Source organism: Callospermophilus lateralis, chromosome 5 (genome assembly GCF_048772815.1).
Source record: "Callospermophilus lateralis isolate mCalLat2 chromosome 5, mCalLat2.hap1, whole genome shotgun sequence".
Lineage (NCBI taxonomy): Eukaryota > Metazoa > Chordata > Mammalia > Rodentia > Sciuridae > Callospermophilus > Callospermophilus lateralis.
Genome location: NC_135309.1, coordinates 36782018 through 36925883, shown reverse-complemented (window position 1 = coordinate 36925883; position 143866 = coordinate 36782018). Strand labels below are relative to the sequence as shown.

The 143866-nt window shown below is 44.0% G+C and overlaps 2 protein-coding genes across 3 annotated transcripts; both read left to right on the top strand.

Annotated features, from left to right (window-relative positions):
* Positions 1–68333: 68333 nt before the first annotated feature.
* Positions 68334–97249, top strand: Vdac1 (voltage dependent anion channel 1). 2 transcript variants are annotated; one of them, XM_076856471.2, is made up of 9 exons: positions 68334–68451; positions 79039–79108; positions 79671–79720; positions 80509–80661; positions 80757–80809; positions 88527–88754; positions 94937–95087; positions 96141–96198; positions 97065–97249. In XM_076856471.2, the coding sequence occupies exons 2-9, from the start codon at positions 79042–79044 to the stop codon at positions 97154–97156; spliced, it is 852 nt and encodes a 283-aa protein (XP_076712586.2). In that variant the 5' UTR covers positions 68334–68451; positions 79039–79041; the 3' UTR covers positions 97157–97249. The 2 variants fall into 2 exon arrangements, with proteins under 2 accessions (XP_076712586.2, XP_076712585.2); XM_076856470.2 differs by having other exon boundaries at positions 79036–79108.
* A 3907-nt stretch (positions 97250–101156) lies between these two features.
* C5H5orf15 (chromosome 5 C5orf15 homolog) lies at positions 101157–118164 on the top strand. The gene is made up of 3 exons (XM_076855777.1): positions 101157–101327; positions 115230–115753; positions 117935–118164. Exons 1-3 carry the CDS (start codon positions 101192–101194, stop codon positions 118064–118066), a joined length of 792 nt encoding a protein of 263 aa, XP_076711892.1. The 5' UTR covers positions 101157–101191; the 3' UTR covers positions 118067–118164.
* Positions 118165–143866: the final 25702 nt, after the last annotated feature.

Genomic DNA, 143866 nt, shown 5'->3' with positions numbered 1-143866 from the left:
AATGCTTTCTGTCCTTCTCGGGAGGGTTTTGACTCAGCGACCTGTTTCTGGGAGAAGGTCTAGGCTTCCCTGGACAGCAGGGAAGTGTACCCTCACTTCTGTACCCCCCAGGACTCTAGGTACCTGTGCAACCCTGCAAGCCCTGGCCCAACAGGCCTGTTCTTCCCTACCAGCCCATCGCTTTGAGCCAGAGACAGGAGCCTTGATGGAAAGAAGATCTAGAATGCTTCTCTCTGCTGACTTGGGCTCTTGACACCAGAGTATGTCTGAAGTCACATCTGGGAATCTCTAGTCAGACCCCATGAAAGGACATCATCAGTCAACTGTGCAATTTCAGGTCTGCAGGGCTTGGGCTAGGCTGCGATCCTCAAATCTGCATCCTGTAGTCCCAGCCTGCCCCAGCCTGGAGTCTGGTGGCTTGGCATGTTTTCTTATAGAGATGCTGTACACACGTGCAGGGCTACCGTGATCCACAGCTCTAGGGCACTGATCACATGGAGCACAGCATGGGCTGTGTGGGGACACACACACACACACACACACACACACACACACACACACACTTAAATGCATGACTATCAGGCTTCACAGTGCATACCTTCCCCACCCTACCTCATACTCCCAACAAGGGCTACCCAACTATATTTGAAAGGCCAGGCAGTAAGATGATCTACACTAGGAGGCTAAGAGCTTTCCCGGGGCATTTGAAAGGGGGTTCCCTTTGTATCCAACATTTCAGGATCACATCCAGCTCTCTCCAGAGAGGTGCACCTGTGCCCAGATGACTCATGAGTCTGCATAGGCCTGCCCAGGGCCTGGAAGCTGCTGTTCCCAGTTGCAGCAGGTTGCTAGTGATTTATGACTCAAGATCATGAATCCATAAATCACATTTATGCCCCTGGAAGGATGATTGTGCATTAAGCTTGAAAGAGACCTTTGCTGTAGGAATTTCTGGTAAACCCTGGTCAAAGTTATGAACCATTAGACAAGGAAATTCTAGCAGTTTTAGAAGCAGCAAGGGCTGCTATGGAAAGAGAAGATGTGAATGAAAATGTATGGTGGCCTAAATAAGCCCCGGTGGTGAGGGGACTGAACCGTATACTAGTGCTACGAGTAGGGTACCTCGTTGTTCCTGTGAACATGGGGCTGCAGCGGGTACCTGGGGGATCTGATAAGAGGGATGCCAGAATCAGTGTCAGAGGGTCCCCCAGGCAAATGCTAGATGAGAAATGGATCCAGAAGGGTCAAGAAGCTACCCTATGACTGAGCAGCACAAGAGAGGCAACGGGGAGACCCCAGCCTTGATCTTCTAAGCCTGGCTCATTCTCTGCAGCCCACCCACACACTTCACTCTCCCAACCAGAGAGAGGCCCAAGACAGTGACTCAGAGCCCCCTTGGTCGTTTTGCTGATAATTTTTTTGTTTTGTTTTGTTTTGAAGTGAGATGTTCTGCCTCTATTAAAGTCTTTAGGAAATTATAGTAATTTGGAGTTTTTCAGACATGTTTGAATTACTCACAGTCTGGAATTCCCAGGCAGGGGGTGAGACTGAGAGAGGCAGCAGAGGGCAGAAATCAGGGACACCGGATTTAGAGTCAGATTGGTTTGAGTTCGAATCTCTACTCGGATACTTAGAAACCGTGTGAGTTAACTGCTTGGAGCCTTGGTTCCTCTTCTGGTTTTGGTAACAGCAAGACTTGGTTCAAGGGCCACCGGGGGACTGAATGAGGTAATGAACAAGGCATGCTTGGCCCCCTTACTCCCTGGACACCAGATTAATCACTCAGGCCAAGGTCTCAATGAGCCCTGAACCAGCCCGCCGGAGGCCTCAAGCAGAACCAGCTCGGGCTTGTGCATCAGAAGCTGGGCTGTTGGGTTCAGACCAGCTCTGTGGCTGACTGGGGCCCAAGGACTTCCCTTCTCTGAAGCCTCATTTCCCACAATCTGGACTGTGACCATTCTGTTGCAAGGACCTGCACACGCAGTGCTTAGAACAATGCCTGGCATGCCATCGGTGCTCCTAGATGATCATTTTGTCACTGTTCCTGTTCTCTCTGCTTGGTCCAGCAGGGTAGCCACAGCTCATGTGTCTGCAGAGCTACTAGGAGAGTTTCCATAGCTCTGTTTTTGCCAAATATGGTGTGAATTTGTGCTTCTCTTGATCTGTGCGTGCCCCAACCTTTGCCCGTGCTGTCCCCTTAGTCAGGAAATCCCTTACTTCTCTGTCTCATCTACCAATATCCATCCAAGACCCAGCTCCCAGGGTGATGGGAGGAACTTCCCTGACCTTGCCCAGTCTGAAATATTCATGAAGAGTTCAACCAACATCTCTTGAGCGCCTGCTCTGTTTGAGGACATGCTTGAGTGGATCCCTCTATTCTTTTTCTCCCTGCCCATCTCTGTTGCCCTGTCTTCTAGAACTAATTTTTTTTTTTTCTCTAGAGTCTATACAGTAAAGGGCCTTATAAGCTTGTATGAGGCCCCATGACCAGTTTGGGGCCCCGCAGCCTCTCTGTCCGGGACTTTCTCCCTGACCACAGACATCCTCCCCAGGGGGCAGGACAAGCTGTGTCATTCTTAGCCAGATGCAGATAGACCTGAGCATGCTCAGAAGGTCCAGGGGTTACCACCATTCACTGGAGATGCAAAGACCTCGAGAGGTAGCCCCCAAAGGAAGATGAGGACTTCAAACTGTTACTGAGTCTTCTCCGTGGGTTGCATGGAGATCAAAGTCTGAAGGAAGTAGAAGGTTGCTCTCTGACAAAAACATCATATTTTTAGAAGCGTTCAGTGGTTTAGGATGTTTGCCCCAATGCTGCCTTTCAGTGGAGGGGGTGGAGCTGGGGGTGGAGGCCGAGGGCTTCAACCTTGAGCAGAGGGCTGGTGGGAACGGGTTTTCTGGCACAGACCCAAGGGAAGAGGCTGAGGGTGGGAGGCTGGCCCATTATTGCTTATCCTTCACGAAGATCAGAATGCTTGGGCCACAGCACTTCAGAGTTGAGAGGCAGTGGGGCTCTGAGGCCTCAGGCTCCATCTCCTTCTTTCAGAAATGGGAAAACTGAAACCGGGAGTACTGGTGCACACCTGTAATCCCAGCAGATTGGGAGGCTGAGGCAGGAGGATCGTGAATTCAAAGCCAAACTCAGCAATTTAGTGAGGCCCTAAGCAATTTGGTGAGATCTTGCCCCTAAATAAAATATAAAAGGGCTGAAGATATGGCTCAGTGGTTAAGTGCCCCTGGATTCAATCCCTGGTATCAAAATAAATAAATAAATTTAAAATATAAATAAATAAATAAATAAAAAGAAATGAGAAAACTGAGGCCCAGAGAAGAGCAGAGGCCAACCAACCTCCACCTTCCGCCTCCCAAACCCACCATCAACATACACACACCCTCCTCATCTCGGGGTTTGGGGCTTGTACACATGAAACCGTTTGAGAACAATGCAAGCATTCTGTAATCAGGGCTAATTGGTGTGGTTCAGAGGAGGAGGAATGCCAGGCGTTTGGGGGTAGGACATCCGTGGATCTCTGAATAAACTGCCCAAGAATATTCCATGAAGAATTAGAATAGCCTTGGGGTCCAGGAGGGGGAAGCCCTGGGTGGATGAGAGGACCGTCGGGCAGAATGGACAAAAACTAGGAATTGAGACCTAGCTTGGCCTGAATGTGGGGACTGGGGCGGGGGGCAGGAGCGTGGGTCGTCCGTGGAGTGGACGAGACCAGGGGATGGGCACTTCAGAGTGCACCTCACTAGCTGCTAATGAGCCTTATTTGCAAAGGTGTCTGGTTGAGTTGAACTGGCTAGAGTCTATTCAGGAGCAAGCAGAGAGAGCTGTGTCAGGGGCTGCCTGGCCCTCCCCAGCTCTGCTCAGTGCCTCTACCTTATAATCAGGGTGGCCCTGTCTTAATGTTTATGCCAAACTCCCCAGCAGCCGGGCTGGGATGGTGAGCTGTAATTTATATCATTTTTCATATGGTTAAAGGCTCCAAAGCTCAGACTCCTTCAAATGGGAACCACATTGGAGAGGAGTCAAGTGAGAGGAGGGGATGTTAACAAATACGGTCCTGAAAGCCACCTGCTTCTCGTTTGGGATGTGCCTCAGTTTGTTGCTTGGATCCAGTGCTCAGCTGGTTTTTAGAAATGGCAGATCTGCTGTGGGTTACTCTCCTCAGCAGGCGTCTGTGCTGAGGCTGGGGTGAGCCACTCAGGCTCCAGGGTGCCCCCATGCAAAGCTCTATAGAGACTGTTGGGAGCACTGTGCTCTTTGTCCTTGCCTGTCCCCACAGAGCAAAGCCAAATGGAGAAAACCCAGTGCAGGCAAAGCTCAGAGCCCGTGCGAGGCCCAGGGCCCCTGGCTGGTGCCGAGCAGTAAGGATTCTGCCTCCCCTGATACTGCTTCTTGCAAACTTCAAATGAGCCACCAAAATAGGCAAGGAAGGCCTCTGTGCTGACAGAGTGAACCCTGAGTACATGCAACAACACGAAAGCCTTGGTGCTGTGGCACATGCCTGTAATCCCAGTGACTCAGGAGGCTGAGGCAGGAGGATTGCAAGTTTGAGGCTAGCCTCAGCAACTTAGCGACACCCTCAGTCCTTTATGCTCTGTTTCTTGATCCTAGAAGTAGCTACATGAGTGTTCACACTGTAAAAATTTCTGAAGCTGTACATTTATGCTTTATGTTTTGCTTTAAATATTTATTCTTAAGTTTTAGGTGGACACAATATTTTTATTTTACATTTATATGGTGCTGAGGATCGAACCCAGTGCCTCATGCATGCTAGGCGAGCACTCTACCACTGAGCCACATCCCCAGCCCGCTTTATGTTTTTTTGAATGTTACTTTTCACAATAAAAAATGTTAAGAGGGGCTTGGGATGTAGCTCAGTGGTACAGTACTTGCATAGCACCTGGCATTTGTAAGGTGCTGGGTTCAATCTCCAGTACCACCAAAAAAAAAAAAAAAAAAAAAAAAAATCAAGAAACAAAAAATGGAGACATTGAATCACTGGGCTCAGTACCTACTGCTCTCCCTAATTTGCCTCTTTTCTCTGCTCTCCTGCTCCTTGTCCATGCTGGTGATCAGTCCCCTTCCAGTTGTCTTACCTAACCTGGTTCAGGCCTAGATCTGTTGCTATGGTTTGAAGTGTCCCTCCAAATTTCATGTGTTGGCAGGTTGTGGTGGCTTAATCTATTCAGCCAGCAATAGTGGTGGCTCCCAGCTATTCGGAAGGCTGAGGCAGGAGGCTCACAAGTTCAAAGCCAGCCTGGGCAAATTAGTGAGACTCTTGTCTCAAAATTAAAAAGTTTTAAAAAGGACTGGGGATGTAGCTTGGTGACAGAGCACTCCTGGACTTACTCTCCAGTACTGCAAAAATAAATACATGAATAAGTAATCATGTGTTGCAAACTTAATCCTCAAACTCATCTGTTAATGATATTGGGAGGTGAGACCATTGAGGGGTAATTAGGATTAGATGAGGTCATGAGAGTGGGATCCTCATAATGGCATTAGTGGCTTTATAAGAAGAGGAAGAGCTGGGTGCAGTGGTGTACGCCTGTAATCCCAGTAACTTGGGAGGCGAAGGCAGGAGAATTGCGAGTTCAAAGACAACCTCAGCAATTAAGCAAGGTGCTAAACAACTCAGTGAGACCCTGTCTCTAAAAAAAAAGGCTTGGGATGTGGCTGAGTGGTCAAGTATCCCTGAGTTCAATCCTGTATTAAAAAAAAAAAAAAAATAGAAGAAGAGGAGGAGGAGGAGAGACCCCCAGCTAGTGTCTTGTCATGTCATGCCCTTACCATGTTATGATGCATCAACCAGACCCCCACCAAATCCTGAACAGATGCCAATGCCATACTCTTGGACTTCCTAGCCTCCAGAACTGTAAGCCAAATAAACCTCTATTCTTTATAATTTATCCCACCTTAAGTGTTTTGTTATAGCAACAAAAAAAGGAAATAGATAGCTTGCTTTGGGGTTGCTGGAATCATAGGCTAGTAGGGCTTCCGGCCCCTGAGACATCCTGGAAGTTTCATGGTTTCCCACAGGAAAGTGGTAGGTTTCCTCAGGACCCTGGGGATAGGTTCCCTGGCCCAGAGATATTCCACACTTTCTCTCCTGAAATACAGAACTATCAAAACTGTGTGGCCTACGTTCCCTCACCTGGGTTCCTCAGGGACAGACACTGCCCACAGGCTGAGTAAATGGACCCAGAGGTCCTTCATGCATAGCCTTCAGGAGGCCTCCAGTGGAGTGCCTGCCCAGGCAATGTCAACTCTCTCTGAGGGACACCCAGGAGGGCTCTGGCTATGAGTGAAGGGCATATCTTTAGAACATAAACATTTAAAAAAAAAAAAAAATCTCTGATCTTCAAAGTTCTGTTTGCTCTATTTTCTTCAAGAACTATTGACATACAAAGACAAGCACTGCCTTTTAATAGGTGCAAGGAATCCCTCACTGTTGAGGTTGAAGAAACCAAATGAGAAAGTGAACCGTGTGGGACGGGGGCTGGCCCCATAGGCTGGCTTCCCCCACGCTCCTTATTTTTCTGGGGCACATGAATCTCCCCGGGCCTCCTGGCTCTTCCTCGGCCCAGTCAGGTGAGAAACTTTCCATTGTTGCCTTATCTGGTGGCAATCCGCTTCGCCTCCTTGCAGCAACCACAGGTGCACAAAGATCTGAGGCCCTGATCTGTTCCACTCTATGCCAAGCAGAGCCGGGGACGCGAACCCCAGCATGAAACGGCGCCCACAACCGCAAGGCCCGGTGTGCGCCCTCTGAAACCGTAGGTAAAGACAATTACCGGCAATTTCCATAGCATGGTTTGTTTTTTGTTCAAAGCCCATGGAGGCTTCTCAGCAGCAAGCCCAAAATATAGTATTCCCACCGCATGCCGCCTTCATAAACGTGCGATAAAAGCTGTGGTCGCTTTGTCCCAGCTCTTCCTTTCAACAGTCAAACCTTGAAGTTTGATGTTGAAACTGCTTTTTTTTTTTAAGTGTACTTTGATGGCTCAGATAACGCTTCCTGATAAGGAACCCGCCTTCAAAACCACTCACTGTACCTCATGCACCCAATGGTGTGCACGTCACAAGGGAAAATCAGGCACCCGGAATTATAAGAAGTGGGATGGGAATGTGCTGAGTCTGTGAGATTGTCCTTTCTGCTGCACCGGAGAGTTTGAAGAAAAAGAAAGGAAAGAAGGAAGAGAGGAAGGAAGGGAGGGAGGGAAAGAAAGGAAGGAAGGAAGGAAGGAAGGAAGGAAGGAAGGAAGGAAGGAAGGAAGGAAGGAAGGACGGACAGGTACCTATCAGAAGGGGGTTTGGAAAAGGAGAATAGGGTGAGCAAAGTCCTAGAAACTGCTGTTTTAGCTTCAGCAAAAATTGCCAAGATTCACAGTCATGCCCATCAGTTTTAACTAGAAAACTTCATGAGCCTGCTGTTAAGTGGCCCAGAGTCCCCACAAGTTTGGAATGTATGAGCTATCTTGAGTGTGTGGCCCATCCTTCAGCCACTGTGTCCTATGATTGAATTTAAGCTCTTCTGTTTGGCTCATCAATGTCAGACCAACAACTGCCCTACCTGGAGTCATAACAACTCAGTAGGAATAGACTCTGTGTGTCTTCAACAACGATTGTTTTGTTTTTCTAGTGCATTTTGATGTCTGTTATCCCATCTCCCTTTCCCTAAAAAAGGCTGACACAAATATGGCAGCTCCACCAACCCCATCAAGTGTCCTGTGCCCATTTTACAGATGAGGTGATAGACTTAGAGAAGTAACTGCAGAAGAAACCCTGAGACCAAGAGAGGGTTTCTGGGGGAGGTCCCTTAGTTGTGTCTGTAGAGACCTGTCATTTTCAAAGACCTCCAAGTTTGGACAGGAATCAGTGGCTTCCCAGGTGTCTTAAGAGAGACCATCTTGGCTCTTGCTTTCATTTTCAGCTTCCTCTTGTGACCAGGGACCCCAGAGATCCTGTGCCTATGAGGTTGGGGTGAGAGCTGGCTTAGATCAGGCAAACGGAAGCCTGAAGCCCGACTTAATAGCTGTGTGCTTTGGGTGAGTTACTTCAACTCTCTGCTCTCCGAGCCTCAACTTCATCAAGAAAATGCAGGTTTCAAAAGTAAAAGTTTTATTTTTATTTTTTTAACTGGGGATCAAACTCAGGGATGCTTTACCACTGAGCTACTGCCCCAGTCCTTTTTATTTTTTAAAAATATTTTTTAATTGTAGATGGACACAATACTTGCATTTTACTTATTTAGAGGATCAAACCCAGCGCCTCATATGGACGAGACAAGCGCTCAGCCACTGAACCACAATCTCAGCGCCCCCCCCCTTTTTTTTAAATTTTGAGATGGGGTCTCACTCAGTTGTCAAGGCTTGGACATGTGCTTCTCCTGCCTCAGCCTCCCTAGTTGCTGGGACTACAGGTGCAGCCACCATGCCTGGCTTCAGGTGTTCTTTGGGTGTAACTGTCCTTGCCAAGCATGACAGTCTGTGAAACTGTGATTCTGAAGTGCCCTGGATTTGCATAAGCACAACTTAATCTTATAGGCTTCTAAGCACTTTTGCAAATCTTTCAGCAGCCCATTTGATTTCTACTACAGCTTTCTAGGGTGGGCAGGCAGGCAGGCAGGCCATATTTTCATATTCCCATTGAGAAATGGAGACATTGTGGTGCAGAGAGATTAAGTGGCTATAGGAACCATGGCAAGCTGGCAGCTGGCCACTCATTTGTGGGCGGTCCCACTGGTCAAAAACAAAAGTCAGTCAATCAATAAACTAAAAAAGTAAAATCCTGGCTCCAGTCCTCACCAGCTATGTGACCTCAGGCACGTGGCTGAGCCTGGGGATGGGATCCCTGGCCTCAAGCATGCTACACAAGCGCTTCACCACTGAGCTATCTACCCCGAGTCCTGGTGCCAGGATTTGAATCTTACGATTTAATTTAAAATCCCGGACTATATGCCCCATACCACACTGACTTCTTTTCCTGTTCACAAAGCACTGGAGGACTGCTAAGGCCCTTAGTCACTCCTCCCTCACTTGGAGCACTCCCAGACTCTGCTGAGTGTGGGTGCGGTGGGTCTTTCTTGTTCCCTCTCTGGATTCTGAGTCCTGCAGATTCTGTAGATGCATCCAATCCAGCTCCGTCTGCCCCACAAACCTGCCTGGCACATGGTGGTTCTTGGTAAGCCTTGCTCAGGGAAGGCTCAGGGAGTAAAAATAGGGCCGTGTGGAGGGTACAGTGCCCAGCTGGGGCCTAGAAGCCTGGGAGCCGAACGTTCCAGGGCTCTCTGCCTTAGTCCTCATAGCACAGAAGTGCAGTTTGTCCCACCTCACCAAAACTTGGTCCTGACTTTTTTAACCATGCAGATAATGCAATATTTAAAAGTACAGGCTTAGGGTTGGACGCTCTGTTCCCTATCCATTGTGTGACCCAGGGCAAGTGACCTGGTATTTCATGAGTATAAGATTCCATCCATTGTAAAGTACCCCATATATATATTTTTTTTACCTGTCCAAGATTTTATTAGCAGGACCGTAGCGGCCAGTCACAGAAGAGAAGGCGGTCAAGAGAGAGGTAGAGAGAGAGAGAGAAGAGAGGGGCAAGAGAGAGAGAGGAGGAGGGAGAGAGAAAGGAGAGGCGGAGAGAAAGGGGAGAGTAAGAGAGAGAGGGAGAGCCAGAGAGCCGGAGAGCAAGAGAGCAAGAGAGCAAGAGAGTAAGAATAAGAGCACAAAGAAAGGAAGAACATTCCCTGCCAGTGCAGCTACCAACAAGCTGATGAGTATAAGACACATCTCAGTCTCGGAGATGTGATGATTCGTATGGGCATTTCAGAAAAGAAAATATGTGAATGGCTGATCTGCACACAAGAAGATGCTCCACATCATTAATCATCAGAGAAATGCAAATTAAATGCAATGAGATACTAATATCAATCACATCCATTATAATAGCTCTAATAGCCCCCACAAAACTGACCATCCCAGGTGTTGGCAAGGATGAGAGGCAATGGTACTGCTGATGGGAACATAAAGCCATCCTGGATGATAGTTAGGCAGCTTCTCAAAAGGTTAGACATATATCTATTACATGACCCAGACAGTCTACTTCTAGATATTTACCCAAGGGAAATGAAATCAAGTTCACGCAAACATTTGTACACAAATGTTTATTATAACAACTTCATCTGTAATAGCCCCCAACTGGAAACAACTCAAATGTCTACCTGTGAGTGAACAAACCAATAAATAACAGTCTATCTATGGAGTTGTGCCCAGCAATTAACTGCACTTAATGCTGGAATAAAGAAATCAGTGTGGTAGGCTGCATAAAGTCCAGCTTTTTAAATTAAATCATAAGGTTCAGACCCTGACTCAAGGGCTGGGGGGCAAAGCTCAGTGGTAGAGTACTTGTGTAGTGTATGTGAGGCTCAGAATTTGTCCTCGGGCTCAGCCACCTACCTAAGGTCACAGCTGGTGAGGGCTGAAGCCAGGATTGTATTTTATTGATTGGTTGATTGATTGATTGGTTGACTTTTTCTTTTTTGAGGTACTAGGTTCCCTGACCAGCAATGCCAAAGGTACTCACACATCTACTGAGATCCTGGCCAGTCACCCATTGACAGGAGTTAACACCCGTGCCCAGTTCTGTCCAGGAATTAACTAATGATCTATGCAACAACAGGAATAAATCTCACAATTATTATGTCGAATGGAAAAAAGAGCAGGTTAAGAAAATTATACATATGTATGATTTGCTTTATATTAAACTCCAGAAAAGGTAAAGTTATCTATATTAACAGAAAGCAGATCAGTGATTGCCTGAGAACTCAGGCGGGTGGCATGGGGGTGGGTTGAAAGAATGGATTCTGAAAAGGGACAAGGAAACTGGAGGGTTATGGAGAGTTTTGTTTAATTGATCACAGCAGTGGTTGCACCGGCATAAGTGTGTCAAAACTTATCAACTGTACGCCTTAAATAGGTACAACTTAATATGCTTCAGTTGCACTTTGATATGTTGAAAAATATGAACAGACGTATGTTTTGAATGGTTTCCTGGTCTGGGCCTCAGGAATATTGTGAGATATATATAAATGAGGGAAGGTGTTTGTTCAATCTGGTGCAGGGTAAGAGCACTGTAAATGTCAGCTCATGTCATTCCTGTCCCCACGCTTCGCCTGCACGGGTACTTTACCTCTGCGGTACTTTACCTTGAAGTTTTTGTTCCACTGAGAGGCCCCTTTACAGACAGGGGCCTGGTGTTGGGAGAGGCAAGGGCTCGGCCCTTGGTTCTACAGGGAGCCGATGCAGTCAGGCCACCCTCCTGGTCCAGAGAGGGTCCCTCACCCTAGGCTGGGCAAAAGAGGACAATCCTAGTCTTTAAGGAGTTGGAAGTGTTCTGTCTTGTAGGAGTGAAGGCCACCAGGGACTGTGACATGTGACACCTCAGCATTTGATACTGGGTCCTTACTGGGGGGGACTGACCACAGTGAGCAGCATGAAAGAGGCCCCTGCTTGGCCAGCTTTGATGTCACCCACCCTGCGGCCTGTGGCGTTCTTTCTACACACTCCTCGCTGGCTGGGCCCCTGGTCCCCTGCCAGCGAGTGCTCTGAAGCCACTCTTTGCAGTAACTGTGAGAAGCCCCCACCACAGGCTGTCTTGGGGGCGGGCCAAGGTTCGACATTACTCAGAGCTTCCAGTACCTGTGTGAGTTCAAACAGGAAGCTTGGTTTTTTCCTCTCAGGTCGACAACAGCCTGTATTCTGTCTTTCTATTCAGCTCTGGGCTCCCTTGTGGACTAGGTTTCTGGGGTGAAAGTCTGAGTGTTCGTGAACCTTGGGGCCCTACCAGCAAATGCCTAGGCAGAACCAACTCACACAGTGAGGCCCAGCCGGGGGTTCATGTCAGGCCTTGGGGACAACTTATCTACAGTCTTGTGGACTCTTACTAGGCACATAGTGGGCCTTCAGCTGCTCTAGATTGAAATTTATTTGTTCAACTGATCTAGATTGAAATAACAAGTCCCCAGACAAACGCAACCCTTCTTATGTTCCTAGTTCAACAAGTATTGCCTTCTCCTGCCCCCTTGGGCCAGCTACCCTGGAGTCACCTGCCTTCCCTGTTCCCCGTCCCAGAAGAGATATCTGTCCTTTCTCAGTGTTTCTCAAATGCAGCCCCCCATCCCCCTGTCCTCGGTGATGGACTCCGTTTACTCTGTCCTCACTGTCACGCCTGGTCCCTCTCTATCCACAGGCCTCACACTGGCCACAGCATCTTTCCTAGATGCTTGAGGGAACATGTGGCAAATGGATTCTCTTTGCTTCCCTTCTTCACACCTGATATTTGGCAAGTCTAAAGTCCCTGCCATGACCTCCCACCTCTGAAAGAGGCCTTTTACCTCTTAGAACTCAGCCAGGGGTGGTGTCACAGGCCTATCATTTCAGATACCTGGAGGCTGAGGCAGGAGGATTGTAATTTCAAGGCCAGCCTGGGCAATTTAGTGGGACTCTGTCTCAAAAAAAAAAAAAAAAAAAAAGTGGTTGGGGATGTAGCTCAATGTTAAAGTGCCCCTGGGTTTAATCCCCAGTACCACCAAAACCAACCAATAAATAAATAAACAAATATATTTTATTTATTCGCTTGGTGGCAAAATGACCCTGGGTTCCACTTCTGCTACTGCCCAAACAAAAACATTAACAAGCTCAGCCTTGCTCTCCAGCGTGCTCTTTATGCTCCTACTAAGGATGCCTGACCCCTTGGGGTCCTTAAACAAGCCATGGTCTTCCTGGTGTCCAGGGCTCCATGCAGTACTTGGAATAGACCCCACTCCTCAGTCCCTGGACCTCTGAGTCCACTGACTCTCCTCCTTCCCATGAATCCTTTCCTCCCCACTGCCCTGGCCTGGCCCCTCTCAACCTACCTGACCACAGCCAGAGTTGGTCTCCCTCCTCCTCTCTGTGCATGTGTCCATTTTGCATGCGTGCTGTGTTCCACAGGGGTCTCCGGCCTCTGGTGGCAGGGTTCTGATTTGGCTATGTCACGGGCCAACCCAGCCCTGCCTCGTCGAGGGCAGTCCAACACAGAGCAGGTGCTCGACACGTGTGCTGGAGAGTCATCTCTCTGTGCCTTCCATAACCTCAAGGGATCAGACCCAAGCCTGTGACAGGGAGCCCACAGGCTCCCTGATATAGCTAGGTTTAGTAAGGAACAAGTCCTGCGGCACTGAACCTAAGTTCAAAAGAACTGGACTCTTTCCAGAGGAATTTCTTGGACATTGAGCACCTTTGATGTCCTTCCCCGGCTTTAGCTGGAGATATGGCCTGTGGCTGAGGCTGGAAACTCAGAGAACCCCTTCCGGCTTCTTTTCTTTTTTCTTCTGGTACTGGGGATTGAACCCAGGGGTGCTCTATCCTGAGCCACATCTCCAGTTTATTTTTCATTTGGAGACAGAGTCTCCCTGGGTTGCTGAGGTTGACTGAATCGGCGATCCTCCTGCCTCAGCCTCCTGAGTTGCTGAGATGACAGGTGTGTGCCACAGAGCTCGGCTTCCACATTCTGTTACCCTGGAGAAAGTATTCCTGGACTCTTGGAGAAACAGGCCCGCTCCTTAGGTTGGGTGGATTCTGGGAAGTCAAAAGGGAATCCTGGCTCATCTCTGGGCCTCGGCATCTTCATCTGCATAATGGAGAGTACACCTGCCTCATGGGCTGGTCCTGCTGATTGAGTAGGTGAATATGCATAAAACCCTTAAACAGAGCTGGACACACATTTGCTAGTTCTGAGGACGATAATGATAAGGAAAACACCGGTTTGTGGGGCATGCCAGCATGGCAGAAAGTATAATAGTCACTGTGTTTGGAGGACAGGCCCCATGCACATGGCACCAAGCCTCTCAGGAGGAGCAGGCTCTGTGGAGGTAGAGGCCACACCTGGTGTACATTAGTAATTTGTTGAATGGATTTTAGAGTTTTCGGTTTTTCAGATTAGGCTGAACTGAAGCTTTTTTGTTTTGTTTGTTTGCTTTTCTTCCTGTGCCAGAGAAGGAAGTCTTTGCTAGGCAGTTAGGAGAGTAAAGAGGTTTAAAGGTGTGTTTAATCTCGTAAGAGAAGAATATCTTTAGGTTCTTATTTACCAAGGGTATTAATGAGTAATAATTATTACCTGATCATCCAATCAGACCTCTGGGAACTCCTGATGGGTTTATACAGAGGCTCAGATGAGGCTAAGAGGAGAAAAACTGCAGAATTTAAAATAACCTTATGGCTTCCAGAGAGCACATTGTTGTATCAAGATCCTGTCTAAACTTCCTGGAGTCTTTGCATGGGATGGTACCCCTAGAGGTCATCTGATCCAGCTCCCTGCCTTAAAGCCAGATGTTCATAGTCACCTAGAAATCTATGTCCGTAGCCCTTTGAAGGCTGCTGTAGTGTAAGAACTCTTGGGCAAGGATGGGCCTGAATACCTCACGCACAGCCTGGATCTCCCCTGGACCTGAGCCCTGGGTACCAGACTATGCTGGTGTTGGGGAGACAGCAGGGTGCTGAGCAGACTCCACCTAGTTGCACAGGACTCAAGGTCTGAGAGGGGAGGTGGGGACATGAACTTTACAGGAGCTCATCATCACAATACATGCAACAAAGGAGATATCTCCCAGACGACAGGGAGGGCTGATCTCATGGGAAAAGACCTGATCTGGGGGGCCCAGGAGGTTTGGTTGCCCACTTGCAGGGTGGCATCAACCTTACCTGTAGGGTGTGTGCAGGAGCCTCAGTCCTGCTGGGGCCTTTTCTCCTCTAGTTCTGCGGTCACTCATCAGTGGGAGGACCATTGGCTCTTCCTTCCCAAGAGCACTTAAGAGTTTTAAAAAGAAACCTGGAGAAGAGTGGGTTTACCCAGCCCTGCAAGGGGTCATGTCCAAGGGAGGGAATCCGTGGAGGTGAGGGGAGATTGGGTACCCGGTACTGGATAATCCTCACATATGTTATGAGGACATCGACCATCAAAGCTTGTTCCCCATGGGAACCCGACAGGGTGAATGAGGACCTGGGTCCTAGCTCTCCTCTCCATCACCCAGAGGATAAGGGTTCAGCAGAGACCTGAAGTGTGCATAGAGTGGGGCTCAGGAGAAAGGGTGGAGAGTTAAGTAGTAAGAATAGTGTGGGGGGCTGGGGTTGTGGTTCAGTGGTAGAGCACTCATCTAGCACATGCGAGGCCCTGGGTTCGATCCTGAACACCACATAAAAATAAAATAAACGAAATAAACATATTGTGTCCAACTACAGCTAAAAAATAAATATTAAAAAAAAAAAGAATAGTGTGGGAAGAGTAATGTTAATAGTGTCATGAAATAGTGTATTCATCAGCTTTCTGTCACTGCAGCAAAATTCCTGACATAACATATAATGAGAAAAAGATGATTTGGGCTCAAGGTTTCAGTCCATGGTCAGATGGCTCTGTTGCCTTTGGGCCTGTGGTGAGGCAGCACCTCATGGTGGAAAAGAGCACAGGGTGGAAAAGAGCCTCTCACCTCATAGTGGCCAGGAAGCAAAGGGGGAGGTAAGAAGAGGATGGGCTTGTAGTATTCCCTTCAAGGGCACGAGCCCAATAACCTAACTTCATTCCAGTAGGCTCTGGCTCCTGAAGGTGCCACACCTCTCAATATACCATGGGCTGGAGACCAAGCCTTCAATATATGGGCCTTTGAGGCACACTCAAGAGCTAAAATAGCTGGGTGCAGTGGTGCATGCCTGTAATCCCAGTAGCTCAGGAGATTGAGGTAGGAGAGATGCAAGTTCAAAGCCAAACTCAGCAATTTAGCAAGACCCTAAGCAACTCACAAAGACCCTACCCCCCAAAACAATAAATAAAATAAAAAAGGCTGGAGATATGGCTCCATGGTTAAGTGCCCCTGGAATCAATCCCTGATACAAAAAAAAAAAAAAAAAAAAATCCAATCCAAACTATACCAAATACTGTGCAAATAACAGGGTAAGTACTATTGTGACTAGTTTCTAAATACTGTCATAAATATTGAAGAATGGCAGCGTGAGTGGTGTGTGAATACAGTGTGTGACTGTGACAACAGTATTGTGGAATGTGTATGAAAAGACCTGTGGCCTGTTTTAAGGCAGAAGGCCCAGGAGCTGGAGCACGGAGGGAAGCTCTGGGTGAACTGGAGAGGAGAGCTGGGACCCAGGTCCTCATTCACCCTGTCGGGTTCCCATGGGGAACAAGCTTTGATGGTCGATGTCCTCATAACATATGTGAGGATTATCCAGTACCGGGTACCCAATCTCCCCTCACCTCCACGGATTCCCTCCCTTGGACATGACCCCTTGCAGGGCTGGGTAAACCCACTCTTCTCCAGGTTTCTTTTTAAAACTCTTAAGTGCTCTTGGGAAGGAGGATCCAATGGTCCTCCCACTGATGAGTGACCGCAGAACCCGAGGAGTAAAGGCCCCAGCAGGGCTGAGGCTCCTGCAGACACCCTACAGGTAAGGTTGATGCCACTGGCAAGTGGGCAAACAAACCTCCTGCCTCCACCTGTGCTGTGATCTGGTGTTGGGAGTCAGGGTCAAGTGGCATTCGCCTCCCACCAGACACCAGGGTACAGGACACTCTGGTGCTGGCAAGCTTGCTCAGAGGTTAAACTTCATTTTTCAATTGAGAGTTAATTTCAAAGTTTTTTTTTTTATTTATACTTAAAAATCGATTTTATTTATTTATTTATTTTTTTAATATTTATTTTTTAGTTTTCGGCGGACACAACATCTTTGTTTGTATGTGGTGCTGAGGATTGAACCCGGGCCGCACGCATGCCAGGTGGGCGCGCTACCGCTTGAGCCACATTCCCAGCCCCTAAAAATTGATTTTAATGTCATAAAAATATAGATATCAGAGAAAATTAAAACAATCTTGTTAAAGCTAGAGTTCTTCTTCCCAGTCCCTTCCTTGGGAAATATTAGTTGGATATGTCTTTTTTCAAACTTTTTATTATTATTTTCTTTTTAAGCACATTTTTACTTGTAGGTATGTAGATGGAAAGATTTGTTTGGGAAGTATATCTACCTTTTTTTCTTTTTCCATAAATCTTAGTTACACAGAATATTTACCAACTTTCTTTTTCACTTAACAGTATACCTTGGAGACTTTGCATGTCAATGTACATAAACCCGTTTCCTATTTTTAAGTAAACTGTCCATAACATTCCAACTTGTGCTCCCATTCTCTCACTGATGAACATTCACATTATTTCCAATTGTCACCATCATAAGCATCACTGTAGCGAATGTCCTTCTATGTGACTCAGCCTAGCTTAACTCAAGGATGACTGTTTTACTGGGTGATGACATTTCTGTCAGAGGAGTATTCAAGTAAAAGGTGAAATGATACGCCTTCCTCACCCCCAAAGCATCAGTGCTCAAGCTTTGTTGCATATGAGAACTACCTGGAAAGATTTTAAAGCCACAGATTGTTGGGACAGACCTCTGAAGTTTCTGACTCAGGAGGTCTGGGGTGGGGCCTGAGAATTTGCATTTCTAGCAAGTTCCCACTTGGGTGATACTACAGGGCCAGAGACTGAATTCGAATCACTACCTCAGAATGTGGTTTGCTTAGTCTCCACCTACCCAAGGAGTCACACCACCCTTTAGAGACAATGTGCATGAAAGATTCATCCTGGTCCCCTTCCTCTATTGGGATGTAAGTGACAGGCCAGAGGCCTGGTGTGCAAAGATTTGGTTAGATGTTCTGCCTGGGCCAGAAATCCCAGGAACTCCTGCTTCTTGACAGAGCCTGACAGATCCTGACGGATCAGACAGATCCTGCCAGGCGGCCTACTGCTCAACCGCTGTCCATCACCTCACCCTGTTCTTGCTTTAGAGTCTAATGAAGGGCTCTAGCCTGATGGCAAACTGTTTACACACTGTGATTGGGAAGTGCTCTGGGGTTTTCATAAAAGAAACAGTAGGAGACCACGTTCCCAGAGTGGAGCTTCTCAAGGTCTTGAGGCTTTAGGACCCTGAGGCTGTGGGTTCCCAGCCAGACCACAGGGGGTCATACTGGGGTGGGGAAAAGCATCTCTGGATGGAGGTGGGGAGAACCTGAAGTCTGGATCCTTGAACTAAAAACCATCCAGTAGGATTCACTGCCTCTCCAAGACCTCCCTGGTGGATTTGGGGAAGAACATTTCTGTACCTAAAGATGCTCCAGTTGCAGGCTGAGAGTCAGACACAGTGGGCATTTGTCCAGTGCCTTTGTCCAAAGCAGAACCAGGACACCCTGCAGTTCACCAGGCTCCTTACTCTGTGCTCCCCTCCCCCACACCCCTGCAATGTGCTCCACTACCATCAGCAGCCTTGATCACAGAAGGAGGCTTCCTCAGGTCTGCTGGCCCCTTTCTTTGTTGCAACTCTCTGAAAAGGGGCTGGAAGAGGGTTGTGAGCTGCTAAGAGTTGCCAAGAGCTGCTCCAATCCCCGCCCTTTGTGGGTATAGAATCTGGATCCAGTTCTAATCCTGGCAGCGATGATATGGGAGTAGGGAACTACCTGTGAGCCTTTCTCTCTCATTTGGTTATGTCTAAAGTCTCCTCTCATTTGTTCTTGGTGGTAATCCATGCATCTAGCACATAGTAGGCACCTAGCAGCCCCTTATAAATAAATACATGAAGATTCTAGAAGGTGTCCTCTGACTGCATATTCCCTGGAAGTGCAGGCTAGAACCTAGGGCCACTTACATAACTATATGAGACCCCTATTTGCATCACTGCAGCTGTAGGGGGGCTGGGTCCCACGACCAGGAACAACCTCTGCAGAACCTTGGAAGTGAAGTGGGCCCTGGAGAAACCTCCAGTCTCTTATCCAGGGTTACCCTGAAGCAGGCCCAACCACTTAGGGAAGAATGCAGAGGGGGCCTGGATTCTCCCTTTCCGGGGAGGAGTCGGTGCAGTAGATCTGCTGGGGTCCCAGGTCCACCCACGCGGGCTCAAGGCAAGGGCACTGCTGTCCAGGATCCCACCCCTACCCCTCACCCACCTGTGCCCTCCAACTTTGCGGTGATACTGGAACTAAGGTGGGGGTGGGGATGGGAGAGAAGGTAAATCTTTTCATACTCAAAACTTAACTTCTCATTTCTTTCAAGACTCTCGATCCTAACCCAAAAGACGAAAGCACGGCTCAGGGGGAATTCTGCACGGTGGAAAAGCTCCAGGTGTTACTTTTGGTCTGGGCGGAGCTGGGCTCCAGCATTCGCAACTTGAATCTCAGACCCAAAGAGCCCAAGGCTGGGGGCGCTGAGCATCTTAAGGAGGGGTGGACCCGGACAAAGGACGGGTGTCCCTCCCCCACCTCCTCGCCACCTATCCCGGCTGCAAATCCCCCTTTCCGCACGGGGTGGGGGAAGGGGTGCAGCCCTAGGAGTCTTCTTTCTGGGGATCTTCCAGCCCAGCCCCTTCCTCTGGTGTCCCCAAACCCAGAGCTTTGAAGTGGCCGAATTTGCTGCCCCCTCACAGCGCGGCGCCGCCCCCCGCTGTGCCAGCACCTTGGCAGTGGCCACTCTTTGCATAGGAATGGGCGGGTGGTCCCCGGGTCGGCACTCATTGTAAACCCATCCCCAGGAAGAGCGATGGAGAGGTTGTGGGGGAATCCACCTTTGGGGTGGCAGGGTCTAAATGTGGAGGATTAGCCTCTAAAACCTTGTAAAGATAAATTCCTCTTCGGGGCTCAGCGGGAATCATCCCAAGTCTTCTCAAGTTTCTCCGGAGGAGGAGGCAAGGGCTGTCGGTCCAGGGCCCGAAGAGGTGGCTGCGGAGGAGGAGTGCAGGGGACAGGTTCAAAGGAAAAGTCTACGGGCCATTCTGGCAATATATTTGTACCAGTACTTAAAAACCATACAGGCCTTTGATCTATCAACTCCATTGATGCTAAGAAAATAATCATAGATGTGCAGAGACGTATAGGCTTACAAGGCTCCCGGGGCTCTGTCCCCGGTGTCCCCTTCAAGAGGTGACCAGGACCCAGGCATTCTTGGCTTCCATGGTACCCTCAGCATGCAAATTACCCGATCCCAATCCAAACTCTCAAAAGTGGAGATGTTAGGAGACACCTAGAAAACAGTAGCACCGCTCTCCCAGGAGGCCACAGTATGGTGTCCTAGAGGTTGTGGCTTTTTTTTTTAAACCCTTGTTTTCTCTGATGATGCCCAAGAGGCCTGGAATGCTGGAAGAAGCTTCTACAGGATCTGGTCTTGTCAAACATTCACCTTCCTTTCCAAAAGGTGCTGGCCCTCTGGAGGCAGGAGAGCCCCTCCACACTGTGGGTCTTTGCTCCCCATCCCCACCCCACCCCCATTTTCACACTGAATTATTAGGGGAAGACTGGTGAGGGCTGTTCCCAGGATATGAGCTACACCCGGTGAAGCCTACCCCTCAGTCTTTCACCATAAGGTTGATAGAGCACTGAAAAAATTCCCTTGCTCTATCTAGTAAGCTCTGGTAATCTTTTTAAATTCCCGCTTGGCAGTTTATTACTTTAAGTCATTTTATGCTTCTGATTTCTTTAACATTCATTTTGATTTTCTTCTGAAAGCTCAGTAAAACCTGGGGGGTGGCTGTGTGGGTGGGAGTTCTGCTGTGACTTCCAGAGGGGACTGTTACTAAGTAAGATTCGCTTTTACTAAAACACATATACAGCCAGGTACTACAGGCTCGTGCCTGTAATCCCAGCGGCTTGGGAGGTGGAGACAGGAGGATATTGAGTTCAAAGCCAGCCTCAGAAACTTAGCGAGGCCCTAGGCAACTAATTGAGACCCTGTCTGAAAATACAATATAAAAAAGGGCTGGGGATGTGGTTCAGTGGTGAAGCACCCCTAGGTCATTCCCAGGTACATAAAAAGGCACACATGATTACCTCCCAGAGAACTTCTTGTCATTGTTCTAAATTTGCTTTGGTGAGTGTACCAATTCAGCATAGAGTTTGCTTTGGGGGCTGGGGGGCAGTACTAGGGATTGAACATAAGGGTGCTTTGCCAATGAACCACATTCCTAGACCTTTCTATTTTTTTAATATTTATTTTTTAGTTGTAGTTGAATATAATACCTTTATTTTATTTTTTAATTTTTATGTGGTGCTGAGGATACAACCCAGGGCCTTGCATGTATTAGGCGAGCATTCTACCTCTGAACTACAACCCCAGCCCCTAGACCTTTCTATTTTTTATTTTGAGAGAGGTCCTTGCTAAATTGCTGAGGCTGGCCTGGAATTTGCAATCCTCCTGTCTCAGTCTTCTGAGTCATTTGGATTATAGGCATGTAACATCAAGCCTGGCAGCATAGAGATTTTCAAAAGATTGAAAAATTAGCTGGGTGCAGTGGCGCATGCCAGTAATCCCAGCAGCTCCGGAGGCTGAGACAGGAGGATCCAGAGTTCAAAGCCAGCCTCAGCAATAGTGAGGCAGTAAGCAATTCAGTGAGCCCTTATCTCTAAATAAAATACCCCTAGGTCATTAGGGGAGGAGAACTGGTGAGGGGCTGGGGATGTGGCTCAGTGATCGAGTGCCTCTGAGTTCAATCTCCAGTACAAAAAAATAAATGAATAAATAAATATACCATATCTTGAAAAAAGAAAAGAAAATAGATGAGCTGGGTTGGTGGCACACACCTGCAATCCCAGTGGCTCAGGAGGCTAAGGCAGGAGGATCACAAGTTCAAAGTTAACCTCAGCAATTTAGAGAGGCCCTAAGCAACTTAGCAAGACCCTGCCTCAATAAATAAATAAATACACAATAAATAAATAAATGGCTAGGAATGTGGCTCAGCAGTTAAGTGCCTAGGTTTTAAAAAAAAAAGCCAGGCTTGGTAGTGTATACCTGTAGGCCCAGCTATTCAGGGGCCTGAGGCAGGAGGATTGCTTGAACCCAGAAGTTGGAGGCCATCCTGGGCAACACAGTGAGAGTCCCTCTCTAAACAAACCAACAAACACAAAAACAAAGAAAGAGAAGGAGGAGGAGGAAAAGAAAAAAATTGAGATCAAGAAAGAGGATAGGACAGTCAAATATGTCTAATATTTGTTCCAGCAGAAGATAATGGGGAGAATGGAAAAGCAATATGCCAAGAGCCAGCAGCTCATCTTCCAGAACTGGTGGAATGTGGATCCACTGATGGAGAAGTCACAGTGATTTCTGAGCAGAGAAAGCAGAAATCACTTTATACCTAGCCACGTTGTAGTGAAACTTTGTGACACCAAAGACAATGAGAAAATCCTAAAAGAAACCACAGAACAAGGAAGAATCACCTACAAAGATATCATAACAGCCATCTCTTCAACAACAAAAGGCCAGAATAATCTCTTCAACGTGCTGAAGGAAAAGAATTGTCATCCTAAAATTCTATAGTAAACTACATGCTGTTCCAACATGAGGGCACAGGGAGACAGTTCAAACAAAAGAGAAAAAAAGACTGAAAAAATTTTCACATATATATGTCCTCATTGCATCAAAACTGCTAGTGTTTTCCTCAGTAAGAAGGAAATTAAACTCTGAAAGAATAAATAGAATGTAAGAAGCAATGATGAGGTGGAAGGAGCATATGTTGGGTAAATCTAAATAAGCTTTGCATACAGAATAATAATAATAGCAACTAATCGTGGAGAAAAGAAAATAAAGTACTAGTTAACAATAATTGAGAAGATGGAGTAGGGTTGCAAGAGGAAAGCCTTCTATGCTTCATTTATTGTTTTAGAAAGAAAGTGAACCTGTTATAAGTTACAGAAGCATGAGTTGCAAGAAAAATCTTGTACTTTTCCTTCCTTCCTTCCTTCCTTCCTTCCTTCCTTCCTTCCTTCCTTCCTTTCTTCCCTTCCCTTCCTCTCTTTCTTTCTTTTGTACTGGGATTGAACTCAGGGGTACCTAACCCTTGAACCACATCTCTATTTCTTTTATTTTTTTAGGGTTTGCTAAGACAGAGTGATTGCCAATTTGTTGAGGCTGGCCTTGGACTTGCAATCCTCCTGCCTCAACCTCCAAATTGCTGGGATTACTGGTGTAATCGCACCATTCCTGGCTTGTACCTTTTCTTTTCTTTTTTTTTGAAAAAAAATATTTTTAGTTATAGTTGGACACAATATCTTTATTTTATTTTTTTTATGTGGTGCTGAGAATTGAACCCAGTGCCTCACATATGCTAAGCAAGCACTCTACCACTGAGCTGCAACTCCAGCTTACTAAAGGCACAAGAAACAAGAGATAACTTCTAATCTGGTAGGGAAAATAAAGATAAGAAAATTTGACCAAATCAATCAAAAGCAGGAAAATGCGGGTGGAGGAGAAGCAAAGAAAACACAGTCTAAATAGGGAACCCAAACGACAGTGGCAGATGTGGCCAAAATTATTACTTAACCTTTGATATCTGTTCTTCTTTCTCACAAGGTAATAGAATTTTTCGCTAAGTAGATGTGGCAAACAGCGTGTGACCAGAAGTGGTGTTGACATTTCTGGGTTGCCACTAATGGGAGAGGAAATTCCCTTCTCTTGATTCTTTTCCTCTTTTGGTTGGCCTGAATTTAGATGTGATGGCAGGAGATGGTTCATCTCTCTTGTACCAGAAGATAGAAGCTGAGATTTGAGGATGACAAAGCAATAAGAGAGAAAGAGAATTGGTCCCTGATAATCAGGTGGATAAGAGCCCTCATACCAGCTAGGACTTTGAAGAGAGGGATAAAAATCTCTTATCTTGTTTAAGCACTTTCATTTTGTTTTTATTTTATTGGTATTGGGGATTGAACCCAGGGGCACTTTCCCGCTGAGCTACATCCTCAGCCTTTTTTTTTTTTTTTTTTTGACACAGGGTCTCAATAGTTGTTTAAGGGCCTTGCTAAATACCCAACTCCTCAACCTCCCAAATCATTAGAATTACAGCTATGAGCTACCACACCAAGCTCTGTTTAAATAATTATAAATTTAGTATCTTTGCAAAAGCAGCTGAACCAGTGTGCAAACTAACTTAGTAAGTACAAATATGAGTATGTTAGAAATCACAGTGAAAGTAAATGGAGTAGATTCACCACTTATAAAAACAGTAGTTTTCAGATTACATAAAACAAAAACAAAGCAAAATAAATATGGCCACACCTATTTGTTGCAACAGAGACTGCACGAAGTCAAACATAGTCACTCTCTGGCTTTTTATAGAAAAAAAAAATTGATGATCTTTGAATTAATTTATAATCAAATTTTAACAAATATCAAAGAACAGCTATAATATGGAGCATATTCTCTTATTTTAATGCAACAAAATTAGAAATCAAACAAAGAGATAGCCAATGTTACATTTGGAAGTATTTTGAAGACTTTATAGGGAAAAGAAGAAACCATAAATAAAATTACAAGATATTTGGAATTAGGGCCACAAGTGTAGCTCAGTAGTAGAGTGCTTGCCTAGCATGTGTGAGGAACATCGAAAAAACCAAAAAATTGAGATGAAGGAAATTAAAACGTCATGTAAAAAAGAGTTGTGGAAATCAACTAGAGTAAAGAACAAAGAGAAATTTTATCTTTGAAAGAAAACTATTAAAATATTTTATTAGGGGGCTGGGGTTGTGGCTCAAGTGGCAGAGTGCTCTCCTAGCATGTGTGAAGCACTGGGTTCCATCCTCAGCACCACATAAAAATAAAATAAAGATAGATATTGTATCCACCTAAAAACTTAAAAATAAATATTAAAAAAAGATTTATTAATGTTAAAATATTAATATTATATTTAAAAAACTAAAAATTAATAAATTGTGTTTAATTTATTAGGAAATTTGTTCAATTTATTAGAATTTGAAAAAGAATAACATGAAGAAAGTAGCAAAGAAGAAATAAAAATGGACAAAAGAAAGAAAAAAGAATGGAAAGTAATAAAATAAAAAAAAGCAATGGAGAGAGAAATGAGCAGGAGTCTGTTCTTTGAAAAGACAAGCCAAGCATGGTGGTAATGCCCGTAATCCCAGATACCTGGGAGGCGGAGGCAGAAAGATTGCAAGTTCAAGGCCAGCCTGGAAATTTAAAGCATAAATAAAAAGGGCTGGGGGAAGTAGCTCAGTGGTAGAGCCCCACTACTGGGTTCAATTTCCCAATTCTGGGGGCGGGAGGAGACCAAATTAAATCTCTGGCAAAGATTTTGGCTGGTACCTCTTGATTCTGTATCTCTTGTATTAGTTATCTACTACTGAGTAACACATCACCTCGACATACAAGTGTTGAAAGGGACAACCATTCTCTGTGCTTATATTTCTGTGGCTAGTGAGTCAGGCTTGGTGCATCTGAATACTTCTGCTGGTCTCACCTGGGGACGCTCATACAGTTGCCCCAATCTGATGGCATGGCCTCTGGTGGCATGGCCTCCCTAACATTGTCTGTGTCTGGCAATTGACCTGGCTGACAGCTGAGTCATGTTTCCCTCAGGTTGTTCCAGACAGAATTCCCACTGAATAGCAAAACTGGGCAAGCCCTGGTACACAGTGCTTTTCAAGCCTCTGCTTGTGTCACATTTGCTTATGCTTCATTGACCAGATCATAACACATCTTGGTCAAAGCAAGCCATTGAATCCATGTGAGAGGGATTATGCGCAGGTGAGGATACAGGGATGGGGATTCATGGAGGTGGGGAAGGGGCTGTTGTTACTAGACCAACCAATTCAAATTGTTAAAGGGAAAAATCAACACTCCCTGAGTAAAATGTGGCATTCCACCTTGTATGCTGAACAGAAGAAGAACATTAGTGGGAAAACTGATGAAATACTAATAAAGACTAGAGGGGATAGGGTACCGCTCAGTTGTAGAGTACTTACCTTACATGCCACTGTATCCCTGAGCTACAACACAGCCTGGACAATTTAAATTTAGAAAACCTAATGTAATTTCCCAAACTAAAAAGTTAAGAAGGAAATCATATAGTCATCTCAACAGATGAAAAGAGAAAATACATTTGTTGAAATTTCTATATCACTCATAAAAACTCTTCACCAAATCATAATTGGAGAAAAGTTCCTACACCTGCTAAAGAGCATCTATCAAACAAACACCTATAGCAAACAATATCCTTAATGGTGAAATATTTGAGGCATTTCTTTTGAAATCAGATATGAGAGAAGTTTATCTGCTGTTGGTGATATCACTTGACATTGTACTAGATGGTTTAGCTGGCACAATTAGACAGGAAAAAAAAATAAAAACTATAATAGAGGGCTGAGGTTGTGGCTCAGTGGCAGAACGCTTGCCTTGCACATGAGGCACTGGGTTCGGTCCTCAGCGCCACATAAAAATAAAATAAAGGTATTGTGTCCAACTACAACTAAAACAAAATATTTAAAAAAGATAGAGATATTGTGTCCATGTATAACTAAAAAAAATTTTAAAGACTACAATAGAGATAAATTATGATTTTATGTGCAAGATGACCTGAGTGTCTAATAAATTCAAGAACATCTACAGGGAAACCGAAGATTATATCCACAGCCTGGAGGTGTAGCTCCAAGGTAGAACACTTGTCTAGCATTCATGAGGCCCTGAGTTCCCTCCCTAGCACCTTAAAGAGAGAGAGAGAGAGAGAGAGAGAGAGAGAGAGAGAGAGAGAGAGAGAGAGAGAAAAGAAAGATGGGGGACAGGGCTTTCACCAGATGTACAATTTATTTCTGGAGGAGGTGAAGAAAGTGGCTATCTGAAGCAAATAAGATAAAACCTTATTTGCTAATTCTGAATGATAAATGAAAGTATATCTGCTATATCATTTTCTTTTTTAAAAAAAGTTGTTTTTTTTTCAGTGCTAGGAATGGACCCCAGGGCCTCAGGTGTGCTACCTCATGCTTTCTACCACTGGGCTATATCTAGCCTCTTCTTAATTAAACAGACGTATCTATGTAATATATATACTACATTTAGAATGATATACATTTGTAAGCTATATGTAATTTGTGAAGTGTGATTTCAAAATAGCTTTGTGATCCCTTCAACCAACCTAAAAAATTGAATTTTAGCCAGATGGGATGGTGCACACCTGTAATCCCAGCTACTTGGGAGATGGAGGCAGGAAGATTATAAATTTGAGGACTGCCTGTCCCAAAATAAAAAATAAAAATAAAAGGGCCTAGGGACACAGCTCAGTGTTGCAGCTCCCCTGGGTTCAATCCCCAAATTTATAATTGCAGAAAAAGGAAGGAAGGAAGGAAGAGAGGGAGAGAAAAGAGAAGAAAAGAAAAAAAGAAGGGGTTGGAAAGGGTACTTTGGGAAGCATTTTGGTTTCCTTGCATGTGCTGACCTTGCTATTCATTTGTCCATATTTCTTGAGCACTTCCTGGTGCCAGGCACTCTGCTAGACACTGGGGAGGCAGGTACGTAGCCCTGAGTGGACAGTTGAGCACCCAGTTGCTACTCAAAGGTGACCATCATTATTACAATGTCCATTATTATTATTGGTTTCTAAGAAATGGCACCAAATTGTGAGCTGCGGTTGGAAAGGGCCAGCCTCCCATTAGTTGTGTTCACTGTGCCCAATGCCTGCTTATTGGAGTCTGACTTTGGCCTGTTCCCTGCAGTTGCTGAGGCCAGCAACCCAGTCCTGGAGGGTGAGAAAGAATGCCTTTGTGGAGCAGAGCAGGTTTTGGAGGATTGGAGGGTGCAGGGCTGGTTGTTTTCAGGGATCCCTAGAGTTCTGGAGGTGAGTGTGGTCACTCCTGAAGAAGATGCAAAGTCTCCCTGGGCCCTTGCCCCAGCCTGGCTCTAGCCCTCATTCTTTGCTGCTTCATCAACTTCCACTACCCAATCAAACATTTATAATAAACAAATAAACAACAACAACAAAAAAAAAAAGACATCAACTTGGGTAGTTTTTAAGTTTGCAATTGCTGAGAATCTGTTCTTGAACTTAAAGGAATTTTGTTGGGTTGGGTGAGAGCAGGGTATGGCTTGGCCTTGTTATTCTAGCTCAAAAGAACATCCCAGTCCTCTGAAAACTCTTAAAGCCCTTGCTGCTTTAGCCAAGCATGCAAAGATGGGTTGGGGATGTGTGGATGCTCCTAAGGCATCTGGTTCAGCTCCCGTTCTGTGGGAAGCCTATGAAATGGGGTATTGGCCTTCGAGCCTCCTGGCACTCCTGGGGCAAAGCTGTTGTAGGTCTGGGGCGTGGGGATGGCTTGGAGGGTAGAGGAGCGCCTCCCAGGACCCATCAGCTACAGAACAAGGCACACGCCCTGGCATTAGACTCTCTTTAGTTTCAGTTGGAAGATGCAGGCTGTGAAACTCCGCTAGGCTCTGCCACAGCCAGTTTCCTCCTGGTCTGAAGCCAGGGATGAGCTGGGTCAGAGCATGTCAGTGCCTTTCCCTTGACACCACACCATCGACCCTGGGCCTTGGCTCTGCAGTCTGGGAGTTCACACTGGCTGGTGGGGAAGGAAGCTGAAAGAATGCCCAGTGTGCATCTCCTGTCTCAGCCCTGCTTTGCCCGCGGCCCCAAGCCCAGCACTCCATAGCTCTCTGCCAGTGCTGCTGCCTCACAGGCTGGCAAAGCCTGCTTGGATGGAAGGCCTATAATTTGTGACTCATGGCCTGTCGCCGACCATGGGTTGGCAAGCCACGCACCAGGCAGTGCTGAGTCACAGGGCTTGCCTGTTCTGTGCGGCCTCCTTGTGGGCTTGGGGAGTGGGGGGCGTAGAAAAGCCCACGCTGGACTGCCCTGTGGATCTGGGACAGCTCCTGGGGAGAGGGCGAGGTGGGGCCAGGGTCTGTCTGCTGGGTTCAGGTCCCTGGAGGGAAGCCGGTTGAGAGGTTTTAAAGGCCCAGGCAACTGTAGTGTGTCAGGTGCCACTAACTTCTGCCTCAGGAAGGTTCTCAGATCCCCTCAGTCCCTGGGAATTACTGCCTCTTTTTTCCCCCTTGTTTTCCACCCAACCCTGGTTGGAAAATACTTTGCATAATAATCAAGACTGGTGCAGTGGGTGGTCTGCCCAAGACCTCTCAAGAGGCCCTCAGAGTCAGTGCCAGTGTAGCCAGCTGGTAGAGTGCTGGCCAAGCATGTGCCAGTCAGGCACTGGGAAAAATAAAAAGCCAGCAGCTGGGGAACAGCCAGGCTGCATATGTGGCCTGGTGGCTGCTCACTCAGCCTTTTCCCATTGTTGGAGCATAAGCAAGGACAGAAGTTGCTGGCACACACCTATAATCCCAGTGACCCAGGAAGCTGAGGCAGGAGGATTGCAAGTTTGAGGCCAGCCTGTGCAAATTAGGAAGACCTTTAACCACTTAGTGAAATCCTGTCTCAAAATAAAGATAAAAAAAAAAATTTAAAAGGCTGGAGATGTAGCTTAGTGATAAAATGCCCCTGGGTCCAATCTCCAGTATCAAAAGGAAAAGAAAAAAAAAAAAAAAAAACAAGGACAGAAATCAAAGCAGAGAGGAGCACCTTTTTCCTTTTCTTTTTTTTCTGTCCGTCGGGCTGGCAACAAATGTAAATGACTCATAATATCCAGTGTTGAGTAGAATGTAGGGAACACAATAACATCCATGGGGCACAGGGCCAGCCTCTTTCTGAAGTGCCATTTGGCAGTATCTGTTATTATTTTTAATTTTAATTTATTTTTTTTTTAATTAATTTTTCTGTGGTCTTGGGGATTGAACCCAGGGTTGCTTCACCATTGAGCTACATCCCCAGCCCTTTTAATTTTATTTTGAGACAGGGTCTCACTAAGTTGTTGACGCTAGCCTCAAACTTGCCATCCTCCTGCCTCAGCCTCCTATAGGTGTGTGCCACCATACCTGGTGACTTTCACTTTCTAAAATATACATTCCTATATTCTACCTTTTTACAGGTATATATTTACTTTATTTAAAAATATTTTTTTAAGTTGTAGGTGGACACAATACCTTTATTTTTTTAATTTATATGGTGCTGAGGATTGAACCCAGGGCCTCACTCACACATGCAAGACGAGCATTCTACCACTGAGCCTCAGCCCCAGCCCCAGCCCCATTTTTAAACATATATATTTTAGTTGTAGGTGAACACAATACCTTTATTTTATTTTTATGTGGTGCTGAGGATCAAACCCAGTGCCTCACGCATCCTAGGCAAGCGCTCTACCTGTGAGCCACAACCCTAACCCTCTATTTACTTTGGAAGACAAAGAAAAATGCAATTAAAAGGAAAACAAGCTCGCTGGGGTTGTGGCTCAGTGACAGAGCACTTGCCTAGCGTGTATGAGGCACTGGGTTCGATCCTCAGCACCACATAGAAATAAATAAACAAACAAAGAAAGTTTAAAAAAACAAAAGCAAGCAATTGTTCTTATGCGTCGAGAATCCGGTGTATATGGAGTACATATGAGCAAGCCTGAGAGATCAGGGACGTGTTCCATATTCTCCTTCCTCTCCCAGGGCTGGAAACTCCTCCTGTGGCCTGTCCCCACTAAGATTGAGAATCACCTGGTGGGGGCTGGGGATGTGGCTCAAGCGGTAGCGCGCTCGCCTGGCATGCGTGCAGCCCGGGTTCGATCCTCAGCACCACATACAAACAAAGATGTTGTGTCCGTCGAAAACTAAAAAATAAATATTAAAATTTATTCTCTCTCTCTCTTAAAAAAAAAAAAAAAAAAAGAATCACCTGGTGGGCACCACAATGGGGTCTGACTCCCATTCCTAAGAGACTTCCCCTGTCCACCCTCCAGTCCTCCCTGTGGTTTCCTTGGGACCTCCCTGTCCCCTGCCCCTTTTGTCCCAGAGCCGTCTGCCTGTCTCCCTTATGGCCATTTCTCCCAGGTACCCACCTCCCACCTTCCCGCACAGCTGCACTGGGAGTACCTCAGGGTAAGTAGCAGGAAGAATAATAAAGGAGCCATTGGAGGGACACTGGATGGAAGGACCTCTGAGGTGCTCAGCCTACTCCTCTACCTAATGCCCAGAGGTCCTTTGCAGAAGACACCATGAGCCATGGGGCAGCCACTACCTCGCAAGGCAGCTCATTCCCTCCTTCCTGTGAGACATGGCTTCTTGGGTTAATCAGGACGGAGAGCTGCAGTTGAGGTATTTCCCAGTTGAATTTGAAGTTTGTGGTCAGTTGCCAGCCAGTGGAGTCTAGAAGCTTCTTGGGGTGAAGTGAAATGCCCCCATTTCCTGCAGCCAGGAGGGACCCAACCTGCCACATATTGTACCTGTCTCCTGAGGCCTGGTCCAGTTCCTGCAGGTCAGCTCCACCCTAACCACCACGTTGGCAGGGTAAATTAAGCATTAAAAACAAACTAATTAGTACTTCAGGGTAGCTTCATTCAGAAAATTACCGCACCGAGGAGGTGTCTCATTTAGAACCGACTTAATTAAAAGACACTTGGTAAATTCCTGTAACAGATGAGGACAGCACTTTCCAGAAACGCCGTAATTGAAATGTTTTACGGCATATATCAAATGGTTATTAAATCCTTAATATCATAATTCCTTAAGAATGCCATTGTCAGTGACAAACAGCAAGCCACCCAACAAAGGAGCTAATTGTTCCCTCCTCTTGGCTCCATAACCCACAGGAAGTTATAACGTAAGACTCCTCTGTTGATGTACTTCGTTCCTCACATTTTTAATGAGTGTGAGTAAATGCCAGCTCGGGGAGGAATCCACCATAAAGATAGAGACTGAAAAGAAGCCCTGTTTCTGTCGAGTTGACTTGTGGTTTAGAAAAAATGCACCCTTTCTAGGTGAGGCACAGGTCACGGCTGGCCACAGGCCATGTTGGGTGGGCTGTGGCATGGGGGCAGCCCAGGGACAGATGCTGAGGGAGTCACCCAGCACAGTGGAGGCTGGGGAGAAAGTCCTGCCCCTCCGTGAGGGATAGCCTGGGAAGGCCCAAGGCAGGCAGAGTGGGTGTGCACACCTGCTATTCCCCTGGCTTCCTCCCAGCCCAGCCCTCTGGGATGGCCAGCTTCTCCAGGCCTGGCTCCCTGTGGGCTGTCCTGAGTGTTTCTTGCCTCAGAATCCACCTCTTCCCTGCAGCACCTGCCCCTGCACTGATTTTGGGATGGAGTTGCCTGCCGAATGGGGGAGGGTCGGGCAGTGGGTCCACAGATCCACAGCTAATGGGCAAAATGCAGACTCACCCCTGCCCCCTGCCCTGGACGAGGCTTGTGGGGCCTAGGAGTGGAGGGGCCTTCTTGAAAGGAGCCAAGAGAGCCATCTGACCGGCTGGAGCAAATGGTGTGAAGGCTCCCTGCTCCAAGTTTCCTCATTTACAAAAGGGGCGGATGTGTCTCAGAGCCTGGGTTTGGAGGCTGGTGACATCAGTTTGAATCCTGCTTGCTGTGTATTGTGGGACAGGGGAGCCTCTGGCAGGTGGGGAGAACAGCAGTACCTGCCCCGCTTTGCAGGGTGTGGCCGCAGGGCTGAAAGGACACGTGGCCTGTACTCAAGAAATGGATTCTGTAGGGGAAGAGAAAAATACATTCTTCTTCTGTCCTGGTAGGTGTTTGAGTCCCCTGTAACAAAGGCAGATTAACAAGCGGAAAATGCACTAGTTTATTAAATAGAAGTTTGTTTTTTGTCTGTTTGTTCATTTTGTTTTTGGTACTTGGATCAATATCCCCCCCAAAAAAGCTACTTCCTCAGTCCTTTGATATTTTATTTTGAGGCAGGGTCTAGCTGAGTTGCAGAGTGATCCCAGCAACTTGGGAGGCTGAAGCAGGAAGATTGCAAGTTTGAAACCAGCCTTAGCAACTTAGCAAGACCCTGTCTCAAAATAAAAAATAATACCACTGGTGACTCAGTGGTAAAGTGGCCCTAGGTTCAATCTCCAGTACCAAAAAAAAAAAAAAAAAAAAAAAGGGAATAGTTTATCATGCAGATGGGTGCTTAATTCAGGTCCCTCCTGCAGAGCACATGTCTCCCCCACCCCTGGCCACACTTCCCAGCTCCTGATCCTGTGCTCCTTGTACATCCCACTAATACAATCCAGAACCCCTCCTCACTAGTGGGCATAAGCTGATTTCAGCTGCTCTGGTGTCCTGGTTCTGCCACCCGTTTCAGACACAACCTACACCATGGTGTGCTGTGCAATGTCCTGAGCAACCAGGATCACACATGTCCTCAAGAAGCAGAGACCTCTTCTACCATAGGCTTCCCTTACTGCCAGAAGCTCCTGGTGGCTCTTTTTAAATTTTTTTGGTACTGGGGAATTGAACCAAGGAGTGCTTAACCCCTGAGCCGCATCCCCAGCCCTTTTCATTTTTTGGAGACAGGATCTCGCTTAATTGCTTAGGGCCTGGCTAAGTTGCTGAGGCTGGTTTTGAACTTGTGATCCTCCTGCCTCAGCTTCTCAAGTCACTGAGTGTGTGCCATCTTACCTTGCTGCTGGTGGCTCTTTTGCTGGAGAGAGTAGGCTATCTTTTTTCATACACCTGGGTCACACCCCGTCTCCAATCTAATCCCCTACAGAACATACCCAAATCCAAAAACAAAACAAAACAAGAAAACCCAGATATGTTCAGTGACACCCATATCCCCAATTTGAATTTTTTTTTTTTCTTATTGAAGAACCTTTAATTCATTCAGGAGTAAAAGAACAATAAGAATGATCAACATAGGCAAAATTTCAAGGCTCCTAGGCATGCAGGGCACAGTCCCAGTGCATGAGTCCACAGGGACAGTATAAGGGTCCCCACTGGAGTCCTTTAGGCTCCTTCCAGGGCATTGGCTGATGGACATTGTACTGCAAGGATCCTCCAGGCTGGGCTTCCTTTCCATTCTGGGTTTCTCTGGATGTAAACCTCAGTTTTCAGCAGCTTCCGGGGATGACCTGGGCTCTAAGAGACAGCCTGAGTGTGTGTCTGTCCAATAGCCCAAGCACTGTCACCACCTGGGAGGTTCAGGGCCCATTGGGTCGCTCTGATGGTAGTGCTTGCTTCTCCTTGAGGTGATTGGAGCTCCTGAGTGGATTCATCCATTGGCCCCTGGACCTTATTTTTGGCCCCTCTCAACTCTCTGCTCCAGAAAATTCACATCTCCACAGCTCTGGAGGCACTGGCAGGAGTGGCAGCTCAGAGCAGGAAAATTATCCAGTGCCCAGGCCCACGCCTGTTCTGGGTTCAGGCCTGGTGGCAGGTTGGTCTCTGGACATGCCCTCCTGGGAGTCAGGGATCCTGAGGTTGACAGAGAGAGACTGCCATAGCTTCAGCTTCCCTAACCAGGCCAAGGTGTATACCTGGTCTAGGAAAAGGAGCAAATGATCTTGAAATATTTTTAGTATTTCATTTCAAGAATTTTACATGCTTGGAGTTTTTCAAGGAGTTCTTTAAGCTGATTCTCATTAAGACAGTTCTGCCTTAACTCTGAGCCAACAAGCACACTTTAGAAGCTTCCAAGAACAACATGGAGGAGCTTGGGAGAAAATTATTCCTGCAGAGAAGATGGACCAATCTTTCTCCTGTAATTGGGAGGACACCCACCTCCCAATTTCATTCTCTCCCTATTCCACATTCTCTTTCATCTCTCCCCCTGCCCGGAGGAGAGAGGAGGGGAGCTCCTGGGGGGCCTGGAAGTGTAAACGGGGCCTCTCTTCCATGCATCCCCTGAAGGATGCACGGAAGAACTAGAGTTGAATAATTTAAAAGCAACCTGTACAACTGCTGGAAAATAGAATGATTAACTTCTCTGGAAAGGGAAAGTGTTTCAAATCCGGGAACTGTGGAGGGCATTATAGGAGAGAAGGTGGCAGATTTAGTACATCTAAATCTCCATATGTAAATGAAAATGAAACTAAAGGAAACAGAATAGAAAAGGCACCCCTGAGAAGCTTCAAAAAATGTTTGTATCATTTGAATTGGTAATTCAGTGTCTGGGGAGACTTTGTTAATGAATTACCCTTAATTATGGAGTTAGGTTATGCATAAAGTTGTTTATTGCAGAAATATTTCTGATAGGGCTGGGGATATGGCTGGCCTGGCATGCACAAGGCCTTGGGTTGGATCCCAAGCATTGCAAATAAAACAACAAACAAACAACAGAATTTTATTTTTTGACAGTGAAAAATATTACCAGAAAATAATCTAAAATTGCTGTGATTGAGGAATGGCAAAATCCACATAAAAGAATTGTATGAAATCATTTTAAATGCTGTTCCTAAAAATACTCACTGAGAAGCAGATAGGAATACTGGTTTGACATCAGTCTGATTTAGTAGAAACCCAGTGCTATCTGTGTGACTTTGGAAGTTTCTTTCTCTAAGCCTTAGTTTTCACATCTGTAAAATGGGGATAATGATAGAGTTGTATCATGGGGTAGGATTTCATGAGATAAAGTACATAAAGGTCCTAACACAGAATAATCCCTTCAACTGTCACATGTCATGACTATTGTTACTTTTGCATAACATAGAAAATGATCTGTGCTCATTCTTTCATTCATTCAGCAATTATTTGATGAGGTCCTACTTGTACCAAGTACTGCACTCGCTACTAGAGCTAGCTACGGCAGTAAGTAAATTCTCAGTGAGAACACAGAAGGTATGCATGGAGCACAAACACAGATATGTGACAAAGATTTACTGGATGCGGTGGCACATGCCTGTAATATCAATGACTCTGGAGGCTGAGGCAGGAGGAGTGTGAGTTTGGGGCCAGCCTCCTCAACTTAGCGAGGCCCTAAGTAATTCAGGGACACCCTGTCTCTAAGTAAAAAAAAAATAGAAAGGGCTGGGGATGAGGCTCAGTGGTTAGGTGTCCCTGAGTTCAATTTCCAGTACAAAAAAAAAAAAAAAGAGGCAGCATCAGGAGAGGGGCCCAGGAGGCCCTGAGTTTCCTCCTGGGGAAGCTGTGTGGAGACTCTGTGGCCTGGAGATGGACACTGAATATCCTCTGTCTCCTACAGGAATGGTCCTCCTCTGAGGCCCAGTCCTTTGGGACCCTCCTCTCACCTCATCTCCACCTCTGATGTTGGTCCCTCTCTGTGACCTCTCCCCCCCACTCACCCCATGTACCACCTGCCTGTGTTTCTACAGTCATGTGACACCAAATCCTTTATTATCCCCAGTTTCTATCCTCCACCAGCAGGTGGCTTTTCATGCAAAAAGCATCCCTTTGTTCCCTTTCTGTGACCCACTTAGGTATCAAAGACTTCATTCACTGGTGAGTTCCCAGGAAAGCCAGGGCTCCCCCAGCTTGGGCCACTGCTCTGGGGAGGAGCAGGAGAAGGGCCCCAAAGGTCAAGGACACTTTCTCAGTTACAAACCTGCTAGGTTCACGGGTGTCCCTTCCCTCTCCTGGCCCTCACCAATTTCTGTACAAATTGAGGTGCATAGGTGTGGGGGCAGCTAAGCTGTGGCCAAGCTTCCCACACACAGGAGTGTCACCACCACCACACACTCACGGTGCCTTTGAAACTGGGTATGTGGTGACTCCTTATCCCTGCTTCATTGATGAGAACACTGAGGCCTGGAGACACGAAGCCACCTGCCCAAGGTCACCCCACTGGTAGGTGGTAGAACTGAGGTAAAAAGCAAACCAGATCTTACCACCAGTATGTGTACAGCACTGTTTAGAAAGCAGCTGAGATTTTGGGGGAGCCCTCCTGGACCTTCCTAATGAGGTGCTGGCCACCAGGACCTAGAACTAGGGGGACTTTTGCCTGAGACCTTCAAACCTTGGGCATTTCCCTCCATTTCTGGGCATGGTAGACAGAGAACACCCCAGCCCCAAGATGTCCACCTCCCACCTCCCAGAATCTACGACTATATTACCTCACACAGCCAACAAGTCTGCAGATGTAAGTTAAGGAACTGAGAGGCAGAGTTTCTCCAGGTGGGCCTGACTGACGTCATCGCTAGGGTCCTTCAAGGAAGGAGGCAGGAGAGTGGAGGCAAAAGAGAGGTGACAACAGAAACAGAGGTCAGTTTCCGCTGGCTTTGCAGATGAGGTTGTCACAGACAGGAATGCAGGCAACTTCTAGAAGCAGGAAAAGGCAAGGAAAGAATTCCCTCCTAAAGTCACCAGGAGAGCAGCCCTGCAGGCACTGTGCTTTTAAGACTTCTGTCCTCCAGGATGGTGATATAATAACTCATGCTGTCAGTCACTGAGTGCTGATTTGTTAGGGCAGCAACAGGAAGTCAATACCCTGGGCTTCAGTAGTCCTTGCTGTGAAGAGTGGATTCCCTGGCATAGCCACACAAAGCCTGCAATCCCAGCAGGCTCTGAGTTTTTATTTTATTTTTGCAGTACTGGGGGTCCGACCCAGGGGCTCATGCATGCCAAGCCAGCTCTCTACTACTGAACTATCTCCCCAGCACATTGTATTTTGAGACAGGGTCTCACTTAATTGCCCGGATTGGCCTCAAATTTTCAATCCTCCTGCCTCAGTCCCCTGAGCAGCTGGGATTACAAGCATGTCTTGCTGTACGCTGCTTCTATTGACTGGTTTTGTGAACTTTCTTTGGGAATCTCTGTCCCTGGCACCTCTTTCTCCTCCGTGGAGGAGTGATAGCCCTGTCCACCTTGGCCTTCATGGGGAGTTTGACCTGTATGGTTGGGGAGAACAAGGCACAGGATTTTGTAGGATCAATTTGTTGGAAATTGTTGGGATCCTGTCCTGGCTTTATCTTAGGGCTGTTACAGGCCTGGGGCCTTCCAGGAAACTGAGGCAGTACGAAGACACCCCCATCCCTGAAACTTGATTCTTTTTTTTAAATTAATATATATGTGTGTGTGTGTGTGTGTGTGTGTGTGTGTGTGTGTATTTGGTTGTCAATGGACCTTTATTTTATTTATTTATACGTGGTGCTGAGAATCGAACCCAGTGCCTCACACATGCTAGTGAGCGCTCTATCACTGAGCCACCACCCCAAGCCCCGAAACCTGATTCTTGTGATCAAGTCAGAAAGATTTCAGACCTGTGGCTTAGAGTAACAGGAATGAGTTTATTGAAGGAATAGGGAAAGGGAAAGGGGACAATCTCGAAGGAGAGAGTGGGTCTTCTCAGGGAAGAGAGGGACAGTGGGCCTCTCCTGCACTGCAGAGAAGTTTCCAGAGAGTCCCACCCAGGTCCACCTCTTGACTTTTGACTGACAATAGGATGACCTTAGGCTTTCAAGTCCCCACTGCCATGACGACTCTAGGTCACCTTGACCTATGCTGACTATCCTAATCGGATTCTTAACCATAAATCCTTCATGAATTTTGGTTAGGAGGAATCATCCTTATCTCCCTGAGTGTCATTTGGAATCCAGTCAATGAAAAGGGTCAAAAAGTCTCCCCCCTTCAGGATAAATTGGGTTCCTCTTATCAACATTATTTCACGTCTGCATTTCTCCTGTAAGTGACAGGTAGTTTGCTGAGGAATGTGACTCAGCCTGTCCACTAAGCCAGGCAGGATCGAAGGTAAATTACTTCTTAGAAAAGAAAGCATGTGGGGGTCGGCACAGGGCCCATATAGAACTATCCCCTTAACCTCATGTTCCCACTACTTGCTTCTGTCCCCTAAAAGGAACAGCTCACAAAAGGCCCACACTGCCCTCTGGCTCCCTGCAGGGGCCTCCCTTCCCAGAATGCCTGGGGACAAGGGTGCCTCTGATGACAGTGAGCTCTCTGTGGCCAGTTCTCCTGGGCTCCCAGCTCTGGCACGGGCCGGGAGCAGCTGCTCATGGAATGCTTATGGAATGAGTAGAGGACCCAACGATGTCCACACAGCCTGGGACATCACAGTTGTTTCTGTACTAGACACACCCACAGAGATGTACCTCACTGGGTATGGTGGCACACACCTGTGATCCTGGTGACTCTGGAGACTGAGGCAGGAGGGGAAGGTAAGTTTGAGGCCAGCCTGAGCCACTGAGCAAGACCCTCGGCAACTTAGTGAGAACCTGTCTCAAAAAAATAAAAAGGGCTGGAAATGCAGTTTGAGGCAGGAGGATTGCCAAGTTCAAGGCCAGTCAGCCTCGGTAATTTAGTAAGATTCTGTCTTAAAATAAAAAATAAAAAGGGCTCAGTGGTAAAATGCCCCTGGGTTTGATCCCCAGTACAGAGAGAGAGAGAGAGAGGAGAGGGAAAGGACCTACATATGTGTATATATAAGACACACAGATAACTATGTGCATTCAGGGAGGAATGTGCACACAGACACATACAGATACGCACACACACGTGCTGTGGACTCTATTCTGAAGGCAGAGAGGAAGTGCCTGTCCTTCGAGGGAGTTGAAGTGCTAGCTGACTTAGCAGCGCCTCCCAAGTCTTTATGAACCCATGGCCACCTGGCGCTTCCCAGCAGCTGAAGAGGACCCAGGCAGAAGGGATGGGGCAGATCTCTCACTGATGGCGAGTGGGTACCCAGGTGTCGGCTGCCGTTGGTGGGGCCGTTGCACACACACCTGTGTGTATGGGAGCTGGAGCTGAGGTGAGAGGGGCCTGGGGCCCTGTACAGATGTCTGCATGGGCCTTGAAGTGAGGGGAGATGAGCCTCTAAAGTTTAGGGCCCTGAATTATGATCCTCCTTGGACCTGGAGGAGGCTCCGCTTTAGGGCAACTCTAGTAGAATCAGGGGGTACAAACTCAACCTTCTCTAGTCAAGTGATTGGGGTGGGAAGCAGAGCATCGAGCAGAAAAGAGCCCCCGACTCTGGAGTTAGAAATCTGTTGTTTGAATCCCAGTCTGCCACTTACCAAGGTCTGTGAGACCTTGGGCTGCTTGAAAAGTGTCTCTGTGCTTCAGCTTCATCCTCTCTGAAATAAGCTCATGTCATGAAGGTACCTACCTGCAGGACTAAAGTGAGAGTAGATGAGAGAATAGGAACTCAAGTGCTCCACTTATTGCCAAACTAAAAAGTGGCAGCCTAAGAAAATGGTGGCATTCAATAAAAGCCTACCCAATGCATCCTAGGCCATGACAGCCAGGGAGCAGGCAAGAATCCTCTACAGCCACCTCCCACCAGGCAGTCCCACATCCAGAATCCTGCTCTGGGTGGGCTAATTCCTAGGGGGTATGTGGCCCAGTGCTGACCTGCCTGGTCCTAGCTTGGCCTCTGGTGCTGGCTTGCTGTGTGACCTTTAAGTAAGGTGCATGGCCTCTCTGAATCCAGCAGTCTCCTTTTCTCTAGCCTGGATTGTGTAAAGCTCAAACACCTGAAACTGCTCCGAGAGGTGAGGAATCGGGTGGGAGCTCTGGCCATCCTCACTCGGTCGCCGTTGACCTCTTATTCTGCCAGGCCTGCCGACCTGCCATTCACACTTACTTCTGTGACCACGGTTTTCCTGCCACCCCTCTACCTCCCTCACTGTGAGGCTATTGATGGGCTCTAAGAAAGCCAGGCGACCTCCATGAGTTTGCCTTCATCTGTTCCCACTCCCTTGTCCCAACTCAGAAAAAGGCCCAGGCCTACACCCTGTGGGTGCTGAGAATGGGGAGCCCCCAAGACTTGGAGGGTTTCTGCCCTCCTGAGTGCTCTCTCGTGGAGCTAGGGACCTGGGGAACCCCAGTTTCATCAGGAAACACAAGTCCAACCCCAGTGCTAAAGGCTCTTGGTGTCTCACTTGCTGTCCAGGGGGCTCCTGTGGGGCGGGGCACCAGGTCCTGGGCACCCAGTGTGGACCTGTGGGCTGGGGTTAAGGGTAGATTGGGCTAATCTTGCTTCCCTTTGGTGTACCTGCCACCCCAGTGCCTGGAAAGCTGCCCCTATCCAGGCCGGGTCCCCCACCAAGTCCACATTACCAGGGTGAATGAGGGGTGGCCATGTCCCCGAGTCCCCGTGGAGGCTTTCTGAGCCCACCCCATCAGCACCGGGTCAGTGGGCGGCCTTGTTTCCGAGCCCCCCCACGCCCGCCCTTGACTCATTCTGAGAGAGCATGGCCACGAGGGTTTCTGGCCTCTGACTTCACCTTTGGTTTGGTTTCTGCTCAGGCCGCTTAGAGCAGTTTTGTTTTTAAGTGCAAACCCACAGAGCTGCTTTCCCCGTTCTCCGATCCCCCAAAACAAACAGAGGATGTTGGTCTGCATTTTGGTTTGTTTTGAAGCTGCAGAGGAGAGTGAAGGAAATGGGTCACCTCAGGAGCTTCGAGGGTGGCCAGGCCAGCCAGGGAGGGGGAGGGTGCCTAAGGAGGGGAGGGTGGTGGCCAGGATGGCGCTTCACTCTCGAGGACTGGCTGGCTGGCCCACCCTGGGTGGGCCCTGCTCCCTATTCACAACAGGATGCTTGGAGCTGGGGGCTCCTTGTGGGGCCAGGCCCCATGTGGAAGGCAGCAGACCTAGTCTCAGTCATGCCTATGAGGCTCTTGCTGCGTGACATTAGGCAAGGACTGAATTTCTCAGTTTCTTTCTGGTCCTACTGAATCCCGTGCCATTCACAGTGTTGACTTTTAGGGTCCACTGTGAACAGCAGGTCCTGAGACCACTGGAAAAGTACTTCATATCCTGCTGGGACCTTGGCCATGGGGACTGGTCTTCCCCAGCCACAGATTGGTCAGGAAGAGGCTCCCTCACTACCTGGGGTACATGATGCATAGATGTACCCCCACTGGGCCTGGGACTCCTCCCATGGGGTGCACAGGCACCCAAAACAATAAAGATGAGGTCAAGGAACTTTGGACAGCAAGCTGTTTTCTGACCTCTCTTCTAACCAAGATGAGCACTGTCCTGCCCAGAGCTTGCAGGTGGCCAGAGATGTCAGAGGAAGTCAGGGCCAGCCAAGATCTTGAGCCACTAAGGGAAGAGGCTGACAGTGCTTCTCCTCCAGTGGAACCAGGCAGGGGAATAAGCAAAGAGAATACCTTTACTTCAGAACAAATGAACTAGCTCCCAAATATTTTAAATTTCTTTGTTAAAGTTCATCTGTGTTGACAGCTCTTCCTCTTTGTATTGTTAACCCTAATGAAAGACCTTCTCCTCGGGAGGAAAAATGCCATTCAGAATTTTGCATCAGACATAAAGGAGTTCACAGTCTTCTGTGTTTAATTCTTGGGCAACTGGGAAAATTTGAAGAGAATGATTTTGTTGAGGGACCCCGTCTTTCATTTTGAAAGGAGATGTTATTAGATAAACTTCAAAGGACATTTTAAAGGGATAAGGAATCAGTTGCTTTTCAAAGTGTGGGGGTGCTACTCTCAGAGGTCTCCCTCTGTTTCTAAGAGGAGGTAACCACTGGGCACCATGGCATACACCTGTAAACCCAAAGCTCAGGAGACTGAGAAAGGAGGATCTCAAGGCCAACCTCAGCAATTTAGTGAGGCCCTAATCATCTTAGTGAGATCCTGTCTCAAAATAAAAAATAGAAAGGACTGGGGATGTGGCTCAGTGATTAAATGCCCTGGGTTCAATCTCTGGTAAAGAAAAGAAAGAAAAGAAGGAAGGAAGAAAGAAGGAAGAAAGGCCCTATTTTGGGGTTCCTGGAGCTCCTGTACATGAAAGGGGTGGCACTTTTTTTTCCCTTCACAACTAACAATTGAAGTAGGGCCTGGCATGCAAGGGCTCTACCACTGAGTTATATCTCCAGTCCTTGTTATTTAAAAAAATTTTAAATTTATATTATTAGTATTATTTGCAAGAGAGATTTAACCCTTGGGCACTTAACCACTGAGCCACATCCTCAGCTCTTATTTTATTTTATTTTATTTTTGAGACAGGGTCTTGCTACATTGCTGAGGCTGGCTTTGAACTTGTGGTCCTCCTGCCTCAGACTGCTGAGTCGCTGGGATTATAGGCGTGTGCCACCGCACCTGGCTACTGTGCATGTTTTTGGGTTTTTTAATTTTTTTAGCTGCCCAGCCCATAGGTGCATGCATGGGCAGGTGCTCTGTACCTGTGTAGGTTGCACTGATTCTGGGAGACCCCTGCATCCTGTCAAGTCTTGCCAAGGCTCCAACCGGGAGAAGTCTAGAAACTTGTAAACTATTCTAGGTCTACATTCCACCCACCTAGTGTGAAAGAAGCCAGAGACTAGTACTTGCTCCTTAATCCAAGGGCTACTACTTGCATCTCTTTAGGTTTTGGGAACCGGGAGATAGCCCATCGCGCCTCTTTTGCCACCTTCAAGCGCCACCCAGTGGTCATTTCTCTAATGGCAACCTGTATCTCAGAATCACCAGAGGGAGCTTTAAAAAGTACCGGGGTCAGGTTCCGTGCTTGACCAATTATGATGACAAGAATCATCTGTTGTGAGGCTCAGCATCCCTGATTATTAGCGATCTCCAGTTGATACCAGCGTGGAGCCAGGGCTGCGAATTACCGTAACACCAGTTGGTTAGTTCCCTGGGCCTTTGCTAACGCGTAAAAAAGGGTGGGTAGGAGACATTCCAAAGGCCTTCTGTAGGCATTCTTCACTTCCCTGTGTGTGCGTTTACGCTGCTCTGAAATCCAGAGGCACACAGGTCAGCAAGTGCTGACCACTCTAATGAAGAACCTTGCAAATAATGCAGGAGTTATGCTTGTGGACATTTCATTGAAGATCCAAATGAACTCCTTGGGTATTTGTTCATTTTGTGTCTTTATTTCAATGATAATATTAAGTCGACATAAACACACCTTGGCTTACCTATAGGGCTCTTAACCCAATTCTCTATGCATGTTTTGGTGTCCAAGGTAAGCAGACACCAAAAAACTACCTATTTATATTTACTACCCTATTAACGTGGAACGGAACTGCTAGGTAGCAGTTAGACTTGAGCAGTGGGGCAGGAGTTTAAGAAAATACCTAGAACAGAACAAATCAGCTAATGGACAGCCCTCCTTGGGTGTCATTGCAAGGTCTGTCGAGATAGACCTTTGCTAATCTGTAAAACCTGTGGGTTATAATCCATTGCTCTCATTATTTATTTTGTTGCTCAGATTATCCCAGGTTTGACCATGGGAGCTCCTTCAAGTTCCTGTATTTCAGAATACAGAATACCCTCACCTGATCTCAGCGCTAGAAACTATGCCTCTTACAACAGAAGGGAGATAGGTGAATTTGGGGAGTAAGAAACAAGGGGCAAGGATATGTTTGCTCAAAAGGGCTTAATGGCTAAGACCTTTTAGGCAAGACCCCTACATGAACAACCCAGACCTAGGAAAGCCGCATGATTAGGACTGGAGCCCACTGACCATTCCAAGTAGGTAGGACCTGTCAACCAAACCAAGATGACCAAGAGTTGCCCTTAGGTTTCTCAGCTAATGCAGTCTCTCAATATAGAGCTGAGAGATGATATTTGGCTGGAGCCATTGAACAATCTTCCTCCTATCCCAGTAAAAGCTGGGACACAAAGAAGAGGGTTGTTACTCCCCTCTCTGAGAGCACTCACTCTCTCCCTTGAAGGTGTTTCTCCCCTTCTTCTTTCTCTTCTAATAAACCTTGTTACACTTTTACTAAGTCCGGTGTCTTACTTGAAATCCCCTCACGTAAGAACACAAGAACTGAGAACACCACACAATTTCTGGTAAGATCTCATCTCAGGTATCATCCTATCTCCATTATCAGAATTACTTTCATTGTCTTGGGCCAGTTATCGAAGGGTGAAAGGACTTAACTGGTAAAGGATGTGTTCCAGTCAGGCAAAGACTTGCAGAACATTCAGAACATTCTACAAAGGTTTTATGGCAGTTTGAACCAAGAAAAGACTTGGGGGAATCAAGTCATCTTTTCAAAAGTCTTTTCCGGTTTGCAAAACAATGCTGTAGTTATTTTTAAACTCATAAGAGCCTGCCCCATGCAAGCCCATAGATCATGAGTCAGAATTTTTGGGGTGTGATGGAGGAGTTATTGGCATTTGGAGAAGAAATAAAGGCAAAGAAATAAAGCCCTGTGGGCTCCTGCCCCACCTTCCTCCCAACCTCCCCTCTTACTATTCCACCCTTCTTGGCTCCAGTCCAGCCATCCCGGGCATTTAGCTGCTTCTCAAACATGCCAGGCCCCCTGAGGATGCTCTTTGCTCTGTCTGGACCTCCCTCTGCCCCCAGATGTTCATGTAGTTTTCTCTCTGAGGTCTTCATGCCCCAGGGTTAGTGTCAGAGGCCTTTCCTAACCATGCTCATTAAATTAGGACCCCTGCCTAATTCTCTGTTGCACTTTTCACTATTTGAATGACATCATTTATGTGTTTGATTCCTTTTTTTATTGCTTGTGAACTCCATGCATTCTAAGTCCTTGAGGGTAGATACCACAGCTAGCATTGACCATTGTTTTCCCTGTCTCTGGCACATCAGCACCATTTAATAGGCATTCTGAAAATTTTCCTTTTATTCTGAAATAATCCTAGTTGCAAAATAGTAGAGAGTTATAGTAGACTTTCATGTGGATTATCCTAATGTCAAGATCGCATATCATCATAGTCCAAAAAATGACATGAAAAGGATTGACATTGATACAATTCACCAATTTACAGATCTTAACGAAACTGTCCTGAAGCCAGGGACGGTGGCTCATGCCTGTAATCCCAGTGGTTCTGGAGGTTGAGGCAGGAGGATTGCAAGTTCAAGGCCAACCTCAGCAAAAGTGAGGAGCTAAACAACTCAGTGAGACCCTGTCTCTAAATAAAATACAAAATAGGACTGGGGATGTGATTTAGTGGTTGAGTGCCCCTGAGTTCAATCCCTGGTACTCAGAAATAAAAATAAAAAAATAAAACTGCCATGGACCCGCTCACATAATTTTCTCTGGTTAAGGTTCTAAGGAAAGGGTTCTTCATTATGTCCGTATCTCTTTAGTTTCTTTCAGGTGGGGACAGTTACCCAGTCTTTCATAACCTTGGCACTTTTGAAATATATTGGTCAATTATTTTGTGAGTGTCCTCAATTGTGTTTTGTTGATTTGTTTTTGTTGTGTGTGTGTGTGTGTGTGTGTGTGTGTGTGTGTGAGAGAGAGAGAGAGAGAGAGAGATTAGACTGAGATTATGATTTTGGCAGGAATACCCCAGAAGGGACGTTGTGTTCTCAGAGTGTGGCACTAGCAGGCACGCAGTATTTATATATCTCCTTAACAGTGTTATTTGGTTACGGTGGACTCTGCCAGGTCTCTCCATTGTAAGCTGTTAATCTTTCTCCTTGTAATTAATAAATACATTGTGAGGAAATATGTTGAAACTTATGCAAATATTCTGTTTGTTATCATACTGTGGCTCATTCATTATCCGTTGATGGTTCTTGCGTGCAACAATTACTCTGTTGTTTGGATAATGATGGTTTTCTATCTCCGTCCCTTCTTCTACATTAACTGATAGGAATTCTAATGTAAGGGAGAGCTGTCCCTTTTTCCCCACTTACTTATTTAGGTGGTTATTTATTTACATTTATTTATGGACTCATGGACATCTATTTTATTCTGTGGGTTAAAATCCATTGCTCTCATTATTTATTTTGTTGCTCAGATTATCCCAGGTTTGACCATGGGAGCTCCTTCAAGTTCCTGTGGGCTTCCATATGCTCTTTATTTTGGGGGGAACCAGGGATTAAACTCAGGGGCACTTAACCATTGAGCTAGTCCCCAGCCCTTTTTACGTTTTATTTTGAGACAGGGTCTCACTAAGTTGCTCAGGGCTTCACTAAATGGCTGAGGCTGGTTTTGAACTGTGATTGTCCTGCTTCAGCCTCTCGAGCTGCTGGGATTATAGGTGTGCACCACTGTACTGGGCCAATAATCCCCACCCTGCTCCCCAGGTACAATCTTAGTTTCTGGAACAGTAAGATGTACCAGACTCCTTTTGTGTTTTCCCTGACTCGGCCCAGTGGCCAGCTATATCTCCAAGAGCTCTGGTTCTTGGAGATAGATTGGAGCATAGAACTTAGAAACCAAGACCTGGGTGCTGGCTATATTCAATGTTACTGGAGCAACATTGCTTCAAGGCCCTCTCAGTGGGCAGAGCTTGGAAACACACATACCTATGGACACGAGCATACACATCTACGTGTATTGCTCCACATCCCTCCCTCTCTCTATCTACAGTAAAAATCACGAATTTTTACTATTATCTCTGATTGTAGTTCATTACCACAGGGTTTAACCACCCCCTTTTTTTTTTATCTGTAACTCCTTTTATTCAATAGTGAGAAACTGGTTTTCATTACCCATAATGTCTACTTATTTATTTGCTCAATCCCAGAATTCCCATTATCTTAATTTCCCAGGGATGCCCCAACAAATCATCACAAACTGGGTGGCTTTAAGACAACATTTTGGCCAGGCACAGTGGCACACACCTGGAATCCCAGCAACTTGGGAGGCTGAGGCAGGAGGATTGCAATTTTGTTTGAGGCCAGCTTGGACAGTTTAGTGAGCCTTTGTTTGAAAAGAAAAATAATAGTAAAAAAGATGGGGGATGTAGCTCAGTGGTAGAGCGCCCCTGAGTTCCATAAAAAAGGAAAACAAAAAAACCCTTTGGCAGTGGGTGAGGAGGGTAACACAACATTTTCTTTTTCTTTTCTTTCATGGTACCAGGGATTGGACTCAGGGGCACTCAACCACTGAGCCACATCCCCAGCCCAATGTTGTATATTATTTAGAGACAGGGTCTCACTGAGTTGCTTAGTGCCTTGCCTTTGTTGAGGTTGGCTTTGAACTTATGATCCTCCTGCCTCAGCCTCCCAAGCCGCTGGGATTACAGGCATGTGCCACCACGCCTGGCTACATTTTATTTTCTCATAATTCTGAAGGTTGGTTCCAAAATCAAGGCATCCAAAAGACACAACAGGTTCCTTCTACAGGCTCTGAGAGAATCGTTCCCTGCAACTTTCTAGCTCCTGGTGGCTGCCAGCCAGCCTGAATCCTTGGCTGGTGTCCATATGGCTCCAGCCTCTCTCCCTCATCACATGGCCTTCTCTCTGTGTGTGACCTCTCTCTCTTCTCTTATAAAAACAGCAGCTATTGGCTTCAGGGCCCACCTTCATCTCAAGACCCTTAATTTAACCATATCTGCAAAGACCCTTTTTCCAAATAAGGCATCATTCGCTGTACGGAGAAGTAGGACATGGACATACATTTCAGAGGGACACAATTCAGACTACTATACGTAAAATAGTTTTGAATTGCTGACCCGTACTCTCCTGGAATACATATTTACTAATACATACGTGTGGAGATCTTTTTATGTTTAGTCTTATAATACATAGTCAAAATGTTTTTCAGCCGGGTGCGGTGACATATACCTGTAACTCCAGCAGGGAATTGCAAATTCCAAGTCAACCTCAGCAATTTAGCAAAGCCCTATAAGCAACTCCATGAGACCCTGTCTCTAAATAAAATATAAATATATTTAAATCTCCTTCTCACTCTGCCTTTTAAGGACAGATTCCTGTGCCTCACAACGATGTTTTGGTCAAGAACGGGCCACACATGATGGTGGTCACATAGGTGATAATGGAGCTGAAAAATTCCTGCTGTCTAGCTGCTATAATGTCACATTGCAACAAATGTCTAGTGTCTGTGGAGATGCTGGTGTAAACAAACCTGCTGCATTGCCAATTGCGTGGAGATAGCTCATACAATTATGTGCAGTCTCTAATAATCGATAATAAAACAAGTTACTATGTTTCTGGTTTATGTATTTACCATACTATCTTTTATCATTCTTTTTTTTTTTTTTTTTTTGGTACTGGGGATTGAACTCAGAGGTACTTTACCACAGAGCCACATCCCCAGCACCCTCCCATTTTTTTAAAGCTTTTTTTTTTTTAAGTTGTAGATGGACACAATATCTTTGTATTATTTATCTATTTTTTTATATGGTGCTGAAGATCAAACCCAGTGCATTCAAGGCAAGTGCTCAACCACTGAGCTACAACCCCAAGCCCCTAGTGCTTTTTATTTTTAAGTTTGAGTCAGGGTTTCACTAAGTTGCTTAGAGCCTTATTGAGTTGCAGAGTCTGCTCTCAAACTTGAGGTCTTCCTACCTCCGATTTCCAAGTTGCTGGGATTACAGGTGTGTGCCATCACACCTGGCTTTTTATCATTTTCAAAGTGTACTCCTACTTATAAAAAAGAAGTTTACTGTAAAACACTGTCCCTGATACATTGGTAACAGTTTTATAATCTCAAAAAAAAAAAAAAAATCAAAAAAATCTGGCTGGGTGCAGCTCAGGAGGCTGAGGCAGGAGGATCACAAGTTCAAAGCCAGCCTCAGTAAATAAGCAAGACCCTAAGCAACTTAGCAAGATGCTGTCTCAAAATAAGAAAATATAGGGGCTGGGACTGTGGCTCAGCGGTAGAGTGCTCGTTTACCACGTGTGAGGCCCTTGATTAGATCCTCAGCACCACATAAAAATAAATAAACAAAATAAAGGGCTGGCTCAAGCGGTAGCGCACTCGCCTGGCATGCATGCAGCCCGGGTTCGATTCTCAGCACCACATACAAACAACGATGTTGTGTCTGCCAAAAACTGAAAAATAAATATAAAAAAAAAAATTCTCTCTTCCCCTCTCTCTCTCTCTCTCTTAAAAAAAAAAATAAAGGTATTGTGTCCAACTACTTCTAAAAAATAAATGTAAAAAAGAAATTAAAAAATGTAAAAAAGGCTGGAAGTGTGGCTCAGTGGTTAAGTATCCTGGGTTCAATGCCTCTTACCAAATTAAATTAAATTAAATTAAAATTTCAATAGTATCTTAACTGCATCAAGGCACCAAATCAAGTGGTGGACGCAGAGCATCTGGGTTTGTGTAAGTGCATTTTGATGTTCACACAATTACAAAGTCACCTAAAGACACATTTTCATTATGCGTTCCCATTGTTAAATGACATGACTATATTTGTGATTGCATTTAGGGGCCACCTGGATAATCCCAGTCTCAAAATCCTTAACTTAGTAGCATCAGCAGAGTTCCTTTTGCCATGTGAGGTAACACTCACAGAATCCAGGTATCAGGATCTGGGAATCTTTGGGAGGCCTTATCAGTCTGCCACAGATAGAACATGATTTTCAGAATGGAGGGAATTTAATTTCTGTAGGCTTACTTCAAGTCTTCCTAAGAACAAAAAGCAGGCATAATATCAAGGCATCTTCAAGGCTCTTCAGGTCTAAAATTCTTTGCCTGGCTTTAGTCCGCTGGAATGATCTGGAAATGGCTACTTCTGAGGCTGACACGATCAGCCTACCAGGTGATCATCCAAGACTCCTTTGAGGCCAGAGTACAAGGTCCTTGTAGTCTGTTTCATGAGTGACAGATAATGGGAAGAAAGTGTGGCTGGGAAATTATTCCTTCTGGGTCTGTTGGGATTCCCAGGAAAAGGGCCTTGTTCCAGAAAATCTGGGTATAATTCACAAATCATGCCCAAGTAGAAAACGGAGGCGGGGGGGAATTTTATATCCTGAAAGGAAAGCCTGCTGGTTGGAACTTTCTTCTATTAGAGGTGTCAACCAACTTGTGAGAAGGTGAGCTCCCCGTAACCACTGGTTCAGAAAGATCAGGATGAAGAGGACCTGTGTGCTTAGGACCTCTCTGTCTAACACAGTAGGCACTAGTTACACGTGCTGTTTAATGCTTTGTGTTCATTTCACATTTTTTCCTAACTTTCTATTTTAAAATTATAGATTTCCAGGAAGTTGCATAAATAGTATAGACAGGTCTCATGTACCCTTCATCCAGTTTCCTCTGATGTTTACATTTTATATTATTCTACTATAACATCAAAGTCAGGAAGTGATGCTGCTACAGTGCGTGTGTACAGTTCAATGCCATTTTCCTCACATATGTATATTTATGTTAACTACCACCTGATCACGATGCAGAGCTACCCCATCACCACAAAGATCCCCTATGTGCTACACTGTTGAAGTCAAACCCATGCCCTTCACCCACCATCCCTAACCCCTGTAATCATTAATCTGTTTTCCATCTCCATAATATTGTTGTTTGGAAAATGTTATATAAATGAAAATGTACACACATGCTATTTAAATTTTAAGTTTGATCCATTAAGATTTAATTAAAGATTCGGTTCCTCATTATATCAGCTGTATTTCTAATGCTGAATAGCCACCTATGCCTAGCGACTATTATATCAGACAACATAGATCTGTGATTGCTCCACCATTACAGAAAGTTCTATTGGAAGGTGAGGCTTTGGGACTGAGACCTGATCTGTGGTTCACAGATGCTGATTTCATGGATCACGTTACCCAAAAATATGACATAATATAGATTCCTGAGTTTATTGCTTATGCATAATAAATCACCCCAAAATGTAGTGGTTTCAAACAATAACCAACTTTTACAATCTCACATGCTTTCTGTAAGTCGGGAGCTGACTGAAGTGCAGTCACGCTGTTCCTCAGGTGGCAGTCATGAGGAAGGTTGGTTGGGCCTGGAGGCAGCTCCATCACAGGCCTGCCAAGCTGGTGCTGGCTGTTAGGATAATCACCCATCTCTGCGTTCCATGACTCAGAGATGCTCTGGGACATGGGACTAGTGTGAAAACTGGGACTGTTCTAGACGACATGGAATGTCTGATCACCCTACTATTGGCAGAGGGCCCAGTTTCTCCCAACACAGGCCTTTTCTGGGCTGCTTGAGTGTCCTTACAACATGGCTGCTGGCTTCTCCTGGGGTGAGTGATCCAGGAGAGTGCAAGATTCCAATATCTTTTCTGGCCCACCTTAGAAGTCACTTTGTATTACTTTTGTTACTTTTTTCCTCCCATTGGAAGCAATGGTCCTCTGGTCTACATCCAAGGAGAAAGGAATTAGGATCCCCCTTTCAAAAGGAGGATTGTTGAGGAATTTTGAAACATCTCTTTTAAACTCTCTTCACTGGCCCATACCTGAGATTCTGAATGGGCAAATGGGGCAGGGTCCCAGAATCCACGCACTGATGAGATGGCCTGACCTCAGGGTCCCTTCCCATTGTGAGGTGGCAGTCATTCCATCTCCATGAGGAGGCCTTCAGGTCAAAGAAATAAACATTGAGTACTATTGATCAACACCAAATTCCATAACAACATTGGAGAAAAAACTTGATTACATCCTATGTACATACATATAGGATGGTTAAAATGCTTTAAGAAATATGTGAACTGGGTCTAAAAATGAATTAATTATGCAAAAGAATATAATTACAGTTATAGTTGAGGAGAGAAAAGACTGAGTTATTTAAAGAAATGCATTTAGTGTTATATTACACTTGTTATATTTCTTTCTTTCTTTCTTTTTTTTTTTTTTTAGAGAGAGAGAGAGAGAGAGAATTTTAATATTTATTTTTTAGTTTTTTGTAGACACAACATTTGTTTGTATGTGGTGCTGAGGATAGAACTCGGGCCGCACACATGCCAGGCAAGCGCACTACTGCTTGAGCCACATCCCCAGCCCCACCCTTGTTATATTTCAAGAGGCCATTCTATTTTCAGACTTTGGCTCAATTGTCAACTTTTTAGAGGCCTTTCCCACTGCCTTCCCCTCACCTCCTCAGCACTGGGATGGAGCCCAGGGCCTCAGGCATGCTAGGCAAGCACTCCACCACTGAGCTATACCTCCAGTCCCCCACCATTGTTGTTAAAGTTGGTTCCCTCTGTATCATTCTTAGTCTCTTTTTTGTCCCTACATTGCACTTGACACATTTGCAAATGCATAATGCATTTTCCTGAAGTCTGAGCTCTGGAAAGGAAGGCGGGGACTATCACCTTTGTCCCTGGTGGTCTCTCCAGGGCCCAGCACAGGGCCTTGTATATGCTGCTCAGAAGCGTCACCAAAAACAGGAATGAGCTGAGTCTGAGGGAAATGTGGGAAATGATGAAGGTGAAGGAGACAATGGAAGTCCCTCTCCTGTCTTTTCATGGCCACTGACTCTTGAGAATGTGATTAGATCAGTGTTTCTCAATCTCATTACTATTGTTCTTTTGAGCTAGACGTTTCTTTGTTGTAGGGAAATGTCCTGGGGAGAATATTTAGCAGCATCCCTGGCCACCAACCAACAGATGCCAGTAGCACCCCCACTACTCACAACTGGTGACAATCAAAAATATCTACTGATATTGCCAAATGCCTCCAGAGGTCAAGGATTGAGATGCATTAGGAACTGAGTCAGATCTTAACTTTTTGTACGAAGATGCACTTAGGTGTAGAAGTATTTCCTCACCATTCTTGGTTTCCTCAGCAGTAAGAAAGACTGACACCACAATTTATTTTTCAGAGGCCTTGCAGGTTTTGTGGTGACAGACTTGGAGAGTGCTGCCACCTGTTGGTAAGTGTGTGGGAATGCACCCTTGGGCGAACCTCTCAGGGCCTCAGTGAAACAACTTGCCTGGGGAGGTAGCCTGCAGATGTGTTGGCTGGTAAGGGCCTGCCACCAAGAGTGGGCCAGGGAAGCCCCAAATAAGGACAGCCAGGGTGTTCAGCAGCCAGGAGAGTTAATGGGAATGAGACTTTTCCGATTATTTTGGTCAAATATTTGGCAATGTTAAGAAATAAGATAAAATCAGCCTGGCTTGGAGGCCCATGCCTGTAATCCCAGTGACTCAGGAGGATTGCAAATTCAAAACCAGCCTCAGCGATTTAGTGAGGCCCTAAGCAATTTAGCGAGACCCTATGTCAAAATAAAAAATAAAAAAGCGCTGCAGATTGGCTCAATAGCTTAAGTTCCCTGGATTCAATCCCTGGTACAAAAACAAACACCTCCCCCCTAACCAACCAACCAACCAACCAACCAACCAACCAACCAACAACAAGACCCAGAAAAACCAGGCCTTTATTTCCTTCTTTTTTTTTTTTTTTTTTTTCTGCAGACATTATGATCCCTTTTCCTTAGACTCCCTCTGATTCGAGTCTTATCTGTACACATTTTCATCAGAGCAGGAACCCTGAGGGTTGGCAACATGGCTGGCTTCTGGCCTGTCAATAACTCTCCTTGGCCAGGCTGGTGGTGATTCCAGAGGTGATTCCCAGGCTGGGCTTGGTGGAAAAGGCAGGAGGTTGACACCACCAGTGACTACACCCAAACTGACCAGCCTTCTCTAAACCCACATGTCCTCTGGTGCTTCCAGCTCAGTTTGCCTGCACCAGCTCTGGAGTTCCACAGCTAGAAACATCACCTCCATCTTTGAATTCAACTAATTTTGTTTCCTAAATTAGTTCTATTTCTCCTCACTTCATTGTATTCTCACCTTAGATTGAGCCACCTGTATCCCAATCCACCTGCAATGGCTCAACTGGGTCATTCTTCTGTCCTCTATGTTGTTGGCTGGGGTCACGCACATGGCTGATTCAGTTAGGAGCTTGGCCAGGGTTGGACTCTTCTAGATGGCCTCATTTACAAGTCTGGTAGCTCAGCTGGTGAGGGTGCTGGGGAGGCAGCTGGTCTTCTCTCTGCAGCAGGGACTTGTCATGTGGGGGCCTCAGGGTTATGAGAACATCCAGGCCCACATCCGGCACAATGTCCCTTTCTGATGTCCCATGGTTACACACCTATAATCTCTGCCACTCAGGAGGCTAAGGGAGGTGGACCATAAGTTCAAAGTCAGCCTCAGCAACTTAGAAAGTCCTTGACTCATAACAAAAAGGAAAAATATCTGGGGATGTAGTTCAGTGGTAGAGTGCCCCTGGGTTCAACCCCCAGTACCAAAATAAGTAAGTAAGTAAATAAGTAAGTAAATAAATAAATAAATAAAATAAAGCTTAACTAGCTAATGATGTAAGTTATCCATTTATAAGAAAGATAAGAACATTCCAGAAATAAAAATGCACCCTTTAACTCCACTTAGCAGAAGTACCTGGTACAACTGATGACAACCTTAGGAAAAATGTTTTTAAAATACAGAAGCTTATAAACAAGGTTCCTGTTATTAAATGTTATTGCAAATGTTTATTTTGCAACAAATTACACTAGCAATTTTTCTAATTATAATTCAAGTGTAATTTAGTTAATGTAACTTGCTACACTTCTATAACAAAGAGATGAAGATACAGCTAGCACAACAGACCATAGCCCATTTACTGTGAGAGGTCTGGGGAAGGGGACTACAACATTTTATATATTCAAAGAGAAAAAAAAACCCAAACACATAGATCTCACTTACCATCAGCAACAGCTCCCCAGTTGTCCTGAGTGATTCTGTCAAAAGCCAGGTTATATTACACTCCCGCCATCCCCTCTCGCTTGGCCTTCATGTGAAGCATGACATAGCTCTTAGCATGACAACAGTATACGAAGCAAGGACGATGAAGACACCTTGCTCCTCCTCATTGGCATCCAGGCTCACTGGAGAGCACTGAAAACCTTGAGGAAGGACTCTTGGGGGAATTCCTGAGTCACTGCTAGGCGTGGTGACACATGCCTATAATCCCAGAGACTCAGGAGGTTGAGGCAGGAGGATTGCATGTTCAAAGTCAGCCTCAGCAACTTAACAAGACTCTGTCTCAAAATGAAAACTAAAAATGGGCTGGGGATGTGAATAATCAAACTTAGACTGAATATGCTGGGGATTGAATCCAGGGCCTCACACATGCCAGGCAAGCGCTCTACCACTGAGGCACATCCTTGGCCCCTAAAATGAATGAATATTCTCAAGAGCTTTTCTTTCATAGCACTTATCAGAGTCCATAATTGCACATTTATTTGTATGGCAATTTGAGCAAAGTCTATCTTCTCCCTTGACTCTAAGCTCCACAAGGGAAGGAACAGTGTCTGTTCCTTACCCAGTCTATCCCCAGTTCTTGGTGCACTGTGTGGGACATAGTGACCTTCGAGGAATACTGGCTAAATGAGTGAATTCTGAGTCCGAGGGACAGGAAGGAAGCCAAGATGTGAAGCATCATGGTAGAGGCATCTCTCTTCACAGCACACAGATGCTGGGTCTTGAAGAAGATGTATTGCTATAGTTTGTGTAAGATATGGAAAAACGTCAAACCCCAAAGTAGTGTGGCCTGGGAAGAGGGAGCGAGGAAGAAGGCAACACATGATAACATTGATCCTTTCCCAGTGACAGGACAATCCCTGGAAAGGAAGCAAACATCATCCAGAGACAAGATAATCCCTGGGAAAGAGATATCCATCAAGACTAAAATGGCATTCTCTGGGAGGAAGCCAAAGCATTGATTCTTCCCCAAATAAGTTCTTTCCCAGTGACAGTACAATGGGACCCTGAACAGAAAGAGATTAGCACTGAATGCTGACCCCAGACCCTCCATTCTTCCACAAAACGTTGCCCAGTGAAAACAAATTTCAAACTTCACAACCGGTTTCCTGAATGCCCAAATTGATACACTCTGTCAGTAATTAAATCACCTCGGAGTATAGCATATATGAGCACAGATTCCTCCTTCGGTCAGTGGCTCATTTTCCACATGCATGGCTCTACTGCTGAATAAAGGCTTTGCTGGTCCATGAAGTCTGCACCTGGCTTGGTCATTCTGTGCTAACAGTTTGAATGTTCATCTGTTAAGAGGTGAGAACTTGGGGCTGGGGATGTGGCTCAAGCGGTAGCGCGCTCGCCTGGCATGCGTGCGGCCCAGGTTCGATCCTCAGCACCACATACAAACAAAGCCGTTGTGTCCGCCAAAAACCAAAATGTAAATAAAATATTAAAAAAAAAAAAAAAAGAGGTGAGAACTTTAAGAGATGTTTAGGTCATAAGGGATCTCCATTCAAGAATGGATTATAAACACCCTCTGTTATAGCTGTTATTGAATGTGGATTTGTTGTAAATGTTTATTCTTACACTAGCAATTTCTCTAATTATAATTCAAGTGTAATTTAGTTATTGTAACTTGCTAAACCTTCTATAACAAAGAGATGAAGATACAGCTAGCACAACAGACCATAGCCCATTTACTGTGAGAGGTCTGGGGGAGGGGACTACATCATTTTATATATTCAAAGGCAAAAAAACCCTTATGTTCTCGCCCCTTTCTCTCTCTCTCTCTATGTATTTCTGTCTCGTCCCCCTTCCTCTCTTGCCCTCTCTTTGCCCTTCTGCCATGTGATGTCCTTAGCCATAGGATGATGCAGCAAGAAGACCCTTGCCAGATGTTGGCACCTTGATGTTAGACTGTCCAGCCTTCAGAACTGTGAGCCAGGGCTGGGGATGTGGCTCAAGCGGTGGCGTGCTCGCCTGGCATGCGTGCGGCCCGGGTTCGATCCTCAGCACCGCATACAAACAAGGGTGTTGTGTCCGCCGAAAACTAAAAAAGAAAATATTAAAAATCCTCTCTTTCTCTCTCTCCCTCTCTCAATTAAAAAAAAAAAAAAAAAAAAGAACTGTGAGCCAGTAAATTTCTATTCATTACAAATTACCCTGTCTCTGACATTCTGTTGTAGCAGTGCAAAATGGCCAAGAGATGGATATAAATTAAAATGTTCCAAATTGATTAAAACAACAAAAACCAACCAACCAGCCCACCAACCCCCAACCCAGGGAGCTAGTGCTTAGAATAGTTACACTTTGAATTTCTTTCTGTGATTATGTAAGATCACAGACTTTCTATGGGCCTGTAGCTCCAGGTTTACTCTAAGTGCTTATGAAAAATGCCAGTGCCCTCCCTTCCCCAGAAATATTCATGGGGAACCTTCAGGCCAGAGGGCTCCCCAGCCTTCCAGGTAACTCCTAGGCACACCACATTTTGGGAATCTTTGTCTTTCTATTTCTATATTCCAAGTTTGGATTTTCTTGGGCTGGCATTTCCTTTAGGATACTTAGTGTCTCTTAGGAACTTGGTGGTTTTAGTTTTTCCCCCAGAAGGCTTTGTGAACAAGCAGCCTGTTCTATAATCCTAGGAAAACCAGTGTATCTACTTGCCTTTGCGGGTTACAGAGAGGTCATAATGTCCAGTCCCCTGGAGCTGGGCAGGATCACACTGAAGCCAGACCAGGTAGGGAAGAAATAAAACCAGGTTCTCTCCCACTTTGGATTTACTAGTGTGGGATTGTGGAGTTTGTGTTTGGAGCTTGTGGTTGGCAGAGAAGGGATGGGGTCCTTGACAAGGGGGAGCTTTGAGCATAGTTAAGGAAAACAGGTATTTCCCCAGGGGTGGGAGGTTGAGGGAGGACTAAAGGCCTAATCTTCTTATGTAAGAGTCATGGAAGAACTTGTTTTATAACTTCAGGGCAGCAGGGCTGCTAAATTTAGATTCAAACCTGAAACTTTTGAACACTGAGAGGCATCTAAGGCTGCAGCCTCTGGCAGGAAGGGCTGGGTCTGGGGTTCAACAGTCTCAGCCTTGGCAGGTAGGGAGACCCTGGCTTGAGAGGAAGGAAGGACCTGATGGGTTTTAGGAAAACCACAGCAATTCCTAAAAATCCTGAGGTCAGCCCAACCCTGCATCAAAAGGCCAGGTAGGTCTCATGTAGCATGACAGGTAGGGTTGGGGACAAAGGCAGGGACGGGTGGACTCAGTGGCCAACTTGGCTCCTGACTTGTTGTCTACCTGTCACTGCCTATGTCAGAAAGAAAATCCCTAGCCTGGGGGGGTGCCATGCTCATAATTCCAGCACTTGGGAGGCTGAGGCAGGAGGATCGCTTTTTTTTTTTTTTTTTTTTTTTTTTGGTGCTGGGGATTGAACCCATGGTTTTGTGTATAAAAGCAAAGCACTCTACCAAACTGAGCTATATCCCCAGCCCCCAGAAGGATCACTTGAACCCAGGAGTTTAGGAACAGTCTGGGCAACATAGTGAGACCTGATCTGTCTCTCAAAAAACAACAAGCAAACAAACAAACAGAAAATCCTCCCCTTTAGTAGAGTCAGGGGGTGGGCTGGGGAGGGGTGGGAGGCATTGGGGAGGGACCGTGAAGCTGCCAGCTCTCTGCAGCTCCAGCAGCAAGCTTTCTTTGTGAGGGTCTTCATATTCTAGTTGACAGGCTGGTTGCGACATAGTTTTGGTAACCTTTGGGGAGTAAGAACTGGTGGACAGTGTGGTCTCAGCCGGGGCAGGTGCCTGGCCTGACGCTGTGCTCCCGTCGGCAGAGAGAAACCAGAAGCCACGCCCCCTTGGCCCGAGCCCGCGTGTGAATGTGCGCATGCGTAGGACTGCCAGGGGCACTGTGCCAGGTGCGAAAGGGCAGACGCCAATGGCCAGGTTAGGGAACAGTCCGTAAGAAGGATACACAGAACTCATTGAGATCTGTTGTCCTCACAACATGGTTTGTTCCAGGGAAAGGATACAATCAAATCAGCGGAGGGAGGATGGGCACAGGCAGGGTTCCCGATAGAGCTGCCCTTGGCCTCTCCCCAGAGGTCACAATTGCTGTTCACCTCTCCCAGCAACGATGTGGGACAACACACAGGGAGCACTGCCAACCAGGGAAGCCCACCTGAGCCTTTGTACCTGGAGTTTGTATTGGGACTCCACAGTGGACCGTCCATGTGGCTTAGATCAGTCTGGAGTCCCTCCAAGGTCCAGTGGATCATGTCTGACTCAAAGCCCGCACCCTGAATCACACCGTTGGTTTATCTGGTGGGGCCAGTCCCCACCCTAAATCACATTGTTAGCTGAGCGGGGAGGTGTGGCCAGCTCCTGCCTTAAATAAAGATACTTGTATGTGGCATGACACTGCAGGAACTTAGAGATGACCTTCTGGAAGCTGAGGGTGAAGGCTGACCTCTCCGTGGCAAGGTTAAGCTCTTTACTGCATAGGCAGTCACACAAGGCGGAGTACAGACAACTCACTGGGCATGATTCCCAGGAGTGCAACCCATATAGAGGGATGGCAAGCCACTCCCAAGCCGTCAACGTCAACTGGCTTTATGCTGAACGTCTTCCTCATGGACTCACCATATACTGAACAAGGGCCCTGTGACAGGCACTGTAGGGAGGACATGAGGGTGGATAAATCAGAGCCTGTGTCTGCCCCACACAGCATTCGTTTCTAGTGTGGAAATCAGATAATGAAGAGCCACTGAACAATGAAATACTTAGAAGCTGTGATGTGTGCTAGGAAGCAAACAGGATGGATGGAGGGGAAAAAAGGGATCTGCCTTTGATTTTGTGGCTGAGAAGGCAGCTTTGAAAAGGTCCCATTTAAGCTGCCCAGAGAATGAAAGGGCAACAGCGGTGGCAGAAGTCTAAGCTCTTGGCAGAGGGGCACCAGGGTCTTTTCTGCCAACTGATATCTCTAGGCAGACTGTGAAACAAGAATAACAGCCCCCTCCTTGTGGCTGACATAGTCTTCTCAGGACCCAAGGCTTTATAAACTGTGCATGGACCTCAGCCTCAAAAATCTGTTGGCCAGTGCTGGTGCAGTATGCAAACCATAGAACCGTACATGGCAGACTTGGCCAGCCAGTGCCTGAAAGTCAGCACCCCTGAGTAATAAAACCAGGCTGTCACTAAGACGCAAGGTCCATTTGACCTTGTCCATATTTTAAATAATGAAAAACGAAGTTATGTCTGTTTGTAGAGGTCTTGGTGCCAGAAATTGGGGAATTCTTTAAGTTGCAGCCATCTAGACAGTGCCTGCAAGTCAAGGGGGTGGGGCAGGGGGAAGGCAAGTCCATTTTTGCCTTCAGGGTAAACCATACGTCCTACTCATTGGGGGTGCCAGAAAAAAGGAGTCCAATCTCTTGCAATAAAACAGGATCCTAGCTGAAGTCCCCCTGGCCCCTTTTATTCTTCATCCTTTCTCAGGAACCAGAACTTGTTTAGCAAAGGGGAAACCTTTTGGCTCAGAATCCCTGGTAGAAACCCAGACCTTGTCAATTCTACTTAATTAAACCCTCATCCATCTTTGAGACCGGATGCTGTGGATGGAGGCCTGGATTTGCCACCTAAATAATTGGAATATCTGCATTCACTTCAAATCTCAGTTTTTTTTTTTTTTTTGAGAGAGAGAGAGAGAGAGAGAGAGAGAGAGAGAGAGAGAATTTTTTAATATTTATTTTTTAGTTCTCGGCGGACATAACATCTTTGTTTGTATGTGGTGCTGAGGATCGAACCCGGGCTGCATGCATGCCAGGCGAGCGCGCTACCGCTTGAGCCATATCCCCAGCCCCAAATCTCAGTTTTATGCAGGAAGTCTCTGTGTCTTTTCATGATGGCTTGATTTTGATACATTTACCACATTTTTTTTAGAAGTTGGAAAGTGGAGAAAACAAAAGAAGGATGCCTTAGTGCATCCAGGCTGTAATAACCAAATGTCCTATAGACTGAGTGGCTCCTAAGCAAAAGTTGTGGAGACAGGAAGTCCAAGCTCAGGGTGCCATGATTTGGTGTCTGGTCAGGACAGCTTTCTGGCTCACAGACAGCACTTTGTAACTGTCTTTACAAGGTGGAAGGCATGAGATAGCTCGCTAAAGTCTTTTATGAGGGCACCAATTTTATTCACGAGGGTCCCACCCACATGGCCTAACCATCTCTCACAGCCACACTTTCTAAAAACATAATTTTAGAGATTAGGACTTCCATATGTGAATTTGTGGGGAAGGGGAATATGCATCCCGATCACAGCATCATTCTAACGAATCTTTTACAGAATTGTGTTCAAGAGGATTGTGTATTCGTTTCCTATGGCTGTTATAACAAACCAACATAGATTTAGTGCCTTCAAACAACTCACATTATTTTTATAGTTCTGGAGGTCAGAAATCCAAAACCAGTCTCACTGGGCTAAATTTAAGGGGTTGCCAGGCCAGATCCTTCTGGGGGCTTTGAGGGGAGAATCTATTGCCTTGTCTATTCCAGCTTCTAGAGGCTTCCTGCTTTCCTTGGCTTATGGCCCCTTCTTCTGCCTTCAAAGGTAGCACATCTCTTCCAAGATGTGTGCTTGCTTGCGTTCTCTCTCTCTCTCTCTCTCTCTCTCTCTCTCCCTCCCTCCCTCCCTCCCTCCCTCTTTGTGCTCCTGTCATTACATTGCTTTGCTCACTCTGACCTTCTTTTAAGGATCCTTTCTTATTTTTTGAAATTTTTATTTATTTTTGGGTACTGTTGTGCAGCTGGGCGGAGCAGGGGCAGCCACTGCAAACCTTAGGTGCTGGTTCTGGTGACTCTGCTGGAAAGAATTTGAGTGAGACACAGAGTAGTAAGCAAAAGTTTAATGGAGTGAGAAGTGAATGGAATGTATAGCATGGGGACTGCGGGGACTGCTTTCAAGAGAGGACGTGAGGCTGGATTTTTAAGGAAACAGAGTCCTTTGTTCTTGCCTCAGTTTCCCTGTTCCTCTTTCATTGGTTTATTTCCTTTGGATAGCCATCAGCAAGCTTTCTTTGGAGGGTCTTGGTATTCTAGTTGACAGTGTGATTGTGACAGTTTTGGTAATAAGGGAGGGTTGCTTGCAAGAGACAGTGATGGCATTTTTCTGGAAATCATGGTGCCCCTTGGGGGGGTTATAATTAGCTGTAGCTAGGGGGGTACCTTGAGGTACCAGATGCTTATCTGTTTTAGTTAGGGTCCCCAGGACTTTAAATAATAATTCCCTCAAGGGGTTTTCTCTACATCTCGGGGAAAGTTAGGCATTGAATATCTCATTCCCCAATGCTTGCCTATTTAGATAAGGTTCCCCACAGTTTCAGTTTTGTGACTCCCGAATTTTTCTTGGTGTGTAGGCCTGATGTCTGTCCTTCATTGCCCTTTCCATCTACCTGTCTATTCATGGCTAACTAACCCAACAGTACCAGGGACTGAACCCAGGGCACTAACTAACTAACCAAACCACATTCCCAGCCCTTTTAATTTTTTTTTTTTGAGAATTTTAATATTTATTTTTCAGTTTTCGGTGGACACAACATCTTTGTTTTTGTATGTGGTACTGAGGATCGAACCCGGGCCGCACGCATGCCAGGCGAGTGCGCTACCGCTTGAGCCACATCCCCAGCCCCTTAATATATTTTTTTAATTTTTATTTTGAGATGGTCTTGATAATTTCTGAGGGCTTTGTTAAGTTACTGAGGCTGGCTTGGAATGTGTGGTTCTCCTGCCCCGGCTTCTTTAGGCTGGGATTATAGGAGTGCACCACTGAGCCTGATGATAACACTTTTAAATTAAATTAAATTAAATTAATTTTTTTGGTACTGGAAATTGAATGTAGGGGTGCATAACCACTGAGCCACATCCTCAGTCCTTTTAAAAAAATTTTTTTTGGAGACAGGACCTTGATAAGTTGCTGAGGCTGGCCTTGAAATTGCCAGCCTCCTGTCTGGCCTCCCAAACTGTTGGGATTATAGACATGTGCCACCATACCCATCTACATTTTAATTTTTATATGTTTAGTTTTTGAGAGATGAGGTCTTACTATGTTGCCCAACTGCCCCCAAACTTCTGGGTCCCTGCCTCAGCCTCACGAGCAGCTGGGACCATAGGCATCCACACCTGACTTTCATGAGGAGCGTGTGTGTGTGTGTGTGTGTGTGTGTGTGTGTGTGTGTATTGCTGGGGATTGAACCTAGGCCTTGTGTATGTGAGGCAAGCACTCTACCAACTGAGCTATATCCTAGCCCTCATGAGGAACTTTGTGATCACACTGGGCCCCCTGGATAACTTGGGATAATCTCCCTTGCCCAAATCCTCAGTATCTGTATGATCCCACTGAAACATGAAATCTAAAATAGTCATACTCAGCTGCCCATGGTGGTGCCCACGCCTGTAATCCCACCTACTCAGGAGGCTGAGGTAGGAGAATCACAAATTGGAGGCCAGCCCTGGGCAACACAGTGAGAGCCAGCCTAAAGAAAAGTCAAACTCATAAGGGCAGAGAATAAGTAGGATGACTGTTTCCAGGAGTCTGGTGGGGTGAGGTGTGGTGGGGGCACAGGCAAAAGAAAACAGGAAGGTACTGGTTAAAGAGCACAAAGTTTCAATTGTGCAGGATATATATAAGTTCTGAAGATCTAAAGATCTACAATGTAGCATTGTGCCTATAGCTAAGGATACTGTATTGCAAGCTTAAAATAGTTGAGATGGTACATCTAATGTGTTCTTACAGCAAACAAACAAACAAAAAAACAAGGTCAGGGAGAGACTGTGGGAGGTGATAGGCATCTTTATGACTTTTCTTTCTCTTTTTTTAGTTGTTGATAGACCTTTTAAAATTTATTTTTATGTGGTTTATTTATTTTACATGGTGTTGACAATCGAACCCAGTGCCTCCCACTTGCTAGGCAAGCCTCCATGGCTGAGCTACAGCCCCAGTACTTTATGACTTTTCTTTATTGTCTTGTTGCAGTGTTTTCAAGGATGTTTACTTATCTGTAAACTCATTGAGATGAATATGTTACATATGTATAGGTTTGGTTTTTGTCCCCTTTCCATTAAGGTTGTAACAGAAAGATTTCCCCACAGGAAATCTTTGTAACCATCTTTCCTCAAAGCTGTATAAGGAGTTGCTTCAGATTGCTCAAACTGAAGACCAGACTGTTGACCCTGCTACATTTTGCTGCAGCCGGCATCCCTTATATTTAAGACTATTGCCATAGCATAGATTCCCAGCAGCAGGACAGAAGGGGAGAAAAGTATACTGCCTAGAGACCTTCTAGAAGGATTCTATCCATTTACAGCCTCTCTTTAAGAATCCCATTTGACTTTCTTAAAAATAAAAAAAGTTCTTCTTTTCTAAATAATAAAAGCATTATGTCTTCATTAAAGAATATTTGGAAAATACAAAAAGAGCCAAAGGGGAAAAAATCTTTTATAATCTCATAAAATGAAACACCACTTAATTATAATATTATAAATACTTCATTAATATGAAATGCATTTCTTTTCAATACTTCTCTGTGTGCAAGTGTGTGAGACTTTTAAAAAACATGGATATAATGTTAGGATTTTTTTTTTTTTTTTTTTAGATTTAAAATTCTTCATTATTTTAGATATGTAAAAGTTATTTTCTCCACACCACTAGATATCAAAACCAGGACCTTGCACGTGCTAGGCAAGCACTCTACCAACTGAGCTATACCCCAAGCCTTGTGCGTGTGTGTGTGTGTGTGTGTGTGTGTATGAGAGAGAGAGAGAGAGAGAGAGATAGGGTCTTGCCAGGTTGCTGAGGCGGGACTTGAAGTAGAGATCCTCCTCTCTCAGCCTCCTGAGTTGCTGGAATTACAGGAGTGGCCCACAGTGCTTACGAATATTTTATTGTGCTTATCTTGGGATGGTTTCCATCCTGTTTAACCTGTGGATGACCACCTTCTATGTCACTCAGAATCTGGAAGGCTGGTGGATTCTTCTTTCCCTGGGTGATGAATGTCAGGGTCTAAGGTAGGGCCCATAAATCCTAACTCCCCTACTTAATCTGAAGTCTGAAGAGTTCACTGGAAAATAGTTAAAGAGCTTAAATTTTATGACAATTGAGCTTTATAAAACAAATAATTGATGCCATTTATAAGTAAAATATTTTCCTCTTTGAAAAATAGATTATGGCTGGGAGTAATGGCCCAAGCCTGTAATCCCAGCGACAGAGGAGGCAGAGGCAGGAGGATTGCAAATTCAAAGCCAGCATCAGCAATTTAGCAAGGCTCAGAGATACTTAGCAAGACCCTGTCTCAAAATAGAAAATAAAAAGAGCTGCAGATATGGCTTAGTTGTTAGGTGCCCCTAGGTTCCACCCCCAGTATTGCAACAAACAAACAAAACTCCCCAAACCTACCCACTCCCAATAACAACAACAACAATAAAAACTGTTTTTTTTTTTTTTTTTTTTCTTTTCTGGATGTTGTACATTGTTCTATTTGAAAGGCAGATAGGACCTGTAAGAAAACCCAATCCAAACTAGACAAGGCAAAAAAGGTATCTCTTGGTTCAGAGGGCTGGAAAGTGCAAGACTAAGATATGGCTAGATCCAGGAGCATGATATATACATGATCTGATCTCTGCCTCTTTTTTAAGGGCTGGTTCTATTTTTAAGAAAAATCTTTATTTCATCAGTCCCAGGAACTCTCATCCAGTCTCACTGGTTCCTCCCTGTAGCTAGGGCAATGTGGAGCTCTAGTTGGTTAGGCCCCATCATAGCTTGTGGACTGGGAAGGTGAATTAGAATCAACACCCCCACACCCAACCAACAAAACAAGAAAACAAAAAACTGCAGGTGGGACTAACCTGTCCCCACAAATGTCCTTCGTCCACTCAGTGCCACCCAAGAGTCCTCCTCAGGGATTCATTGTAGCTGGGTCAAGCTGAAGCTGGGTTATTAAAATGACACAGGCAAACCCAAGTGCTGGAAGAACAGGGCCATTCAGGACACAGGGCTCCAGAGCCACCTCCCCTCTCCTGGAGTTGTTCCTTTTTCTGTTCTGTTGGTTTCCTTAGCTATTTCAAGGTCAAGCAACACGGAAACACACATAACAGACTCAGGACTGCCTGAGGGTAGTGAGGCTCCAGGACTTTCCCCTACTATCTCACTTTGGGTTTCTTCTTTCAGACTTTCGAGGGAGGATCTGACTGGCTCAGCATGGGTCGAGTGTCCACCCACAGCCCAATTAGCTGTGGCAAACCGAGTGGAGGGGACACTGAGGGTGTGGTGGTGGTGGCAAATCTGGTATAAATTGCTGCCTGCTCCCCATTCCTTCAGGGCTGCCAGGAGAGGGGTCCGAGTCAAGTTGTAGTGCCATTGATTAGATTCCAACCCCAGAGCTTCCAGGTCTCCTTGGGCCCCCAGTTGATTTCCTTCACAGTTTATGAGTGCTTGCTCTTCATCTGTCCCATTTTTAAATTATACCAACATTCTGAAGTTGAGACTCCGCCAGGCCAGAGTTTTTCCCAGGGTCACACAGAGTGTCTCAGAGGGCATCCATGGTTAATCCCAAAATAGCACCCACAGCAGCTGAGATTAGGAGAGGCCTGGGGGGTCCTCCAGGTGTGGGATCTTAAAGCAGGTTTCAGGTGATGCTGGAAGGGCAGGAGGATGGTTCTCCCAGCCTCACAACTGGGCAGCACTGGTAGTGGTGGCTGTGGCAGGGCTGAGCTCCCTCCCTCGGGCCCTGTCCTCCTAAACTCTAGCTTTACTGCGCTCTTGAGTGACTCAGCAGCTTTCCCTGCTTGCCAGTCTCTGGGAGTGGTTGGGCCTTTGTGTGCGGCAGAAGACCCCAGGTTGGGAAGCAGGAAGTCCTCAGAGATGGGGCGGCTCATGGGCTTGGGAGGCAAATCATCTATTTATTTTTTGCTCCCTAGGATCTGTTTTTGCTTAAAAAAATTTTTTTGAGGGGTGCTGAAGATCAAACCCAGGGTTCCACTTACTACACATACTCCTAGCCAATTTGGAATTACACACCACATCCTGATTCTGAGCATACATCTGCCCTCCCCTCCTCAGTTCCCTTTTCTCAGCATTCTGCATTGGAGCGTCATTCCTCCTTCTTGAATTAGGGATTGAGCGTGGGGGTGCTCTACCACGGAGCCATATCCTTGGCCCTTAACACCATTTCTAACTCCGGTGGTCACTTTCCCATTTCATCTGCCACCTCCATCCAGAAGCCTACCCTGACTGTCTCTGCCAATGTCCCTGCTACCTACTTCTTTAGTTACAGCTGGCTGTGAGCAAATGTCCTGATTCTGCAACCTGGCATCTCTTCCACGGGGCCTTAAGTAAGTCGTTGGTCCAAGGCCAAGGGTGTGCAGAATCTTCATTCATCCTAGAATTCATTAATCCTCTAAGCAGGCTTCAGGTGGTCTGGCGCGGGACAATGGGGACAATGATGAACCAGGCCCCCAGCTTAGGCCTAGCAGGGAGAAGGTGATAGTCCACTTTACACAGGTCCTGGCGGGACAGGGGTCCCTGAGAGGCTCTCTGCTGGCCAGCGGACCCGGCGTGACCTTATCTTAGTGAGGTATTTGCAGGGCAAACTCGGCGCACTGGGGAGTTTTCTTTGCCATTTAAAAGCTGATGCACGCGGGCGGGTTTGAGGCACCGGAAACATTGTGTCCAGATCCTGGAGTGCAGAGCAACAGTGGCCACCAGCTCAATACTGCACCGCCTCGGGGGCCCAGTGTTCCGGCTAGACGTGGACTGACCTCAGACACTCGGAGCCCGACTTACACTCGCGCGGACTTTGCTACCGGAGCACCGGGGCCACCTAGTCCACCCAGGCGCGGACCTGTTCCAGAGCCAGCCGCCCCATCAACTCCGGAGAGGAGGTCTCCGTTTCCAAGACCGAATCCTAGGCAAAGGAACCCCGCGCCTTTCCAGCTCTGGGAAACCCACGGCACCGCTCAGCTACCCGGAAGATCCCCCTCCCCTACCCAAATGCTTCCACCCGGCCCGAGGTTCCGGCAATGACCCGCGTGTCCCCGCGCACGCACACACCACGCGCACGTCAGTCTCACGCTTCTCGGTCGCTCCGTGCCCGGGCGCACGCAGGCCCTTACGCGCGCCCGCACACTTCTGCAGGCTCTTGCGTTCGCTGCGGGCTCAGAGCGAACCAGAAGGGTAAGAGCGCGGCTGGCGGGAGGGAAGGGACCCAGGCCCCACCGGGGCGCTGCCCGGGGCGTGGCCTAGGGCGGAGCTTGCCCGGTTGGGCGCGCAGGGCCGGGGCGGGTCCGCGCCGCCGCTGTCCACAGGGCCCCGCCCTCGGCCCCGCAGCTCGCTCCCCTCGGTTCCTCTGCGCCGCATCCCGGGCTGTATCCGCCACCGCTTCCGTAGCTCCCGACGCCACCGCCTCCGAGGTAGGCGCAGCAGAAAAGGGCCTGGGCTCTGCTTGCGCCCCGGGTCGCGGGCCGGGCTCCTGGGGAGCTGAGAGGGAGGCGTTGGCGGGAGGAGCGGGCGAGGACGAAGGGCCTAAGAGCACGGTCCGGGGAAGAGAGCAGGGACGGCCAGCGCGGGCCTGCCTGGTCAGCAGCAGGCAGAGAAGTCCTGGCGGGTGGACACCGAGAGGGTCCTGGCTGAGGAGCGAGAGAACTAGGGTCCAGAGGCGCCAGCGGCTGGGGGCGAGAGCCCAGCCGGACTTGCGGGCGGAAGGGCATGGGCCACCGCGTGGAGGCACAGGCCGGCCTCGGGTCTAGGTGACCTTCCTCTGGCTCTCTGCGCCCTCTGGCTCTCGATCCTGTCAGTGTCGGTCCGGTGGGGACCCTCCCGACTCCCACGCTTCTTGATCCAGGACCCCGGATCTGTGTGGGCCAAGATGCCGCCGCAGGAATGAACTCCTGTGACGTGCCCCGGAGCCCCCGGTCCTACACGCTCCGGTCGGCCCACGCCCGAAGAAGCTGGCGCCCGGCAACTCCAGCGCGTGCCAGCGCCTTCCCGGGCGGAACGGAGAGTCGACTTAGGCCTCAGACGCCAGGACTCGGGCCTGGGCAGTAGGTTTGGCCTCGGAAACGAGATCCTCCGGGAAGCAATGTGGCCTCCTTGTCCTTAGAAGGAATTTCTGACTCGGTGGCTCATTCATTCGGCAACTGCAACTCTGCATTTAGGAAAACTGGTTCTGAGCCGACTTCAGATTTGAGGCCCACAGCCCTAGTGATTTGTCCAAGGTCATAGAGCTGGGAAGATACCAAACCTCAGTTTTGTTATCTGTAGAATGGGAGCAATTCTACTCTCCTTCCCTAGGTTCTGAGGAAAAATAAAATGAGTTGATGCCTTCAGAACAGTGCCTAGTGTGCACAAGGCCACCATAGAAACCCTGACATTTACCCTTGAGACTTTTGAAGAGGATCTAGCCCATCCCCCACAGACCATTTTGCTCCATGTGGTATTCTGAAAGGGATTCAATAAATGTAGCTCCGTTATTGTAAACATTATTGCTGTATTAGCATCAAGAATTTGTATACAGATAACTTTCAGGATAATTCATGAAAAATCCTGTTCAGTTTGCAAATGACAAGGTCAGACTGGAGCAGTAAGTTTGCATGTGCAGGCCTTGAATGCAGGAACAGACAAGTTTCACCTAGGTCTCTCTCACCTGAAGTCCCCTCCATCAGCCTCCCTTCACCAGGGGAGATAGGAGAAAGTGCTCCTCTTTTGCCTAATATTCTGCTGTTGCAAAGGTTAGGGCAAATTACCCAGGGCCAGCCTTCTTTTTCTCCATCCAGCTCTGGACTGACAGTTCCTAGAGGGTCAGACTTATGCTACCTGGCACACAGTAGGCTCTTCAGAGGGTCTGTGGGAGTCAATGCACTCTTTGTATCCACCTTTATTGAAAGAGTTGTTTTTTATTATTCTAGCACATAGCATATAGTAGGTGACATTAAGTATTCTTGGAATTATTGAATGGGCCTATGTAGGGGCTGAAGACCCAAGCCATAGTCCATTGATCCTGGACATCCTTTTGATGAACATAGCTATCGCACTCACAGAAAATAGTCTTGCCTAGTAGAGAGTCGTAAATATTTGAAGAACTATTGTGGTATGAACAGCCTAGAGCATTTTGTGGGAGGCAAAACTTTTCTGATTTGAAAAAACTTCTTTAAACACTTGATTTTCATTCCTTGACATCCCAAGTCCCATGGGAAACTTGTTGAACTGATGTTTCTAGGCTTGAAGGCAGGGTGACATGGATGAGTGGGTTTCTATCCACAGCTATGGGCCTGGTGCCCTTTCCTTCTCTGATGGTGGGTGGGTTGATGTCTTCTGCCCAACTTTGTCCAGAGTAACATGCCTGGCTCAGGGGAGTTACTGCTCACAATTGATTACTTTGTTTTATTTCTGCTATTCTAGAGTTGGGCTATAGGCAGGTGCTATTGGTAGCACAGAAAGCTTGGACTCAGGGGGACCATACAGTGAGGAGGTACATTGGGCCTCTGGCCCTGCTGGATAATAAGCACATGTGGACTCTGAACTCTAGGCTGGTGGTGATCAGGGGCATCATCCCCCACCTGAGGCACTGAAGTTCACTTTGATAGAATTTCCTGTAGTCTGATGTCTTTGGTGGTAGTGACCTAGAGGCGCATGTGTGGCTGAGAAGTGGCCCAAGCCAGGAGGCAGCCTCTCGGGATGCCCCAAGGATCTGCAGACTTTGGTCTTGGGATCCTCCGGGCTCCTATGGATCCACTAAGAGTCAGCAGGAGGACCTTCAGCTGGGTGTGGGCATATTTTTTTTATTTTAAAGTGGGTAGGGGTAGAGGGAATCTATGCTGTTTACTCACAACTGGTTTGGAAAGAAACAGAGAGAGCAACCTGAGTTTGCAAAACAGGTCCAAAATGAGCCATAGGGTCTAGTACAGGCTAAATCACTGTCTTGTGCCTCAGTTTCTCTGCTGCAAAAGTATGATTATCATTGTCACTTTGTTTGTTGAGAGTCTGCTCAGTGCCTTTCTGGGGGATGTATGTATGTTCTATGACATTGAGTTCACCTCCTTACAACCCTGGGAGAGAGGTTCTGTTGTTGACATTTCACTGGTCAAGAAGCTTGGGCACAGGTAAGTGTCACACAGGTGAGCAGGGTGGTGTTCCATGCAGGTGTTCTCACACTGTCGTCCCTGCTCCAGGGGCCATTTCAAGGAGCTAATAGACATGAACGCTTGTTGAAAATTAGAAATTGCTGTTCGGATGGGAGATGTTATTCTTTCACAGCAATTGGAGTGAGCTTGTGCGTGACTGAGTGCAAGCCAGGCAGCAGTGGACAATGGTCAGGTCACCCCTGTTTGTGGCAAGGACAGTGGTACTGGTGTCTTTTAGAAGGGTCAGTGTTCCGTGGGTTGAGGCAGGAGGCTTTCTTCCAGGACCTGGCTCGACAGTGTTCAGCTAAACAATGCCTCTTTATGGCCAGGGAGAACTCTGGACCCTGTGGTTCAGGGTGATTTTTTGGCAACATGCTCAGCAGCCATTATTATAATAAGAAATTTACAAAATGTAACTTGTAATAAAACATTAGCTGTGTTTGTTGCAAGCTTGATGTGAATGAGCTATGAGAGTGAGTGCTTTATATTAACAAACTAATGTGTTTCTGAATGATGCTGAGCCAGGTGCTCTTTCCCCATGTTAAAGCTGAAGAAGAGTGAGGTCACAGAGGTGTTGACTTGCTCAAGGTCACACACCTAGAAACTAGCCGAATAGGATTGAGACTTGGGTCTTTTTGACTCCCGAGGCTACTACCTGTCCCAAATGCAGTCTGTGTAATCCCAGTGGGCCAAACCGGGAGCAAGGCTCCAGAGGAATGAGGTGCCTGAATCAGGCAGGAGTGCCTGGTGTGCCTGGACCCTGGATCCTGCTGTGTTTGCCGCCAGCCCAGGCCTTCTTCCCTTGGTGGGTGGGTGAGTAGGCAGCTGTCTCCTAGTCAGCTACATTTTCCTGTGTCTCCTGGAAGGCCAAACTGGTGGCCTAGCTTCCAGCGTGTTTTAAAATAGAAGCAACGCCTGGAAAGCTGGGCTGCCCTCTGCGACTGTTGTGGAAGGGGGAGAGGGAGGGGGAGGGCAGCTGCTTTGAGAACACAAACCTGCCACCAGAGCACAGAGCCTTGGCTTTGCCAGCATCTGGAAGCGGGGAATGTTCCCTGGGCTGCCACTTCCTGGAGAGAGAGTGCTGTACGTGGGGGTTGAGGGGAGGCTCCTGAGTATGATCTATCCCCCCAACATTCTGGCTTTCAGAGCTGGCCTCTAGGCTTACCTTGTGCTGGGAAGTTGTTTTTCCTGGTCCCCAGGGTGGGGACAAAGTCTTGTTGGTCTAATCTAATCCCAGTGGGTCTGATGCCCCTTCTGTAGGCTTATTGCGCTGGAATGGCCAAAGTCTTTTCCCTGCTGTCTCTTCCTGAGCGGATTCCTGGGATGATAATGTTGATTTTGACTGTTGTGTTGGTCACTGTTTTAGCAGGCATCAGACGCACATTTCCACATGGTGATCGGAGAGAGTTTAATGAGGGGATCACTTGCAGATAGGTGGGCAGGGTATAGGATACCCACAAGGGGGGTACCCCTGGATCTGTTAACAACTTGAGGCCTTCAGCGGGAGGGGCTCCCTGTCAGGGGCTCTGCTTTTGGGCAGGAGAAAGCAGTTGCTATCCACCTGAGGCCAGGAAGGGAGGGAACCTGGGGGTCAAGGACCTGATCCCACTCTCCCCTGAACTCCCATCTTCTGCATGTGCCTCACTTTTGGTGAACCCAACCATAAACCCATTGATAACAGTCCGTAATGATCAGCTCTGGGCACAGAGCAGGATGGGATGGAGAAAAGTATATCTGGAGGAGCAAAGAGGATCTAGTATAATAGATCATGTCACCACCATCATTGAGTCTTCTCCCTGTGCCAGACACTCAGTGTTCCATCTATTTCACTTATTCCTTGGAACACTTCCCTTCAGGGGGCTCCATCATTAGCCCCCATTCTATAGATGAGCAGTATGAAAACCTGTGAGCGGAAGTGGCTTGTCCAAGGTCACTCAGCCAGTAAGAGTTTAATGAAGTTTAACAAATATGCGGGCAGGGCACAGGGTACCTGACTGGGGTGTGGACCTGGGTTTATTAATATCCTGGCTATCTTCTGCCAGGCTCAGCCTTTCTGTAGTCACTGTGCCCTGTGGACAACTGAATGGGCTGGGAAATGCCATGGCAGGGTAGCTCCTGGTTTGTGGTTCCTCCCCCTGGTGCCCTTTTGTCTTTGGAGGTGGAGTCTTAACCCCCTGGGCTGTTAACCTGTGTTCAAGGGACTTCTCCCAGCTATTCCTGGCTGAGCTCTGGGGACCCACAGCCACCCCACTCCCTGCTTTAACCACTGCAGTCATTCTTGGCTCTCTGAGGGCACCGAGGGTCACCTGCCTGGATCCTTCTGGGGGAGGATCTGCTGAGAAATGAGCATATGTCAAGGTAGGGGTTCTAAGAGGTGCTTGGTGCAGGAAGTGAGCCTCTTCTTCTTGTTGGCATTTGGGGCCATCTTGCATGCGGACAACCAGAGGCTGGGGGTGGGAAGACAGGAGGATTGGGGTCTGCTTGCCCTGGGGGATTCTCATGCACACGAGGAGCTTTGTCCCACTTCTGCTTTTGGGCAATGTGGCCAAGCCATTGGTGGTCACCTGGGAGTGGAATCTCCTGTAGACTTTGTCTGATAACCCTACCATCTCAGTATAGTTTGAATATATTCTCAGTGTGGACATTGTCTACATAATTTTTCCTCTGGCATCTCTACTTGCAACAACCTGTTGGAACATTTTGGCTTTTAAAATTATCAATGTACGCAAACAATTTAAATAATGAAGTAGAATAATGAAAGTCCTCTTTGAACTCCATACTTTCCCCAAGCTTAGATACTAAGTTTCTATCCCTACCACCCTTAGGATGGCTTGTACCTTTCCACACATTCCTGCCGTTCAAAATTCATGAATGTAGAGACGTGTACATAAAAAGGATTTCCCTTCATTATGAGGAATTAGAAATTTTGTGACTGTTTTTTTTTTTTTTAATTCAGTTGTGTTTTAGGTGACTGTGTCACCATATATAAATCCACCTCATTATTTTCAATGATCACAGTGGTTCTCCTTATTTTAGCAAGTATGAACTTGTGAAAACGAATTTTGTTCTTATGTTTCCCTGTTGATGGACATTTAGGTTGCTTCTGGTTTTGCATTACCAGTAATGTGTGTGCATCCTCTTGTGCACACCTTTGACTGCATTGGATACTACTTTGGTGGGTTCCTAGGAGTGGAATTGGCACTTAGGGTTAATGCTGAGTTTATTGCTCAGCAATTGCCCTCCAAAAAAGTGTACCTCTAGTATTTACACTCGGTGTGAACAGGAATGACTTCCACACCAACATTGGGTATCATTTACAGTTTTGCCAATTGCCGCTTGGCAATTGGACTGTGCTTGGTTTTGAGACCATAAGTGTCTGATTCTCACTTCTGAAGGCACTTGCTCACCTTGGGTTTAACTGTCCTTAGGCCTTGGTTAAGGCAGGTGTGTGCAGGGTGCCAGTCCAGTCTCTTCCTCTCTCCACTCAGGGTGCTGCAGCTGCCCTGAACAGGGAGCTCCTATTTTCTGGTTACATTGTAATATCTTTAGTCCCAATTATTAGATACTAAGTTTCTATCCCTATCACCCTTACTATATTGCTTTTTTGCTGTTGTTTTTGAGTCAAGGTCTTGCTTTGTTGCCCTGCTGGCCTCTAACTCCTGCACTCATCCAGTCCTCCTGCCTCAGCCTCCCAAGTAGCTGGGACTACAGGTGTGTGCCTTCAGGCCTGGCGTACAGTAATTCTTAGATGTTCATTGCTCATTCACTCATTAAACATAATTTATAATGAATACCTATCTTGTGCCAGGCCTTGGAATAATTTACATCTAGCTTTTTCCATAATTTGGATATTTATGCATGGTGGACTTTGAGGTACTTCGAGTTCAAAGGTGTGATTTGGGGATAAGTGTGGGGAGGTAGGGGCACGGTGAGCAGAGCAGCTACCACTGACATGCAGCTGATGAGTCAGGGAGGATGTGTCCCCCCAAGATGGAGGTTATGTAAGTGTGTTATGCTGGGTGATATACTATCCCTCCCCTCTTGTGCTTCCAGTATGGCTGGATTTACATTCCTTAGCTGGAGTGGAGCTTGCATAATTTGTTCAAGGTCAGCCAGGGAAGGGTTGGGTAGGCAAGCTGACAGGCTGTGGAGGGGAACTAGGGACTACTGTCTCTGGTGTGCATTGCTGGTCATTCTCAAAGTCATCAGTGACTGCAGGCAGGTCTGCATACCCTGCCTTGCCCAGCCTTCTGTTTCCTGTTCCGTCATGGGTGTGAAGCTCCCGGTTCTGCCCAGAAGCCCTTGTCCAGGCAGAGAAGTGTGGTCCTGTCTACCCCAGGCTGCTTTCTCTTTTTCTCTGTGCAGGGCTGGCTGCCTGGCCTGCATCAGACTGCTCTGATTCCTGCTTGGCCTCTAGAGGCTGGGCTTCTGGAGGCATGTGGGGCAGATGCTGCAAAGACAGCTGTGCATGAGAGACAGTGTGCATTGGTAAACTGCACAGATAGTAACTGGGAACAGGTCTGGGTGGGAAAGGCAGGGATGGGTCAGGGCCAGGGTTCAACCTCAAAGCCAGCACCTCACAGGGTTAAGTGAGAAAGCTGTATGCTCCCTTCTCTATCTAGTCTTAGCCTAAAGAAAGATCATTATGCAGATCATTATATCTGCCATAAAACTGTCTCTGAAGTGGGTTCTGAGACTCATATAAAAATGGGTGTTTTCTTCATAATTGTAAGAAGGCTGAGCTCTGGGAGAGGCAGGGCTATCTGTCTCAGGGCCTTCCTTAATCCTGTCAAATAATGAAGCACAGGAGGGGGTGTGGGTGCACAAAAGGCAGAGAGGAAGCTATAGCTACCTAGCAGTGGGGCTGGTGGGGGTAGTGAAGGGGCGAGCCATCCTTTAGTTCTCAGGTTCAGGAGTGGGTTTGACTGCCCAGCTAGCAGTCCTCCCTGAAAGGTGCTGTGCTGGGGAGTATGCCTAAGCATGGGGCACCCCTACCTGAGTGGGGAGCGTGCCTGCCTGAGGGCATAGAATGGGGGTGTTATGCTCCATTATTTTGTGTTTAAGCAGACCGGGAAGTGATGTGCATCCAGAAATGGTTAACATGGAGTGTTGGCACTTGGGGTTGTGTTTTAGTTAACTGGCAACTTCACTTACATACATCTGGTATCAAATAAAGGAAGTGTTGCAGGACTTCAAGGAAGGGAGCCCATAGCCCTGGGAGGGCTGGCTTTATTTGAGCTCCTAAGGGTCCCTCTTCTGAGCTCTGCCTTCCCGACCCCCTTGTCCTTGCCTGGTAATCTCCTTAGCAACCTCAGGCTTTTAGGCTGATGTTTGCTGTGGGTGGAGTGTTTTTTTGATGGGTGGCTTTGCCTGTTGGGTTTTGGGGATTAAGTGATAAGAGAGGGTATTTGGGGAGCATTAAATGATGAGAGTTCTGCCTTTTTCCCTGAGGAAGATACCAGTCCAGATGCAAAGGCCTCTGTGTCTGTCAGGCAGGTCCTGGAGGGTCTCCCCTGTGGGGCCAGGGAAGAGTAGAGGGAAGACCCTGGGTGCTGAGGTGCTGGAGGGATTTAGATGACCCAAGATACCACCACTGGACATTCCTCCTCTTCCCAGGCCCATCCACAGAGCAATAACACCAAATGGAGGTGCTCTGTCCACTGGCTTGTTAACCCTGGCAGGGATGGAGAATGTTCTGGGTCCTTTGCCAAGATGTCTGCAAGTCTGCTTGGGGCCCTATTACCCCTGCTTTCAATCTAGGACTGTTTTGCATTGGCTTCTCCTGGGAGGGGCCAGGCTTATCTGTGCTGTGGTTAGGCAGGTAGTATGTCTTGAGGTCTTGGTATGTGGTTCCTGGTGTGACCCTGGGGTTGATGTCCCTAGAGGATTAGTTGGGAGGAAAGAACAAGTGGCAGGAGGGGATTCCTCAGACCTGAAAATGCCAGTAGGGGTAGCCTGAACTGGATCTCCTCCCCTCTTCTCTGTGCTCTGACCCAGGGTTCCAGCCTGTTCATGTGCAAGAAATAACAGCAGCAGCAAAAATAGGACAGAGTAAACACAGCTCACTGCTCTTCTCTGCTGTGACACATAAGTGAGCTGGGACAAAATTAGCAAAGCTTCTGAAAAAAATAAAATAGGGCCTGGACCACAATTTCATGATTTAAAATTGTGGAGGTGTATAGTCTTTTTTTTTTTTTTTTGCAGTGTACCCAGCATTTCAGTGGGCTCTCGGCAGTGTCTCTGGAGTGAAGGCCTTGGTCAGGAATGCAGCTTCTAGTTGTGATCTTGTTCCCCTGGGATCACTTGAACCCCTTCTCAGTGGGTTCCTGCTCCCCAGGAACATGCCATGAATGTGTTTATTTGTGTAACTACATACATATTATGTGTAATTTCAGATGGGTTATATGCAGATTCAGTTTGATAAATTAGGTATAATGTTTTTAAAAGTGAACGGAACCGACCTTCAGGTTAATGAGACTACTATTCTGTAATAATTTGGGGGATGGAGAAGGTGTGGGAAATGGTGCTTTCTTATGACCTCTTCTTTTCCTGGATGGGGTACATAGAGTGGGCTTTTCTGGATTAGGATTTTAATTCTATGTACATAGCTTGTCAAAGCAAAACCTTCCAGGGCTGTCAGGCGCTGTGGTGCATGCCTGTAATCCCAGCGGTTTGGGAGGCTAAGGTAGGAGATTGAGAGTTCAAAGCCAGCCTCAGCAAAAGCGAGGTGCTAGGCAACTCAGTAAGACCCTGTCTCTAAATAAAATACAAAATAGGCCTGGGGATGTGGCTCAGTGGTCTAGTGCCTTTTAGTTCAATCCCTGGTACCCCCCCCCCCCCAAAAAAAAAATAATAGCCTTCCAGGGATGTAGTGTTGTCTGTCTTTCAGGCAAAGATTAAGTTACTCTCTTTCCTTGAACATCAAGATGCTTGATGAATATTTGTTGACTGACTTTATGATATGTAACAAGCCAAATGGTGCTTTTTTTTTTTTTTTTTTTTTTTTTTTTAATTTGTGCTGGGGATCAAATCCAGGGCCTCACACACACTAAGCAGGTGTTCTATTATTAAGCTCCATCCCCAGTCCCCCAAGTAGTGCTTAGATAGTTGGTTTTAAAATGAAGTGATGCTGCAGTGCAATTAAGTTTTGTTTAAATTAATTTTTTTTCTTTTTGTATTATATGGCTGAATTTCTTTCCATGTTGGGATTGCCTAATTAGTTAGATCTTATTTTATTCTCTGTGAGGAACATGACTCTAAAAGCAGGATCCCCTAAGGTTTGGGAATGTAGCTCATTGTGGTAGGTATTTTGCTAGAATGCTCAAGGCCCTAGGTTCAATCCCCAGTTTTGTATAAAGTTAGGATCATTCTGGTACATAATAGGTACTCAGTAATATTTGTTGGTTGAATAAAATCAGAACCATATAGAAATACGTCATCATAAAAAACTGATTTTTATTCAGTGCATTTAATGTCCTAGCAACCGACATTTTGTAAGAAGATATGTTTTATTGGCAAGAGTCCTGCAATCCAGTAAAATAGCTGGCTCATGGGAATGTGTCTTTGATAGATAATTCATTCAGCAAAAATTTACCGACTCCCACTATGTTCTGGGCCTGTGCTCTGTCCTGGGGATATCCAGAGGAGGCTGATGGCCTGTCAACAAAGATTTACTGAGTGTCTCAACTCTGGCCCCAAAGTGAAGGACAGGACCTTACATGCTTCCTCTGCCCACACCTGGGAGGATACAGTGCCTGAAACTCTTAGTGGTGAATAATTTTTATTGGTTGTTAATTGTGTCTAATAATTTTTATTGATGGTAAACTAATTTCCATAATTACCAATGTATTTATACTGGTGGTTCTTTTATTGCAGCAGAAGATGGCTGTGCCTCCCACGTATGCCGATCTTGGCAAATCTGCCAGGGATGTCTTCACCAAGGGCTATGGTAAGTGCTGCTGGGAGGGAGGGGGCGCCTCAGCTACAAACCCAGTTGGCATGTTTGCAGTTTTACCTTAATAGTGTGGAAGACCTGGGTTGGTCCACTATTTAGAACTTCTATGTCTGGGAAAAGAGATCAGCTTTCTGTGGTTGTGAAGCAGTTTTGGTTGTGTACCCAGTAGGGGCAGCTTGTGGATTGCTGCTAACAAGCAGATGTTCTCATTTTTTCTTGCAAGCAAGGAGCAGCCCTGGATGCTGCTGCAGTGGAGCGCAGCTTCTAAATATAGCCTGTCGTGCCCACGAGACCCTGGTGACTGTCTCTGCCAGCTGCAGGCACCTTTCTCAGGCCTCACTAAGAGTGCATGTGGAGCCCAGGTGGGCTGTGCCTGCCTCTCTGCTCTGTTCAATGGCTGCTGAGCTCCATGGAGGCCACCAGCAGCAGGAGCTGGGCCCTCAGCCTTCAGGGCCTCCGTGTTCTTCCTTGTAGAAAGCATTTCCAAACAGCTATGAGTGAGGCGCTGCTCTTGGCTTCATTACTTAATCTGTTTACTGTTTTCTTTTTTCTTTAGGCTTTGGATTAATCAAACTCGATTTGAAAACAAAATCTGAGAATGGATTGGTAAGTTATCCAACTCACATGGAACATGGGTATTTATTGTTGATTGGCAGGTAGCTACCCTGTGCTGAGTGGCAGAACCAAAAGCTCCTCTTTGGATTGTGTCGGTTTTGAGGTTGTCACTCATCGCATCTGTGTATAATGGGTGGTCCAGGGAACTATGCCCAAAGGCCCCCCGTTTAGCAGCTGTTAATACAGGAAATGGCAATGGTTTCACTTGTCGCTTCCCTTTCTGTCTCCCTCCCTCCCTTCTTTCCTTCTTACATTAGGGATCAGATCTAGGGCCTCCAGTATGCTAGGCAAGCATTGAACCACACTCCCAGACCCTTCCTTGTATTTCTTATTTTAATATCAACCTGTGTTTAATGCCATATAATTCTTTTAGAAACAATCTTAATATAGTCCCTTTTAGATTGTGTGTGCAGTCATGATTGGAAAGAAGATTTGGGTTGAGTTGCTGCCCTTGGCTTCATTACTTAATCTGTCAACTTCAGCCCATTGCTTCTTCTCTGAATGAGGCAGGAGATAGGAGGGAAGGGAGGCCTTCTTGGCCTGACTTAAGAGTAAGAGGGGAGGAAGGAATCTGTCTCCTGACAAAGCATTCCCCACAACTCCTTGAGGTAGCAAGGTAGCACAGACTCTTTTACGCCTCTGTACATTTTGAAGATCTAATTGAATTGTGAGATTAGCTGTCGCCTGCCCACACTCCAGGTCTCAACTGTTGCATGATGGCCTGAGTGGTACCCAGGACATGGTGGGCTGCAGGTTGTGACTCTCCCTCTCTTTTGAAGGAATTTACGAGCTCAGGCTCAGCCAACACGGAGACCACCAAAGTGACGGGCAGCCTGGAAACCAAGTACAGGTGGACTGAATATGGCCTGACGTTTACAGAGAAGTGGAACACTGACAACACACTAGGCACTGAGATCACTGTGGAAGATCAGGTAACAGCCCCTGTGAAGGGACGTGGGTTTCATTCATTCACACCTGCCAGCCTGCCCTGTGACTAAACCTGGTGGCACATTTCTTTTTTGTTCAGCTTGCACGTGGACTGAAGCTGACCTTCGATTCATCCTTCTCACCTAACACTGGGTAAGACTCTCATTTCTTCCCTGTGAGGGCTTTCTGTGGTGTTAGGGGCCCTGAAAGCCTTTTGAGACAAAGGTTTTTTGAGAACGGGGCTGACGTTACCTATAAGGCAGCCTCCAAGACATAGAGATACAAATTCTCTGGTTTTCATTTGGTTTCAGGACTCATCCACATCCATCCAGCACTTTTTAATTTAGAAATGTTTTTTACCCAAACCCAGGTCTTGGTCTACCTGTCCTTGACCTTGTACTCATCTGGGGATCTGAGGGTGCCCAGGCCAGGCTGCTACCCTCCTCCTTACCACAAGGAGCTTCCTTTTTAATGGAGGATGCAGACTCGTGTTTAGCAGTGTTTTTGAATAAGATTCTGTACTATCCTGTACTTCTGGCTGCAGGCTGCAGAATGTCTGCTTCAGTAATGCTGTTTCATATGGGCAAGCCTGCTGGTAATTGTAAATGGCTAGGGCCACAGGGCAACAGGTGACATTTGGAAGGAACGGCTAACTGATCAGTGTTGCCAGCCCATTTGTTGGGTGGTAGGGGTCCTTCTCCCACTGAGACCTTTTGGGCTTCACTACAAGGGAGCTCCTGAGGCTGCACTTTTTGTGGTGGGACCCTCTGGTAGGTTTGTTGGTTCTTAATGCATCAAGTTAACTTGCCTCAGCTCCAGAGTGCCTGAGTGGCTAATAGGAACTGTTCTCTTCTTGAATACACACCTGTTCTTCCCACTTAGAATGGTGGGTCCCCTCAACTGGAGGAAAGTTGTTTTTTACACTGATGATGGGATCAAAGGCATATACTGAATTTAAGTTTTTAATTTTTAAGTTGAACAATTTTTTTGGTAACAAGATACATAAAATTCATCATATCCATTGTCTATAGTTCATTGGCATTATGAATTTCATTTTTTGCCATTCCATGTTATCTTCTTTTTTTCTTTTGTAACAAATGTTTATTCAAAAAAGCATCCACTAACGCCAGATGCTGTGCAAGGTATGGGGTGACCACAAGCAACTAGACTGGCTGACATGATTCCTGTTCTCTGGAAATAAGACCTTCTTTCTTCTTCTTCTTCTTCTTCCTCTTTTTTTTTTTTTTTTTTTGTTTAATGGTACTAGGGATTAATCCTATCTAGGGGTCTTCTATCACTGAGCTACATTTCCAGCTTTTAAAATTTTGTTTTATTTTTAATTAATTAATTATGTCTTCCTCCTCCTCCTCCTCCTCCTCCTCTTCTTTTTCTTCTCTCTCTCTCTCTCTCTCTCTCTCTCTCTGTCTCTGGTACCAGGGATTGAACCCAGGGGCACTTAACTTCTGAGCTACATCCCCATCCTTTTTATTTTTTTATTTTGAGACAGGGTCTTGCTAAGTTGCTGAGGCTAGCTTTAAACTTGTGATCCTTCTGCCTCAGTCTCCCAAATTGCTTGGATTATAGATGTGTGCCTCTTTGCCTGGTTAAAATTTTATTTTGAGTCAGAGTCTCACTAAATTGCCTGGGCTGGCCTCAAAATTTGTTGTTGTCTTGCTTCAGCTTCCTGAGTTGCTGGGATTATAGGTGTGTGCCACCACGTACCACTGAAAAGGCTTTTTGTAAGATGGTTTTGGATGATTGGTCAGGAGCTGTTTAACTCTTGTCCCCTTCTCTGCCTTGATTCCTCCTGCCAGGAGCATTGCCTTTTTGCTGGTCCACTTTCCCCAGGCATCATGCCATCATACCAGGGAGCAGTTATCCACAGAGATCCTCTGACAGGGTGAGGGGCTGGAGGACAAGACCACATGCCTGAATTTGCTGCCTGGACTTTGCTTGCTGCTCTGAGATAGCACACTTTGGGTTTTTCCATGACCTTTGGGGAGGTCTGCAGAGAAGAGGTTTATAGCAAGTCTTAGAGACTTCTCTGCAGACCTCCCCAAAGGGAGGTTTTTACATACACCCACACACGTATGTATATATTTACCTACTGTATTGAGTGACTGACTTGGACCATCTAGGTTTGAGTAAGTACACTCTATGATGTTTGCTAAATAATGAAATTGCTCAATGATGCATTTCTCAGAATGTGTCTTTGTCATTAAACAAGCATGACTGTAATGATCAGAAGCAGCGAATTAATGTTGCTGTTGTATTATTAATGGTTGTCCCACTGAGGTTTTCTTTCTGGTCCATGAATCAGGATCCTATGTTGCATTTAGTCCTTTGTCTTCTCTAATATGGGCAATATTCTTATCTTTCTTTGTCTCTCTTGACATTTTGAATAGCAGCCGATTATCTCTTAGAATGTCCTTTAATTTGGATTGGCCTGATGTTTCCTCATGATTAAATTCAGGTTATAAACAGGTGTGATGGCATAGGCCTGTAATCCCAGTGACTCAGGATGTTGAGGTAGGAGGCTTGCAAGTTCAAGGACAGTCTTAATAACTTAGCAAAATCCTCAGCAATTTAGTGAGAACTTGTCTCAAAATAAAAAGGGCCCTGGGCTGGGGATGTGGCTCAAGCGGTAGCGCGCTCGCCTGGCATGCGTGCGGCCCAGGTTTAATCCTCAGCACCACATACAAAGATGTTGTGTCTGCTGAGAACTAAAAAATAAATATTAAAAAATTCCCTCTCTCTCTCTCTCTCTCTCTTTAAAAAAAAAAAAAAAGATATTATGTCCACCACCTAAAAAATAAATATTTTAAAAAAAAAAAAGGACCCTTGGTTCAATTGCTGGTACCCAAAACAACAACAACAACAACAAAATTCACATTACACGTTTTTAGCAACCATAGAAGTGATGTTGTATTGTGTCCTCAGTAGATGCTCTCAGGAAGAATATGTCAGTGTGCCTCATTACTGATGAAAATGACTCTGATCATGGTTAAAGTAGTGTTTGCTAGGTCTCTTTACTGTAAAGCTATTGTTCTTTCTCTTTGTAATTAGTAGGTATCTGAAGGGAAGATATTTTAAGACCGCAAACATTCTGTTTCTCATCATTGCTTTGGCACAGATAAAAGCAGCCTTGGGTGATGCTTGCCTGTGACATTTCTGTTTGGAAAATGGTGATTTTTCTATTCCTATCATTCCTTCACTTATAATTTTGGATCTATCATAAGGAAGAGCTGTCCCTTGTCCCTCATTTATTTAATTGGTTATTTATGTTAGTAATTTATATTAGTATGATTCATGAGTATTTATTTTATGGGTTATAACCCATTGTCTCTTATATTTTGTTGCTCACATTATCTGAGATGTGGCCATTGGGAGCTCCTTCAGGTTGACACCTTGTGCTTTTGACGAACTCCTCTCATTTTTTTGAGCTCATCTTTATTTCTGGTTTTAGAAGATGTACAGGGTTCATCTTGTATTTGCTCTTACCTGCTATTAACCATTTCTCCAAGGAGACCTGGTTTCTTATATTGGAGAATGGTGTTTAGAAGATAAGGTTGTGGGAACTATGTGTACATTTTCCTGCTGGGTATTTGAGGAAAGTTTTGATGACTCTTGATGAAGGTTGGAGATGAACATTGGCTTCCAAAGCCACTGAGGGGTGCTGCCTGGAAAGTACCTGGCTCCTGAAGATGCTGAGTGTGACCACATCTGGTCCCTAATGCAGATGGCATTAAGGACCAGCACTCATCCTAGAGTATCTGTTACAGATAAAGACTGCTTGCTAACCACAAATCAGAGTCAAGCCTCTCTTGGTGCTTGTCAGATTAGCGCCACTGCTTAAATAGCTTTAAAAAAACCCCCAATGATATTCGAGAAAGGAAAGGCTCCACAGCTGTAGTGCACTGTGCTAGAAAGAACAGAAACCTTGGTAGATGCCTGAGCCACTGTCCCAGCCTTGCTCCTTCTCTTGGGGAGCTTGGGTCACTGGTCAGGATCCCATGAGACACTGGGTACCATGGAAACTGGTGTGGGTGGTGCATACATTGGTCAGAAGCTTTGCCATGGGCATTAAAACTCTGTGATTGACAGCAGCTTTTTATCTGATGCTCATAAGATGCCCTATTTCTACATTTCGTGGCCTCCTGTTCTTTTACATGTCAGGGTAGGTGGATTTGGAATTTTTCTCATTGAAAGATAATTTGTTTGTTACTCCTCTTTAAAATGTACAGAAACTGAAGGTAGGAAAGAGGGTGGGATGAGATGGACATCATTACCCTAGGTACATTGCAGGAATGGTGTGACTCTACTTTGTGTACAACCAGATAAGTGAAAAATTGTGCTCCAATTGTGTACAATGAATCCAAGTGAATCCTTCTGTCATGTATCATTAACTAGAACAAATAAACAAATAAAAATAAATAAACAAAATGTACAGAAACAACTTGAACAGAATTGAGGTCCCAGAGTTTCATTGTCATTTTTTATTTCTTTCAAGTGCTGGGGATTGAACCCAGAGCCTTGTGCATCCTAGGCAGGCACTCTGCCATTGAGCTACATCCCTAGTCCCCCAAGTGTCACTTGGGAAGGGTGTTGGCTTTCTGTTCTCATTGAGAACTTGGATTGCTTCAACTTAAAGATTTTTTTTTTTTTAATTATGGAAAATCTCAAATACACAAAATTACACAGAAAAGTATACTAAGCTCTAATCGTTTTCTCATTATTTGCCTTTAATAATTGCCAACCCATGTTATTTTTTATTTAGACAGCCATAAATAACTTCTCCACTCGCATATTACTTAAGTAAGTAACAGCACGTAATTTCATATGTAAATATTATAGTAAGTATCGTTAAATGGTAAGTGTTCTTTCTAAAGAAGTATAACCATTGTCTTGTTATTAATTGAAAAAAGTTAACCAGAATTCCTTTATATTGTCAATACTGGGGATTGAACCCATGGATGCTTTAATACTGAGCTATTATGTCCAGTCCTTTTTTATTTTTTGTGGCTCCAGGAATCAAACCGAGGGCCTCTCACATGCTAGGCAAGCGCTCTACCACTGAGCTACATCCCCAGCGCAGTCCTTTATATTTTGAGACAGGGTCTTACTAAGTTGCCAAGGTTGGCCTCAACAACTTGTCATTCTTCTGCCTCACCCTCCTGAATTGCGGTATTACGTGTGTGTGCAGCCACATCTGGCTATACTGTCAAATCTTTAGTCTGTTCAAATATTCATGATTTTTGTGACTTTTTTTTATATTTATTTTTTAGTTATAGGTGGACACAATATCTTTATTTTATTATTATTTTATTTTTATGTGGTACTGAGGATCGAACCCAGTGCCTCACGCATGCTAGGTGAGCGCTCTACCACTGAGTCCCAGCCTCAGTCCCATGACTTTTTTTAATAGAATCAAAAATTGTCTAGGGCTGGGATTGTGGCTCAGCGGTAGAGTGCTCACCTTGCATGTGCGAGACCCTGGGTTCTATCCTCAGCACCACATACAAAAATAAACAAGTGAAATAAAGTTGTTGTGTCCAACTACAACTAAAAAATAAATATTTAAAAAAATTATCTATGTAAAATTGGGAAAATTGTTTAGATGCCTTCTCGGTCTCTTAATTTTCCAATTTTCTTTTTTTCCTCTTGCCACTTATTATAAGGTGATCATTTGTTCTGTAGTTCATAGTTACGTATAGACTGGATTTTACTGTGGGGAGTCACAATGATTGACCACACCCTTCCAATCCTGATGCCTTAGATTCTGACCAACCACTGCATTCACTGTGGCTTGGGAGGGGTCTAGCTCGGATAGTAAGGGGTCTTCTTTGTGGGGTGTGCCCTAGGGTTGAGTTACACTCACCTGTCCCTTGTAGTCTTGCCTCTTCTGCCCTTTTTTGGATAGAACTTTCTAAGATCAAGAGTCCCCCCAATAAAAGCTCACTTCCAAACGTGTTCCCTCTCTCTCACCAGCCTCTCGTGACTTTCTCTTGCTCTCCCTTTTGGGGAGCCTGAGCCTGAGGCTGAGAGCAGGGAAGCTGTCCTGAAGCTTGTGTAAAGGTAAACTGTGTCTGTGTTTTATCTGGTGTCCCTGCAAATTCACACCAGTGATCTTAAGTTCAGATGCCTGTGCTGGTCGGGGGCAGCACCACTTATTATAAGTTGATCAATTTGTTCTATAGTTCATAGTTACATACAGACTGAATTTTACTGTTTGTATCTCTATAGTATCATTTAACACATCCATTCCCCTACCCCCATTTTTTTTTTTTTTTGGTGAATTGTTAAGTCTAGAGGCTTTGTCACATTTGGATTCTGTTATGGGGTGCAGGGACTAAAAATAGAGGTAGTGCTGTGTGCTTCTGTTGCTTGTGGAATGCACACATAGGCCCTCTATTTGTATGATGTCAGCGTTATTCATAAGCCTACTTTTATAATTCCTCTTCATTTATTGGTAGAATATTATAATAAAGAGAAAATTCTCATCAACTATTTGGTGACCTTGAGGCATAGTTAGTACAGGAGAGGAATTGATTCCTTTTTTATTTTCAGAGTAATAAGTTGATTCTCTGGTGTTCAGAGATGATAATTTTTTTGTGTCATTATGAATTCATAGATTAAAACATACTCAATATATTTTAATCTACTGCCAATATTATTATTTTTTAAAAAATGTTTTCATTAGTGCATGATATTATTTTTACCAAAGCCCTTCCTTCAAAGCCCCTTCATGTGAGCTCTTCAGTCTTTTTGCTCAACCCCAGGAATGTTTAATAGCTGTGGTAGCTGGTGCAGGATCACCTTGTATATTTTCTGCCCAGACTTGTAATTGGACATTTCTCAAGGAGCAGTGGTTCCTCAGAGGAGGGAATTTTTTTAAAAAAATAAAATATATATTTTAATATCTTTATTTATTTAGGCTGTGCAGTCCTTGGGCGTTCGTTCTCAGCAGATCTGATTTCTCCTGTGGTCTCTGCTGAAAATGCAGATGGCTGCAGAATGGGGCCATTTTATAGCTGAACAACAGAAACAACCAAATGAACATCGTTCCTATTCTTTTGATAAATTCAATCTTTTTTTTTCCAATGTTTGCTTTTGGTAAAAGACAATATATTTGCTGGTAATATGACCCTTCTTTGGGGTTTTTGGTTCTGGAGGAACAGGCATCAAAGGCACTGAACTGGTCATAGACTCAAACGTGGCACCATTAGCCTGGACCTGGGGTCAGGTGCAGCCAACCAGGACTTCTGGTCCCCATGACTGCCGGGCCCCAGCTTCTACTTCAGCACCCAGTTCTCTGAATTATATACACAACAGGGTCTCACAAACATGGCCTTGAAAGCTATCTTACCTTTGTATTCACTTAGAAGGGATGTAGTATTTGCTTTTATACTTCCTGGCTGATCCACAAAGAAGATGACCATCTCCTTAAAACTGCTGTTTAGGTAGCTGCCTTCATGACAGATATATCTTTCCCACAGGTTTGGAAGATAGCAAAGATGCATCTGTTTCATAATTACATAGTAGTGCTCTGCCTAATAAATGCTTGTGTAGGCTGCTCCTTAAGCCTAAGGAGAGGAGAGAAAAGAAAGATTACCAAGTGCTTACTTTTCAGGTCCCTCTGCTGTGCTCTCACTTTGTTACTGTGCCTCTGCAGACTGGAGTCCAGTTGAAGAGAGGCCATATCCTGTCCAATGTGACCAGTAGCTGCTTACCAAAGACCTGAGGCCCTGACTTCATCTCCACCCCCTCTACCCCATTTAAACTGGGATTAAAAAAAGAAATTTGCATTCCTTGGCATGATGATACTAAGATGAGTTAGCTTCTGATTGTAATTTAATTTCTTTTCCTTCAGGAAAAAAAATGCTAAAATCAAGACAGGGTACAAGCGGGAGCACATCAACCTGGGCTGCGACGTGGACTTTGACATTGCTGGGCCTTCAATCCGGGGCGCTCTGGTGCTGGGTTATGAGGGCTGGCTCGCCGGCTACCAGATGAATTTTGAGACCGCAAAGTCCCGAGTGACCCAGAGCAACTTTGCAGTTGGCTACAAGACTGACGAATTCCAGCTTCACACTAATGTGTAAGTGTGCACATGCAGAGTTTGAGTGTGTCTCACAGGGGGGTGATTTTCATTTTTTTTTTCCCCTAAACACAATTTCTTTTCTTTTTTTTGTACTGGGGGTTGAACCCAGGAGTGCTTAACCACAGAGCCATGTCCCCAGCCCTTTTTATATTTTATTTAGAGATAGAACCTTGCTAAATTGCTTAGGGCCTCACTAAGTTGCTGAGGCTGGCTTTGAACTCCTGCCTTAGCGTCTGAGCTGCTGGGATTGCAGGTGTGTGCCACTGCGCTTGGCCTACGTGAAATTTAAAAAAAAAAAATTTTTTTTTTTAGTTATAGATGGACAGAGTATCTTTATTTTGTTTATTTATGTTGTGCTGAGAATCAAACCCAGTCACTCTTCCACTGAGTCACAACCCCAGTCCCCTAAGTGCAATTTTTAATCACTATAATGAGTGTTTTTTGGCATCAGATGAATCAAATGGCCTCGTGGCATTTTTTCTGTTTCTCACCCATCCGTTTCCTAAAGTGTCTTAGTTTCTGTTCTGTGAACAGCAAATACTGCCACTGGTGCCCAGGATGACTGATTGGTTATAACAAGACATGGTGTCAGTCCAGGGTGTGTCCCTTTCCTGCAGCATTCTGGACCCTGGAGGTCCTTTCAGTTTTAGTTAACAAAATGGGGGGACAGGATAGGGAAGATGAAGCTCTCTTGCTTGCATAAGCCTGAGGATCAGCTTTCATGCTTAGTGGAATACAGACATGGTAGATAGATTAGGAGGTGATTATCTCAGTGAAGTACAAAGGTCTTTTCTGCATTTTTTTTTTTTTTTTTTTTTGGAGGGGTACTGGCGATTGAACCTGCCCCAGAGGGTGTTTTACCACTGAGCTACATATTTACTCTTTTTATTTGATTTTGAGATGGGTCTTGCTAAGGCTGGTGTTGAACTTGTGACTCTCCTGCCTCAGCCTCCCCAGTAGTTGAGTAGGAAGCATGCAAACCACTGTGCCAAGGATGGTGGGGCATTTAAGTTTATTAATTAAGGACAGTGTGAGGAAGGGAAGAAAGGATTAAGCTTAGTGTTGAGAGAGCTCCTTATAATTAGACTTAAGAGTTGAAATAGAGTCATGATTTAGGTTAAAGCAAGCAAAGATTTTTTTTTTTAAAGATAGAAGGGGGAGAGAGAGAGAGAGAATTTTTTAATATTTATTTTTCAGTTTTTGGTGGACACAACATCTTTATTTTTTTTTAATTTTTATATGGTGCTGAGGATTGAACCCAGAACCCCGCACATGCCAGGTGAGCACGTTACCGCTTGAGCCACATCCCTAGCCCCAAACAAAGATTTTAATCATAAAAATATTCTTTTATTAGTTCCAGTGAGGAATGAACCTATGGTACTAGATGAGTACAGCTCTATTAAGTTTCTTTCTTTCCACTAGAGGTCACTACAGAAGTTTAAGAAGTCACTTCTTAAACTTAAGACCAATTAAGTGGCATTAATGTGTAAAATAATATTATTTATTTCTTGAGAACTTTTTTATCATTAGTTTAGAATTTGAAAATTTGAGTCTTATTTTTGGTACCAGGAATTAAACCCAAGTGTGCTTAATCACCGAGTCACATGCCTAGCCCTTTTTATGTTTTATTTAGAGACAGGGTCTTGCTAAGTTGCTTAAAGCATTGTTAAGTGGCTGAAGCTCTTTGAACTTGGGATCCTCCTGCCTCAGCATCCTGAGTCGCTGAGATTACAGTTGTGCTCCACTATGCCCAACTAAAAATTTGAGTCTTTTAAAACTAAAAAGTCAGAGGAAAAACTAATAGAGGCAGTTCAGGGATGGCCAGGGAGGTGAGGAGGTGTGATACAGAGGGGCAGCACCAGAGAATTTGGCGATGGAATTACTTTGTGTCCCGATTGCTGTGATAGCTACACAAATCTGTATGTGTTGAAAGTCATAGAAATGTGCATCAACACAGGTTGTTTTCCTTTTTTAAAAATTGTACCACTGGGGATTGAACCCTCGACTATTCTACCACTGAGCTCCATCCCCATCCCTTTTCAAAATTTTGGGACAGGGTCTCACTAAGTTGCCAAGGGTGGTCTTGAACTTGTGATCTTCCTTCTTTAGCCTCCCAGAGAGTAGCTGGGATGGGAGGTGTGTACCACCATGCCAGGCTGGTTTATTTTTTTATTAAAAAAAGTAACATTCAAAAAAGTCATAAGAAAAATATTAAGGCATTAGAAGTGTTTTTAAATTCAGAATTCTGGCTTAGAATGGTAAGTGCTTCCTCAGTTTGGAATTGGGAGTTGATACCAGTTCTAGGAGGAACGATGGCTATTGGACGTTTCCCTCATACCCGAACTTTGGTATTTTCAATAAGGAACAAGTCGACAGAGTTTAGTTTTGTCACTGGCATGGAGGTAGCTGGCCCAGCTTCTCGGGGCTGCCCTGGTGTTGCTGGAGGTCAGATGTGGAACAGACTTTTCTTTGTGCTTCCTGTAAGTAAATGTGAACAGGGAGTTCCTTCTGCTTACTGTTTTAAAAGCTAAGTGTAGGAAAGCAATATTGTAGACCCAGTTTTAGAATATTCTGGAAACTATGGCTTTTTTTAAAAAACACATATATGTCCAAGAAATCTCCCTATTTGAATATCATACTAAAGCCATTAGAAAATCTATTACTTTCAACAGGCTGCCATTCTGTAGCATGCTTGGGCTTTTGAGGAAGACAGAGTTCCCAGAGAATTTGTGCCTGGGCTCTCTCTGTACTTGCTGGAGGCATAGGGTCTGGCTGAGTTTCGGGGGGAAACGTAAAGACTTTAGAAGCATTTAGTGCGCATCTGCTTCAGGGAGAGGGTATAGTGAACAGCAAAGTGGAATGAAATAGCAAGAATTTGTAGTACTTAAGCCCTTTGCTGGTCCATCTCACCCATGCCCTTTCCACCAGAAGTACCCAAAGTGATGAGGCAGAACTTTGACATTGATTTTATGTTAAAAATGTTTGACAGTGTTCAGGCAAACTTGAAGACCAGTTGATGCTTGGAGGATGCTTATCCCCACCCCCTGTTTAAAATTACAGCATTAGCAGTGGTGCATGCCTGTAATCCCAGTGGCTCTGGAGGCTCAGGCAAGGAGGATTGTGAGTTCAAAGCCAGCCTCAGCAACTTGGTGAGGCCTTAAGCAACTTAGAACTTCTCTCTAAATAAAATATAAGAAGGGCTGGGGATGTGGCTCAGTGGTTAAGCATCCCTGGGTTTAATCTCCTAAACACACACACACACACAAAAATTACACCATTAAATATTTTCTTAAATTTTAATCAAAGGAGTCTGAGCCCATAGTTATGAAATCAAATGTACAGAGGTGCTTAGGAAAAGCACTGGTTCCAGCCTGTCTCCACCTGCTTGCAGTGGCTACTTGAACAGTTTATGTTTTCTATGGTTTCTGCTGTAGGAAGGATGCTTCTGACTGGGCCCTGGTATGTACTGTGCATATAAACAATAATCCAAAAGCAGTAATGGTAGACAGTGTGCAGACTGAGAAGGTTGCCTGAGAAGTAAAAGTGGACCTTCAGCTCTTCATGTACATTTTATGGCTGGCAGTGACCACACAACCACATGCATGCTATTCTGCAAGTTCTCTGGGTGGGGCAGACTTCCCAGTCAAAGAACTTGAGCAGCACCCCCAAAAAGGAGGAGGAGGATCTGAATGACTTGGGATGGGGATAGGGAGGAATTTCCAGTGACTGGAGTCAGTACAGTATGTTTGGAAAAGAGAAGAGAGTTTGGCCAGGTGGGATTTCATTTAGAATATTTTTGTGAGATAGAAACATTTTGTAACATAGCAAGAAACTCCCTTTCAAATCCTATAGGGCTTTCGATATTGCAGCGCTGGGAGGGGGTACCCAGGATTGAACCCAGAGTGTTTGATCACTGAGGCACATCCCCAGCCGTTTTTTTTTTTTTTTTTTTTTTTTAATATTTTCTTTAGAGACAGAGTCTCACTGAGTTACTAAGTGCCTCGCTAATCTGCTGAGGCTAGCTTTGAACTCTTGATCCTCCTGCCTCAGCCTCCTGAGCCTCTGAGATTATAGAGTATGCACTACTGCCCCAGCAAATTTTGTTTTCTTTGATAATTTAGAATTCTGTTGGTCATTCATCAAATTTGTGAATAATATCTGGTAATTTTCTAAACTACTAATATATATCAGCCTTAAGATGCTGATTCATTTGAATTTTCCTATGATATTGAATTCTGCAAGTTCACTATTAAAACTATTTGTTGTGTGATGTGAATTTATTATACCTCTAAAAGTTAGGTAAAATTTGATTTTGGGGGGCTGGGATGTAGCTCACAGGTAGAGAGCTTGCCTAGCTTGTAAAAGGTTCTAAGTTCAATTCCCCAGAACACCCCAAACAAACAAACAAATCCATAAAATTACAAGACAAACAACATACTGGGAAAAAAAACTCTTGTTTAAAATTTGTTTTGATTTTTGTTTCGTTGATACTAAAATTTATATAAGACATGAAGTTTGAAACTTGAAACCTAAATGATAAAAAGTCAAGATAGTTAACTATCATTGATAAGTCTGTAACCATCATCAGAAACTTTACATTTAAGAATCAAGCTGTTTAAGAGTCTGTCAGTCAGATGCTATCCATTAAACTGCCTTCTATAATCCATAATTCTTTTACTTTTTTAAAAAAATATTTTAAGTTATAGATGGACACAATAACTTTATTTTATTTATTTATTTTTATGTGGTGGTAAGGATCAAACTTAGTGCCTTACACGAGCTAGGCAAGCATTGTACCACTGAGCCACAACTCCTGCTCAATCCTTTACATTTTTTAACTCAAAGACAAATATGTAAGATTTATTAACTTTTTTATTTTCCAAAAGTTCTCAGAATGATCAGAATCATCCTACATGGAAAAAAACCACAGTTGGGTAATCTATTTTCCACAAATGAACCCCTGCTTATATTGTGAGGTAGCAATCAATGACCAAATGGACATATGTGGTGTCCTACTCACAAATGTTCCCTCTTCACGTAAAGAGCATAAACAAAGAGGGGTCAAAGAGTCCACTTTTTATTGATTCATTGACTCCTGGTGTTTGTATAGCATGTTAAATGCATGATTTCAGTTTAATAACAACAAAATAACCAATATTTAGTCTGAAAAGTAATTATATGTTCCCCATAGCAGAAATTGGCAACTTCTAACACAATCTCTAGGAATAATTCAAAGTCCTGAACCATGTTTAGAAAAACATTTTTAGCAGTCTGTGCAGGATTTAGTCTCATTTCATCATTGGTGATATTTGTGCTGTTGCTGCAGGAACTTTAGATTCTGCTGCTGCAATTTGTGTGTGTGAGTGTGTGTGTGTGTGTGTGTGTGTGTGTGTGTACCAGGGATTGAATTCAGGTACCCTCGACCACTGAGCCATATTTCCAGCCCTATTTTGTATTTTATTTAGAAACAGGGACTCACGCCATTGCTGAGGCTGGCTTTGAACTTGCAATCCTCCTGCCTTAGCCCCCCGAACCTCTGGGATTACAGGCATGCACCATCGCACCCTGCTTCTGCTGCTGCAACTTTTAAGACTGCTGTGAAAGGATCATTCTCAGAAACACTGAGAACTTTGTACAGCAGGGGCAGTTCTGATGTCAGCATGATCTTAAAGGAAACCTTTGACATGGTGGAACAGGTCTGAACAGATACCAGACACCCACTTGGCCATATAGCCCCACTCCCTCTGCAGTGAGGAAATGTTTCTTCCCGTCCCATTTTTATGATAGAATCATTTATAAAAGAAATGACAAGAGCAACAGAAAAAATAAATCACTCAATCCCAGTGTCCTTGTTGTTGCTTCTATTTTAAAGAACATTTGGAAGCAAACTTCAGGTTCTTGACAGCTCTAGTAGTTGACTGGACTGCCTTTGGGTGTTCCCAGTGATGGTTGAAATAGCTCCTACTTTCTGAGCCTTCCTGACTCTGGTATGTTTCCCATTCTTATTAGGCTTATTATAATTTAATACCTGTTTTTTGAAATTTGGTGATCTTCTCCATACCAGTGATGGATTCTGTGCATTTCCAGCATCCCTGCTTTCTGGTTGATAAGGGGCAGCTCTGAATGGACTCTTGCCCATTCCTTGGGCAGCTTGGCATCTGTGTTGTACTTATTTGCAGGAATGACGGGACAGAGTTTGGTGGCTCCATTTATCAGAAGGTGAACAAGAAATTGGAGACGGCTGTCAATCTCGCCTGGACAGCAGGAAACAGTAACACTCGCTTTGGAATAGCAGCAAAGTATCAGATTGACCCTGATGCCTGCTTCTCGGTGGGTACCTGTGGAACCCCACAACTCCCAGGATTGTTGGAGTTTTGTACTTCCACTTAGAGATTTTCTCACTGTGGAAAGAGTTCCACATGAGTATAATTATAATAGCAATAGTGCTTATTGTGGATACGAGGCATTGTATGGAACCTTTTACCTGTAAATTATTGCATTTAATTCCAGTTAAGATAGATACTGACTTGCTTTTTTAAAGTCATCTCTGTTTTTACAAATGAGGAACTGGAGGCTTAGGGAAGCTAATTAAGTTGCTCAAAGGCACTCCAGCAGGAAAGAACTGGATTTGACCAGACAGCCTCGCTATGAGCTTCTTCCTTTAACCAGTTTCGGTCCGTAATACAAACTATAAAAGGGGGCACCCTTTTACAGTTTGTGTTATGGAACAGGAACCAGTAGGGCTTTAAATGTTTATTTTCACTCTCATTTTCCATTCTTGTTTTTAGTTCTTGCAGTGCACATTAAGAAATCAGTGGTCAGTTGGTGTCTTGCTCTTGAGTCCTTGAATTGGTGTACAGTGTTTGCAGTAAATTCTGTTGGGCTCATTTCTGTGGTCATGGGGCATTGTAGGCTTTTTGGGGGTGGAATGAGGAAGTTTCATGTTGCAGAATGGTTTCCGCTGGTTTGTGTAATTTACAGACAGTCCATTTAAAATCTCCTGAACAGGGAATTGAATTTGGCTCTCTTAACATTAGGCACATTAAAAACAAGGGAGAAAGGGCCTCATTGTTTGGAAGTTATGAACAAAAAGAAAGAGTTATAAGGGACAAAGCCTTCCAACAGCCTTCATTCTTTCTGCTTTGTTCTTATGAAGAATGCTAGAGTTCTTAACAATTCAAGCAGGAAGACACATTACCTACATTTGAGATATTTCATATTTAATTTTAATTTAATGAATCCTGTAAATGAGGCAGTTATGAAAAAAGATGATTTGATTCTGATGCCCTGAGTTGGTTGAATAAAAATCTCTAATTACTCATTTTGAAGGTGGAAGTATGAAACACTTAGCTTTTCACATGCTCTTATCTTTTTTCTATCTAGGCCAAAGTGAACAACTCCAGCCTGATTGGTTTAGGATACACTCAGACCCTAAAGCCAGGTATGTGTTGCTTGTGGGTGATGTCAGTTCTCGGTCTTAAGAAAATTGTGATGCTAGCTTGTTGATTTATGCTGTGGCTTATAAAATGCCTATATAGGACATTATACAAGTGTGTGTGTAAAGTTTTATGATTAAATGTTTATAAAGGAACTGCAAATTGAAAACACTTGAAGAATTTGAAAAATAGTAATCAGGAGGAAAAAAGGCCGAGATTAACATATGTTACAATTTTGGTTACTTTCTTCCATCTTTTCTTCCAGTGTATATAAATAATGATACTTATTTTCAGCAGATTCTGAAAAACTAGCCTATAAATCATTCCTGTTGTAGAAAGAGAAATAGGAAAAGTGGTTTGCAGGTTGTCTTCTGTATAGTCTGCTAGATGTGTGAGAGCTCTAGGAGATAATTCCACCTTTCAACCTGGGAAGGCTAGGTTTATATGATGTTAGAATCAAGTTACTCCTGGGAAAATCAGCCCTTTAGATCTAAGATTACAAGCTCCTCTTGGGAAAATCACTTGGGAGTGTGTGCGTGAGCATGTATGTATGCATGCTATACATGTGTGCATGCTGTGGAGGTGAGTGTAAGACTTCGGGACTGATTTGGGTTGGGATTCCCTTTCAAGGCACCATTGCTGAAGAAGCCTACTGTGCAGTACCTGCAGTAGATAGACTACTTGTAGCTGGGGGATGATGAGAGGAGAAGGAAGTAGAGTTCCAGGGTAGATTTAGACAGGCCTTCTGGTCTGTGGAATAATGGTAATTTTGTTGTATAAGCTCACTGTAAGATACAGATTCTGAATTTGGTGTTAACCTTTTTTCCCTTTTCTTTCTTCCGTCCTTCCTCCTTTCCTTTTCCTGCTGCAGGTATCAAACTGACACTGTCAGCTCTGCTGGATGGCAAGAATGTCAATGCTGGTGGCCACAAGCTTGGTCTAGGACTGGAATTTCAAGCATAAATGAATACTGTATAATCATTAATTTTAAACTATTTTGCAGCATAGCTACCTTCAGAATTTAGTGTACCTTTTAATGTTGTATGTCTGGGATGCAAGAATTGCTAAAAATCATGTTAGACCTCCAGGTGAAAGAGGATTCAGCTTTAAAGTGTTACCATTTCAGAGGTACAGAAGAAATCGAGTCCAAAAAAAGGTCCTTTCAGCTGTAGACTTGTGTGTGTGTGTGAGGGACTTGGTGACCCCTCTAGAGATGCCAGGTTTACTTTTTTTTTTTTTTTTTTAAATCTAGAAATGGCTGCAAATGGAAGCTGATAATGTATAGGCACTTTGTAAATCTGTATTGAGTAAATGAATGGAATTGTGACTTCCTGAAAATCAAACCTTGGTTTCCTAACCCTAATTGATGAGGAGCTCATTGCTTGGTGGTGTGTACAAACTCATCTGAAAGGGACTTTTTTAGACAGACCTTCATAACCTTTTTCCACTCTAGCCCATCGTCACCTCTTTTACACCAAAAGTAGTCTGCAGGGTGTGGTCACTGTTTCTTTTTTGTGCCATTTTGGAGTGGAGAGGGTGGACGTGATGAAGCCAATAATTCAGGACTTAATTCCTTTTTGTGTTGTGGTTTTCTTGCCCTTGCACCAGTGTCTGAAATAGCTTCCAGGAGCTCCAGCTATAGGCTGGGAAGAGTCTGCGTGATTGTAATCACACAGTGACAACACTAGGAATCTAAATTGGACTTCTGTTGTATTCTCACCACTCAATTTATTTTTTAGCAGTTTAATGGGTACATTTTAGAGTCTTCCATTTTGTGTGGAATTAGATCCTCCCCTTCAAATGCTGTAATTAACAACACTTAAAATAAAACTTGAATAAAATATTGAAACCTCCTCCTCCTCCTATTGTCCTTATTAACAAAAATGTATATGAGGGGTTGGGGATGTGGCTCAAGCGGTAGCGTGCTCGCCTGGCATGCGTGCGGCCCGGGTTCAATCCTCAACACCACATACAAATAAAGATGTTGTGTCTGCCGAAAAACTAAAAAATAAATATTAAAAAAATTCTCTCTATCTAAAAACACACACACACACACATATATATATATATATGAAGAGGGTGCTTGTTTAGATTTGTTCTTTGTCCCCTTGCTCTGTACTGTGTGTGTGTGTTTTATTAGTTTTCTCTTGCTATATAACTATGGACTTAACAGCTTAAAAGAACACTCATTTCTGTCACAGTCTGCAGATCAGAAGAACCCTGGCACACCTACCTGGGCTCTCTGCTCAGGTTCTCACAGTGTTAACCAGCGAGAGGCTTGTGGTCCTTCTAGACCTACATAGATGTGGTAGATTCAGTTATTTTTGCTTGTAGGATAGAGGTCTGAATTTCCTTGATGGTTGTCAGCTTGGGTTCACCCTCAGTACTTTTGAGGTTACCAGCATACCTTACCACATGGTCCCCTTCATCTCCAATGCCAGGAAAACAAAACAAAACAAAAACTCTCATGTCATATTCATCTTACACTTCAAATCTCTTCCAGGAGATCCCCATCCCTTTCAAGGTCTTAGTGGATTAGTTTAGACCCACTGAGAGTAATGTTTTCATAAATTTAACTGTGGGGTAAAGTAACCTAAGCATAGATAAAAATACCATCATATCCACAGATTTTTCCCTGTGGGTCATGGAGGCACTCATTTTGGAATTTTTCCATATATTTGTGTGTGTGTGTGTGTGTGTATAACTTTATTATGATGGATAACTCACACAAAAAAGTGTAATGAACTATCCAACTTCAGCAAATACAAACATTTTTTAGGCAGACTTTTTTTTGTTGTTCACTAGTGACATTCAAAACAGGTATCAGAATTATTTTTAGCATTTTGTGTAACTGATTACCCAGAACTGTGGGCCTTAGTGTTTGTCATACTATCTTCATCAGGTTTACATGGACTTGCAACTTGTTTCTAAGTAAATGTTTAGAATTTTTCCAGAGATTCTGGTAAACAGGTTGCTGAGTGTATCCGGACAGGTGCCAAGTATAGTATTAAATATTTTGAAGTCTATAACTGCCCTCAAGATGAGGGAACATTTTGCTCACCAATTACTTAATAAGTGTCTGCCTATTTTGTATGCTGTGTATTGGAATATCCTATGCAAAAATGAAAATGTCTTGAGTATATAATATTAGTTAAGAGAACTGGAAACAATCTGTTATGAAGACAAATGAACAAAGTGGACAAAGGTTCAGAGAAGAGGATTGAGGTGTGTTTATTACAGGAAAAAATCCTATTTAAGTCTAAAGCAATTTCCAAACAAGCAAGAGCTACGATTGAGAGGTTTAATTGTTAAACTGAGTGTTTTCTTAAAAAAAAAACACACACAAAACAACAAAAACTTCATTTATTTATTTTTGCAGTACTGGGGTTTCCATTCAGGTGCTAGACAAGAGATCTACTATTGAGTTACACCGCAGCCCCCCCCCCCCCCCCCCCCCCCGCGCGCCTTTTTTTTTGTACTGGGGACTGAATTCAGGGGCACTCAACTAGGAGCCACATCCCTAGTCCTATTGTGCATTTTATTTAGAGACAGTGTCTCACTAAGTTGCTGAGGCTGGCTTTGAACTTCAATCCTCCTGTCTCAGCCTCCTTAGCCAATGGGATTACAGGGGTAGGTCACCATACCCAGCACCCTTGGCCCTTTTTATCTTTTGTGTCAGTAGCTAGGGGGTGGAACCCTGGGCCTTGTATACGCTAGGTAAATGCAGTATACAGAGCTCATCCCTAGTCTGGGGGGTGTTTTCTGTACTTACAGGAGTGAAAGCTCCTGGGCGCTGTGGGGGTGGGGGGACTGTGTGCTTTGGCTAACTTGGAAGTTTTGTAATAAGGGCACCATTCCGTCTATATGGGCTTGTGGTGGACTTTGGAAAATAAGCAGATGAATGACTTCTTAGTTTTCTTAACACAGACTTAAGTGTTTCTGAGCTGTCTCTGGAGCCAGATAAATGCTATGGGAAAAACAGATTCAGAACACAGGCCCTTCTCTACTCTGTAGAGGCAGTTCAGCTGTCTCTGGGAACAGCAGCAATCTTCTGAGGGAGTCACAGTCAGTGGTGAAACTGTGGACACAATAAATGTCTTTATGCCATGCTAACTTTCGTGACAATTAATCAAATGGGACCTTTATAAATTGAAGCCTATAGCTGTTTATTAAGGAAATATTCACAGAAGAAACACACAGACCAACGCATTATGCCAAGGCCCAAGTGAACTTCCTGGAAGTTTCTAAATTTGCATTTTCATATACTGGGGGTTTTGTATTTTAACTTACAAAATTTAAAAAATAACAAAAGTGTATTTTAGGAAATCTGGAAGCTCTTCACAATGGTAACCCCGCACCCCTACTTCTAGCTACCTTCCCTGTTTCTTCTTTACCTTCTTATGCTTCCCGCTGTTGTCCCTCGCAATAAACTTTACAAAGGCTTTGTGGCTCATTTTGTTTTCTGCTGTACCCTGAAATATGGAGAAGTGCTAAATATTTGTCGAAATAATAAATGATTGTGGGATCGATAATAATATGGAGAAGTGCTAAATATTTGTCGAAATAATAATTGATTGTGGGAACGATAATAATAAAATAATATTTACCACCCAGATATGACCACTGTTACCATTCTCATTTCCATTGCCTTTGGGAGGTGGGGGAGTTCACTTTCATGATCAGTCTACTTGAAACAGCTACATTTTTCTTTAAAAAATGTTTTAAACCCTCTTATTGGAAGCATGGTACCCCGACAAGCGGGAGGCAGCGAGGGGCTTGCCCTGGCTCTTTAGCACCTTCCTCACCACATTCGTAACAAGCGCCGGAGTGCAGAGCTAAGCCCAAGAGGCAACTTCCACCACCTTTCCTCCTAATTCTTGTTTCCAGATGCTACGTCATCGCGCTGGGACGTAGATGCCTAGGGCCGCGCTGCCTCACGCAAGGTCTGACGTCATGACGTAAGCCTAGCAACAGCGCAGGCTCCCGGCCGAGTCCGTTATGGCCGTAGCCGCCTTGGGGAGGATGAGGGGGGCCTCGCAAGCGAACCAGCTTCCCGGGCCCGGCATTCAGACCCCCGGAGGGCTGGCGTGGATACTGGTCCTCGTGCTCCTGCTGGCGTCCGCCATGTCCACTGGTAAACGGGGCGCGACGGCAGGGCGGGTGAGGGAAGGAGGTGAGGGCCTGGGCGCGGGTCTGGAGACAGACTGGGCCAGAGTAAAGGGCGCTTCCGAGTGTCCAGAGCAGACGGTGTCTAGTTGGGGTAGAGTCTGCCCAGCGTAGAAGGGGGCACATGGTGGGGTCCAAGACGGTGGAGTCTTCCAGGGCCTCAGAAGTGCGGCTGAGAGATGCAGACGCCCGGGAGCTGGGAGAAGAGTGTAGATGGGCGGGGAGCGGGGGAGTGGTGGTGTGGTTCACAGTCTTGAAGAATGGACTGTCACAAGGAGTGGCGACTGTCGGGTTTCCACAGTTCTTTGGAATGGGGAGTTAGGGTCTCGAAAGGGGGCCGGAGGTGACAGGGGCTCGGGGTTGCGGAGTGTGGTGTCTGCGGAGTGTGGTGTCTATGGAGGGTCCCAAAGTGTGTGTGTGTAGGAGGGCGGGGCGGGGACCTAGCAGGGTCTTGGAAGGAAAATCTCCCCTTTCCCGCCCCCCACCCTCCATGAATGAGGTCAGTAGTAAAGACCGAGGTGGGCGGGCACTGACTGGAGGAACTGAACTGAGTGAGAGAGAGAGAGAGAGAGAGAGAGAGAGAGAGAGAGAGAGAGAGAGAGAAAGAGAGAGAAAAGAGCAAGAGCTGCTTTCGGGTGCATTTCTGAGGTTTCGGAGGTCATGGTGCATTGGTGAATAGCTAGCGGACGGGGCATTGGGCTCTTGAGGAGCTTGGGAGAAGAAGTTTGGAACCCGGCGCGCGGTGGCGCATGCCTGTAATCTCAGTGGCTCAGGAGGCTGATGCAGGAGGATCACAAGTTCAAAGGCAGCCTTAGCAAAAGCGAGGCACTAAGCAACTCAGTGAGACCCTGTCTCTAAATAAAATACAAAATAGGGCTGGGGATGTGGCTCAGTCCTTGAGTTCAATCCCCAGTACCAAAAAAAAAAAAAAAAAAAAAAAAAAAAGATAAAAAGATTATTTGTAAACTGTGGACCCCTTCTCTGTATCCTGGGTTATCCAGGACAACACTGCCTCAATTTAATGGATTTGAGAGAGAAAGGATTTCTTCTTTGCAGACGTTACCTTGTAAATTAAGATAAGATTGAGACTTAGTGGGGAAAAATCCACTAGTAAGAATTTAGAATGATTTAGCAGTATCTTGTTCAGTAGTCTCGATTTTCTTTCAGTCCAAGACACAGTCCTTTTCTTCCAAAGTCTTTTTTTTTTTTTTTTTGAGTTTTCAGATGAAAAATAGTGTGAAAAAATGTTTTAAACCCTCTTATTGGAAGCATGGTACCCCACCATGTGGGAGGCAGCAAAGGGCTTGCCCTGGCCCTCTTGAGCACCTTGTTAGAGGAAGTTATGCCCTTGGGGGGCGCCCTTAAAGAGAACTGTGGAACTCCTATCTTTTTTTTCTCTCCCCTGACATGAGGTAAATTGGCCTCCTCCACCACACCCCCTCCATGATGCTGTATAGATTTATTCCTTTGCCAATCGTGAACATCCAGCCATACATTTTACTACAGTGCTTTGGGTACATATTTCCTCAAAAACACTGAAGGCAGTACAATACATTGCCTTCCCAGAGTTGTTTGCAAGTCTGAGGGGAAGGACTGTGGTCACTGTGATCCATTTTCCCAAGGCCCTTTCATCATTAGTAAAATGTAATGAGGATTTCCCTGGTTAATGTTGGTATTTCTATTCCTAAAGTATTTGAGTAGCATAATTGTTTGGATCATTTGATTATCTTAGAACAAAATGACATTTAAATATCTGTATTTCCAGCTGGAATGATTAAGAAGTCTGTATAGCTAGGAAGTAGTTACAGAAGTAGATTTTTTGGTTGAAAATCTTGTGTTGGGGGAGAGGGGCAAATGACTGTGAAGTATTAAGGTGTCCTTTTGTCTCTGTTTTTCTTCCTGAGAGTACTTAAATATTGCTGTAACCATATTGAAGATTTTAGGGAATCTTTATCTTTTAAAATTGTCTTTATTTATACCTATTTTGAATGTTAAAAATTCAGATTATTTCCTACTGAAAATAACTTTAATGAAAATGAACATATTTTTTTTTTTTTTATAGACGCTCCATTGCAGTAGTGTAGCATTTATAAAATTTGGGGTAATGTAAGTATTTTTTTTGCAAGCATGCCTTATGTGGAATAATGTCAATGTAATCACTCTTATAATAAGAAAATTTAAATCTAGAATGTGTTGGGTTTCAAATTTCAAATAAGCCTAGAGAAAGTTACCATATTAGGTTTATTTAAATTTGTTTCATAGTAGGTTTCTTAAAATTTCAGTGCTTGGTGTATTCTTGGAAGTGTGTAGGAATTCATAAGTTTTTGTTTTGATAAAATCTAAAAAAAAAAAAATATTCATTTTGTATCACTGGATGACCAGCTTATGTTCAAGCCTTGCTGAACTGTTTCAAAAGTGCCTGCTTTTCTACATTTGCTATCTTTGTTCCCTAATGATCACCTTAATTTAATCTGTAATACATTTATTTATTTTTTTAAATATATATATATTTTTAATTGTAGTTGGAAACAATACCTTTATTTTGTTTATCTTTATGTGGTGCTGAGGTTTGAACCCATGGCCTTGCACATGCTAGGTGAGTGCTTTACCGCTGAGCCACAACCCCAGCCCCAATACATTTAATTTTTAATGCAAGTTTTCTTAAACCAGCATGTGAGTGAGTTCTCAGGGTCTTCTTCATTCTAAGTTTGAAAAATGCCAATATAATTTTATTTTAAGTCATTTTTTTTTTAAAAAAGAAAAAATTAAAGAAGAAAAATTTAAAAAGTCCTATTTTTAAAATGTTAAGTTTTATCTAAAGAGGTAATACCAATTAGGAAAGGGTAGAAATGGAAGATTTAGACATCTAGAGTAACGTGTATGTTTGTAGAAGCTAAGCAATTAAATCCATGAAGCAGGAGTTGTCTCTGTTCTGAAACTCTTAATAGCTAACTGGATCAACTTCTCTGATTTGAAGGAGAAGAGGTCAAGGAAGTTTATTTAATTTGGATCAAATGTATCAGATGAATTCTTAGTTATTTTCCTGTGTGGTATTTGTGTATTACTTTTAAGTTTTTATTTCTTGAACAATACACATTCTGCTCTTACCTGGTGCTAGGTATTGAAGTTACATCATTTAGTAAGGGTAATATTAAAGGTATTTTTAGAGCAGGTAGTGTTTCCTGGGCTTTTCAGGAGCAGGGGTAGGTGTAAAGACGCTACTTGGGATGCCATGTGTAGTTGGTGGTGAGAATTGGATGAAGAGCACATTCAATAAACATTAAATGCCTACTACTTGCTAAATAAGTGGTGGGGGTGGAACAGGTAGGGAGATTAGCAAGTGACACTGAGAGTGAGTTAACCAGGCCAGATCTTTTGCATTATTATATAGACTTTGGTTTTTGAGAGAAAGGGAGAGCCCCTGGAGGGTTTTTTAAGTAGAAGAGTGACCTCATCCAATTTAAATTTTTACAGGCTATCTTGTTGAGTGTGGACAGCATGGATTAGGGTGGAAGGAGCCAGATCAGTTAGGAAGCTGTTGTAATAATCCAGGTGAGGCTTGGAGTAGACAGTAGCAGTGGACAGGTGAAAAGTCTTCAAATTTTAAAGGTATAGTAACAGATTGGAGTGAGGTGTTAAGAAAATGACAACTCCAGGGTTTTTGGATTGAATAAATAGAATGATGGAGTTCCATTATTTGAGATGGAGACTGTGGGTACAGCAAGGTGTTTTGTTTTGTTTTGTTTTTTTTTTAAATTTTTTGGAGTGAGGTTTAGATATTCATTTCTTTATTTTTTTGAGATAATTAGCGGTTGTAAGAAATGATTATAGAGATTTTCCATACCCTTTACTTGGTATTCTGACTTTGTAGCATCTTGCAAAACTGTAGTATAATATCACATGCAGGATATTGACATTGATATAGTTAAGATTTCCATTGGCATTTCCAATCAAGGGTATTTCCATTGCCACACTTGTTGCCCCTCTGAGGTCACCCCTCTTCCTTCCTGCTCCACCCTCTCCAGAACTTCTGGCAACCACAAATTTGTTTTCCATTTCCATAATGGTATCATTTTGGGAGTCTTATATAAATGTAATCATGTAGTATATAACCATTGGATTGGCTTTTTTCACTTAGCACAATTCTCTGGAGATTCATCTAGGTTGTAGTATGTGTCAATAGTTTGTTCCTTTTTATTGCTGATTAGTATTCCATAGTATGGATATATTATACTTTAATGATCCATCTGTTGAAGGATGTCTGGTTGTTTCCGGTTTCTGGCTATTATGAATAAAGCTGCTGTAAACATTTGTGTACTGATTTCTGTCTGAACATAGTTTTCATTTTTCTGGAATAAATGCCTTCGCGTATAATTTTGAGTCATATAATAGTTATATATTTAGTTTTTTTTTTTTTAAGAAACTGCCAGATTGTTTCCCAGAGCCTCTGTTCTATTTTATATTCACACCAGCAACATATGAGTGATCTGGTTTCTCTGCATCCTCACCACATTTGGTGGTGGTCTTATGTTTCATTTTAGCCATTCTGATAGAGGTGTAGTGATATCTCATTGTAGTTTTGATTTGCATTTTCCTAATGGCTTATTATCTTTTTATATGCTTATTTGCCATCTGTGTATTCTCTTTTGTGAAATGTGTCTTCGTGTCTTTTGGCTATTTTGGGACTGGATTGTTTTTTCTAACCCTAAATTTCAAAGATTGTTTTGTATTTTTCCTAAAGGATTCATAGTTTTGTATTTCAATATGTGATTTATTTTTAGTTTTAATTTTTGGTGCTGAAGATTGAACTTGTCATACATATCAGGCAGGTGCCCTGCCACGGAGCTATAGCCTTAGTCCTTTAAAAAAATTTTTTTGTTGTTGTTTTAAGACAGGGTCTTACTAAGTTGTCCAGGCTAGCCTTTAACTTGCAATCCTCCTGCCTCTACCTCAGGATACAACACTGTGCCCAGCTATTTTTAGTTAATTTTTATATCTAAAATGGTAGATTTCATTGATTGCTTTAATAATATTGAACCAGTCTTGCATCTCAAGAATAAACTTCATTATTCCTGGTCTATACTTTTAATTTTTGTATTCTGGTGGTGCTGGGATGAAACCTAGGGCCTATGTATGCTAAGTATGATCTCTACCATTGAGCTACAGCCCCAGGTCTTTTAGTTGATTTTTATTGTACTAGTCAGCTTCATGTTACTCTAATGAAATACCTGAGGCTATTAACTTATATAGAGTATGGTTTATTTGATTTATGGTTCTGGAGGTTCCATTGGAAGATTGTGTGGTCTTATGGCTTTGGGTCACTGGTGAGGACTGTCATCATAGTGGAAATGTATGGAGGGGCAAACATCAAACAGGAAGCAGGAAGAGGAAGAGGAAGAGCCAAGGGTCCAAAATTCTCCTTTGAGAGCATGCCCTCAGTAACCTAAGGATCTTCCACAAGTCTCTACCTGTAGAGGTTCCACAGCTTCTCAATAGTACAACACTGGGACCCAAACCAAACCTTTAACACATGGGCCTTTGGGCACCATTCAACCTCCAAAATATAGCATTTATATTGTAGATTTTTATTTGCTAATATTTGTTAAGGATTTTTTCATGTATATTCACAAGAGATATCAATCTGTAGTTTCCTTTTTCCGTAAGGTGTTTGGTTTTGGTACCTAGCCAGATTCTTCTTTTATTAATATGTTTTGTCTTTCTTTTTTTGGTTAGCTTTAAAAAATGAATTGAGGGGCTGGGGATGTGGCTCAAGCAGTGGCGTGCTTGCCTGGCATGCGTGCGGCCTGTGTTCGATCCTCAGCACCACATACAAACAAAGATATTGTGTCCGCTGAAAACTAAAAAATAAGTAAAAAATAAAAAAAAAAATGAATTGATAAGTATTTTTTTTGCAATCTCCTGCCTCAAGCTTCTGAATCGTTGGGATTACAGGTGTCTGCCACCTAGCCAGCTTCTTCTTTTATTAATATGTTTTGTTTTTCTTTTTTTTTGGTTAGCTTTATAAAATGAATTGATAAGTATTTTTTTTTTTTTTATTCTCTGGAAGAGATTGTGTAGAATTGGTATTGATTCTTGTTTAAATGTGTGGTAGAAATTGATGAAATCACCTGGGCCTGGAGATTTATTTCTTAGGAGCTTTAAGTTAAGAATTCTTTTTCCTTAATATTTATAGGGCCAATCAAATGATATATTTCATAGTAGGTGAATTGTGGTAGTTTGTGCTTTCCAAGAACTTTGTCTGTATCATATAAGTTGTCATATTTATGTGTGTGGTGTGATTCATGATTATTTTTCATTTGATGTCTGTTGTATCTGACTTATATCCCTTGTTAATTTCTGATGTTGATAATTTATGTCTTTTTTCTCATTTTATTTTGTCTTTCTTGGTAGGGATTTGTCAGTTTTTCTGATCTTCATCTTTTCAAAGAACCAACTCTTTGTTTCATTGATTTTTAGTATTTTCCTGTTTTCAATTTTATATTATCTTTATTATTTGCTTTCTGGATTTTGAGTTTGTCTCTTTTCTTGGTTATTGAGATAGGTAGGAGCTTACATGATTGTTTTAAGACAATCCTTCTTTTATATGTTTTTATTTTTTATATACTTTTAGTGGTATAAATTTCCTTGTCATTGCTTTAGCTGTATCTCACATACCTTGACATGTTGTATTTTCATTTGCATTCAGCTCAATGCTTTTTTTCCCCTTGAGACTTTCTCTTTGATTTATAAATTACATAGAAGTATGTTGTTTAAGATAAGCATTGTGGTTTATGTCTGTAATCTCAGCTACTGGGAAGACTGATGCAGGTGGATCACAAATTTCAGGCCAGCCCTAGACCTTATCTCAAAAAAAAAAAAAAAAAAAAGTGTGGGGAGCAAAATCATCTGTCATACCAAGAACCAGGAAGATGTCAAGGTATATGAAAAACACAAATCAGTAGATGCTAACACAGTTGTGGCTGTGGCTGAGTGGCAGAGCCCTTGCCCTCATGAGTTCAATCTCCAGTACTGGCAGAAAAAAAAAAAGTGTATTGTTTAGTTTCCAAATGTTTGAAAAAATTTTCTTTTTCTTTTCCTCCCTTCCTCTCTCCATCTCTTCCTAGTTGAACTGGGGACTGCTCTTCTACTGGTCAACATCCTCAGCCCTTTTAAATTTTGAGACAGGGTCTCAGTCAATTGATGAGACTCGCCTCAAATTTGCAATCTCCTGCCTCAAGCTCCTGAGTCATTGGGATTACAGGTGTCTGCAACCTAGCCAGCTTCTTCTTTTATTAAAATGTTTTGTCTTTCTTTTTTTTTTTTTTTGGTAATACTGGGGATTGAACTCAGGGCCATACACATGCTAAGCCCATGCTCTACCAACTGAGTTACATCCCTAGCCTCAGTATCTGGTTTAACCCTTTTTCTCCTCTCTTTCTAATCTAATACATGCTAGGTTTTTTCGTTATTGCCCCTCAGGTCTTTGAGGTTCTGTTTATTTTTCTATAGTCTGTTTCTACAGCCTGGATAATTTCTGTTGTTCTTTCAGTTCACTGGTTTTTTTTTTCTTTCTCCTGACTCCCTTCATTCTGCTCTTAAATTCACCTCCTGAGCATCTTATTTATTCATTTGATTCTGGGGAGTGAATCTAGGAACAATCTGCCACTGAGCTACATCCCAGCCTTTATTTATTTATTTAGGTTCTTGATAAGTTGCCTGGGCTGGCCTCTGATTTGGGATCCTCCTGCTTCAGCCTTCTGAGTAACAGGGATTACAGAGTGTACCACTGTGGCTAGCTCTGTTAGCATCTGTTGATTGTGTTTTTCATGTAGCTTGACATCTTCCTGGTTCTTGGCATGACAGATGATATTGGACTGAAACCTGGACTTTTTTGTACTATCCTATGGGACTTATGTAATCTTTCTCTTTCAGTTTTTTTTTTTTTTTTTTTTTTTGTAACACTGCTGTGGCAGGGGTTGCTGCACACACATTACTGCTGTGTAGGGGTACAAATCTTGTTATTTACATTTGCTTGCTGTTGACACCTAAATAATGGTGGTCTCCTTGTTTTTCTTGGGTGGGGGTAGGATTCTGGCTTCCTTCAGGGTCTGCACTGACATAATTGTGGGGGTGGCCTTGTTATTGTTTGATGATGGTTGAAATCTTGACTGTACATTCGTTCTCTTCTGGCACTGTTTCATTGGGGAGGGGAAGAGGGTACCTGTTATTCTTTCCTGATCTTTTGGCTAGAGAAAGTAGCCTTTTGGGGGACAATTCTGTCTGTACCTGTTTTAGTCAGCTTTTTTGCTGCTGTGACTAAAGGACCTGACCAACACAATTATAGAGGAGGAAGAGATTATTTGAGGGCTCACAGTTTCAGAGGTCTTGGTCCATAGAAGGCTGGCTCCATTTCTTGGGGCTCAATATGAGGCTGAACATCATGGTGGAGTGTGTGGCAGAGGGAAGAGGTTCACATTATGGTGATCAAGAAGCAGAGAGAAAGTCCATTCTCTAGATACAAAATATATACACCAAAGCCATGCCCCAATTCCCACCCGCCTCTAGCGACAACCTACCCTTCAATTAATCCCATTAGGGATTAACTCACTGATTAGGCTAAAGCTATAACCCAATCATTTCTCCTCCCAACCTTCTTGCGTTGTCTCACAGATGAGCTTTTGGGGGACACCATATCTAAACCATAACAATACCCCTTCTTGTTTTCAGGTTGCTTGCTTCTTTATCTGCCAGTTTGGGATACATGAGATAAAAAGAAAATTCAGGACTGTGAGTCAACTTTTTCATCAGTCTAACAAATATGAGATGTTGAGTTTATAAAAAGAAAAGATTTACTTTGGGTCACAGTTCTAGAAGTTTCAGTTCATGATTGGTTGGCCCCATTGTTTTGGCTCTGTTGTGGCACATCATGGCAGGAGCTCACAGTAAAGCAAAACTGTATACCTCATGGCTGGGAAGCAAAGCTGAGGAGGTAAGGACTGGGGAGGAGGGAGAACTTGACATCCATGATCCCCTTCAAGGGAGCTCCCAGTGATCTGACCTCCCAGTAGGTCCTACGTCTTAAAGTTTCTACCACCTCTCAATACTGCCAAGCTGGGCACCAAGCCTTAACATATGGACCTTTGGGGAACACTACAGATCCAAGTTATAGTACCAGGGAAGTCACTACCATGTCATTTCTTAGGTTCTGAGTCTTGTAACTAACTGTCCTGCCTTGTTCTTTCCACCTTTCAGAGTCTTCTTACATTTTATGTATATAATGTTCAAAGGTTTTAGTGGTTCTTAGTGGGAGAAATAGGGAGGAGTACATCTGTCTTCCTGTAAACCAGTGAGAATCCATTTTGAACCTGTTAATTTGAATGTCAGACATCTGAGAAGAGATGTCAAGCAGGCGTATGAGTCCAGAGTTCTGGCAGTTCACAAAAGTTCCCTTCTGATGGCTTCATTTTTCACTGAGAAGTTAGGAAGTGATGTCAGTTGAAAATGAGAGTAACAGAGAAGGTGTTGGAAATTTGATAGAGGAAAATGTGAATTGCATCCTAAGAGGGGAGGAGGGCAAATGGACTAGAAAAATACAGTATATAATATCTTTAAACATAGATCTGAATTTTTGGTTTTGAATTTCAAATGAAAACAGTAGCATGGATGTATATTTATTTCCAGCCATGTTCTGCTGCTTGATGCCCTTGGTGAATTGTTGGAAAGCTTGATTTAATGAGGGGTAGATTTTGCCTCACCAAATGAATGAGTCACAATGAGTAAGAGGGAAGGGAAGGGGCTGTGGATGTAGGGCAGGGATTGTAATGGCTGATCACAGAATTGAATCTTGGTTAAAAAAGCGAAGAGTATGTATTGGTGGGGTTTGGTGGAGGCCAAGGATGGGTGAAAAGTGTGAGGATCAGAGAGTATGTAGTCTTGATGGATTGAAAATACCAGGGGATGAGCTGAAAGGACAGGAGGCTGTGTCAGCAAGTAGAATGCATGAAATAGTTGATGGAAGAGTTGTGATAAGAGATAATGACCATGGGCAAGAGAGACTAATGTAAGGAAGGAGGGCTAGCTTATCAGAAGAGGGGAGGTTAAGGATGTTGAAATCAAGACAGGAGTACTTGTCTTGTATTAAACTTTAAGAGCTAGGAGCTGAAATCATTAAAAATTAGAGGACACAACCTGACAAAAGTGAGTGATAACTGAAGATAAGAGACTCACAGCTTATGGAGCTTATGGAGGGAATGGTCTAATCTGTATGAGGCAGAATCTGTGGTACAAGGATGGTGGGAGAATAAATTATTAATTAAAAGGGTTGTAGGGCTAGTGTGTCTTTAAGGGACAGTTAGGTTTTAGTTATACCAAGAGAATGGAGGATGGAAGGAGAGATCTGCTGAGGATTGTGAATTCTAGAGTGCTCCATGGAGACTTTCTTTATAATCATTCCCCAGGTATCAGCTTGTGTTCTTTAGACATAAATGAGTATCCAAAAAGTCGGATGTAGAATAACAATTGTTTTGAAAGTCATGGTTAATTACTTGGCTCTCAGTTATTTTAATTTTTAATTTTATTTAAAAACATGACTGGCTATACTTTGGGACAAAAGTTAAATGCATTATAGAAATAGTAATGTATAACCTGAACGTAACTAAGTTGAAGTGATGAATGTAAAAATTCTTTTTAGAAGTCCCTGTTTAATAGTTTTTGAATTGTGTACTCTTCCAGAGGTCCTATTTTTCTTTTCTTTTTTTAAATATATTTTTTAGTTGTAGATGGACACATTATCTTTATTTGTTTATTTTTATGTGGTGCTGGGAATTGAACCCAGGGTCTCACGCATGCAAGACAAGCACTCTACCACTGAGCTACAGCCTCAGCCCCTATTTTTCTTTTCTTTTAGTAAACAATTTCAAGGAACCCAATAACTGAGAATACTTTAAGAGAGTTTAATTTTTCATTTTCTTTCTTTATTTTTATTTTTGTAGCACGGGGGGGTTGAATCTAGGGCCTCACACATGCTAGGCAAGTACATGACCACTGAACTATATTCCCATCCCCCTTTTAAAGCTAGGCACCCCCCCCCCAAAAAAAATCCCACAAATAACCCAATCAATAAATGGGCCAAGGACATGAACAGACACTTCTCAGAAGATGACATACAATCAATCAACAAATATATGAAAAAATATTCATCATCTCTAGCAATTAGAGAAATGCAAATCAAAATTCCTCCAAGATATCATCTCACTCCAATCAGAATGGCAGGTATTATGAATACCTGCCATTAACAATAAGTGTTGGCAAGGGTGTGGGGGAAAAGGCACACTTGCTGGTGGGACTGCAAATTGGTGCAGCCAATATGGAAAGCAGTATGGAGATTTGTTGGAAAACTGGGAATGGAACCACCATCTGACCTAGCTATTCTCCTCCTCGGTCTATACCCAAAGGTCTTAAAAACAGCATACTGTAGGGACACAGCCACATCAATGTTTATAGCAGCATAATTCACAATAGCTAAACTGTGGAACCAACCTAGATGCCCTTCAATAGATGAATGGATTAAAAAAATGTGGCATATATACACAATGGAATATTACTCAGCAATAAAAGAGGATAAAATCATGGCATTTGCAGGTAAATGGATGGAGCTGGATAAGATAATGCCAAGTGATTAGCCAATCCCCCAAAAACAAATGCCAAATGTTTTCTCTGATATAAGGAGTCTTACTCATAGTGGAGTAGGGAGGGGGAGCATGGGAGGAAAAGATGAACTGTAGATAGGTTGAGGGGTGGGAGGGGAAGTGGGAAGTGAGGGGGCAGGGGATTAACAATGATGGTGGAATGTGATGGACATCATTATCCAAAGTACATGTATGAAGACATGAATTGGTGTGAACATACTTTATATACAAACAGATATGAAAAATTGTACTCTATATGTATAATAAGAATTGTAATGCATTCCGCTGTCATGTATTTAAAAATTAAAATCAATTAAAAAAATAAAAATTTTATTTTTAGATAGGGTCTTGTTATGTTGCCCAGGCTAACCTTAAATTTTTCAATCTTCCTGTTTCAGCCTCCTTAGTAGCTGGGATTATAGGTCTGTGTCACCATGTCTGGCTACTATCATTTTATTTTTTTTACTTTTCTCAGTGCTGTTGATCCAACCCAGGACCTTGCACATACATACTAGGCAAATCAGCCCTAATCTTTTAAAAATAATTTATTAAATTATTTTCCTGGGAGACACTATTCATCCTAGCTGAAACCAGCTACATGAAATAGATATCAACTGTGTTAAGGAAACAAATATATTCACATAAAGGATTGTCTGTACATGCACACATTTGTGAAAGGCCTAGTGTGGCTTGGTTTAATCTTATCCCCACAAAATATTTTATTTTAATTTTATAGGCTTTAAAATATTATCTAAATATATTTATATCCCACAACCCTTTTTTTTTTAAAAAAAAAAAACAAAACATAATAGGGCTGGGGATGTGGCTCAAGTGGTAGCACGCTCTCCTGGCATGCATGCTGCCCGGGTTTGATCCTCAGCACCACATACAAACAAAGATGTTGTGTCCGCCAAAAACTAAAAAAAATAAATATTTAAATTCTCTCTCTCTCTCTCTCTCTCTCTCTTTAAAAAAAAAAAAAAAAAGCACAATAGATGTCCTTGAAGGTCTTCAACAAATTCTACATTCAGTTATGTATTAGAAACACTGGTTAATTTCAACAGGAATTCCTCAGTTGAATCTGCCTCTATTAATACTTCTTGTTATATGAGTAGGTAGCACCATAGGGAACTGAGAATTGGTGTCTACTAGATATCATTTCCTATACCTAGATTGCCTTCTCCAGTCTTTGTAAATACTTTTTGTTTCCTTCTTTTTTTCATACGGGGATTGAATCCAGGGGTACTCTACTGAGCTACACTCTCAGGCCTTTTTTTAATTTTTAGACAGGGTTTTGCTGAGTTGCTTAGGGCCTCACTAAATTGCTGAGGCTGACCTCAAACTTGGGATCCTTTTGCCTCAGCCCCCTGAGTCACTGGGATTGCAGGTGTGTGCCACTGCGCCAGGCTGTAAATATTTTTTTTTGGTGTGTTTGTGAGGTGCTGAACATTGAACCCTGGTTCTCACACATGCTAGGAAAGTGCTGTATCACTGAGTTACAGATCCTGCCCCTTCTCCAGTCATTATCATAATGAGTCTAACAAAGCTGTCACTGAGCTTTCAAGTTCCAGTTTCTAATTTTTGTCCTTTATGACTTTTCCCTTTTTTTCTTCTATGGGTACTTTAAAAACTCTGAATGAGGGAGTCTTCCAGTTTAAGTGTCACTTAGGAATGCTGGACAGCTTGCTTATATCTTCTCTTAAATTAATTATATTACAAAAATTAAGTTTCCAAATTACATATCTTTTTTGTGACCTCTTGACCCATGATTAGCCAGCTCTCTGTTCTGGGGATAGGGCGGAGCCTGGACAAAGATTACTGAAGTCTAGCTTCTCCATGAACAGAAGATAGCAGGGATGAGTAAGGGCTGTATGTGGACTTTTTCATTTGACCTAAAGTCAGATCCCACTGTTTTCTTTCAGTGATGGGCTATGCCACAGTGGGTTCATTATGCTACTTAAATTGTTACTACCCAGCAAAGCAATTGTTACCTGATGAATAATTAACTTAAAAGAAATATAACTGATTGCTGGCTATTGAGACTTAATAACTAGTTCTTGAGAGAAAGTTATAAGAATTTAGCAGAGAGTAATGCTTAATTAAAAATTGAACTAAATATTGCTTTTAGCTTGGTAGAGATGAGTTGGAGATTTCAAGGTAATGGCTTTCTTCCTTTATTTCAGCTCCATCACTAACAGATTCACCGGACCAAACTGTACAAAGCTCACATATTTCTACTTCAAATATGAAAGCTGTAACACAAGAAAACCTGATCAAATCTTCTATTTCCCATATCAGTACCACTCTCCCTCCTGCAACCAGTACAGAGAAAAGTGGAAGAGCATCTGCAGCCCCTCATCCCTCCCCTACCACTTCTCTGTCCCAAGAGGAAGCTGATAACAATGAAGATCCGAGCATGGAGGAGGAGGATCTTCTTGCACTGAATAGTTCTCCATCTACAGCCAAAGACACTATGGACAATGGAGATTATGGAGAATCAGACTATGACTGGACCACCAGCCCCAGGGATGAGTCCGATGAGACTTTAGAAGAAAACAGGGGTTACATGGAAATTGAACAGTCAGTGAAATCTTTTAAGGCCCCATCCTCAAATGTTGAAGAGGAAGACAGCCATTTCTTTTTTCATCTTATTATTTTTGCTTTCTGTATTGCAATTGTTTATGTTACATATCACAATAAAAGGAAGGTAAGTTTGGGGGATTTTTCAGCCTCTCGTTGTGTATTATTAGCTCAGTTATATTTCTTATCAATTATATTTTAGTTTAAATTGGTAAAATATCAAGCTGTCTAATTGATTTGTAAATCTGTGGTGTATTTTAACAAACTACAGACAGAATACTTGTACGTGTTTCTAAAAAAAAAAAGTGTCAAATTATTTCTTAATGAGTAAAACGCAAGGTCAATATTTTTTTGTTTGTTTTTTTCCTCTTCAGTACTAGGGATTGAACCCATGGGTGCCATATCACTGAGCCTTATCCCCAGTCCTTTTTATTTTTCATTTTGAGACAGGGTGTTTTTTTTCTTTTTTGGTACTGGGGATTGAACCCAGGGGTGCTTAGCCCTGGCCCCTTTAAAAATATTTTATTTAGAGACAGGGTCTTGCTAAGTTGCTTAGGGCCTATAAGTTACTGAGGCTGTCTTTGAATTTGTGAATCTCCTGCCTCAGCCTCTGAAGCTGCTGGGATTATATGTGTGTGCCAAGTACCTGGCTGAAATGGATCTTTTTTTTTTTTTTTTTTAAGAGAGAGAGTGAGAATTTTTTAAATTTATTTTTTAGTTTTCGGCAGACACAACATCTTTATTTGTATGTGGTGCTGAGGATCGAACCCAGGGCTGCACACATGCCAGGCAAGCGCGCTACCGCTTGAGCCAAATCCCCAGCCCCTGAAATGGATCTTAATAAGTCACCACAGCTGGTCTCAAATTTGGGATTTTCCTGCCTCAGCTTCCTGAGTTGCTGTTGTAACATGTTACAAAAATTTTTTTTTTAATTTTTATGTCGTCATTTAGCATTGATATCTCAGTGTGAGTACTATGATTTTATAATCTTTTTTTTTTTTTTTTAATAGTACTCACACTGGCTCTAAAAGTATTTAATGTTTATTTTAGGAAATTCAGAAAACATGAGTTTAGAAAATAAAATTCAAGCTACTATCCAAGAGTATTAACATTTTGGAATATTTCTGATCTATAAGTGTATATATAATTCATACATACATGTGTATAAATTTTAAATGAATATTATATAGTTTTTTATCTTGCTTTTTGCCTAACAAATCCTGATCATTTTCTATAATATTAATATTCTTTAAAAACATTGTTTGATAGCTGCATAATTGATTCATCCATTTTCCTATTGGACATTTAGATGATTTCCAATTTTTGGTTCATAAATAATATTGTAACAAACATTTCTATGCTAAAACACTGTCTGGGTGATTTAATGTAAGAGTGCATCTCTGTATTATACAGTCTCATAAAGGCTGAAGAGTTGAGCTTTTCAGAATACTCAAAGAGAGATTAAACACCCAATTTCCTTTTTAATACTAATGGTCAGGAAATCTCAGTTCTTGACTATTGCTTTTAATTCCTGGAAAGTCGTCTTCCTATTCTGAGCTTCATTTTCTTACCCAAGAAATGGCAAAATTGGACCAGACAATTTCAAAATGCTTATAACTTTGAGAATCAGTTAATCTAATAATAGAAAGTAGCAAAGAAAGCTGATCGCGGTGGTAAATACCTGTAATTCCAGTGGATTAGGAGGCTGAGGCAGGAGGATTAAAGCCAGCCTCAGCAAAAAAAAGTGAGGCGCTAAGCAACTCAGTGAGACCCCATCTTTAAATAAAATACAAAATAGGGCTGGGGATGTGACTCAGTGGCCAAGTGCCCCAGAGTTTAATCTCTGGTTACCACCCCTACCCCACCCCCCGGTCCCCCAGAAAGAAAGAAAATAGCAAACAAACTAACCCTCAGGTTATTTGTCATTACTGACCTATCACTGGCTTTGAATTTGTAGATAGACAGATTTTTGAATGCTAGTGATATTGTATCCTAATGTTTGGTGTTGGACTGTCTTCGTTATAACTCCTGATGGACTTGTGAAAAAGTAGGCTACTGGGCTCCATCTCAGCTCCTAACTCAGGCTGAAAATAGAGCCCCAGAATCAGAGTCACTCCTGTGTCCATTTACATCTGAGAAGCACTGTCTGACCTTGTTTATATGATGAAAAAACAAAATAGCCTTTTTTATTGTTGATATTTTAGTTTTGGGAACTGAAGAGAGAGAGATTTCACTTGTTATAAAAACTTTTGCTATATCATTTTTTTTTCTCTTTTGTACATCTAATTAATTTTCTTTTTTATTCCAGATTTTCCTCCTAGTTCAAAGCAGGAAATGGCGTGATGGCCTTTGTTCCAAAACAGTGGAATATCATCGTCTAGACCAGAACGTTAATGAGGCCATGCCTTCTTTGAAGATTACCAATGATTATATTTTTTAAAGCACTGTGATTTGAGTTTGCTCATTATATAATTTTATTTGCTTGACTTTTTATATGATATTGTGTAGTTGTTTGCCATAGGCAGTTGGTACTTAAATGAGAGGCGCATTTCTCTCTTTTGCCTTGGTGCTTTGGAAATTGAATGTCACAAACAGGGAGTATATGATTTTTAAATCTACATTTTTAGAGCTGAATTCAATCAGGTGTTGTCTGAAATGTGAGTTAAGCATTACCTTACATTTACACTGGTAGTTTTTGTTATTTTCCATTCATTGTACTTGTTCTGGAAGTAATGCTACTTTTAAAGATCCCAGACTTGTAACTAAATTCTAACATAGTTAGATTTGACTTAGAGTCATTCTCTGCCATCCAGGTACTATTTTTTAAAGACACATTACTTTGCGGTCCCAAACCAAAATGTACAAGGGTATATGTAATAGTACTTTGCATTCAAGTAACATACTTTTTTCTCTATAGAAAGTTGCTTTGTGTATTTTAGGCAATTAAAATATAGTTTAAGATAATGAGACTGCTCAATCCCACTACAGTTTTAGGTAGCATATTAAATGTGTCTAAAAATTCTGGCAGAAGAGACTGAATTTTCAGTGATTGTAGATAAAATATTATATAGATATCATTTTTTGGTTTGAATTATTGAATTAAATTATAGGTAGAAATTGGTAAAATGTTAAATAGATGAAGAATTACTTTTAGTTAGCAGTTGATTGTACCACAGGTTCCTCAAAAATTTCAAGCAGTGGGCAGAGTTTAAAATTATATCATTTGTTTATTTTGGTTTTTATTGTATAGTAAGTTTGAGTAAATTTTAGGACCCATTATCAAATAAGACTGTATCTCAGTCTTTCAAATTAAAATTATGCCTGAATGAAATTATTTGTAATTATTTGAAATTATTTCTTGTTTGTTTATTTTTTATAGCAACTGGAAGTTATTTACTGTATTTCCTTTGAGTCTGTCTTTCTATCACAAAGAATTGATCAATATGTAAATAAGTGATTTGAACCATGTTTGACTTACAAGTGTCACTACAACTTTTCAGAAAGCATCACCTCTACTATGTGTTAAACAATGCCTGGGCGAGCCACAGTCATGTGCTTTGTGTAGAGATGGAAGAAGCAGCACCGTCCATCCTTCCTCTCGGCTGGACACTTGACTGCCCCAATGAGGAAAGGAAGCACAATGGAAATACACCCAAACTGTTTTATTGCAGTAATTTTTTTCATATTTGAAATTGTATTATTTAATATTTTGAATAAGATTTTAAAAAATAAATCCAAGATATAATTCCATGATTTTATAATTGTGTTTCATTTTAGTAGTAATGTGGTGACAGAGGTCAGTGCTGTCTGGGAGAGGAAACAAACTTGATCAGCTTGCTATCATTCTCTCTTAGCTATAGAACTTTGTAAGAATGCCACCTATATTTTAAATCCTTATTTAATTCCAATTTCCAACAAAATTGAAACTAAAACAAAGTAGGATGGCAAAGGAAAGGACCTGCTCAATGTGCTCTTCCTAGTATCCTGGATTCCCTATTGTCTGGGATGGGAGCCTTTTCAACTTGGAGGCTCATCCCCCTTTAGTGGATCTAGATCTCCTAGGTACTTCCTGATGTCCCAGTCTTTGCCACTCAAGTTCCAGTGCTGCCATCAAGCAGCATTTGACTTTTGGAGCTTCAGATTATACATTAATTAAAAATGTTGGAGTCACAGAGGCATCTGCTGGACAAAGGACTGAAGACTCACATTTGAACCTTACAGCATTTATGTATGTTATTCATGTGTGTATGATCTGCTCCCTTCTTCTGGATAGACCAGAAACTGTACTCAGTGTTGGTACTGATGGCATAAGTCACCCTTTAGCTCCCATCTGTGTCTTAACTGAAAAGGAAGGAATGTATTGAAGCTTGAAAGACAGAAATAGACATTTAGCATTTGTACAGGCTGGCATGCAGGCATGTCTCGATGAGGGTTTCTTGATTTTAGGTGTAAACTCAGGATGAGTGTAAGCTCTTTGGGGAGCATGTTGTTTGCCCCAGAGTCTCTTGAGAATAGGAAGTAGCTGTTGCTGTCTTCCTACCCCCAATTCAACACTGTGCCTGGTACTTTCTAATATATTCAATGCAATGTTTGAGAAATGAAGAAAAAGTAAGATAGCCCAACTCTGCAGAGGATCACATAGTATATAGTTAATGCTAACAAACTGGACACAACGGTTCTTAGGGCTTGAGAGCCAGGATGTAGCCTGTCAGCCATTATCTGCACATCCACATTTCTACTTGAAGCTGAAACCAACACTGACTATGAGTTATCACCCTTTTCCCCCAAATACCAGATCTTGGTTAGAGCAGTTGCTGCCTGTTGAGGTCAAGGTTGCTGCTGACACAGCTGCCAGGCCTTCTAGCTCTCTCCGCCCCTGCTGTGTGTGTATGATGATTGCACTTCTGCCTTAGCTGGTTTGCTGCTCTAACAGTTGTGTCTCTTATGGGCTCTACCTGAAGCTGTTCCATCTTGTCTTCTGAGGGCAAGATATTTTCCAAGGCAACAGAAGAAAGCTACCCTGAGGTTTGAGATCTATTTGGCCTGATCCAGCACAGCCTTGGCTGTAATTTTTACAGTAGGATTTTGTTCACCTGTGTTTTCACTTTGACATGAGGAAGGGAAGGTGCTTGGACAGATTCTGGAATGGAATGAGGACCATTCTGACTCGTATGTCAGGAGCCTGATCTCTCATGACGTTCTGTCTAGGCAGCTTAAGTAACTCAAGGGATTTGATTTTGGATAAGCAACAGCTTCTACTGAATGAGCTCTTAAGTTTATATCTCTTTCAGCTCCTTCTGAAAATAATCCTTGATTTGTTTTCTATCAGTAATGAAGCTGGAGATTTAAAAGCCCTTCCTTCCTACTTAGGAAGTCTTTATCTGTCACTCTAATATCTCTGCACTGATACCTTCAACTGCCTAATTTCTCTGCTGGGAACCCTTTACTTCCTGGATGCCCTCTCTTGCAGGCATGAGGGTTGGGTGTACTGACACCTGAGACCCTTCCATGGGAAGCAGTGTCTTGGAGCGGGTTAGAGCTGTGGTGGGCCCTAGAATCTCAGAGGTCAGGATTCCCATTCTGGGCCTGACCCCAAGGCTCAGAGTCTTCCCCAGGCCATTCTGTGGCCTCTAGAAAGAGGCCAAACATTTCCTGCCATTTCCTTGGGAGTGAGGAAGGGTCAGGGTTCTCAAGGGATAACAAACATTTTGGGCCTTATTGGGGCTAAAGTTGGCTTGGCCCATGTTGCTTCTCCTTGGTCTTTAGAAATACAGACCTAGGGAGAAAAGCAGGGAAAGGATGGGTGTAGAGTAGGGCAGGGGCTGGATGACCTTGATTGAGCTTTTTGTTACTCAGTTCCTACTTTTAAAATTGGTGATTTATGACCTTCCAGGTCTGTTAGGAGGAGTAGATAGTTTTTGTTTTGTTTTGTTTAGATAAGGCTCCAGATTCCCTATTGCTCTAGAACACAAGACAGCTAAAGAAATGTGAGAAGAAAATATTACTAAAGGTCCTCAATAATTTAGGTATGTTCTCTTTTCCTTCCTTTAAAAATTTCTTTTATTATGATTATGACATAGCACATCATAAGGAAATACATAAAATCAGCTGGGCATTGGTGGCACATGCCTGTAATCCTGGTGACTCAGGAGGCTGAGACAGGAGGATTATACGTTAGAAGCTAATCTTAGCAATTTACCAAGACCCTGCCTCAAAACAAAACAAAAAAATGATAAAATCAGTATACAGCCTAACATTTTATTATGAAGCAAATACTTGTGTAACTACTATCCAGGTAGAGAACTGGAAATTTGCTGGTACCCCAAAACCTCTGCCCAAGCACTAAAGCACTATCCACAGGGAGCTATCATTTTTAATTTATGGCAATTACTCCCTTCTATCCACCTCCAACCTTTTTTTTTTTTTTCTTTTTGGAAGTTATGGACCAAACTTGGGTGCTTTTGAGCCATAATCCCAGTCCCCCCCCCTTTTTTTGAATTTAGGGGTACATGACCCCTTTTTAAAAATATTTTTTAGTTTTAGATGGACCCAATAACTTTATTTATTTATCTTCATGTGGTGCTGAGGATAGAACCCAGTGCCTCACCCATGCTAGGAGAGTGCTCTACCGCTGATCCACAACCCAAGCCCAATCCTATCCCTTTAAAAAAAAAAATTAAATTTTGAGACAGGCTCTTGCTTAGTTGCTTAGGGTCTCACTAAGTTGCTGAGATTGGCCTCAAACTTGCAGTCTTCCTGCCTCAGCTTCCAGAGTTGCATGGCTTACAGGTGTGTGCCACTATGCCCAGCCCTTGTATTTCTTTTTAGATTTACCATGCAAGTAAATATCCCTAAACCCCATCATCTGGTATAGTAAATTCTCACAAACTGAATCATGCAGTATGTGTTATGTACTTTTGTACTACTGGCTTCTCTCAACATTAGGATTGTGAGATTCATCATATTAGTTCCATGGGTGACTGCAGTCCATTTTCTTTTCTGTATTGTATGTGTTGTGAAACATATACTGCCATATGCTTATCTAGTTTACTGTTGATGGACATTTGAATTGTTTCTGGTTTCAAACAATTATGGATAATACTATTAGGAATATTCTCACATTTTTGTGGCTTTGTAGCCATATACTTAGAAGGTTCAGTTGTTGAATGTATGTGTTCAACTTGAATAGCTAATGCCAAACAATTTTCTAAAATGATTGTAACAACCCCTAGCACTGTATGAGTTTCCTATTGTTTTAAAGGGAACAGTGCCTTGCTGAGGCTTGACATTATTCGTATTCTTAATTTCAGCTATTCTGGGGGATAGTGGTTTGATTTTGCTTTTCCTTGATAAATAATCATAGTGATTATTTTTTTCATATGTTTATTAGATATTTGGCTGTCCTCTTTTGTGAAATGCTTGTTTGTAATTTATTTTTCTATTGAGGTATATCCCTCCTCCTCTTTTTGTGTGTGGTAGTGCTGGGGATTGAACCCAAGGCCTTGTGCATGCTAGGCAAGCACTCTACCACCAAGCCATATCCCCAGCCCTATCTTTTTCTTACTAGTTTGGGAGAGTCCTTTCTTTTATATATGAACCCTTAGTTGGTTGTAATATTATTATTGTTGAGTTTTTATTACTCTTTATTTTTTGGGGTGTACTGGGGATTGAATTTAGGGGTATATGACCACTGAACCACATCACCAGCCCTATTTTGTATTTTATTTAGAGACAAGGTCTCAATGAGTTGCTTAGTGTCTTGCTTTTGCTGAAGTTGGCTTTGAACTTGTGAACTTGTCTCAGTCTCCTGAACCATTGGGATTACAGGCGTGCACCACCATGCCTGGTTTGAGTTTTATTTTTAAGTGGCAAATAATTTTATATATTTATGGTACCATGTAATGTTTTGATATGTTTACCTTGTGAAATGATCAAATTGGGGTAATTGATATTCTATCAACTCATATATTTATCATTTCTTTGAAGTGAGAACATACAAAATGCTCTTATTGTTATTTTGAAATATATAATACATTATTATTAGCTATAGTCACCTCGCTGTGCCATAGAGCACCTGACTTGTCCCTACTAACTATAGCTTTATATCCATTGACCAATATCTTCCCTTTTGTCAGCTATACCACTCCTGACCCCCAGGCTCTGGTAACCACATTTCTGCCTTTACATCTATGAGTTTGACTTTGATTTCATATATAAATGAGTTTATGCAGTATTTGTCTCTCTCTGCCTGGCTTATTTCACTCAAAATAATATCCTTTAGGTTTATTCTTATTTTCTATTTCTGCCATTATTTCTTTAAAAATGTATTTTTTTCCTTTCTTTTTTGGGCCTGCCAATAATAGATAGGTCATTCTGTGTCTATTAACTGTCTTTACTCTTTTTTATTTCTATTCCTCATATTGGATGATATCTAGTGACCTATTGTTTGCTTGATCTGATTAGCTATTAAAATCCTCTATTGAATTTTCCAGTTCAGTTACAGTATTCTTCAGATCTATGATTTCTCTTTGAAACATTTTATATCTTTTTTGCTGAAATTCTCAATTTTTCCTCACATTGCTCTTTTGGTATTGATGATCATTTTTTATGACCATTATTTTAAATTCCCTGTCAGGAAAATCATTTATCTCCACTTCATTTGGGTTGATTTTTGGAGAGTTTTCTTTTGTTGGAAATATATGTCTCCTGTTTCTTCATTTCCCTGTGTTGGTATCTATAAATCAGATAAGATAATTACTCTTCTAGTCTTGTCATGCTGGTAGAGAGGATCTCCTCAATTTATAAAGACAAAGTGCCTCTTAAATCTCTGTGTTTGACCAGATTTCTGTCTTTTTTTTTTTTTTTTTGGTGGTTTTCTGCGCCATGTCCTGCAGTATCCTAAGACCACAAGGGTAGGAGGCAGAATCTCTATGTATCTGGAAAGGTCAGAGTGGTGGCTCTGTATTCCAGTTCCTTTGATCTTCATGGTAAAGATGAGTGTGAGCATTTATCTTTCACTCTCTCTGCTCAGCTGAGTAAAGGCTCTGTGGGAAATGCCTGTACTCATGTTCAGAAGGCTGTGCCTTCTGATTCTGGGGAGATAGCTGATGGAAGTGGGCCTATATTACTTGCATCTCTCTGTTTCCTGTGGTCTAAGGCCACTCAGGAATGCAGTGCAAACTAGTTTGCTAGAAACTCATCCTTTGGATGGGAGCTAAAGAAGTTGTGACATTTAGTGCATGGCCATACCCCTTGCATGAAGAATGATGGGCCTGGATTTGTCATTGGGGTGAGCTAGAGGGAGACTTCATAAAGTCCTGAGCACGGACTCCGGCTACCAGAGGGTATATTGTTTCTTTGTCCCATTAGCTCTTTGACGAAAATTTGTTAGAAGCCAGGATATTGAGTTGTCACTGGGATTGTGTACCATAAGCTCCTTTCAGAGAGAAAATGAGAGCCGTACCTTCCTGTTTCTTCTTGGTACTGTAGCCCTTGAAGTGCTTGCATATCCATTTAAAACCAACACTTTGTTCGGGGATCTAGGGAGGCTCTTATGCCTACTTTCTTCTGCTCTCAGAGGTAAAAGGTTTAGGATGGAGTCTTTGGGAGATAGCTGTAAGAGTTGAGGAATTTCATAAATGGCATACATCAGGGAGCTGTGTTTTTAAAGCCTCTTTTCTGCATAGCTCCTGAGGAATGTGTTAAACCATGACACAAAGAAAAGACCACTGACTCCAATTTTAAATCAAATTAAAGCCTGCTTGTAATTCTGGCCAGGATTGTCTCTCCTGAAAACCCTGGGCTAGAGAACAGTACCCTAGCTCTCTAGGAGCATAGTTTTATAGCACAAAAAGTTGCAAAGGGGGGTGTCTTGAGAACTTATAGATAACTGGATTTTGACAAGCATAATACAAAGGCAGATAGTAGGTTAATGATCTAAATGGCTCAACATTTCAAGTTAGGGAGTAAATTTAGATCCCATCGCCAGAATGAGGCGCCACTGAGGTTTCAGAGAGGGTTGTTATCTGGTCAGGGAAAACCAGAATTTATGAGGCATCACTAAGTTTTCAGAGAGAGTTGTTATCTGGTCAGGGAAAGCCAGGCATGGGTGAGTTCAAGGCACAGGCAGGCATTTCAAGCAAGTTTAGAAATCACAGTAATTTATAGTAAAACAGAAATTAACTTTTCATGACTTTGTGACAAGATGGCTCCCAATCTTAAAATGGAATTAGGCTGGGTTCATTAGAATGGAGCCCCTGGAAGTACTTACATGCTCATATAATACAGATTATTTATATATTTATTTATTCGTTTTTGTTACTAGGGATTGAACCCAGGGGTACTTAACCATTTAGCCACATCCCCAGGCCTTTTTAATTTTTTTTTTTTTTTAATTTTGTATTTTGAGATGGGTCTTGCTAAATTGCTTAGAGCCTTACTAAGTTGCTAAGGCTGGCTTTGAACTTGTGATTCTCCTGCCACAGCCTCCTGAGCTGGGGATTATAGGCATGCACCACTGGGCATGGCTAAAACAGCTACTATTTTCTGTAGTCTAGGTAGTCTAGGTATATACTTGGTTCCCCCTGCTTCCAGAGGTAGGGGTTTTCAGATGTGGTTTCTCATGTAGGAGCTGTGAATATTGGGGCACTCTATGTGTAGACAAACTCCTTCCAGGAGGGATTGATAGAATTGGAGTTAGGGCTGGATCAGCTGTAGGAGCAGGCTTGAGAAATGCTAGTCTGCTCCACAGGCTGTCTGCCAGGCTAATATTTGTCCCTTTAATTCCCTAATGCAACTTAGTTAGAAACCAGGTCACCAAGTAGCTACTGGAGGAGTGTCATAAACCACTCCTGGAAGAAATATGGGGCTGAAATTTTTAAGTTCCTTCTCTGGCACTTCTTTGGGGGATGCAGCCCTGTGGGTGATTGGGTGCCCTTATTAAACTACTGATCTCCTCCCCCACCCTGTGCCCCTCCCCCCTTGTCCATGGTCTAGAGACTGGCAAGTGTTTACTTCCCTGTGCAACCAGAGCTGGGAATTAAGAGCCAAGCGAGGGACCCTTAGAGTTTTGGTGGTGTGTGAGGGCTGAACCCTCCTCTCTACAGGGAGCATCTGGGAGTCAGGGAGTACTTTCCTAGTTTTGTGGCCCATACCGAGGGTGGGAATATGTCTCAGCTTTTGCTTTCCTAGTTGCCAAGTAGACCGGAATCTCTCAACCTGTCTCTCACTCTCCAGAACTGAGGCATGAATAGATCAATAGGTTGTTTATTTGGTGCATTCATGGGAGGAGGCAGAGTTCAGAGCTTCCCATTCTACCATGTTGCTGATGTCACTGTCCCCCAGGGATTAAACTCAGGGGCACTTGAACACTGAGCCACATCCCTAGCCCTTTTTATATTTTGTTTAGAGGCAAGGTCTCACTAAGTTGCTTAGGGCCTTGTTAAGTTGCTGAGGCTGGCTTTAAACTCACTATCCTCCTGCCTCAGCCTGCCGAGTACACTGGGACAAAGTTGTTTTTTAAAAAGGAAATTATAGTTCTGTTTTTATTGAAGCATGCCTTACATACATAAATTCACAGATTAAAAAAAATTTTTTTTGGTAGTTGTAGATGGACAGCGTGTCTTTATTATTTATTTATTTTTATGTGGTGCTGAGGATCGAACCCCGTGCCTCTTGTGTGCTAGGCAATGCTCTGCCACTGAGCTACAGCCCCAGCCCCAAATTTACAGATTTTTTTAAGTGTTCAGTTCAGTTTTGACAAATATATATGAAAAATATATACATATGTATAAAATAAAATGTGTGTGTATATATGTGTGTGTATATATGTATATATATGTATATGTATATATGTGTAACCACAATTCCAACTAACATATTTCTATTGCCCCCTGAAAACTCCCAAATGCCTCTTTTCAGAAAATTTGTCTACCACCTTCCAGAGGTAACTACTTTCTAGTTTCTGTCCTAGAGAGTAGTTCTGCCTATCATAATATTTCATATACATATACGTAAAAAGTATACATTCTTTCAGTTGTCATGTTTTTATTTTTTATTTTTAGATTTGTTAATATTGTTCATTGTTAGTAGCTCATGCCTTTTTATTACTGAGTTGTATTCATTGAACAAATAGACCACGATTTGTTTATTCACTCTTCTACTGATACACAAATGTGTTGTTTCATTGTATATGTGTAGATGTATCAAATACATTTATATTTGGATTTTACATTATACATATATTGATGTATTAATTATGTATTTTAATTAATTTGATAATATTTTCTCTCCAAATACCTCCATGGTGATTGAACAGTTCTTCCGAAGGTAGGAGGTGGGTTGGATTAAGGAAATTAGAAATTATAGAAATAAAGTCAAAGACTCAATTATGAGTGGAAGTAAGACTTGGTGGGCTGATCAGGTCTGATGGGTCTGATCTCAACGAGAGGTTGTGTGTTTATTTTATAGGTTTTAAACATCAAAGAAATTCATGGTAGAAGGGCTTCTTGAGGTAAACAGGATACAGTTGAGCAAAACAGCTTGGCTGGGGCTTATCAGTTTATGCCCATCTCTTCTACCTCGGGTAGCTGAGATTTGAATTCAAGGCTTTCGAATTATGACAGTCACCAAATTCTCCCTATCAACAGAAGTCACCTTGCAAATGGGCATTTCACTTGGTGCTTTCCAAAGGGAAGATTCCCAGAAGCAGAGGCTCACTGTCCAGGTTTCCATAGTTCAATACAATGACTTATTTACTGCTCACGACAGTATTTAACATATATTAAATATAAAAATATATAATTATAGGTACTTATTTCAAAATAATTATAGATTCACATGTAGTTGTGAAAAATAACTATGTCCCATGTGCCCTTTACCCTACTTCCCTCCATGATAACTTTTGCAAAACTGTAGCACTACAGCACAAACAGGATATTGGCTTTGATATAGTCAAGATGCAGAATACTTCTATTGCCACAAAGATCCTACTTGTTGCTCTTTTGTAGCTCCCCACTTCCAGCCCCTCCTTAATAATCACTAATCTCTTTTATTTTTTAAAAAACATTTATTTTTTAAGCAAACACAATATCTTTATTTTACATTTATGTGGTGCTGTGGATCGAACTCAGTGCCTCAAGCATGCTAGGCAAGGACTCTACCACTGAGCCACAACCCTAGCCCTCTTTTCAATTTCTATAATTTTTTTTAAAGAGAGAGTGAGGGGGGGGAGAGAGAGAATTTTTTAATATTTATTTTTTAGTTTTTGGCAGACACAACCTTTGTTTGTATGTGGTGCTGAGGATCAAACCCGGGCCGCATGCATGCCAGGCGAGCGCGCTACCTCTTGAGCCACATCCCCAGCCCAATTTCTATAATTTCGTCACTTTGAGTGACATATATACATATGAAAACATACAGTATATAACCTTTGGGGTTTGTCTTTTTCACTTAGCATTATTCTCTGGAGATTCATCCAGGTTGCAAGTCTCAGTGGTTCCCTCTCTTCCCTTACTGAGTGGTGCGCCATGGTATGGCATTTTCTTTAATCCTTTACGGGCTGAAAGGTGTCTGGGTTAGTTCCAGCTTTTGGCTATTAATGCATAAAGGTGCTGTAAATGTGTGTGTACAGATTTTTGTGTGAACAGAAGTCTTCATTTCTTGGTATAATAATTCCTGGAGTACAATTACTGGGTCATATGGTAGTTGCGTTTTTTTTTTTTCCCTAATATTTATTTTTTAGTTATTGGCGGACACAACATCTTTGTTTGTACGTGGTGCTGAGAATCGAACCCGGGCCGCACGCATGCCAGGCGAGCGCACTACCACTTGAGCCACATCCCCAGCCCAGTAGTTGCGTTTTTAGCTGTATAAAACTATTAAACTGGTTTCCAGACTGGCTGTCCAGTTTTACACACCCCCAGCAACATAGAAGTGATCCAGTTTCTCTGCATGCTTGCTAACATTTGGAATTGTCACTATTGACTGGGCACAAATCACAAGCCACTGAAGCAGGAACAAACTTTATTTCTGAACTCCACCAGCACACTCCACACATGCTCCCCGGGAATTCTCCCGAACGCCACCCAAGCACAGCTCCTCCAGGAACCACCAATCGGAATTCCCTCCTCCGTCACTTCCCCAACCAATGGGAACTCTCTGGGAATCCCCACGAGAACTCCAAAGTAGCAGGCAAGGCGGACAGCAGGGGTCTAATATACACAGCTTAACATAACCATTATCATCTCAATGGCTTGCTGGCGTCACCTCTCAACCACTCTGTTCTGGCAAAAATGCCATGCGTCAATCGGACTATGGCTCTCAGCAATTTTTTATTTTTTACTTTGGACATTCTGATAGGTATGTAGTGATATCTATCTTATTATGGTTTTAGTTTGTATTTCCTTGATAGCTAATTATGTTAAAATCTTTTCATATGTTTGTGTGTCCTCTTCAGTGACATGTCTCTTCATGTCTTTTGCTCTGACTTATAATTCAATGATTTGCTTTTTTTTTTTTTTTTTTTTTTTTTTTATGGGGGTGGTTTACTGGTTACTGGGGATTGAACTCGAGGGCACTTGGCCACTGAGCCACATCCCCAGCCCTATTTTGTATTTTATTTAGAGACAGGGTCTCACTGAGTTGCTTAGTGACTCACTTTTGATAAAGCTGGCTTTGAACTTGCAATCCTCCTGCCTCAGCCTCCTGAACCACTGGGATTACAGGTGTGCATCACCATGCCCAACTTAATGATTTGCTTTTTGCCATTGAGGTTTTTTGAAAACTTATATTGTTGTAAAATATATGTAACATAAATTTTATCATGATAGCCATTATAAGTGTAAAATTCAATGATATTAATTACATTCACACTGTTTGTACCATCCTTATTACTGTTTTTAAATTTTTTTCATCACCCCAACAGAACCTTTGCAATCATTAAGCAATAACTCCATCCCCCACCTGCCCCTGAAAACCTGTATTGTACTTTCTGTCTTCATGAATTGGCCTATTCTAAATTTTTAATATAAATTGGAATCATTTAATATTTTTATTTTGTGTCTGACTTATTTTGCTTAGCATAATGTATGAAGTTGATTCATGTGTAGTGTATATAAGAGCTTCACCTCTCTTTGTGGATGAACAGCATTCCATTGTATGTATATAGTATGTTTTATTTGTCCATTCACCTAGTCATAACACTTGGGTGTTTCTACATTTTGGCTAATGTAAATATTGCTGCAATAACATTGGCATACAAGTGTCATATGAGGCCCTGTTTTCAATTCTTTTGGGTATATACAGAAGAGTGAAATTGCTGGGTCATCTGGTAGTGCTAAATTGTGTTTGGAGGAAATGCCACGTTCTTTACCACCACAGCTGCACCATTTTACATTATCACTGGCAACATATAAGGGTTCCAACTTCTCTATGTCTGGGCCCAAACTTGTTTTCTGGGTTTTATTTATTTGTTTTCATTGTAAGCATCTGAATAGGTATGGCATGGTATCACATCGCAGTTTTGATTTGCATTTCCCTAATGAAAAAGGTTATTGAGTTTGTGTTTATTGATTGTTTCTATATCTTGGAAGATTTCTCTATTTGAGTCCTCTGCCCATTTTTACACCGAATTCTTTGATTTTTGTTGACTTTAAGGTGTTATTTATTTTAGGTCTTGATCACTTACAGATACATGATATATTGGCTTGATCCTTTATTAGATATATGATGCATTAGAAATCCCATGATCTGAAGTTTGCAAGCTGAGGCATATGAGAGATCTGAGAGCAAGAGGAGCTGATGTGTAAGTTCCGGTCTGAGTCTGAAGTTCTGAGAAATGAGGTTGGGGTAGAGTAAGGAGGGGTATGATGATGTGTGTCCAGCCCCTGAGAATCAGGGTGATGGATGTCTGATGTCTGAGAAGAGGAAGGGATGGACGTCCCAGCTCAAATGCATACTCACAGAATTTGCTTTTCCTTTACCTTTTTGTTCTGTTTAGGCCCAACAGATTGGATGTTGCCTGTCCATACTGTTGAGGGCAGTTTCATCTACTCCTGTAGCTACAAGTGACAAGCCTGAGGTGCTCTCTCCCTGCCCTCAGCCACAGATTTCCCAGAACCTCCTTCATTGACTTGTTGGGCCCTACCTTTACAGCTTTCTTTTCTTCAACAGCCTACCTCCCAGATTCCAGATGCTTTAACTATTTCAAACTCTGATCTCTGCATCGTCATCTCCATGGAAATATCATGCTTTTTGGCCTCTAGCTCTTTGAAACATGATTGAGAAATTGTCCTCAAGCAGAGAGTTGGGTGGCTGGGTGACTGTCCAACTCTCTCATGAGTTTCCTGTCTTTCAGGGATTATAGTCCTACCCTGCGTGCATTGGCTGCCTAAATCATGGCCATATATGTATGGCATTAGATATTCGTGTGTGTGTACACATGACGTATATGAATACGAATATGATTATATAGCTTCTATTTTTATAATTATTTACAGTGGGAAGACTAGACTGTTTACCAACCACTCCATCTTACTTAGGGGCAAGTGTTCCCCTTTTCATTTCTTAATGAAATGAAGCATTTGTTGGCAAACATGTTGGGACAGATGCCAGGCAGAGCTAGCCACTCTCTGATTCCTACCTATGTTGGGTCTCCACAAGCAGTAGGTCAGTCACTTGTGAGGTTCTGCAAGGGCACAGGTATGATGTCTTGCGCTTCCGGTGCTCAACATGCTCTAAATGAAGGGACTTGGATGTGACAGCACTGGTGGCAAGATTATTTTGGATCCTGGAACTCTTTCACCTTATTGTTGCCAATAAATAAAAAGAGTGTTCAGCTCTCATTAAAAAACTCTAGTTCTGCCTGTTTCAGCCTGCCCTTGTGCAGGAAGGAAGTAAAGGCTGCTGAGCTGCCTGGCTGAGGAGGATGGGAACCTCGCTCAAAGGTCTGCTGGGATTCTTTGCTGCTAAAAGTCATTAACACATGGGCTGGACTCCTGGCTTTGGCTGGCAGGCAGAAAGCCATGTAGTAAACAGTGTTCCAGAGGAGAGGGCACACAAGGGATGTCTTTGAGCCTATTAGGAAGGAGGCCCAGCCAAGTCAAACACCAGAGCCGAGAAGTTACTCTGAGACATGCTGCACGTTCAAAGGAATGTGGAGCTTGGCATCTCACCCTGCGCCAGAGCCCACAGGCGACTTATTCATGTAGCAGACATTTCATACTGAGCCAGGCCCTGTGCTGAGGTGGGGATACAGGATGAGGGAAAGATTCTTCAAGAACATGGTGTGTGAATTGGCTACTGGGGTCAAATCTTGGCTCCAAAGAAAATGAATTAAAAAGTTGCAAAAAGTTCATCTTTTCCACCTTTGAAGAAAAGAACATATGAACCAAATTTATTTATTTATTTATTTTGGAAAGGGACCTAGAGGTTTTATTTTGGAACTTGAAAGTACCACTTTGAGGGGGACCCCTGGCTTTGCCTATCCCACCCCTAACTCTTAGCAGAGTCCCCTTAGGAGTTCATACCTAGTTGTTTTCATAGCGGAAGATGGGAATGATCTCTGGCCGTTTTGGGGAGCTGAGGACACCTTCTGGTTCTCTCTCTCCTCATCAGTTATCCCAGAGCAGATGACTGAACTTGAGGAGGTCTACCCACAGGGTAGGATTAGGTGTGGCCCTCTGGACTCCATCATGGATGCCCTCAGTCTGTGGAGAAGTTTCTGGTAGTTAGAAAGGGGTAGCTCTGTTTTTACTATCCCGAGTCTTACACTGAAACAGGGAGATTGTTGCCAGGGTGAATGTTTTGGGGGTTCTGTGTGTTCTTTGGGAAAGTGAATCCACACTCCTCAAATAGGATTTTCAGGATTCTCAGGAATTCTCTGAAAATCCTGTTCCTGTGGAAGGGAGTTCTCTGAAAGGCCTGATGGTTCTAAGACTCTGGAGACTTCCTAGGTTTCCAGAGATGCATTCTGGGCTTCCTTTTGTCAGTTTTGCAAATATACCTTGGACTTCATTCCTTGGTCATGCTTTTTCCATAAATAAAGAAAAGCAGGTAGGGCTGTCTTATTGCTGGGTGTCATTTGGAGGTTCTCTGGGCCATGCTGTAGGATAAAGCCTCCGTTTTGGGGCTTAGGTGCTTCTCAGGACCCTATGAATGGAACATGCCCTTGACCATGCCTTGTCCTGGTGGCCCCATCCTTTCTCTGCCCCTCCCACTGAGTGGCACAATCCATTTCTTCCTTTGATCTTTCATCACTGCCTGGATGATGATGTTCGCATGTATAGTGCCTTTCCACAGGCGGGCTAGATTTCTGAAAAAGCAGTTTTTCTCCCCAATGGAAGGAGTGTACGACAAGATGGTCAGAATTATGATGGCCGGGTGCAGTGACAAGCACCTGTCATCCCAGTGACTTAGGAAGCTGAGGCAGGAGGATCCCCAGTTCAAGGACAGACTAGGCAACTGAGAGAGAGAGAGAGAGAGAGAGAGAGAGAGAGAGAGAGAGAGAGAGAGACATGAAGATGCAAACCAGTATCCAAATCTTTCTGATAGGAATTTGAGGAATGGATTTTCATGATGTATAGTATGCTTTGAGCTGCTATGAGTCTCATTCTTTCTTTCTTGGTCTCCTGGCACAGGAGAGGAAGTTTTTGTATAATTGGCCCTTGAAATATTATAATAATTACTTGTTGGCTCCCTTCAGCTTATTTTTAATTACAAGGTCTACTGTATTGTTAAATGATTCACTCTGACAATTACGTATCTTATCATTACATTATCTCAATGAAAATGAAAACACTAAGGTCATGGTGGCTCACTGGAGGTTTTGAGCCACTACAGTGGAAATGAGGCTGAATCAGATCAGCAAATGTTTGCAGTGTGTGAATGATGGGACAGAGACAACTTGGCAAACACAGGTGCTTGCGGAGGCAATTGGGGACAGACTGGTGGAGCCCTTCTACTTTGTGGGAGGTGCCTTTGAGATGCAGTGGGTGACAAGCAGCTGCCTCACTGTGGTCAGCTACTCTGGGATGGACAGCCTGAGAGAGCCAGGAAGCAGTGGTGTTCTCCTGCCAGGTCCCATATGAATTTCTAAATCCCACTGATCTCCTAAGTCTGGTTCTAGACCCCTGACGCTACTCCGCCCAATTCGCTTCTTCTGTGTCTGCCCTCACCTTGTAACAACATCAGCAACACTGTAACTGAATAACAATAACTGATACTTACTGAGTACTTACCCTGTGCATAATGTCTTCCCCACAGCAGGGGCTTGGCAGTGTTCACAGACGCAGCCCCTCCTGGCATGCCACCTTCTGTCCAGCAGGGGGCAGTGTGACTACACCATAGAGGAAACTGTTCACCACTCAGGAAAAGGGAAGCTTCGGAGTTTCTGCCAGATCCTGGGAGGCTGCTTCAGGCTTTGACAGTGGGCTAAAGGCTCTGCCAGCCTGTGTTTGCAGAAGGAAGCATGACAGTCGCCCTGGGGTCCATCAGTCTCACCCTCAAGTCATTCTGTGTTCAGTCCTGGGCTTCCTTGACTCCAGGGGCAGGTGTGAACCTGGAGGACTGGCTTGGCCTCAGCCCATGAGGCTCACACTGTGGCAGGAAACCTGGCACACACCAGGAGCCACTTGGCAGGAAGTAGTGATTGGAAGTCCATTGTTCCAGGCGTGTTATATGCATCAGGTGATGGGCCCTGCTTGGTGAGAGGCCAGATGGCCATTTGGGACAGTTGGTTTGGTAGGCTAATGCCCTGGATGGCTAGAGCATACAAGCCAGAAGCCTGTGAAAGGCCCCAACTATCCCCTAGCCTGGGGCCAGCTGTGCCCGGTGTATAATTCCAGGAGGGGAAGTGAGTGAGATGTTGCTAGGCCATGGTTGTGTCAAGCTCTGACCACTCTGGCCTACAGGGGACCTTGGAGAGAAGATGAGACTCAGGCTGGCTCCCTGTTCTGGGTCATTTCTGTAGACGCAGCTCTCTGGGTGTGGTTTCTTGGTTTGGGGGATCAGGCAAAAGCTTCCCAGAAGTGACTCCACAGTATGATAGACAGGACTGATTCCTTGGAATTCCAGGGGGATGGCAAGGCGGATGTTAGAAGGCCAGAAAGTGAAGGAGCTTACTCAAGGTCACTAATCAGAAGAGGGATTTACTGGCTTCCTGGTCCCTTCCCCAAGGCAATGTACACCCTTGTGAGGGACTTTGACAATCTCTGCCTGAAAAAACAGTCCAGTCAGGTCAGAAGCAAAAAGGTCACTTTTTAAAATCATCTAATATCCAGTGTGATATGTACATTTTTATTGTTTGAATTGCTAATACATGTGCGAGGACAAATTAATTTGGGTAGTACAAAAAGGGATGGCGACAACTAAGTCTCCATCCCTCTCCAGTCCCCCTGTTCCTCTGCCCTGATGTAATCACTGCTATTATTTCTTGTGTATTCATGTGGATATAATCAAACACTCGTATGTGACAGAAATGCTAAATTTCATCTGATGTCCCCAAAGCTGCCAGTCTAGCAAGAGGGACCTCAGGAAAACCACTTGGGTAGCTTGGATGCAGCCTGTGTACCTGGGGGAGGGCTGGCAACTGATATACACCTGGAGGGTTTCAAAGTGAGACCTGAGAGGCAGATGGGAAGAGAAGAGGAGCGGAGAGGTGAGAGGGAGGCAGCGGGGTGGGGTGGGGGGATAAAGAAAGAGAGAGAGGGAAGGAGAAGAGCTATATTTTCCTACTGATGAGTAAAATGTTTCTTATAGAACAGATGTAGGCTGCTAGGGGCAGAATCTAAAAAGACTGCGCAGAAGGGGAAGGTGACCTTAAAGATAGATGACCCCCAGATTCCCAGAGATTGAAGGAGAAAATCAAGCAGCTAAACCAGAGAAAAATGCAACCCAATGTCCCAAGGTGGGGTCTTCAAAGAATTCCCAAAAGTACTTTGTAAGAATAAGGCTAATTCCAGAGAAAACCAGCTTGAAACATGAGACCAGAGAAAGGCCATACCAGATGACTTTGGTCACGGTCACAGATAATACTTTTCCTGCCCTCTTTCTTCTCCTTCCACACTTATTCAATGTGGTGACCAGAATATATGGACCAAGGGACATTTTGGTGGCAATGACTTTATCACCCTGTCCTGGAATGAAGTTGACGGGAAGCACATTAAATGATGGCTTGGTCTGTATAACAGGGGAAGCTAGATTTGGGGACGAGAGCAGAACTTCAGTCCTCACAATGTAGACTCATTGGTCCCTCATTCATCTCAGACCTAAGCCAGTTGATGTACCAGAAGCACATGACTGAAGGTGACTCTGGGCCCTCCAGAGGAAGAAATCTACGACAGAGCCAGAAACATGGTCCTATGTGTGCGGGATAACTGCCCCCGAGCCTTCCTCACTGGGATCCACGGTCTTTGGATCTGAGGACTGAGGAAATCTGCAGTTTGTATAGGAGCTGCTTACCACTGGGTTTTGATTTTTGCTAATTCCTGGGAACCTCCAATGCCTCTGTATTCTACCAAACAAGGTTTTTGTTGGCCAGGTAGGTGATAAATGGAGTTTTGGACATACTGCATCTCAAACTGGGTCTGGGGACCCACTCTGTGATATTTTCCTAGTCTCAAAACTATAATTGGGAATATACCTACCTACTCTGCAATTAGCAGAACCATTCCATTAGCTCTCCAACCTGTGGACCAAGAACGATTATGGAATTTCCTCTTCTGACAAGAAATAATAAACCAAAACCGATATCGCATTTTTGGCAGGGGGTGGAGGGAGGATTTCAGACATTAGCATCAAAAAATCTCCAAAGATGCAGAGGTGGTGATTTATTTCCCATATTCATTGAACTTATCTATCTGGTCTGTGCAGGAAGTGGGTGGATCTTAGAAAATTATGATTGATTACCATAAACCTAAATCAGCTGGTGACTCTAATTGCAGCTGCTGTTCCAGTTGTGGTATCTTTATTGGAACAAATTGGCACAGCCCCAGCACCTGGCCTGCAGGTTTTTAATGTGACAAGTGCTTTCACTCTTACCTGTCAGTGGCACTGTTGGGTTGTCTTGGGGTTATGCCATCTTCTCTGCTATGGGCCATAATGTAGACTGTAGAGATAGATCTTGATCATCTTATCATTGAAAAGAACATCAGATCGCTGCCTTGATGGCAGCATGCTTGTTGGACCTGATGAGCAGGACATCCTTTGTATTTTAGAAGTCCTTGTAAGATGAATCTGAACCAGAGGATGGGAGACAAACCCCATGAGAAGTCTTTTGGAGTCCCATGGTTTGGAGAGAATAGAGTTGGGGTTGGGGAATCTTTCTTGTTGCATCTTCTACTGGCCTACCTTTAAAGAAGCACTATACTTGGGGCCTCTTTCTATTTTGGAAGGACTAGGTACCAATTTGAATGTTCTGCTCTGACCCATTTATGAACTTCAAGCTTTGCAGTTTTGCATAGGACTCCAAAGGAGGTCCAGGCAGCAGTATGAAATGCTGACCCCCTAAGCTTCACAACCCAGCAGATCAAATTATACTGAAGATGTCTGTGGTAAATAAGGATGCTGTGTAGACTCTAATAGGTCCTAATAGGATGACCGCCACATAGATCCTCAGGGTTTTGATGAAAAGTGATGTTTTCTTATGTAAATAGCTATTCTCCTCTTGAGAAGCAATTCTTGGCTTTCTGGGCCAAGAAGTCAAGTGAATAGGCAACCCGAGCCACCCGTCATGCACTGGGTATTATTTGGCACCCAGCCATAAGATTGGGCTTGTATAGTAGCAATCCATCAAGTGGAAGCGGTATCCAGAAGAATGGAAGTATATGTCAGTTTCAGGTGACCCAGATCCCTTTGGCTCTATGCTTACTGCATTGGTTTCTTTCCTTCAGTCCACACCAATGGCCAGATTGGAAGCTTCTTGTTACTAGTTGACCGAGGGAAACCCACTGGACCTGGTTTATACATAATTCATCATGATATGCTGGCCCATTCTGGAAGAGGTCTTAAACCTCAGTAAGTGTCTATGAAAAACAGTGGAGATAAATCCTCCAAAAGGATAAAACTTCAAGCACTACCTATGGTTGTCCACTTTCTCCGCACACAGATATGGCCAGAAATAGGAACCCACTCTAATTCCTAAGCAATGGTGAGTAGTCTGGCTGGATGATCAGGGACTTGGAAAGACCAGGATCAGAAGACCCTGATGGAGCTCTGGAGAAGAGTCCCTGTTACAACACCCCACCTTGGAATATTTGAGTCTCCACCATGGAGGGGACAAAGATTTGCTTTCCCTGAAATAGGTATTCTAGATGTGAATTTGCCTCCCTTCCCTCAATGCTCACGCCAGCACCACCATCCGTGGACTTATGGAAACCTTCTGCACCATCATGGGGCTCACATAACTTTGCTTCTGACCCTGGAGCTCATTTCATTGTAAAAGAAGCAAAGCAATGGCTGGCGCCCATGGAATTCACTTGTCTTACTGTGCACCTCATAACCCAGAAGAACTAGTCTGCCATTAGATAGAACCATGTGAAGTTGCTAATACTGAATTTGTTTTACTTATAAAAATCAAGATTTTCACTGATATCTCCCAATATGATAGCAAAATGGCCTATTGCAGCATTTGGAATTGCCTCTTTGTTTCTCAACTTAAGGGATAGCTCAGGGTAGGAGTCAGAACTGTAAAATAAGTCACCTTTTCCCTCCTCCTTGTCACAGTGTCCAGTAAGGTCTGTTTAATGGGCTGGAAATGAAGTTCCAGGTGTCCATGTCAGGGCTTCAAGAAGCTTATCTTTTATTCAAATTGGAGACAACATCCTGAAGGGTTGGGGTTCTAACTTACTAGATGCAGTTTACATTCTGGATCAAAGGCCAATTATGGTGCTGTTTCACTCACAGTGAGAATATAGGAATATGGGAACCAAGAGGGTGAATCGAGGAGTAGCTCCCTTTCCTTCCACACCTAATAATTCGCTCATGTGATTTTGGCTTCCTGGCTTTGCAATTTTGGGCTTGGTAGGTTTGGAAGTCCTGGCTTGCAAGGGAGAAACCAGGAGCCTCAACCATAACACCATGGAATTGGAAGTTGCATTTGCTACTGATCACTGTTAGTTCTTCATGACACCAAACCAACAGGCAAACAAGGTGTTTGCCATATTGGTTGGGCTAATTGATCCTGATTTTACCATTTAATGTGCTTTCTATTCTTTGCAACAAAGGTACATTGCAATAGCTCAGTCTCTGCTGAATTTAAGTCAGTTTCTCTTTCATCTCTTAGAAGGCTTCCTACTAGGGTCACAGAATACCATGAATAATCTTATTTTTTCGTGTGGATGGGATCCTCCTCTCTGACTTGGTTCTTGACCACACTTGGAACTGTAGTCCACTTCAGGGAGCCCAGGAATGCACCAGGAGAGAGCAGTAGAGAATAGAAAGAACTTTTGGTTGTCTTTCAAAACATGAAAAATGAAAAAAAAAAAAAGATTTAGCAACTTCACTGTATGTTTAATATCACCATGTGCTTAATTCCTCTCCCAAATACTCCCCAGGGCTTCTGGCAGTTTCTGCAGTGCAGCATTTGGAATTGCCTCTTTGTTTCTCAACTTAAGGGATAGCTCAGGGTAGGAATCAGACCTGTAAAACAAGTCACCTTTTCCCTCCTCCTTGTCACAGCATCCAGTAATGTCTGTTTAATGGGCTGGAAATGAGGTTCCAGGTGTCTGTGTCAGGGCTTCGAGAAGCTTATCTGGTCGGGCTACTTTTATTCAGAATTAACGCACTCTTTGGTGTGTGTGTGTGTGTGTGTGTGTGTGTGAATAAACTCGTTAGGGGAGCTACCCGATTTCCTCATTGTCACCTAATAGCATTCGGTGTGTGTGTGTGCTTAGAATAATGTCTTTTCTACAAGCCAAATGGGAAAATGCTCTAATGTATTTCCCTGAATTTGGCCTGCCCCGGTTGTAAATTACCTTGCTTAATGGACTTTGGGATCCTGTTATCTATTTGGAAACTTCGGAGCTCCTAAAGAACCAAATCAAGTGTCCTAGTCCCCAGGAAGGGAAGGCAGATTTAGATTTACACCTCCAGGAACATTGTCACTGGTGTCTGTTGTGTTTTGCAAATAACTTTCCTGTGGAATAAGTTCTTATGATGAAGCTGCAGCCACTTTATTTATTTATTTATTTTGATAAGTTGCCCTGAAGTAATGACTATCAGGGCCCATAAATCCCCTCTTGAAATCAGCATTCTAGGAAGGTGTCTGACAATGACTCCACTCTATCCCCACCCCAGCTGCATGTGGGAACTCTACCAAGGCCCTGGCAGCCTTCAGGGCATTTATTAGATACAGATAAAATAATCATAACCGTAACTTCAGCTCACATCTGTAAAGCACTTCACAGGTTCCAGAGGGGCTTGTGGACCTCATCTCACCTGATGAGATGTGGAGGCTGAGGCCAGAGATGGCAGCCACTGGTGAGGAATCGAAGCAGAGTGGAGGCCAGGCCTCCCAACTTGCATCTTACTATCTCTATTCTCTGCTGTGATGGTTAATTATACGTTAACTTGATTGGGCCACAGGGTACCCAGATGTTTGGTAAAACATTATCCTGGGTACTTCTGTGAAGATGCTTTTTAATATGCAGAACCCCATAAAGCAGATTACCTTCCCTAAGGTGAGTGGGCATGATCCAATTGGTTGAAGACCTGAATAGAACAAAGACTGATCTCTCCAAGTAAGGAAGCATCCTCCTTTCTGGTGGTTAATGAACTGGGGGACATTCTGATCTTTGGACTCAAACTGGGCCATTTGCTCTGTAGATTTTAAACTTGCCAGCCTCCATAATCATGTGAATCAGTTCTTTAAATAAATCTCACTGGTCTTTGAGATAGTGTAGGTCTGAGCTGGGTAGAGATGAAAAGACTAAAACTGGTTGTGAGATTAACGTGTTTATTTATTTACTTTTTTGCAGTTCTGGGGATTGAACCCAAGGCCTCATGCATACTAAGCAAATACTCTACCTCTGAGCTACAACCCCCACCCAAGTGTTTTTATTTAAACAATTTAAAAAGTTGATTTTAATCGTGGTAAAATACACATACAGATTTACCATCTTAACCATTTTTAAATGTACGGTTCAGCAGTAAGTGTATTCACATTGTAGTATAAAGTTTTGATTTAAACTAGATTTTTAATTTCTGAAGATGAGCTCACCCTTACAGCCCAGAGTGACCTCGGAGTTATGGGATTTGCCAGAAATGGCTCCAGGGGACAGGGAAGAACCAGCTGAGTGTGTTGGCGATGGAGTCTTGGCTGCTGGCTTCCTGGAGTGGAGGTCTCTCTCCCTGCCAGGCTCAGAACCAGCCACAATGCCTCGATAACCTCAGGGTGAGGAAGGGACAAGAACTGGAGGGGACTGGGGGAGGTGTGTGGCATTTGAGCCCAATGATAGAGGGAGGTGGGTTGTAAGTGATTGGAGATGGGGAGGGGGAGGGGAAGGGGTGGCCAGTGCAGAGAGCAGCGTGGACTAAGGCCAGTCTCACCTTGTTTCTGCCTCCCTGAGGCCAGGATGCCAGTAAGCCTGCTCTGTGTCCACCCTGGTGCTCATGTACCTTCTTCTCTTCCTCTGCAGCCTGTCTGGCCCTCCAGTGGCTCTCCAATCTGGAGTTGTTCTGTCCTGCCCCCCACGTCCCCTTGGGCTTCCTTCCATTCCCTACTTGAGAAGTGGCATTTTATTAATAGCCGCGGTGATAAGACCTTAAATATAGCACCCCTGGAGCTGAGTTACCCAGTGACAGAGCCGGGAGTGGGTAAGTGTTATCTGTGGTTTGACAGCAGTCTGATGTGTGCAGGGTAGGGTGGTGCCAGAGGGTGCCCCAAGGTCCCCATTCTCTGAGCATCCCCAGGACTGGCAGGAAGAAATGAGTGAAGGGTCACTGGGTAGAAGCCTTTGGGTACCAGAGACGAGCTCCCCAACTACCACTTGTGGCCCCTCTGTTCCCTTGTCCCTAGTCCTTGTCTGAGCAGGAAGACCTGCCTCTGGGTTTCTCCTCTGCCTGGTTTCTTAGAGACCATTAGATATCGGAGGATATGGCAGGGCAGTTTAGGAGGAATCAACTTTCAGGACCAGTCCTAGGGTCCTGCTTATAGCTTGTCTCTGAGCAAAACAGCTCCAAGAAAGGGCCACATCCCAGGCCTGGGGGTCTGGCCCCTGCCTGTTCTCAGCCAGCTCCCACCTTCATTGTCTCCACACTGTGGTCACAGTGGCCTTCTCCTGTGACCTCACAAGACTACACCCATGCTCCGTGTAGGACCCCTGCCTGTATGAAACGCCCCTCCCTTCCCATTCCTTTAACAGGTCCTTCTCCCCAAGCTTCGCATCCAATCTAAATTCTGCAGGTGTGACCCTTCTCTCCTGCTGGGACGAGGCCAGGACTCTGGTGCACACTCGCATGTGCTCTGTGTCTCCCAGCACCTCGGATTCGGAGTCATTCAGCACTCTCAGGAGTGACTGTAAACTGAGCATCTGCCAAGTGTGCAAGCTCCATGAGGACAAGGGCAGTCTGCTGTCCCCCTAGCACCTAGTGATGGGCTTGGCACACAGGGGCTGTGCAGTGGCTGTGCGATGAGTGAAGGGAGGAACACCTAGCAGAGCCCACATTTCCCCAGAGCCAGAGACACCACCCCAACAGCTCCCTCCACCTCCTGGAAACATCTGGCCACTCCACAGCTGGGTCCTACTGAAGGCAATGGAAGGGCCAGCTGAGACCTTGCACCAGGATGTACTGGGGACACGGAGCTGGGAGTGCTGGGCTGCAGTCTTTAGCTAGGCAATAGAATGATGGCCGTGAGTGTACGTGCCTAAGGTTCATGGCTGGTGCCATCATATCTGTCTCACAAGTGGTGCAGAGGGCACAGGGAGGCTGCTCCAAGCCCCTCAAGGCAGGTTGTGTAGGGGTAAGTTCTCCAGACCAAGGGCAGCTGGGCAGTGTGACCTCTCCTGGTTCTAGGAGGGATGTGCAAGACTCTGGCACATGTCAGGAGATGTAAAGAAGAAGCCACTGGAAAGGTGTAGGAATTGGCTTCAGTTCCTACTTTCTGGGAACTTTCCTATGGAGTCCAAGCAGGGCTGGGACTGTAGCTTGGTGGCAGAACTCTTGCCTAGCATGAGCGAGGCCCTGGGTTCCATCCCCAGCGCTAAAAAAAATAAATCAAGAAGATCCCATTGAGTCCAGGTTTTGT

What these genes read in the sequence shown, in the direction of transcription:
- Vdac1 (XM_076856471.2), top strand. Translation starts at nt 79,042, where the DNA reads ATGGCTGTGCCTCCCACGTATGCCGATCTTGGCAAATCTGCCAGGGAT. An exon ending in TCCTTCTCACCTAACACTGG is followed by an intron (nt 80,810 to 88,526) that starts GTAAGACTCTCA and finishes CTTTTCCTTCAG; the next exon opens with GAAAAAAAATGCTAAAATCA. An exon ending in TTCCAGCTTCACACTAATGT is followed by an intron (nt 88,755 to 94,936) that starts GTAAGTGTGCAC and finishes ACTTATTTGCAG; the next exon opens with GAATGACGGGACAGAGTTTG.
- C5H5orf15 (XM_076855777.1), top strand. Translation starts at nt 101,192, where the DNA reads ATGGCCGTAGCCGCCTTGGGGAGGATGAGGGGGGCCTCGCAAGCGAAC. An exon ending in GGCGTCCGCCATGTCCACTG is followed by an intron (nt 101,328 to 115,229) that starts GTAAACGGGGCG and finishes CCTTTATTTCAG; the next exon opens with CTCCATCACTAACAGATTCA. An exon ending in CATATCACAATAAAAGGAAG is followed by an intron (nt 115,754 to 117,934) that starts GTAAGTTTGGGG and finishes TTTTTATTCCAG; the next exon opens with ATTTTCCTCCTAGTTCAAAG.